General features: G+C 51.1%; 12 protein-coding genes and 1 non-coding gene across 24 annotated transcripts in view; 12 read left to right on the forward strand and 1 right to left on the reverse strand.

Annotated features, from left to right (window-relative positions):
- Window positions 1–6,029: 6,029 nt before the first annotated feature.
- Window positions 6,030–18,410, forward strand: CD4 (CD4 molecule). 2 transcript variants are annotated; one of them, XM_031503730.3, is made up of 10 exons: window positions 6,048–6,714; window positions 12,589–12,719; window positions 14,206–14,388; window positions 14,467–14,610; window positions 14,843–15,115; window positions 15,560–15,922; window positions 16,043–16,285; window positions 16,376–16,494; window positions 16,733–16,800; window positions 18,013–18,410. In XM_031503730.3, the coding sequence occupies exons 2-10, from the start codon at window positions 12,659–12,661 to the stop codon at window positions 18,026–18,028; spliced, it is 1,470 nt and encodes a 489-aa protein (XP_031359590.3). In that variant the 5' UTR covers window positions 6,048–6,714; window positions 12,589–12,658; the 3' UTR covers window positions 18,029–18,410. The 2 variants fall into 2 exon arrangements, with proteins under 2 accessions (XP_085429129.1, XP_031359590.3); XM_085573003.1 differs by lacking the exon at window positions 18,013–18,410 and having other exon boundaries at window positions 6,030–6,714; window positions 16,376–17,993.
- Window positions 18,411–26,829: 8,419 nt separating this feature from the next.
- GPR162 (G protein-coupled receptor 162) lies at window positions 26,830–33,142 on the forward strand. Its single transcript, XM_021549116.3, has 5 exons — window positions 26,830–26,969; window positions 28,642–30,409; window positions 31,197–31,386; window positions 31,942–32,093; window positions 32,257–33,142. Exons 2-5 carry the CDS (start codon window positions 29,570–29,572, stop codon window positions 32,782–32,784), a joined length of 1,710 nt encoding a protein of 569 aa, XP_021404791.3. The 5' UTR covers window positions 26,830–26,969; window positions 28,642–29,569; the 3' UTR covers window positions 32,785–33,142.
- A 985-nt stretch (window positions 33,143–34,127) lies between these two features.
- Window positions 34,128–45,630, forward strand: P3H3 (prolyl 3-hydroxylase 3). Of its 2 annotated transcripts, XM_021549072.4 has the most exons (15): window positions 34,137–34,566; window positions 35,113–35,265; window positions 35,951–36,137; window positions 36,265–36,396; window positions 37,259–37,392; window positions 37,666–37,755; window positions 38,075–38,127; window positions 38,298–38,356; window positions 39,513–39,637; window positions 39,762–39,857; window positions 40,841–40,991; window positions 41,160–41,277; window positions 44,046–44,121; window positions 44,541–44,681; window positions 44,939–45,630. In XM_021549072.4, exons 1-15 carry the CDS (start codon window positions 34,159–34,161, stop codon window positions 45,149–45,151), a joined length of 2,136 nt encoding a protein of 711 aa, XP_021404747.3. In that variant the 5' UTR covers window positions 34,137–34,158; the 3' UTR covers window positions 45,152–45,630. The 2 variants fall into 2 exon arrangements, with proteins under 2 accessions (XP_085429266.1, XP_021404747.3); XM_085573140.1 differs by lacking the exon at window positions 36,265–36,396 and having other exon boundaries at window positions 34,128–34,566.
- Window positions 45,631–47,228: 1,598 nt separating this feature from the next.
- GNB3 (G protein subunit beta 3) lies at window positions 47,229–57,669 on the forward strand. 4 transcript variants are annotated; one of them, XM_085573179.1, is made up of 10 exons: window positions 47,229–47,418; window positions 51,981–52,083; window positions 52,590–52,628; window positions 52,777–52,883; window positions 52,995–53,058; window positions 53,172–53,334; window positions 53,436–53,502; window positions 54,418–54,619; window positions 55,672–55,888; window positions 56,698–57,669. In XM_085573179.1, the coding sequence occupies exons 2-10, from the start codon at window positions 52,027–52,029 to the stop codon at window positions 56,802–56,804; spliced, it is 1,023 nt and encodes a 340-aa protein (XP_085429305.1). In that variant the 5' UTR covers window positions 47,229–47,418; window positions 51,981–52,026; the 3' UTR covers window positions 56,805–57,669. The 4 variants fall into 4 exon arrangements, with proteins under 4 accessions (XP_085429305.1, XP_021404805.1, XP_085429292.1 ...); XM_021549130.4 differs by lacking the exon at window positions 47,229–47,418 and having other exon boundaries at window positions 51,881–52,083; window positions 56,698–56,932; XM_085573166.1 differs by lacking the exons at window positions 47,229–47,418; window positions 51,981–52,083 and having other exon boundaries at window positions 52,395–52,628; window positions 56,698–56,932.
- Window positions 57,670–58,120: 451 nt separating this feature from the next.
- On the reverse strand, window positions 58,121–60,582 carry CDCA3 (cell division cycle associated 3). Its single transcript, XM_085573188.1, has 5 exons — window positions 60,426–60,582; window positions 60,223–60,352; window positions 59,945–60,142; window positions 58,866–58,987; window positions 58,121–58,500 (listed from the first exon to the last, which is right to left on the reverse strand). The coding sequence occupies exons 1-5, from the start codon at window positions 60,537–60,539 to the stop codon at window positions 58,366–58,368; spliced, it is 699 nt and encodes a 232-aa protein (XP_085429314.1). The 5' UTR covers window positions 60,540–60,582; the 3' UTR covers window positions 58,121–58,365.
- Window positions 60,583–60,938: 356 nt separating this feature from the next.
- USP5 (ubiquitin specific peptidase 5) lies at window positions 60,939–75,770 on the forward strand. Of its 2 annotated transcripts, none has more exons than XM_021549111.4 (20): window positions 60,939–61,068; window positions 62,489–62,614; window positions 62,944–63,010; window positions 65,807–65,940; window positions 66,241–66,386; window positions 66,677–66,861; window positions 67,415–67,509; window positions 68,022–68,215; window positions 68,367–68,438; window positions 69,657–69,738; window positions 69,958–70,083; window positions 70,523–70,676; window positions 71,061–71,235; window positions 72,589–72,677; window positions 72,873–73,064; window positions 73,603–73,746; window positions 73,900–74,045; window positions 74,130–74,283; window positions 74,925–75,009; window positions 75,170–75,770. In XM_021549111.4, exons 1-20 carry the CDS (start codon window positions 60,961–60,963, stop codon window positions 75,261–75,263), a joined length of 2,568 nt encoding a protein of 855 aa, XP_021404786.1. In that variant the 5' UTR covers window positions 60,939–60,960; the 3' UTR covers window positions 75,264–75,770. The 2 variants fall into 2 exon arrangements, with proteins under 2 accessions (XP_021404786.1, XP_021404787.1); XM_021549112.4 differs by having other exon boundaries at window positions 72,873–72,995.
- A 140-nt stretch (window positions 75,771–75,910) lies between these two features.
- TPI1 (triosephosphate isomerase 1) lies at window positions 75,911–78,583 on the forward strand. Its single transcript, XM_021549125.4, has 7 exons — window positions 75,911–76,080; window positions 76,726–76,849; window positions 76,925–77,009; window positions 77,136–77,268; window positions 77,378–77,463; window positions 77,654–77,741; window positions 78,014–78,583. The coding sequence occupies exons 1-7, from the start codon at window positions 75,969–75,971 to the stop codon at window positions 78,130–78,132; spliced, it is 747 nt and encodes a 248-aa protein (XP_021404800.1). The 5' UTR covers window positions 75,911–75,968; the 3' UTR covers window positions 78,133–78,583.
- Window positions 78,584–82,173: 3,590 nt separating this feature from the next.
- LRRC23 (leucine rich repeat containing 23) lies at window positions 82,174–88,057 on the forward strand. The gene is made up of 7 exons (XM_021549121.4): window positions 82,174–82,321; window positions 82,396–82,508; window positions 83,322–83,575; window positions 83,659–83,789; window positions 86,497–86,633; window positions 87,202–87,424; window positions 87,710–88,057. The coding sequence occupies exons 1-7, from the start codon at window positions 82,241–82,243 to the stop codon at window positions 87,746–87,748; spliced, it is 978 nt and encodes a 325-aa protein (XP_021404796.4). The 5' UTR covers window positions 82,174–82,240; the 3' UTR covers window positions 87,749–88,057.
- Window positions 88,058–88,254: 197 nt separating this feature from the next.
- On the forward strand, window positions 88,255–97,744 carry ENO2 (enolase 2). Its single transcript, XM_021549120.3, has 12 exons — window positions 88,255–88,395; window positions 91,230–91,321; window positions 92,230–92,325; window positions 92,613–92,671; window positions 93,673–93,742; window positions 93,907–94,040; window positions 94,751–94,973; window positions 95,425–95,622; window positions 95,751–95,952; window positions 96,156–96,264; window positions 96,402–96,460; window positions 96,794–97,744. The coding sequence occupies exons 2-12, from the start codon at window positions 91,237–91,239 to the stop codon at window positions 96,861–96,863; spliced, it is 1,305 nt and encodes a 434-aa protein (XP_021404795.1). The 5' UTR covers window positions 88,255–88,395; window positions 91,230–91,236; the 3' UTR covers window positions 96,864–97,744.
- A 6,059-nt stretch (window positions 97,745–103,803) lies between these two features.
- On the forward strand, window positions 103,804–125,426 carry ATN1 (atrophin 1). 4 transcript variants are annotated; one of them, XM_085573204.1, is made up of 10 exons: window positions 103,804–103,931; window positions 116,433–116,620; window positions 116,819–116,956; window positions 117,346–117,459; window positions 118,737–120,763; window positions 120,976–121,198; window positions 121,307–122,024; window positions 123,219–123,362; window positions 123,598–123,778; window positions 124,329–125,426. In XM_085573204.1, the coding sequence occupies exons 2-10, from the start codon at window positions 116,543–116,545 to the stop codon at window positions 124,360–124,362; spliced, it is 3,657 nt and encodes a 1,218-aa protein (XP_085429330.1). In that variant the 5' UTR covers window positions 103,804–103,931; window positions 116,433–116,542; the 3' UTR covers window positions 124,363–125,426. The 4 variants fall into 4 exon arrangements, with proteins under 4 accessions (XP_085429330.1, XP_021404783.3, XP_021404785.3 ...); XM_021549108.4 differs by lacking the exon at window positions 103,804–103,931 and adding an exon at window positions 104,236–104,371; XM_021549110.3 differs by lacking the exon at window positions 103,804–103,931 and adding an exon at window positions 104,330–104,463.
- Window positions 125,427–125,950: 524 nt separating this feature from the next.
- LOC116184361 (U7 small nuclear RNA) lies at window positions 125,951–126,011 on the forward strand. Its single transcript, XR_004149130.1, has one exon. It is a non-coding gene; the product is annotated as a U7 small nuclear RNA (small nuclear RNA).
- A 49-nt stretch (window positions 126,012–126,060) lies between these two features.
- Window positions 126,061–126,865, forward strand: C1H12orf57 (chromosome 1 C12orf57 homolog). Its single transcript, XM_021549128.3, has 3 exons — window positions 126,061–126,184; window positions 126,291–126,467; window positions 126,548–126,865. Exons 1-3 carry the CDS (start codon window positions 126,127–126,129, stop codon window positions 126,694–126,696), a joined length of 384 nt encoding a protein of 127 aa, XP_021404803.1. The 5' UTR covers window positions 126,061–126,126; the 3' UTR covers window positions 126,697–126,865.
- Window positions 126,866–127,770: 905 nt separating this feature from the next.
- PTPN6 (protein tyrosine phosphatase non-receptor type 6) overlaps window positions 127,771–134,144 on the forward strand; it is a 13,833-nt gene continuing 7,459 nt past the window's right edge. For 2 of the 3 annotated variants that reach the window (XM_021549113.3, XM_085573230.1), the window contains exons 1-4: window positions 127,771–127,911; window positions 128,086–128,187; window positions 133,126–133,248; window positions 133,555–133,749. In XM_021549113.3, the coding sequence (XP_021404788.1) occupies window positions 128,174–128,187; window positions 133,126–133,248; window positions 133,555–133,749 (332 nt within the window). In that variant the 5' untranslated portion in view covers window positions 127,771–127,911; window positions 128,086–128,173. Of the gene's footprint in view, window positions 127,912–128,085; window positions 128,188–132,520; window positions 132,869–133,125; window positions 133,249–133,554; window positions 133,750–134,144 lie in introns of those variants that run through there. The other variant, XM_021549115.4, reaches the window with a different exon arrangement.

Raw genomic sequence — 134,144 nt, forward strand, 5'->3', positions numbered from 1 at the left:
CAATAAAGTAAACAAATCTGGAAACCTGTTTCAAGTGGAGTCAATAAATAGAAACAGGTGATAAAGCAAATGACAGATGAAGGAAAAAGACCTGATGCTTTTCTATAAGGACACAGTTACATGTGCAAAACTCAGATAAATATTTTCAGCATATCAGAATGTGGTAATTTGACCCTGGCTGGGTGCATCACTCCTTTCTCTAACTGAATGGGAGACAGAAAGTATAACAAGAGGCTTGTTGGTCCAGATAAGGATAGGGAGAGATTTCTCACTGATTATCATCACATCAAAACAGACTCTCCACAGGGAAATTATCTTAATTTATTACCAATCAAATCAAATCAAGGCAGGATATTGAGAAAAGAAACTCATATCTTAAAAGACCTCAATCCCACCATTCCATTCTTCCAAGGCTTAACGTCATTCCCAATTTTCTCTACCTTCTTCCGCACAGCAGCACAGGGGGACAGAGAATGAGGGTTGCAGTCAGTTCATCAGGTGTTATCTCTGCCACTCCTTCCCCCTCAGAGGAAGGACTCCTCACTCTCCCCTGCTCCAGGAGAGAGACCTCCATGAACGTCTCAAATTTGAGTCTATCCCATAGGCTGCATTTTTCACAAACTGCTCCAGCATGGGTCCCCTCTGGGGTCACCAGTCCCACCTGCAAACCTGCTCCAGCTCGGGCTCCTTTCCCTACAGGACCACAAGTCCTACCAGGACTCTGCTCCAGTGTGGGCTTCCCATGGGGTCACAGCCTCCATGAGGCATCCACGTGTTCTGGGGTCCTCCATGGGCTGCAGGTGGATCTCTGCTCCCCCATGGACTTCTATGGGCTGCAGGAGGGTATCCTGCCTCACCATGGAGCTGCAGGGGAACCTGTGCTCTGGCACCTGGAGCACCTTCTGCCCTTCCTTCTGCACTGACCTTGGTGTCTGCAGGGCTGCTCTTACCACGTATCCTCACTCCTCTCTCTGGCTGCAGTTCATGTTTTTTCATCCCACTTGAGCATGTAGTCAGAGGTTCTACCACCATCACTGATGGCTCAGCCTTGGCCATCAGTGTCTTGGAGCCAGCTGGCATTGGCTGTATCAGACATGGGGGAAGCTTCTGGCAGCTTCTCACAGAAGCCAACTCTGCTGCTCCCCAGCTATCTTGACCTTGCCATGAAAACTCACTGCACAGTGGATGAAAACTTTAAAAAAACACAGGAAATCCAGTGGATTCCCTTTTAGCAGAGAGGAGGGCTTAAGGGATGCAAAGAAAGTTTATGCATGCAAATTCCTTTGCGTAGGACTCCTCTGAAAGGAAGACAACATTTAATCCCAAACTGATCTTTTTTTTTTGTAAGAAAGATCAGCATCATTAGAAAAAAATCATAACTAGGTCCAGATGTTCTGCAACCCAGACTTCTGAGGGATTTACAGTGAGAGGCTAAGCGCTAGCAAATAGCATAATCTGACAAAAGAGCAACAAGAAAAATAGATTTAATGTGGTCTTTGTGCATTCTGCACAGCCTTTTATAAACAATGAAACATTAAAACCAGATCTCAAATTATGTAGGCTACTAAGGCACACTGAGTTTTATATGTGCTTGTCAAATTTATGGGAACGATATCAGCACCAATCTTGCAAAAAAATTCCCACAACTTAGTACTTTTCTTCTGTTGTTTCAACACTTTGGTGAATAAACCCAAAATATGTAGGGTTTTGCTTTTGCCTTCTAAAGGAAAAACCATCAAACCAAGCTCCTTGTGGGAATGTTGTTGTTGTGGGTAGTGCATCTTGTGCCTCCCACTAAGTTCCAAAGCATCTGGGACAGTCTTTTCATAGTTGTGGATTCCATCATGCTTAGGAGTTTCTCCCCTGGGTTTCCATCCCGCTGGCCTGCCAGTTCAATCCCACTCCCTCCAAAAGCTGCTCTGAAAAGGGTGTCCCTCCTACCTGAACGGGTGGGTCTCAGGGGGTCTCGTGGCAGGAGGACACAGGACACTGTGCCCAGAAACACAGAAAGTCACACACAGGGGCAGATTTTGCAAGGATTTAGTAATTCTCATTCTTACTGAGGTTCCTCTTCTTTTACAAGCACTGTGTGTCTTGTCACCAGGTCAGCATTCCCCCTTTTGGTATGTGAAATGGACCAAGGAGGACACACCAGCAAAATCCCTAGCAAGCTTTGGGGGCTGTCAGGAGCTCAGTTAGGATCCTCTGCTCAGGCACTCCCCAGCCCTTCAAAACCCTAAATCAGCTGTTAGGAAGAAATTCTTCACTGTAAGGGTGGTGAGGCACTGGCACAGGTTGCCAGGGAAGCTGTGGGTGCCCCATCCCCGGCAGTGTTCAAGCGCAGGTTGGATCCCGGTCTATCGGAAGGTGTTGCTGCCCATGGCAGGATGTCGGGCTGGATCTTTCAGGCTGCTTCCAGCACCTCTGTGTGATTCCAGGAGCTCGCAGGGCTCTGCGGGGCCGCTCCGCGGTCCCTGCCGGCTCCTTGCGCCGAGCCAATGCCGCCATCTAGCGCACCACGCGGCGGATCCTGCGCCGACCGAGCACCTCCAGCTGCGCACCGAAACATTCCGCCACCAGCTCCTCCCCCTTGCTTTTGCCAAGGCCACTAATAGCGAGAGAGTAAAGCAATACGCACCCTACATAGGTCCCTAACCCCCCCAGGCACCTCCCTCCTGCCTGTTGCATTTCTCACATGTCCTTAACACGGGATTGGTTTTGGTTAAGCTTGCTTTAGCCCCTGTCGCTTTTGGTGACACACTTCTGCAAGCAGTGATTCTTGATTTCTCTGTCCAGTGCCCTCCAAGCAGTCCCTGATTTCCCAGCACACCTGGCTACTCTTGCTCCATCAGGCTCCACCCCTCCTGACTAAATACAAGGGACCCCCTTGCTCGTGAAGAACCTCTCTGGAGGGTTCCTGATTTTCCACTGTGATCAACAAATGAACCTTTATGATATGTGCTTAGAGAGTCCTTTCTTCCCAGTTCAGGCTTCCAAGTTCCTGCAGAGAGGTATCTCTCCCCATTTTTCCCCATTTCTGAGGAACACAGATGTTCCTCATCTGAGGGGCAAATCACTGGGCCCCCTCAGCAGCCCCCTCAGCTTGTTGTTTCTAGCTCCCACATCAGGCATCCGAAATGCCTCTCAAGAGGCTCACCAGGTGTCAGCTATTCTGTGGCAAAGAGAACACTCCTGGCCTTTGAAGCTGCTGCTAGGCAGGTGCCTGAAGCTCTGTTTTTTTACACTGCATCAAACACTTGTCCTTCCTTCTCTCCAATACCACTTGAGCAATCACTAATTTTCCAACATATCTGGGTATCTTTCAACTATCAGTCTACAGAGGCACACTGAGAGCCCCCACTGATGTGCAGGGAACTTGGTTCTAAGGAGATGCTCTCTGGAGGCATCTTGGCTTTCCAGTGAAGCCAGTCAAAAGGTCTTTCTCAACAGCTGATTTCTGAAGCTCTTTTCTCCCTTTATTTCTCTCTTCCTTGGGAGCACTCAGAGTCTCTGCAGACTGTGACCATCACCCAGCACAGCCTGGAAGCTTCTTCTCTCCGCTGAGAGGATCTGTTACTCTCCAACACGAGCTTGCAAAAATATTGCTGGTGATGGGATTAGAGCAAAGAGAGACAGGGGATAGAGCAGGGAAAGATGACAGCCACTGATTTGTGGGGGGAGAGCCATGTGCAGTGCTCAGGCTCTTCTTGCTGTGCCGTGGGGTCACTGTGTGATGCTGGATGAGCCCCCTTTCCCCAGGGGTGCAGTACAGCAACTGCCCCAGCGAGGTGAGAACCAGACTTGCAAAGAACCTAAAAACCAGTTAAATATTTATGAGGAATATTACATTCAGAAGAGAGACTGACTGGCTAATATTATTCATCCCTTCTGGATTCTGATGTTTAATTAATGCTTGCAAAGTGCTTTGAGATGCTTGGATGAAAGTGATACAGACACGTCACTGCACGCTGTGACCCTTGGTCCCAGAGGCACCTGTTCACTGCACAACTGCAGCAGCACCAAGAGATGGATCCCCACCCTAGGGTGACAGTGGGTCCAGAAGAGGCACTCTCACAATGTGACATGCCTGTGGCTTGGTCACCTCAGACCGACAGCCCTGCTTCTCCTTGCAGCTCTGCAGCAAGTTCAAGTGCATTTTGCAAGCTTTACCCCTTCAGGGAATGCTATTTCTGGTAGATATTTGCAGTGACATAAACCAACTGTTTAAAAACAAGCCAGTGTTTCTGCGTTACAGCATGCTGGGGAGACAAAACGTGAGCCAGAATCTGTGCAAACTGAAGCATCAGCTCAGTGCCTCAGATCCCCAAGCACTGAGATGCCAAAACCTTACAATCCCAACCTGAGTTTTCTTAACACTGTTTTTTTTTCCCCCAGGACATTCCTTCTCTGGCAGCTGGGGACCAGAAAGGATATTTCTATTTGACACATGTGAGAGAGTTTTGAGAATGCTGATGTGATATGTCAGGTCCTTGCCAGAGAGCTGTGTCTCTGAAAAGGGCTTTCCCAAGTTCTGGACACTGGCAGAGTGCCCATCCCGTCCCATCCCATCCCATCCCATCCCATCCCATCCCATCCCATCCCATCCCATCCCATCCCATCCTTTGTATCCCACACTGGCAAGTTCCTGACTCGTGCATCTGGCTCCTCTCCGAAACAGGACATCACCTTTCTCCAAAGTCACAATCCATGGAGAAGCTCTTGTGCTGGAGGCCTGCCCACGGCTGTTGTGGCACAGCTGGTGGCACACTGTGAGCCTTGCTGCTGTGGCTGTCTGTCCCTGCTGCCCCCAAAGCCTGGCTGCATCTCACACCCCCATCCTCAGGCAAAGGGGCAAGTCAGTGCCTAAAGGAGAAGAGTGGGTGGCACAGAGATGAAATCTCAGCCGTGTCTGGGGCTCAGTGGGTTTCCGCCACCTTGGCTGAGGCTGGGATTCAGAGAGAGACCTAATGTGGGTGGGAAACCACAAAAGCCCCCTCCTCCACCCTACAGAGACGGGAAACAGCTGAGATTCAGTAGCAGTGCAGGTTGGTACAGGTTACTGAAGAGTAACCTCACAGTGGCTTTACAGGGCAAGCTTTTGGTACTGGAGGGGCTGCATCAGTGGCTTCTGTGAGACGTGAGAAGGATTTGGCCCCCTGATGACAGTCAGAGCCACCTCCAGACAGCCCCAGAGCAGACCCACTGCAGACCAAGGCTGAGCTCATCGGTGATGCTGTTGACACCTTTGTGACAGTGTGTTTAACAAAGGGTAAAAAGCTGTGCACAGCTGCTGTGGGAGGCAGGAAGGACAATACAAGAGAGAAACAGCCCTGCAGACACCAAGATCAGGAGAGAAGGAGGGGCAAGAGGTGCTCCAGGTGCCAGAGCTGAGATTTCCCTGCAGCCCATGGAGAGTCTGCACTGGAGTAGATTTTCTGGCAGGAGATGTGGCCTATGGAGGACCCACACTGGGTTCATGGCTGAGATTATCTAGCATCCTACCCAATCACACCTTGAAAGCCTCCAGCAATGGCAGCTCTGTCACATCCCTGGGGAAGTTGTTCTGGTGACTGATTGTTTTCACTGTAAAAAAGTCAAGATGAGCATAAAAAACTGCAGTCCATGGGAGGAATCCATATCAGAGCATTTCTTGAAGGACCCCACAGTGCAACAGAGGAACAGCATAAGCAGGAAGAAGCAGCAGAGATGAAGTGCCATGAACTGACAATGACTCCGATGACCTGTCCCCTGTGACACTTTGGGGGAGGAGGGAGGGATAGAAGAGTCAGGTGTGAAGTTCAGCCTGAGGAGAAAACAGAGGTGAGAGAAGCTTTTTAAAGTTGTTGGGGTTTTAAAAAAATTATCACTATGTTATGTATTTATTTGTTTTTGATTGGCCATAAATTAAATTAAACTTTCCCCAAGTTAAGTCAGTTTTGCCCATGATGGTAGTCGGGGAGAGATCTCCTTGTCCTTATCCTGACCTGAGAGGGTTTTTCACATCTTCTCCCTCTGCCTTGCTGAGGAGGGGGAATGAGAGAGCAGCTGGGTGGGTGCTGGCCGACAGCCAAGGAAAAGCCACCACTGCTATAAAGAAAATAATCTCTCATCTCACCCTAAATCTCAGAAATAATACTGCAGAGAAAGGTGGGGCTGGGGTCAGCTCCTCAGAGGTGCCTCCTCTTAGTGGTGGTGCAGGAGACAGGCTGGGAAACGGAGCTCAGATTGCTCTTAGAGAGTGCGGGAGGCGTGGGCTGGGTCTGGATGTGCCCAGCTAACCTGCTAGTTGGTGAGCTGTCCTCCCCAGAGGAGCAGAGCCAGCTGCCAGCCACCCATGCTGAAGTTTCAGCCCGTCACGGGCTCCATCGGCTGCCCCGTGCCGATCGGCTCTCTCTGTTTCGCACACTCACTCTCCCCAGCGCTGCCATGCATCGCCTTCCGCTCAGGTCCATTTCTGTTCACACCCAGAGCTGAAATCACGTGCCTTTGGAAAATCACCATCTAGAGACGTTGGCGGATGTCAGCAGAACCTGGACGGGCAGCAAGACCTTGCTGTGGCAGCGGCTGGAGAGGAGGAGACATCAAGGCCAACCCTACATCTGCTCGCTGAACATCAACTTCATTCTTCTTTTGTTTCAGCTGTAGTTGGGTGAGATCAATTACGGCAGGTGACAAACACAAGGAGACAGAAGCACAGAGGCTGAGAGAAAAGAGGTAAGGAAACTCTTTCTTCTGCTAAGAGGCCAGCATGTTTTCGGGTTTTTTAATGCTATGAACTTTATTACTCCACTCAAGTTGCTGTTTCAGCACAAATGGATTGGTTTTGTCCCGCTTAAAGGCCTGCTGTAAAACTATCTTAAACCTTTGACTTGATAATACTTTTGGCTGTGCAATTCTCCAAGCCTTTTAATTTTAACTAAAAACTGTTTCCCTGGAATTTCCTATGAAAGGGGCATGAAAAAAGGGTGTTACAAAAAGCTCAACTTGCCTCAGAGCCTGGGGATCTCATGGATCTTTTAAACCCATATATAGGGAAATATGTCCTATATGAGGGCCTGTCACTGGTGACTGCATATCCCCAAGGGCTGCAAATGTATTGGGAAGCAGCCCTCTACCAGCTGCCACTTGCTATCACCTTCTCCACGTACCCTGCAGGAAGGGGAACTTTATTCTAAAAAAAGCCTGCAAAAATAAGAAGATGCCAGTCTCTAGCTAAGTAAGGATGTCTATTTACATCTGTACGTGCCGAGACTGGAGGGGTCTGTTCTGCTAATCCAGGCTGACTGGCTCACTGCCTGACACTAGCTGCCAATACTGCCTGATCCATTAGCTCAGGGCTGAGTGAGCAGGATTTCTTGGAAAAAGAGGGATCCTTGCAATTTCAGGACAACATAAAAAGGATTTGTTTTCCCCTTACATGGGCTGCTGTGCTGCTGAAAGCAGGAATTTCATTTCTGGGTTGAATTTTTCAACTTTCAGGTGGCGTATCCTACTCAGCCTCCATCAGCCACCTCAGATATTCCTCCACATGAGGGTTGAGTTCAGGTTCCTGCTCAGTGCTCTCCACTATGAACTCAACAGTCCCTGGTGAAGGTTAGAGTCATAGGATCACAGAATGGTTTGGGTTGGAAGGGACTTTTAGAAAACAGCTCATTCCAACACCCCTGCCACAGGCAAGGACACCTTCCACTAGACCAGGTCACCCAAAGCCCCTTCCAGCCTGGCCTTGAACACTTCCAGGGATGGAGCAGCCATCTGGGCAACCTGTTGCAGTGCCTCATCGGTCTCTGAGTAAAAGATTTCTTCCTAACATTTGATCTAAACCAACACTCTTTCAGTTTAAAACCGTTCCTTCTTCTCTTATCACTATCTGACTATCTAAAAAGTTGCTCTTCATCTTTTTTGCAAGATCCTTTTAAGTACTGAAAGGCTGTGGTGAGGTCTCCCCGACTTTTCCTTTGTCCTCCTCAGTGTCTCACAAACATGTCTGCCTGCAGCACAGCAGGGCTCGGCTCATCCAAACTGGGCATCCACCTCATCCCCACGAGCGGCTCTCAAGCACCCAGAGACGGTGCCCGCCTGATCTGCCACAGCCTCATGTGGGGACCCTGTATTCACCAGAGCAAAATTAAGGAGGGATGATACCCAAATGTCATCCCAAGCACATACATGGCTTGGAAGGCTGGTGGAGGAGCTGATTTCAGAGTGCATCACAGTGCTTTTATTAGTCACAGCCTCCGGTGGCTTTAGAAAGGCAACTCTCGGCTTCCCCTTAGGACAGAAGGGAGCAGCCTGGGCTGTGGAGATGGAGCCACTTCTTGTGACCTCCACGTGGTTACAGGCATGTGACTGGGCATGGGGTAGTTCATGGCTGAGGGGAGCTCAGCTGGTGCTGACACAGTGACATCACCACCCTCCTTGTCCTGATGGTGGGACCTCTCCCAGGGAGGATCAGCTGCTTTCACCTGTGTAACCCCATGGATCCTGCTCCAGTACATCCCTCTCCCAGGAGCTCCAATGGGAGGGTGACACCTGCTCTTGGGTGAGCAGAGATGCTCAGGAGGAAATGGAGGGAGGATCAAACAGTCCAGGGGGACAGCAGAGATCATGAAATGACTCACTGCTGTCATAACTTTGCTCTCTGCTGGCTATTTTCATTGCATTTCATCTCTTGCCCTGCCTGCTGCTCACCTGACATTCGCTTTAACATTAAGGAATAAATTCAAAGAAACCACTATTTGGTAAAAGAGCCAACAGATTTGTTTCAGATTTTTCAGCCGAGAAGAAGAGAGGTGAACCCCTTTAGCCCAGAGCCCCAGAGCTGAGCCTAACTCTCGAGCAGGGCGAGCCGCAGCTGCATCCCTGAGCCCCGGCCTGGCAGGCAGAAGGGGAAATGCCGCAGCGGAAACTGAGGTGTGGAGCCCCCGTGGGGAGGGAGGGCTGGGGGGCCCCCCCACCCCGACAGAACGAGCTGCTGCCAGATCAAAAGCACAGCCACAAACAAGAGCGAGAGGAGAAACCAAAACCACACTGCAAGGAAGAGGCACAGGAACGCACCGAGAAAAGGAGATGGCCTGCTCTGCATCAGGAGTGGTTGCCGAGTTTTTATTTGTTGGGGTTTTTATAAATTTAAGTTTCCTCCTGTGCCATGGAAGTGCCAGCTTGTGGAGAGGTCTCTGTAGCCATCACCCACTGGGGTTTGGTACTGGAGGGACTGAGGGGCTGCCAGCCCTGCTCTCAAGCAGATGTTCTCCAGGCATGACTTGGTCCTGCAGGCATCATTCTCTGAAGCAAGCCCACTCACTACCTCAGCTCTCCTTTTCCTATCCCTCAGAGAGGCAAGGATCATTAAAATAAGTCAAGAAGGAAATTAAACCAGTTTAATAAGAGGGGGAAGTTAAAATGAAAAGGAAATCAATGTTCACTTGGGAGGGAGCCCTGCTCCTCTGTTGCTAGATGTGCTAATAAATCAAGTATGCCTGGACTGTTTCTGGCACAGAGGCCAGCTGGCATGAGATGGTCTGGGCTATTAAACTCACTTAACCTCCAAAATGAACTGGCCACATGCCAGCCACCTAATGGGAGAGGTCCCTGGCCCATGCTAACACCTAAATGCATCCCAAGAGTTGCTCGGGACAGCGAGAGTTGTCCCCGGCCAAAAATGTGTCAGGAAATGTACTAGCAATTTAACAGGACTGATGAGTATGTTCCAGTGCCTGGGGACATTCTGTGACACCGCTTAATTTATGAGTACCACCGTAGGATGCAGCTGGGCTGCCTGTAAGGAGGCTGTGGGTCTGCTACGAGCATCCGCTAATGAGAGCAGCTTGCTCGGTTAACACAGCAGAGCCTTGCACACTGAGATCCGGAGCAGCCTTGCCTGTGATCTGGCCTGGAGGGATCCAGAAGGAGATAGGAAGGCAGGGGAGAATAGGAAGTGGCATGCATGAGAAGTAGAAATAAACAGGGAGAGAGGGAAAGTGTGTAAAAGAAATCCTAGCTGAAGGCAACCCATTTTCCCCACTGATTTGTAACATGTAGGTGGTAACATCGCACTGTGGAGATCTGCCACAGAAATACAAAGATTAGTGTGAACAAAGTGGGAATGCAGAAGATGTGAAACCAAGAGAAGAAACAGAAGAACAAAGATGCATCAATCTGCATCTACCAAGGTGCACAAGGTCAGCAGTTCACCAGTCCCACAGTGCTCTGGTTGTGTGGTTTTTTCAATAACCAGGAAGCAAGAAGGCAAAGAATAAACTGAAGCCATATGACAGGAGAATAGAGATTCCCAGTCAAAACAAAATTATGAGGTGTGACTCAGCGATTTCATTAATTTTTACTTGTTCCATTACCTTTAGGTTTTATATAAAGTTTAATGACTTCAAAAATTTGAAACCCATCACTGAACTGTTAATTCACAGATATTACTTTAGAGTGGGGGCTGACTTCTTCGCCCCACAGGAACAGGTGATGTGAGATTTCACAGCAGGGATGAGGTTTCTCCTGTCACCTTAGGAATGGATCTTACCCAGGGCCCTGTGCCAGTTCTCAGTTATCGATGTTCCTTCAGAGTGAGATGCATACAGATGCCTTGTTAGTGCCCCTTTCTTTATTCTGCAGCTTAACCCAGCAAACTGCTTCATTACTGCCTCTGCATCTTGTTAGGAGTGATCTCCAATCATCTGTACTTGCTCCTTTGTTTTACAATTTTCACAGAAAACAGCTCATGCAAATATTTCCTGACCTGGGGTGGGTTTTTTGTTTTGCACGAGGCAAGCCACAAGTCTCCTCTGACTGTGTCTTTGCCACCTGTTTCTCTTCTGATGGTGCATATGGCTGCTGTCTTGCTTTTGCACACATATTTTTCATCTCTGCATGTCTGTACATTGGTCTGGATGTCAGATGTTGTGCTGACCTGATCTCCATTTAAATGTAGTGCTGATGTTTTCATCTACTCTTTGATAGCTTCACATGCTCTGATCATTAAATTAATTTCAGTATTAAATTATCCTCTAATAGAATATATTACACTTAATATTGCACATCATACATATAAATATTGTAGAAAATTATTCATGTGTTTCTTTTGAGTTTAATCCCATTAAGACTCCAGCCTTCAGTCTGCCACATGCCTGACATGGGGACTGCCTGCTCTCAGAGGAGTGAGGTCACCTCGCTGGTTTGCTCATTCCCCAGAGCTTTTAAGCTGCTTGGCTTCCCTTCTGTGATATATGCCTTGGTTTAGGGATGGAGAGATCAGAAATGTCCTTGCATCAGCAGCCATGGTCCCCTTCACCTTGTCACCCCACCCCGCTGCAGCTGTTTACCAGCACTTGGTTTTTGCTAGAGTCAGAAACTACATCTAATTTGGTAACTCACCTTGATATGACCATTAGCTTCCAGTTCCCACTTAAGGTTTTGCTACCATTAATGCAACTTCTTCTTTTGGACCACATTCCTCCCTTTTCCATATACTTTTCATTGAATAATCTTAAGAATTCAAACATATCTTTCCAACATCAGACTTGCTGGTTATTGAGATTTTTTAAGGTAAGGTAAGAAGTTAAAAAAAAAAAAAAAAAAAAAAAAAAAAAAAAAAACACACCAAAAAAAAACAACCAAAGCTGAAGAAAAATATTAATAACAGCCTAAAGATGGTTGTAATGGTAGAAGCACAAATATATAGAAATATTTAGATGGCAAGAGACATTGGGAGGTCTCCAGTTAATTCTACTCAGACCTGAGTTGACTCTAAAACTACAACCTGTTGCTCAGGGCTTGACAAGGCAACTCCAGAGTGTCTCCAATGGTGGAGATTGCCTGGCGTCTCTTGGCATCTACTCCGTTGCTGAACCACCTTCAGTGGGAAGAAAGTTTTCCTTCTATCTAGTCAACATTTCCCTGCTCAACATATGGCTGCTGCCTCCTGTTCCTCCCCTGTGCACATCTGAGAAGAATGTGGCTTATTCTTCTAGGTAATATCCATTAGATAATGGGAAACTGAAATTAGATCTCACTTTGGCTCCCTTCTCCCTATCAAGCCCAGTTTTCTGCCTCTCCCTGTATGTCAGGTGCTCCAACTTCCTCACCATCTCACTAGCCCTCCACTGAACTCCATACAGTTTGTTGGCATCATTCTTGTACTGGGGGCCCAAAACAGTACCCTGTATCCTAGATGAGACCTCAGGTGTGCCAAATAGAGAGAAATAATTACTTCACTCTGCTTCCAGCCGTGCTGGCTGTGCTCTTGCTAATGCAGCCCTGTATGTGTTTAGCTTTAATCTCTGCAAGAGTGATGATAACCCACCATAGAGAAGTAAAAAAGCACAGAAGTCTTGGCAGTATAAACAGCTGCTGCCTGATGAATGCCAGAAACCTAGGGATGAGTAAAATGAAATGTTTATTACCAAACTCCAGGGGCACGCTGCAGATGGATTCTTCGCTGAAACAAAGGGCTCTGGTGACTTTCCCAATAAGCTTCTATTTTGTTGTGCTGAACGATGGTGGGAGCTGATTGGGAACACAAGTCCCATCCATTGAGGTCTGAATAATCAAACATGTTAACAGAGCATTTGGGTCTTCCAGGATAAGATCCCTTGACAGTGATAGCCTTTCCAGCCCTGCTCTCCGTGGACGGGAGGAGCGTTCCCCAGCGATGGAGCCGTGCGGCACAGCCCTGAGCTGCATGCCTGCTGCCTTCCTGCTTCTGCATCTGGGTGAGTCCTGGGCTCAACAAACCCTCATGGTTCTCACAGCCTTTTCACAGGCCTCACAACCCTCAGTGCATTTCTAGGCTCTTTCTGATGTGTTGTACAAATTTCCTCACACGGTTTAGCTTTGGGATTCAGGTGGTTCCCAGCCAGCCTGCTGAGCCTGCCAGCCAAAACCAGGGTTTGGGGAGCTGCCCCACAGAGATGCAGGAGTGGGGGTCCTGTGAGAACCAAGCAGAGTGGAAAATATGCCCTCCACATTGCCTCCAGCTGTCTGGGCAAAAACATATCTGTGATGCGTAACCACATCTGTGATGTGATCTTCGTAATGTCATCACAGATCTGCCCTGGAAAATGGAATGCTACTGGCTTGCTTAGCTTGACTGCTAATGTTATAAGCTTTGGTAGATTTTTTAGTGTTCATTTTCCAAGAAAGGCAAGAAAACGAATAAGGCCAAGCCAGCATTTCTCAGATACTCAGCTTTGATTCCTCTGGTCACAGAGAAAAGACTGGAAATCTTTTGTGCATTCTAGAAGCAAATAAAAAGCAAAAGATACCAACTCCTATTAATAACATTTCTAATTTCACAATTAAAGACAAAATCATAAACTTCTGTAGTCCAATGTGCAATTATTTAAAACCTGTATGGGTACTGTTGCAGGTTACCTCTTAGAGTGATGTAACTTCTGACAAACCCTACATTAAACTTTTCATTTTACACTTCTACAGCTCATCAGTACTCAGGTCACCTGGGGGATTTGCAGGTTAGACATCTCTGAGAGCTTACCAACAATGAGGCAGGAGATCACAACCCTGTGATTCCCAATCTTACCTCTGGCAACTCCATCTCCTTCTTAAAATCTGCAGAAACCTTCCTTACAGTGAAAGAAAGGAAATTATTCTCCCAAAAAAAACACTCCTAATGTTTTTTCAACCTTATACATCCTATTTCTTTTACTGTCACATATCCCTCCTCCCAAGAACAGGAACTGACATTAGATAAGCATTCTTTCTTTCTTTTTCACTTTATTTCTTCATTTTGCTGTGTTTTCAGTCTTTGTCCATGCAAAAACTGGAAGAAGGTGTGAGCAAATTTGTCAGTGTTGCATCAAGTGTTGAGTGGGGAGTGAAGGAGGATTGACATTTGCTACCAGTAGAATAACTAAGTCTTATCCAGTGGGAAAATGTTGTTTCAATAAAGTTGATATTTCAAAATTATGAATGATGGTCAGTCCACCATAACTACTGGTATTTTCCTTTTTTTCTGAATATATATGAAAGAGTATAACCAGGTAATAAAAGAGTAATCAAGCAATTGACTGATTGCTTGATTGATGATATAAAGGAGTGACAAATTCAGAAATTGAGGATAATTTCAGTGTCTGGGAAAGGGAGAAATATCACCATATTTTTGGAGGGCTGGGAAGTCTTCACTGAGCCGTCCTTAAGAAAGTGAATTTACGCCTTTTTTTGGTCGGTATTGGCTTTCAGGCCTGATCTCCAGTATGGCTCAGCAAAATGAATTCCAGACTGGACTTACAGGAGGAGAGGTGACCCTGAACTGCACAGGCATACCTTCTGATTCACAATTATTTCAGGATGCCACAGTTGTGAGCTGGAAGTACTCTGATACTCTTCTATGGCGTATGGAAAAGAATACTAGATATTGGAAAAGTAAGGATTCATTACCTCTTCTCCCTTGACACAGCTGAGAAACCTCTTCCCTCCTAACCAATCCTATTTTTTCAAAAGAACCATCTTTCATTACTGGCCGAGCTAACATCAAGATGCAATATAAGCAACTGTGCGTGTGGAATCTGAAGCTCTCCGACGCCGGCATCTACACCTGTGAATACGGCACTCACAAAGTCCACACCTCACTGCACATCTTTAAATGTGAGTGAGTGGAGGGCTTTTAGTCATCAAGAGGGGAGGGAACCATAGAGCTTGGGGAGACCTCTCTGCTGGGATTCTTTATCCAGCTGCATTTCTTCTGTCCCAGGCTATCACAGTTCATTTCTCCTCCATGTCCAGAGCACAGCATCTCCAGGTTCTCTTTGCTGTAACACTTGTCTCTCTCTTGCAGGAAGAGGAACTGACTTACTGGCTGTGCATTTTCTTTTTACAGTGACAATCTCTTTGGATGGGCATTTTCTGCAGAATGAAGTCCCTGAACTGATTTTAATTCAAAATTCATCCAGTCCTCTTCCTGATCTCAGCATTGTATTGTTTGACAGTGACAATAACAGAATAATACCAGAAATAAAAAGCAAGAGCCGTCAAAAATACATAGTGAAATTAAAGAAACTGGAGATTATGGACAGCGGGACCTGGGTGTGTCAGGTCCATTCAGACTCTCCATTGATTAATCGGAACATCTCCTTTGCTGTGAATGTATTAGGTATGTGACAACAAAAATGGAACTCACACACAGGCTTGGGAACCAGTGTTCCCTTCAGCTCATGAGTTTAACTTTTAATCTCCACATTCCAAGCCCTGGTGTTCCAGGGTTGACTTCTCAGGGCTTCCAACAATGCAGCTTGGTGATTGTTCTGCTGCTTGAACTCTGTTCCACTCTTGCATTCATTTTTCTCTCCAGGCTTGGTAAGGGGAAGATTCTTCTTTCCTTGGGGTCTGTTCTTCTCAGCTCTGCTGTGCTTGGGAGCTTCGGATCTTTCTGCTGTCTTATTCTCCCTCTGTTTAACCTTCCTGGAGGATGTCATGGCTTTCTCCAAGTCCTTTTTAAACTGTGTGCAGTGTGCCTCACTCTGGATCAAGGGTAGACATGGGGAAGAATAACCATGTCTTTTCCTGCCTCTGTATTCCTTGTCTCTTCTAAATTCAGGTTTTCAGAATCCAGATTTGGAAAGAAAGTATGCAACTGTTGATAGCACTGTCGTCTTGTCATGGCATCTGAACTCCCAGAATATAAAATGGAAAGAAGGTTTCACAGGACAGCTGAATTGGAAACAACAGGAAAGTGCAAAATCTCATAAACTGCTTGATTTCAATGTCACAGCACAAGGACAGCTGCATGAGACTAAAAAAAGCAACAACTTTCTGTTTGAGATACCTGAAAGAAAACCTGAAGGTACCATAGAAGTGAAGCTCCCCAAAGTCCATTTCAACCATTCTGGCCAGTACCAGTGCCAGCTGGAGTACCAAGGAAGATATTCACAGAGCAAGATAGAGCTGGTGGTGATGAAAGGTGAGAGGAAGAGAAGTTGGTCATGAAGAGCAGGAGCTACAGAAATCTGCAAGCCCCAAAAGCATTGATGGACCCATTTTCCCATCCCCTCACTCACATGTCCTTTTCTTGCCTTTACAGTCTCAGCTAACCCTGCTGGGCCACTCTCCAGAGGAGCCAACATGACCCTGACCTGCCAGGTCTCTGGACAGCTCCCACCCAATGCCTACTTGCGCTGGGAACGTGTGAATGGCACTGAGATGGACATGAAGAACTCAAAGCAGCGTGAAGTAAAGTTGGAGGTGAACATCAGTGCTGCAGGGCTGTGGAGCTGTCACCTCATAGAAGGCAGTGACAAAAAGATCAGCTTTCATTACCACGTGGGTATGGAAATTAGCATCGCATCCCTGTCCCAACCCTAAAGCTATAGAATTCTATTTGTTTCTGTGTCTAAATACTTATATCCTCCCACAGAGGACGCTTCTGTTTGGATTAAATATGTGAGAATTGGAGCAAGCATTGGAGGCAGCTTATTGGCGTTTGCCCTTGGGTGCTTGTGCATCATCAGTGGTATAAGCTGGCAGCGGAGAAGGGTGAGTACCACGGTCCCTGTGAAAGGTGCAGAGATTATTGACTCTCCAAACCACAGGAGGAGTCAGATTTCCTGTTTGGGTGCAGGGCAGAACAGACAAAGGGTCAATCCTTAGACTCAAGGCAAGTTTTTGAGATGGGCAATCTGCAGATGTCAGACAGCACTTTACTACCACTTCACAGGAAAGCATTTGAAGCATAAAAATATCCAATTATTTTTTGTCCCTTCTCTCCTGGCAGCAACGGACAAAAAGGATGGCACAAGCAAGACAATACTTGCTGGAAAACAAGACATGTCAGTGCCAACAGTAAGTGGCGATGAGGGCACCCAGAATGGGCAAAGACTGTTTTCAAGAGAGAGGGGCTGGATAACTGGTGGGAAGAAATTGAACTTGAGCCTCTTTGGTGAAACAGTGCAGCTGCATTTCAGCATTTTCAGCTCTTACTCATGTTAAATCCTGCTTAAGAGTTATGAGCTATGCAAAATCCCACTCCCATGGTAGCACTGTGCGGGAAACTTTTGAGCAGAGTTGTTTTACTCAAATTATCTTAGTGTTGAGAGATGCTAGCCCAACCCAAGCAGGAGTTCCAAAGTCCTTTGGTAGGGTCCACAGTGAATCTGAGATCTGGATATCAAGGTTGTGGAGGTGGAAGGCACACAAACAAGCACAAGGATGAAACCTAAATTTTAAAAATCTATTATGTCTATAATTTAATTCCAGCTCTGCTAGAGCATTGCTGTATTTGGTGAAAACTGCCAATAACCTCCCAGGAGTAACAAAAGGGGAGGAAAAAAAAATCACAGAACAGTCTGATTTGTACCCTTTCCTAAAGGCCTCGGGTGATGTGAAATACACCATTGTGTCATGACCCTTTTCATGGGAGCAAGGATTTCTCAGCAGAGAAGCTGCCCTTTTCCATGTCTTTAAGCTTATATGGTATCAGGCATCAGAAGCAGCTGTTGGAAACACTGACAGCCATTCTGTCACTGGGAGTGGAGAGCAGAGGGAAGTATAAATGGTTGCACGAACAAGTTCGATGAATGTTTGGGTACAGAACCGGACTTCTGCTTCATTTCACCAGTGACATTGGCAAACTGTGTTAGTTTCATCTAATTTTTTCTCACTGCCACCAAGAATTCAGTGAGAATGTTTATTGGAAATACTGCATCACAGCTGGGATGTATATGTGATGAAGAGCATAACATGTGTCAAAGAATTCACCTTGTTTTCACCTACATTTTATCAAGGTTAAAAAATAATCCCCATAAAGAGAGGACAAAGTCTGTACAGATACATCAAAATCTAGATAAATCTGTGCAGTACAAGTGCTGATGCAGTTGTTCTCTAACTCTCTTTGCCAAGTAAGCAGCTCAGTGTAACTGAAACCTAAACTGCAGCCGTGTGGATGCTCAAGTAACTGTTTGCATCCTCAGCTACAGAGGCAGGCAGTCATTCTCTATGCAAAAAAAAAAAAAAAAAAGTGAGGGGTGGTACTCATGTAGTACTTTTCTCTTGCAGCCGGCTGAGAAAGTAATACTGCAGTACTGACATCACAAGGACTGATGAAGTCTGTGCCTGTACCTAACCACCTGGCAGCCCATAGTGCTCAGTGAATCCATCTCCCATTCTCCTGTTTTAATGTAATTCTTTATTCCTTCATCATTCCCCCAGTCTAATGCCATGGAGGGAGGTTGTCTGGCTAGGAGCCAATGGACCAGACAAGAAACCCTGAGGGGTTATGATTGATCCTCAGTTCTATAATGAGAGATGCTGAGCAGAAGATATGTGTATATACACACATACATAGATAATATGCTTGTATTTTGTTCATGTACTTAATTTGACCTTCTTGCAGAACCAATTTTATGCACTTCTTTTATCTGCCTGAGTGACAATAAATTACTTTGGGGTTGGGAGTTATTTCTTGCAAGCTGGACTACATTTTTTCTGAGGCACTCTTGTCTGGTTCAAATTCACATTTCTTTCTTTCCTGCTAGGATGTGAAATGATTCTCACTATCTCCAGCCTCCGTGGCGGCCACGAGCCTTCCTTAATGCACCAGCTCTTTGCTGTCTGTGAAATCTGCCTGTCCATGCTCATTTGGGCAGTCTGTGCCCTACATATTTACCCCTAGACCTACATATCTGATCCCCCATATCTATCCCTCAGCCTGTAGCTTTCACCTCTCCCATAACAAGCTAACAAACAAGCAAAACCAGCACAATCAGTGGGATAATTCAGAACTAATTTTATCAGGAGGATAGCCCAGGATACCAATAGATTCTGGAAGTCAGAACCCGAAGAAGTTCTGAATGTTGATCAGGTAAGTTTGGGAATTGTGTGAGAAAGTAATTCCTAGGAGAACAAACCAGCCTTGAACTGCCTAGTCCCACAGAGTGCAGAAAGCAGATGCTTCTGAGAAAACCACTGAAAATGTTTCTCACCAAATGACCCCCTTTTTTTTGGCTCAAGGAGATGAGAAGAGGGAGTGAAAAGCCCAGGAAATTTCAGATGGAACTAAAAGCATGTTGCAGAGATGACAGAATGTCCTGAACGAAAAATGCTGTTAAAATATGTACACAGAAGTCTTGTGTTTATAGAAGTTACTCTACTGTCTGTCTGCTAGTGGCAGGTCAAAAAGGCCTTGAGGTTCCACAGCTGTCACTGGCTGCAGTCCTGGTTTGTTTGTCTGCGCTGGCCTTGCTGGGGACAGGCACAGAGGGGCACTGGGCTGTGGTGAAGACCCTCGGTGGGATGGCTGCTGCTGGAGGAGGGGTTTTCTGTGTGGCAGTGATGCTAGCACCACGCTGTTACTGACAGACAGACAGGCAGCTACAACGGCACAGGCAGCACCTGTGAGCCGGGGAAATGCTCCAGCCCACAAGCCCTGGAGTGGGGACCAGCCCCAGGCAGCTGTGGCAGCAGGTGTGGGCCCCCACTGGTGTCAGGGCTGCTCCTCCACCCTCATCCTCACTCAAACAGGAGTGACAAAGCTTGTCACTAACACCGCTTTCCTTCCCATACCTTGTGCTTGCATGCACATGACTACATTCATTTTGGAAAAGCCTTGGTCTGTATCCTAGTGCACGAATTGCTCCTCCTGCTCCTGTCCTGTCCCTGAACTGCCAGCACACCTTGGGAGCCAGTTGTGACTCATCAATCTGCTAAACAAGGCATCCTCATGGCTTAAGAACAGGTCCATTTTAGGAGCTGTATGTGGGAAAATGAGCGCAAAGTCAGTGGTGGTCGTAATGGTCATGCCAAACTGCTTGGCACAGTCCTCCCAAACAAAAAGCTACTCCTGTTTCTGCAGTCCAGACTCTTCACCTTAAATAACTGCTTGAGTACCCAAGTCAGCTCCTTTTTTCACTCACACAGGTATCTAGAGCAGAGGGATTACCCTGTACCATCTGATACCTGGATGGGACAAAAAATCAGGCTGGGTGAACATCTGTTGGGAGCTCCTTTAGCACTGCAGCCATCTCCAGCAGTTCAGAGGCTCACCTGAGGTTCTGACAGCTGAGCCAACCACCTCTTTACCACAAAACACCAGCCTTGACTTTTTCAGCAAGAGAATCAGCCTGACAAAAAACCACTAAGCTAACAGGGCTCATTAAAAACCTTGTGTCCCAGTTTTAGCCAGCGTAGAGTTAATTTCTTCTAAGCACAGGGTCCATCAAACCTGGCCTGTCCAGGATAAAATGCATGGGGTAGCAGACAATGCCAGCAGCAGTGGCTTGGAGAACACAGAGGTGCTTGAGCTGCCTGACAGCTGTCAAAGCCAGGATGCAGCTCTCCTGTCTTCCACAGGCTGAGTCCTCACAAGTGACCAAAGGTTCTGTCCCCAAGCACAGCTGAGACCCACCTGCAAGAGCACTCAGGCTCACATCCCCACCATCGATGCAGAAAGTCCTTCTATCTGCTCCCAGTGGCCTGGTTAGCGTGGCAGCAGATGTGATGGTGCCACTGGGGTGTCTGTAAGCACACAGCTGCATCCACAGATGCACAGCTTCCAGTTCTCCCATCTGCATGAGTGCAACAAAAATGATAGGCCTTCCCCAACACTACACAATTCTTCAGTGGGTTTCCTGATCTCAAAAGTTGTGACCCTACCCTACTCCACTTGAAGTTCACCTGCAAGCACAAATCACTGTAGACTCTAATCTTATAAATCTCTCTTTTTTGGCAGCTCTCCTGCCTGTGTCTTTTCATTTTCTTCCTTTGTTCCCTAGATACACAGACTGCCCTGGTTGAGAGAAAAGTCATCCACAGAGTGAGTCCTAGTTGGGCTTTGTTTTCCATTTGAGTGCAATACTGAAAGCTTCAGTGTGGGCTTCAAGGCAGCACAGAGGTAGAGATTCAACCCAGATACGAACAAGCTTGCACAGAACATGTCAAAGTAGATGAGTCCCCAGCTGGAATGGAATGTAGCTATATCTTGCCCAAGCCAGGACTTTACAGGCTGTCTTCCATGTATCCTGGTCCTCCTTCACAGGAAGTGCTGAGGACTTCTCCCTTTGCTAGGTGTGACGAGGGTGTATCTACGTTATACAATGGAATTAATGCCTCTGCATGACATAAACCACATCAATAAACTCTGCAAAGCAGCAAACACAATGACAGACTTATTTATCCTGTGGTGACAGCTCATCAGAGTAGCCCTGAGACGATGGCATACATGGCAATACTTACAAAATGACAATGTCAGCAAGAGCTCTGTGTAGTGATGTGGAAAGACCACAGAAAGTATGAATTTGGAAAAATATGTGAAGTGCTGATTTTTCCTATTGCATCAGTCTTTCTGGTACTACAGTTCCCCATGTTTCTGGGCTGTAGAAGGGAAAAGCACATGCTTCAGTCCTTTGGACCCACCTCCAATGCATGGTCCTCAGTCAGGATCCACAGACCTCCTTGCTCCAGCGGAGGGAGGAGGCTGGACACAGCTGAGGATGTCCTGCCCCGTAGGCAGTGTTTCTGCTGAGCTAAACACACAGGCTGAAATAACCCCGTCCCACAGCGCTAGCTCCCCAAGCCCCTCCTGCTCCCAGTTTATTTGTGCCCTTTGAGTGCAGCGTGAGGCGGTGATTCGGTGGATGCTGTCAGCCCGGATCTGCCGAGGCGATCCATGTGACTCATGCTCCCCGCAGGCTCTGCAGCAGAGCACTCGCATCCCTCAGCCTTCAGAGCCAAATGACCCTGTGTGTTTCTTTCCATGTTCCCAAGGTCTACAAGGGAAAAAGCTGTGCACTTCAGCCTCGTCTAATTTCTTTTTATCTTGGGGATGGGAAGGGGGGGTGGGGGGTGGGGGGAGATGGGAGAGGAAGGGCAGCATTCAGTGTCCATTTGAATGGCTCATTAGCCTCATGAAGCTGCAGAGAAAGTAGCTTCCATCCACCCTTCTCAAAGTGAGGGTAGACTTGGAGTACCAGATTCTTCTAAGATGCTCAGCTTTGGACCGGTTCCTTTCTGAGAGTATTCCCAAGTGAGTGCCTCCTAGGAGGAAGCCCAGGGTCTGTACGTGCACTCACCTCTGAGCTGTGGGAATCCAGAGCTTCCTTCTGGCTGCCCTGGAAAGCCTGGGAACCTTGCAGGGGGTCAGGAACCCCCCTGTACAGAGCCCCCAGAGACACTGTCTGTGATCTCTGTCCATGGAAAAGAGTTTCCAATCTTACAGGATGAATTACAAGCTCTGAGTGTTTGATATGAGTAATAATTAAGTGTGGCATGGGTGCAAAAGTAAAATTTTAGGATTCTAGATTAGGGGTTCAAAGGGGACAAGATGGAGGAAATTGGGTGTGTCTTGTCCTTTTTCTCCTTCTTCATGCCCTCCATGTTTCACTGTAGTGTTGGCATTTTTCTGTTGGTTTAGGCTGGGGACACACTGTTCAACGTAGGTGGCAGATATTGGCACATTATTGTAAATATAGCACAGGTAGTTTCTGGTATATAATGTTTGTAACATCCCACTGAGGGCAGAGCTCCACACGCTGCCCTGCAGGACAGACCTGTGGCAGGGCAGCAGAACATGTTAGAGATAAGCAAGAATAAACAACCTTGAAAACAGCACAGACAAATTATGGCTTCTTCTTTGGCAACAGGGCAGAAACACAGAGACTTTCTACAATCTCGGAATCATCGATACCTCAGATTCCGACACTGAGCAACACATCAAACCACAGCCTTTGCCTCATGCATGTCAGCATCCTTCCTTGGCATCCCCCCTGAAGAAGCCTTTGGCTCTCCTTCAGTTCATTTTCCAGCCAGCTTGGCCAAGTCTTAGAGGTACTTCCAGATTTGGAAAATCAAAGAACAGCAGAATAAGAGGTGGTGGCAGAAATTACCTCACTGGCAAGGCACCAAAAAGGAAGAAAGGAGAAACCCCAGCTCTTCAATGCTTCAGCACCAGCTGGCTCGTGTCAAGGGCCTGTTCCAGGCTCCAGTGCTGGGAAGTCCCTCCTCTGAGTTTGTCCGTGTGCTGTGTGGAGATGAGGCTCTGGACATGGACAGCAGTACAGTGATGCTGGCTGTGTGAGGACCGTGGCTCCAGAGAGGCCAGCACACCACCTGAAACAATGAGGGGAGCCAGAGAGCTTCCCTGGCAGGGGCCAGCTGCATCCAGCATGTCAGCAGTGCTCCTGAAAGCCCAGGCTATATTTAAATTAAATGATTGTTCTGGCCTTGGGAAACCTCAAACATACCTAGAGGAGCTAGAGGTAAAATGAAAATTGTAATTCAGTGCTACAAATTTAAAGCAAAGAAGTAATTTTAGCTCTTTCCAGATATTGTGGGTTCCCAGACTAATGATTCAAGAGCTCCTAATTATCTTTTCTGTGTATGAGAACAAACAAGTAAGTGTTCGGTAATTTTGGAAAGCAGCATAATTAAATTCTGAAATGACAGTTTTACATCTTTTACAGACTGGAATTCACTGAGCTGGGATATCAGTGATGCAAGAGGGATGAAAAAGGGGTCCCTAACACTCGGAAGAGAAGAACACACAAAGCATTACTGTGGATGGGCAGGGGGATGGGGGGAAGAAGGAGGACATACACACCTCTGCAAAACAGCGTGCAGCATCACAGCATTATAAATTTGACAAGGCTACCCTGGCAATTCCTTTTCTCCTGGTAAATATCATATACAAATATTTATGTACATGACAGAGGAAAAGAAAATTTGAAAGTGCCCAGCTGTGTAAGTCAAAACATTCAGTGGTAAACAGGCATCCACAAGTCCAAATCCTAGTTTATACATTATGAACCCTAAATATTTCTGTGAAGCTCATAACCAGCACTAGTCATCTGTCCCCTGATGAGAGCTATTATCAATTGCCCATTTTGCAGATGAAATATCTGAGAAATCTCACTAAATCTTGCTGTACGGTGCTAGAAATAGAACCTAAGGTTTGGATGTGACAAATCTACATTACAGTCATTGTCACTGGAGGGAGATGCTTGGCTGGATTCTTGTTAGCCATTAACCACACCCTGCTCAGAGAGCCAGGAAGGATGCCAGGAAACCTGCTTGCAAGCACACCAATGTTGCCTCACAGGAGGCTGTATAAGTCGTGTTGGGGCTCTGAGGGTGGATTTAATTGCATCTATGATCTGTGAGAAACATATGAAACCTCCCATGGTCCCTATCAAAGTCCTGAGTAAGAGCTGCAAACCGTCAAAACCCTATGAAGCACATTTGGCTGTCATGTAAATGCTTTTAGGATTCTGCTGTTTGTTCCTTGGTTAATGAGTTCTGTTCCTTTAAGGATCCAAGGTAGCTCTGGGAAGTGCATTTCCCTGGACCTGCAGAGCTGCTGTCCAGAAATAACTGATCTTCATGCAGTGAACTTTTCCAGAAACCATTTCATACCCTGACATTGTAACAATACTGTTTCTTCAGGCCTGGATGCCTTAGACTATTTCAGTGAGCTGAGACTTTAGACAGCAGATTGCTGGTCAGAGTACAGCCTGACTCTGTAGGAATTAAAAATTGCTCCCAGCTGTGTGAGTCCTCCTAAGGGATGAGTCTTAGGGGGGTGGGGGGGGGGGTCACACTTCTAGCCTGGACTTCCTAGATACACAGAGGCTTCCTAGATGCACTGTGAGGCTTCAGGATTTCCAGGCCTGAGTATTGGTGCTCCTTTTCATGTGCATTGTCAATATGTAGCATATACGCAGTTGCAACGCACCTCTTACAAAAACTAGTGAAACCAGGTGTCTGGAAATCTTTAAAATACATATAAGATGAGATGGATGGACAAGCATCTGTTTGGGAATGTGACAGCCCTAGGAAAAGAGCTCTTCTTCCGATAAGTTTGTTCTGCTTCACAGTAAATCTTCCATTTTTTTGCTTCCATTCAAAGTAATAACCCAGACTAATTTGCAAACACAAGAAGATTCCTTGAAATTGGAGGACTGTTCCCATCCAGTTCTGCTCACCGATTTCTGTCGGGTGTAGCCTAAGCCATGAAGAGATGCTGGACTGCAGATTGTCCCTTCCCGTGTGGAGAGGAGACAGGCACACAGTACAGAAAGTGCTGGAAGCTTGGTTTGCTGTTTCCCTGAGAGAACACGAGGATTTATTCACCCACACAAGCAGGCTAACAACTCATGCTAAAGAGAATCAACTCCTGAATCAGAGGAGGAAGGTGATGTGTAAGTTATCACATCAAGCACTTCATCCAGATGACACAACTGAAGCTGCACAAATGTTTACATCTGTGGATACAGACCTTCTCACTTCAAGGCAGAAACCTCCTGCAAATGATACAGGTTAAAAAGTGACAGAGGGGGGCCACTACTGTCCCTTCTCACTTCTTTGGCTCCTGCTGTTGTTGGACTGGCGACTTAGCAGAACCACCTCAAGACTGTTCCTCTGTGGGAGTTCCTCAAGCCAAAGAAAAGCCAGAGCATGGCAGCATTGTCACCACACGTCTTCCTCAAAAATATCTCTTATCACCTACCTCATACAAAGCTGGATCTATTCTAGTGGCTCCTCGTTCTACTCACTGTCTCCAAAAGTGACCCTACTCATGACAGCTACTGCAACGCAAATCTCTTTTTTACCTCTGGAACTGCTTTCGCTGCTGCCCCTGGGCCCAAGAATCAGCAGTACCTCCAGCTTTCTTCCTCAGAAGTCTCTCCCTCTGCTGATCCTACAAATCTTAGATGAAATTCCTTGCTATCTAAGACACTTGGGATCACCTCAGCCAATACTGAGAATGATAAATGAAATCTGCCCTGTCAGCAGGGTGATAAAAATAAGCAGATCCTGGATCCATAGGTCCACTTTAGCAAACAGGCTGGTGAAGCAGGAGCAGATCTGTAGAGGGAAACAACTGATGATGAAGACTTTTTTGCCACTCTGTAAATGTCTGGGGACTTCAGACTAGCCCTAGCCCAAAGCAAAGCTGAATTCTTACAGTGGTCAAAGCATATTTGCTGCACATCTTGCAGGTCCTTTCACCTAAATTTTTCACTTTCTCCTGATCCAAACTGAGGTACTATTGCAGCTGCACCCTAACTGTCCATCAACACGGATTCCTGTCCCAGTTCAGATGGAGGAAAGGAAGACAGAGATATTGGCAGGTAACAGGCCCTAAAATGAATGAAGACAAGGAAAGTGTTGGTGCCTTCACTCCAGTAGCAAGACGGGTAACAGGAAAATGAAATGTTTTTTGTCTTGTGAAGACTTTCTAGCCAGGATTGTCCTGGCTGAGGTGACGTAGCTGGAAGGGGAGCTTCACTCCTCTGACATGACCAAACCATTGCTCTAAGCACTACTCCCACTCTTAGCTCCTGTTCTCTCCTCCCCCTTTCCCCTGTCTGCAGGACCACGCTGTTGGCTGGTGATGGAAGAGGCCACCACAGCAGCTGTGCAAACTGAGGCACCCTGGGCATCCCATGCCCTGGGTACTTTGCCCGCCAAGCACCCTTTGCAGCACCAGCTCTTTGCCTTTCCCCTCAGTTCACAGCCATGCCCCCCACCCCTCGTACGGCCTGGGTGCCTCCTCACATCCCTCTCTGGGAAAGGAGCCGGCTCCTTCCCGTCCTGCGAGTGACACTGCGGGGCGGCCGTGCGGCCCGTGGGGCTGCACAGACGGGAGCCGCCGTGCCGGGGCCATGTCCGAGCCCGGCTCCGGGAGCACGGCCGGGCGCGACCCGCCCCGTCGGGAGCGGCGGAGGGGCCGGTGCCGGGGCGGGAGCCGGTGCCGGGGCGGCGGCTCCCGCGCCCGTCCGCCCGTCCCGCCCCCTGGCTGCTCGGCCCGGCGGTGCTCCCGCCGCCGTCCCCCGCCGCCGCTCCCCGCCCCTCGCCCCTCGCCGAGCCCCGCCCGGCGGTGGCCGGAGCGCGGGGCCGGGGCGGCTGCCTGCGGCGGCCGGAGCTGCGGCGCGGCCGGGGCCGGGGCCGGCACACCGGGCAGAGGCGCGCACAGCCGCGCGGGGCGCCCGTCGCCATGGCAGCGCTTGCTCCGGCGAGAGGTAAGATGGGTCCCCCCGGCCCCCGCCGCCGCCGCCGCCATCGGCCCCCGCTCCGCCGCCGGCGGCCCCCGCTCCGCCGGGCGCGGGGCGGCGCCGCCGCCGCCGGGCACGGCCGCGCCCCGGGGCGCCCCGCGGCCCCCGCCCAGCCCAGCCCAGCCCAGCCCCGGCCGAGCCGCGGCGCTCCGCGGCCGCCGGGCGAGGCTCGGGGCGGCCGGACCCCCGCCGCGGCCGGGCTGCCGAGCGGGGGGCGAGGGGAGGGGGCGGCGGGGCAGCGGCGCGCCTCGGCCCGGCCGGCCGCGGCTCCGGCACCCCGGCTTTCTCCGCGCTCCTTTGCAATCGTTCTGGGTCACCTTCCCCTGCGAGCCCCTTCCCTCACCTGCCCCTGCATCAGCAGCCCCGCCAGCGTCTCCCGTGCTCTCCTCCGCCGGTGGGATGGGCGGTGGGGTGCAGCCGGGCAGCGTGCTCAGGTGAGGACGGGTTTTCCCGACCTGGGCATCCTGCGCTAGCTCTGGAGCACTCTGGTCTCTGCGAGCCGGAGGACCACAGCTTGAAGCAGAACTGGGCCCCAGAGCCAGCAGAAGCAGGAGGATTCCAGCCTCATCGAGGGATCAGTGTGGGCCAGCAGAACAAGCCGGGGTGGGAAGGGCGGCAGAAGGAGAAGCTGCAAGGAAATTCATTCCTCTGGGATTATCAGAGACGGGTAGTTCCGTAACTGTCTCCAGAGGCCACAGGCCTAACTGCAAGAGTGGTGATAATGGGGGGAAAAGGATGAAACAGACTAGAATGGGGCCATCGCCAGTCCAGTCATGGCAAACTGCTCCAAGCAGGGAGGAAAGGAGGCAAAGCCTCAGGTGGTCACAGAGAAGGTGAGAAAATAATGGAGAAGCAGGAAGAAGGGGGGCATGGGAACTCAGCCATTAGCTTGGGTACTGAGCCATGCACATAGTCAAGGCACAGAGCAGGGCCTGTACCTTCCTGGAATATACTGCTTGGGTGTCCCCTGTGGATGAAGACAGAGAAGGGGGTCTGAGCTGGTAGGACCAGGGAAGGCAAAGGTGAGTAGTCTTGGTTAATAGTGGGTTAATAGTCTTGTTCCCTAGGTTTGTGACTGTGGGGGTTTCTGGAGACCAGAACTGCTCAGCAGAAACATGTGGCTGAAATACTTGTGTATCAAGAATGTGGAATGGCAGGGTACTGTTGTAATGGTGGAATGCACCCATACATGGGAGCAGCAGGTTAAAAACCAGACCGCTGGCAGAGAGAAGCTGAGGTCCAAAGACTGTTGGAGCTGTGGGAACTATACAGCTGAAACAAGGGGTGTAGCAGCACATGCATGGGGATGGCAGGGCTGGACTTGCAAGGAATGATGCAGATCAGACCTTCCATGGCAGAAATGGCATTAGTAACACTTTGGGTAGGAAGCTTAGAACTGGAAGGGCAGGGAACATGGTGTGTCTCAGCAGCACTGGATTGAGTTGGTGGGGACCAGAGTCCAGCTTGAGCTGTGTGGGGAATGGTGCAAATATGGCTCTTCTGTTCCCTGAAAGACACAGGGAATGCTCCACACTGTCTAAATCATGACAAGGTGTTAGTGTGGGCAAGGAGAGAGAGGGAGAGATCTGGGAGAATAGAATGATCTTAAATTACTTTTTCTCTTTTCTCTCTTCCACAGTGAAACTCATGCCCTGAATCTCCAAGGGAACCTTTGAAAAGGATCTTCCCCTCCCTGCCATCTCCGTATTGTTTGCCAGCTGTGCCCTGCACAGGAAAGCTTTAAAGACCAGCAAAAAGAGAACAGCAAAAAGGACAATGTAGTTAGAGTGCAGTGAGGTCTTGGGTAGGGAGCCCTTTGAATCTTGTTTCTCACCCTTCCCTCTTTGTTGATAGCTCTCTGACAGCCTTGGCAGGAACCTCTACCTGGCCACAAGCGCAGTGGCATTTGGTGAGACAGGAATTACGCACAGTGTATGCACCACCCTCACTTTTTCGTCAGGACCTTTGCTCTTTTTCCTGTCACCTCTGAAACTCTTGCCTAGCTCCTCATTCCCTAGGACACTGGGAAGCAGGCACTTGGTTCTGCCAAACTGTTTGGAGTCTCTAGAAATCCTTGTCTGTGTGTGGCCTTCACCAGTCCCAGCAGAAGGTGGCCTCTGAGTCAGAAGGTGTCTGGTGGGCACATGAAGTAAGGAGAGCTTTTTATCTGGGAGAAGAGTGGAGGAGAGTGATGTAATAGATGGGGAGGAAAAAAAAAAAGTGAGCCCAGGTGAATGAGGGAAGAAGCACTGGCAAGTGTTCATGAGAGAGAAAAAAGGTGGAAGAAAGAAAGAGAACAAGAGAAAAAAACCAGATGAAAACGTTAGAACAAGGAAAAGAAATATAATCGAATAGGAGGGAAAGGGAAGACTGGAAGCGAGACAGAGTTGACGGCTGTTCTGCCTGGCACCTGGTGGCAATGCCTTGAGAAACCCTTCCAGTGTGCAAACAACTCACATTGCAGCAGCAGATGAGGAGAGACGTGGCTCCCGCAGCGCAGAGTCCCACTCACCCTCTTACAATATCCCAGCAGCAGAGGCAGGGTGCAGTCTAGCAGGGTTGGCAGCATGGGGGACTCTGAATCAGAGTCCACCTTGCACAACAACTCACTGTGGTGGCTGGCATGTGGGATGTTAGCTCTGTTAGCCAACTCTTGGATTATCCTCAGCATCACAGCCAAACAACAGAAACACAAGCCTCTGGAGCTGCTGCTGTGCTTCCTTGCTGGCACACACATCCTTATGGCAGCAGTACCCCTCACCACCTATGCCGTGGTGCAGCTGCGGCGCGAGTCCTCCGACTACGACTGGAACGAAAGCATCTGCAAGGTCTTTGTCTCCACATACTACACCCTGGCGCTGGCCACCTGCTTCACAGTGGCCTCCCTCTCCTACCACCGGATGTGGATGGTGAGGTGGCCAGTCAACTACCGCCTGAGCAATGCCAAGAAGCAGGCTCTGCACGCAGTCATGGGGATCTGGATGGTGTCGTTCATCCTCTCCACCCTGCCCTCCATCGGCTGGCACAACAATGGTGAGCGCTACTACGCCCGTGGCTGCCAGTTCATTGTCAGCAAAATAGGGCTGGGCTTCGGTGTCTGCTTTAGCCTCCTGCTGCTCGGAGGAATCGTCATGGGCTTGGTGTGCGTGGGTATCACCTTCTACCAAACCCTGTGGGCACACAGGAGACGCCGGCGGTGCCACCATCAGAGAGCAGAAGAAGCCTCATCCTGCTCTTCATCAGCACACACCACTTTCAATGTGCCAGCCATTGTGGTGGAGGATGTACGAGGCAAAAGGAGGTCTTCCCTGGACGGCTCCGAGTCAGCCAAGACCTCCTTGCAGATGACCAACCTCATAAGCGCCATTGTCTTCCTGTATGACACGCTCACTGGGGTGCCTATCTTGGTAAGCATCCAGTTCTCCCTTTCCCTTCAGAGTGTGCAGTTAAAGCAGATTTGCTTTTCTCTCAAGTTTTAGAGAAGGATCTCTCCTGTCCCACCAGCCGCAGAACTGCCGCATCTGAATCTGTGTTATTCTGAGCGGTGGTTTTAAAAAGATTGCAGTAATTCTCTCATCCTTCCGCAGCAGCATTTTCTTAAGTCTAAGTCTGGGGAATACACACCGCACAGCTAAAACCACTGTGCAAGTTTTAAGTGGCTAAGAGGAGAGGAAATTATTCTGCAAACTTACTTGTAAAAACAATGATATTTCTATTTCTCCAGTTTGCTTCTGGAGAACTGGTACACCAGCTTTAACAGCTGATGCATCCAGTTGTCTTTTTCTTTCTGCTTGTATGGCTGTAGGCAGCATTCAGGTTTTGGCCAGCCGGTCGATTCTGTGCAAAATTGGAGAGCTGGAGAAATTCTCAAAAAGAACCCTTAAAAGGGGAGAGGCTGAGTCACAGATTATTTTTTTCCCCCAGCGGCTGGTGTTCTTTGTTAGCACCTATTTAGCTCCAGCTGGTAATGAGCACAGGAAGAAGGGATGCTAGCACCAGGTCTCATGGTAGAGATATGACAACTTGGAATATGGTCCAGCAAACCTGAGGAAAGACCCCAGGAGCAGGTTTTCAAAGGGACACAGGGTAATTACTTGATGAATCCTTTAGAGACAGATTATGTTCTACTACAGAATTGTTACCTTTCTGCCTACTTCTGTCTCCTTGGCATTGTTGCTTTTTCTTACCTTACAGGTCGTGAGCTTTTTCAGCCTGCGCTATGATACGGCCCCCACCTGGATGGTTCTGGCTGTGCTCTGGTGTTCCATGGTGCAGACCTTGCTGCTCCCCTCTTTCATCTGGTCCTGCGAGCGCTACCGAGCAGATCTCCGCACCGTGTGGGAGCAGTGTGTGGCAATCATGTCTGAGGAAGACACAGAGGATGGTAAGCTCCTCACCACCCCACAGTCACCTTTCTTCACTAACCAACCTCCCCAAAAGACTACAGAGGAAAGAGGGGGTCTTTGGGGAAAGGATCTTGTGGTGTTGCGGGTGGCTCAGTGACATTTATGTTACGGCTTGAAGTCAGCAACCACAAGAAAATTTATTCTGTGGAGGGCTCTGCCACTCGCAGCCTGAGGACTAGCATCCAGGAAGCATTAGTGCAGCATCCTCCTCACTAGTTGCATAGATACATTGTGTGTAGCTGCCAAACCACAACCAAAGTGACATGCTGGGCCTCAGCCCAACTCGCTCATTCAAGGGTCCAAGAGACCTGGCAGTGAGCGATTCAAAGGCAAGACAGAAGAAATAGGGCACTGTGTGGGTGCTTTAGTGCTGCTGCAAGCAGAAAGACAAGGTCCTTGTTCAGAGGTGAGCCCTCAGGGCTGCAAGTAGGACAGCACAAGTCAGATAAGCATTAGGATGGTATCCAGGTGCCCTAATAATGCTCCTCTTCTGACTGAAAAGTGTTGACCGCCGTTCTTGTCTTTGCCAACAGATGGTGTGTGTGATGATTATGGTGATGGCAGGATCTGCAAAGTGAGATTCGATGCGAATGGCGCCGCAGCTGCAAAGCGGGACTCTCGGGACATCAAGCTGCTGCCCATGCACCACATGTTGTTGCCCCAGGACAAGGTGCATTACCTGCAGGTGAGCCAAGAGCTAGCAGGGCAGCCCCACAACCCACTTCCTTCTCCGTCAGTTTCCCACGCCTTTGTGTCCTCTTGACTCTCTTCTCCGAGAACCTCAGCTACTCCCTTCCTGTTCTGACTCTTCAAGTCTTCCATCACCTGCCCCCTTCTCTGTTTTCCAGGTCCCTATTTCACGGAGACTGTCACATGATGAGACTAACATCTTCTCCGCCCACCGCTCTGCTCCATCCTTCCTACACAAGTGGTCTTCATCTGACGACATCCGCATTTCCACCCCCCGCAAGCCTGGGGGCCCCGGTTTCTTGCCTCCCCAGCTGCATGACTACCAGCACCGCCGGCGGCCCCCAGAAGATGAGCTGACGACCCTACGGCAATTTTTGGAGGGGGGGCTGTTGCCCCGGGGTTCCAGCTCCAGCGCCTGCTTCTTCCGAGATGAGATCACCACGTTCATCGACGAGACGCCACAACCCACCCCAGCCTGCAGCCCACGGCACTCCCGTCTCCTGCTCGCATCACGCCGAGACCGCCGCCTCTCCCTCGGCAGCAGGGAGGAGGAGAATTCCGACCGGCCACGGCGCTGCTCCGTGCTTGGCAATGAAGTCTGGCATCTGCAGGATGGAGAGCAGGCACCATGTGAAAGGACCCCAGAGGCCTGCGAGCCACAGACCTTCCAGGACCCCAAACTATGAGAGACAGCATCAAAAACATTCAGTGCCATCACAGTTTTTAAATAAAACTTCAAGCGTTCCCTTTGTCCCGGGACCCAATCACTAATTTGCATTCTCATCTTTCTCGCCAGCAGGCAGAAAGCACGGCACCCCATGCTGGTGGGGAAAAAAGAAGTGGGACAGATCCACAGAAGGGAGCACAACGGACGGACAGACAGCCTGTGCCTGCTCTCAGGTTACAAACACATCCACTGCTGCCACCGCCACTTGGCGCCCTTGCCAGTCCCGTCCCTTTGTGAACTCCACCCTCGCATCCGCTCTGCCCTAAGAGACAAGGCAGGCGCAGAATGGTATTAAAATTCTATATTTGGAGTGTCAATCGTGTGTCTGTTTTTAAAATACTATATTAGTAATAATTTTGTTTCCATAGAAACAAAATGATTGGCCCGGTGTTTAATGAAGCTTCACAGGCTTCTGGAAGGGAAACGCAAAATGTGCGAGGCTCCTTTCCTCCCTCTTCATCCTTTCATGTCAGCTTCTCTGAAAGGCAGTGGATGCTTAGCAGCCGAGGAAAGGGAAGGATGCCCTTAGAGGAGTTGTCATGGGAGACTGGGTGAAAAGTCTTCGGTCCATTTCAGTTGCGGTGCTAAGCAGGAGGCCTCAGGTTTCTGACATTGCCTCAAAGCAAAACCATTTGTTGAGCAACTCCAGGCTTGGAAAGAATTAAATTCACTCCAAGAAGATCTTGACTCTTAACATCTTATTTCACCAATGCAAACTGTTGATTCCAGTGCAAACTGTGTGAAACTTCAGATAGCCCGAACTTCTCAGCCAAAGAGGAAAGCTGACAGAGGCTTCTGGGGGAAGTCCCCGTCAATTGCCCACACCAGCAAAGCTGGGAGTGTCGAGGCCTGGAGCAGGCTCCTGCCCCAGACACAACTCTTGGCAGGGAGATGCAAGAGTAGTGTGTGGGAGATGGACCTTCTGGCTGGTGCTGGCTGTAGGTCCAGCCAAGGGCAAAAGTTTGGCAGTGTCAGAGAAGAGGCAGTGTCAGAGGGAGACAGGTAGCGCTTCACCCCCAAAGCACTTCTCCGTGCGACGGAGTATGAAGTGTCCAAGCGTGACTCCAAGGAGAGGCGTCCTTGGAGGCGTTTGGGTGACCGACCCCAAATGGGGGGTTCGCGTGGGGCGGCAGGCCAGGGGCCACGTCGGACCCAGCGGCGGCAGCACCGGCAGCCCCCGGGGCAGCGGCGGCTCCCGGCCGGCGCAGCGGGACCCGGGCCGAGCCTTCCCGCCCACCGCGGCCCCGGACCGGCGCCGCCCCCGGGGTGGGCCGAGCCCGGGGCCCGCCAGGACGCCCGCCCGCCGCGGACCCCTTCTCCTCCTCCCGGAGCCATGGCCTCGCTGCTGTGCCTCAGCCTGCTGGCCGCCGCCGCGGCCGCCACGTCGCCGGGCCGGCTGGTGCCGTTCGACCTGCTGTACGCGGACGGGGTGCGGGCGTACCTGGCGCGGGACTGGGCGCGGGCGGCCGAGCTGCTGCAGCGCGCCCTGCACAGCTACGCGGGGCTGCGGGCCGCCCGCCGCGCCTGCCGCGCCGCCTGCGCCCGGGAGGAGCCGTTCCCCGGCGGGCCCGGCTGGGAGGCCGCGCTGCTCGGGCCGGTGCTGCGGCGCGCCGGCTGCCTGCAGCGCTGCCTGCGCCGGCGGCTGCGCCCCGCGCCCTCCGCGCACCGCGCCGGCCGCGCCGTGCGCCGCGACTTCCAGCGCAGGGAGCCCTACAACTACCTCCAGGTGGCCTTCTTCCAGGTGGGCGAGCCGCAGCGGGGCGCGAGTTGCCGACGGCTCTCCCAGAGGGTCCCCGGGTAGCCGGGGGGGTGGACGCCTTTCCTTCAGCCTCGAGAAGAGACAACCGAGAGGGAGCCGTATGGATGTGCATAAATATCTACGAGGGGGTTGCCAAGGGAATGGAGCCAGGTTCTTCTCACGGGTGCCAGTCGCTACAAGAGGCAACAGGCAGAAACTGATGCACAAGAAGTTCCACCTTTAGGGGGAATATTAGGAAGAGCTTTGCTATGTGGGTGACCATGCACTAGAACAGATTGCTCAGAGCAGAGGGAATCTCCCTCACCAGAGACATTCCAAAACCATCTGGATGCAATCTGGTGCCATGTGCTGTAGGACGACCCTGCTTGCGCGGGGAGGTTGGAGCAGATGACCCGCTGTGGTCTCTTCCAATGTGACCCATTTTGTAATTCTGTGATTCTGAACCCGGGAAGTAGCTGGGGTGAGGGGTGGGTGTGAACAGCAGAGACCTACAGGAGCATGACAGGCACTGTTGCCTTTTCTCCGCAGCTGAAGAAGCTGGATCAGGCCGTGTCTGCCGCTCACACCTTCTTCGTCGCTAATCCCCAGCACCTCCAAATGCGGGAGGACATCGAGAAGTACCGCCGTATGTCAGGGGTGAAGTCAGACAGCTTCCAGGACTTGGAGGCCACGCCACACTGGGTGAGGGCTCAGTGCAGAGCCACGCATGAGCAGCTTTTATTCCACCCTAGGGACCAGTCTGGAACCCTGATCTGTTCCTATGCAAAGGCCATGGCTTGAGACAGGCCCCCATACACAGAATCATATAGAGATTCAGCTTGAAAAGAGCTTTTAATGATCACCTAATCCCAGTCCCCTGCCATAGGCAGGGATACCTTTCACTAGATCAGGTTGCTCAAAGCCCCATCCATTCTGTCCTTGGAACATTCTGAGGGATGGGACATCCACAGCTTCTCTGGGCAACCTGCTTCAGTGTCTCCTACATCAAAGTATCTTATCTCCAGTGCAACAAATATTTATCTTCCATCAAAATGCTTTTTCAGTTTAATACCATTGCCCCTTATTCTGTCACTACAGGCCTTGGTCAAAAGTCTTGCTCAGACCCCTTTGTGTCTGAACGGCTGCGGGAAGATCTCCCGGCAGCCTTCTCTTCAAGGTGAGGACAAACCACTGCAAGTGTGACAGAGAGACTTTTTGATGACAGTTATTTGGCTTTAGTCTAGGATTTGCTGTCACTGTGTGGTTGACTGTGCATGAGCAGGTGGGCCGCTTTATGTCAGCCCCATCCTATGAACGACTCAGAAGTCTCAGGGCATCCTTTGGTGTCACCCACACTGATGAAGGGACCTGAATCTGTCCTTCACAGGAGGCATATGAGGCTGGTGTGCAGCACTATGATGCAGATGAGTACCTGCAGGCTGTGGCCGGGCTGGAGGAGTCACTCTCAGAGGCCCTGTCAGCGCTGGAAGAGTGTCGTGCCCTGTGTGAAGGGCCTCGGGAGGATGAGGACGAGGAGGAGAAAATGCAGCCTGGCCTGTATGAAGCCATTGCAGGTAGTGTTAGAGGCACAGAGGGTTGGGTAGGAAGGCTGTGCTCCCCACACTGGGCACATCCCATCACCCAGCACCCCTGTCTGGAAGAAGTGTGGGCTACTGCCTTTCTTGCTCCCCTCTCTTGCAGCCCATTATATTCAGGTTTTGAAGTGCAGGCAGCAGTGCGTCCTGGATATTGCCACAAAGCCGGGGAGAATTTCTGCCACAGAAGATTTCATACCCTCTCACCTTGATTTGCTGCAGTTTGCCTACAGCCAGGGTGAGCAGAGCCACAAACCAGCAGGCTGTACTGTGGCACCCCTACACTTGCCCTTTGCCTCTGATCCTGGAGGGCAGCATTTCATGGGGAAAAATGGCACACTGTCCTGAGCTCTACTTCTGTTTACCCCCTAACTCCTCTGTTCAAGTCTGTGGCCACCTTGGGAGATGTCCCTTGTGGTCTCTTTCAGTCTCATTGCCCAGCATCTGTGGGGTGAGGCTGTTCCCCATGTCTTTCCTCCAGCACACTTTTTCAGGACCTTGTTCCAGCTATTTACTGAGTATTTTATACCCTCCTTTTCAGTACATGATTCCAGACAAGGCTCCCCCTTCCTGCCTAGAGGCTGCACATCTCACCTCAGCAGTGGTGTTCCCTCTGAGGCAACCCTACCTGCCTACCTGCTGAACTGATGGCTTGGCATGACACTGGTCATCCTGTCACTCTGTCACTTTCACACATCCCTCAGCCCTTCTTTTGCATAACCCTGCCTCTCCCCATATTGACCCAACTGTTCTTACTTCTTCTGTCAGACAGCTGGTAAAACTTGTATCTCAAAGAAGCTGCTAGACCCCTCATCTTGTCTGTTGCATGAGGGAAGTGAGACCATCTCTCTTTTAAAATATACCTACTTTTAATCTGTTTATTGTAAACCAGCTCCCAATAAGTATTAAAGGCATGCCTGTTCTGTACCAGGATCATTCCCATCGCTGGGTGGAAGCCCTGCTAGGCAGGGGTTGATGTGTACTTGGTGTAAGGCCAGCTGCCAGATCCCGACAGGGACACTGGGTGCTGCTGGCCTGCACACATTTGCTGCTCAAGTCTTTCAGACATGTGTGTTTGTTCTCTTCTGTCCCTGCACAAGTTGGGAACCAGACACTGGCTGCTGAATGTGCCGCTTCCTACTTGCTCTTCTATCCCACGGATGAGCCCATGTTGGAGAAGATGAAACAGTATCGCACAGAACTGGGAGAGGATGCAGCTGTCACAGCCAGACAGGTAGCTACAACTCCAGGTCTGTCCTTTTTGGTCCTCCCCTGTCCCACAGGACAGGATCACAGTCCAAGAGACAAAAAGGGAAAGGTGTTTCACTGCAGACATGTGCCAAGGCCAGGACTGAAGAAACTGGAGTTTACATCTAGTCTGTCACAGTCAGTGTCCCTTCAGGACAAAAACGGGCACAGCAGTGTGATGGGGTCAGGCTTCTGCCCTGGACAGGGAAGGGGTTGTCTTTTGTGAGGTGCTTGTTTGACAGTCTCTTTGCTTCCTTAGAATATTCAGCATTATGTGCAGAGATCTTTGATGGAGAAGAAGTTGATTTATTATGCAGTAGAACATCTGGGAGAAACTTTTAATGACCCTGTAAGTAACAGTATCATCTTAATCTTCCTGCCGTGGCTTCACCAATTGTTCACAATCACAGTTGTCAGAATTTACTTTAGTTGGCCATGATCCAGAAATGATCAGATGCTGATGAGGAGGACCCCCAAGTCCTTATGAGGTGGATCTTTAAGGCCTTTCTGCTGCTCCAGGACTGAAGTTAGTTTGAAATTGCTGCTCAATTTGCATTGGCTCCATTTGTCTGTCCTGAGAAGTGAGCCACAGTGGTTGGTCTGATACTCACTGGAGCAGCAATGCAATTTTTGCTGTGTACTGAACCACTTATGTTTTTGTCCTACAGGATCTTTGGACTCCAGATGAGCTGATTCCTGAAAACCTAAGGGAGAAACACAGGTAATATTATATAATATGCAGTATAAGTAGGGGTGGTACAAGGAACAGTAATATGTAGAGAAATGGGCACAAAAGGAACGGGAAAGATGTGAAATGCTGCTACAGAGGGGGGTTGGGCATAGCTCTGTGTACTGACAGCCCTGGTCTCTGTTTTTGCCCTTGCTCCCGAGAGAGGATCAGGAGAAGCAAAAGCAGGAAACTCTGGATATGGAAGAGAGGGAGAAGAGGGGTGAGTAAAAGAGCTTGAAGGAGGTCTTGGATGCAGTCAGCCTGACTTACTCAGGCTAAGTGCTGTCTTCCACCCTCAGACACTGGAATGCTAGCATAGAGGCAGACTGACTTGAATGGCTCAGCAAGGCTTCTCACTGTTCTTTTTCTCCTCTTTGATGCATGTGTAATCTTGCAAAATCTTACTGCGTACATCTCTGGCATGCGAACTCAGAGGGCATTGTGGCTGGAGAAGCTGAGAGCAGACTGAATGTGTGTCAAGCCCGTGGACATGCAGATCCCTGTTCAGTGTGCCAGCAGTGTCTACACCAAACCTGGTTCAGCTCCACCAGCCCGACTTCAATCAACACTTTTCTGAAAGGGACATGAAGGGAGGGGCCGGGAAATGGAAACTGGAAGCAGGCAATGTAGCTTGGGCAAGTCGTTCCCTGAAAAGCAGAAGTCCAAGGGGTTTGTGGCCAAATGATACAGGCTGCAGTGCAGAGTCTCGTGTTCTTGCTGGTCCCCTATTCTTATGTGCAGAGCCTCTTGAAGGGCTCAGTCGTGGAGTCTTTGCTTAAAATGACCCCAAGCGGTTCTCTGCTGTGGCACACGTGAGAGCAGAGCCTTCTAAGGGCCTGAGTGCCTTGGCTTTCCTTATCATCCAGAAGTCAGAGGGGTTGGGAAAAAAGGCTGAAGATCAAAAAGCTAAATCATCAGCTAATATCCAGTGCTTCTCTTTGGGGTGAAAAAAGCAGAAAGAATTCACCAGACATAATTCTTGAATAAGATGTTGATGAAAGATGATTGGAAGGAGGGTTGATGGAGGTGTTTACCTGCTTCTTTTCTCCAGAGCTTCACTCCAGTAGGCTGGACCTGTTCCACTGCTGCAATCCACAGTGCACTCAACTTCTCCCAGCTCCCTGCTGCTCTCCCAGCAAGTCCCAAGTCTCTGCTGGCTCCTGAAGCACGTGCTGTAGGCCAGCTTCCCCAGCTGGTGCTCTGATTCCCCTGAAGCATGTGAGGGGTCTGCAAGGAGCGGGCACTTCTGGGGAACTGTCCTGTCTTCTCAGAGAATGTATAGTGTCTCTCCACTTCCTTATCCAGGCTGGGGGCTGGTGTCTGAGGGATTCTTGTCCAAAGCCTGCTCATGCCTATCCGTGCTTGCTTCTCAATAGGTCCTTTGCCTTTTGAGGGTATTGCTGTCACAATGGATTCCCAGCAGATGAATGGAACCCAGAGGGTTGTTTTCGACAGAGTGCTGACAGAGTCTGAGTGCAAGGACCTTCTCCGACTGACAAAGGTGAGGCCAGGGTCCTGTAAGAATTCCTGTGTGTGTACTTTCCTCCTCAGCAGGCAGGGCAGTAGGGTTTCCATGGAGAAGAGGTGGCAGCCTAATGCATGTCATCTGTATCCTTCTATTCCAGGCAGCAGGGGAAGCAGGAGATGGATACCGGGCAAGACGGTCACCTCACACCCCACATGAGAGATTTGAAGGGTTAACTGTTCTCAAGGCCGTGCAGGTAAAATGCATCTATGAGTCTGCTGCCTTCTTAATTGTCCAGAAAGAGAGTTTGCCACCTGAGGGTTTTCTTCTGTGAGTTGCACTCTGGGTGGTGTCAGGGGTGAGCTGTCTCCCTCACAACACTTGTGGTCTCGTCTGACCTCCTTCCTCCTCAGCACATTCAGGGATCTTATACGTGGAAGGCTTGACAAGTGTTTTCTCTTCTGTGAGGCACGGTTTGGGGACTGCTTCTCCCTGTGAGGTATCCCTACAGACACGCTTAGTTTAGAGCTGGAGAATAAATTAAGGTAGAAGGAGCCTCTTGAGATCTCTGATCTGACCTCCAGCTTGCAGCATGTCTAATTCCAAAGCTAGATGAAATCCCTTGATTCTTTATGTAGGCAAGTTCTAAATATTTCCTAGAGTGGGGATTCTCCAGCCTCTCTGGGCACCTTTTCTGGTGCTGTACCAGTCTTGTGAGGGTGAAATTTTTCTTTATATCTAGCCAAAATTTCCCTTGCTGCAGCTTTGGTCTGCTGCTTCTTTTCAGTGTGTCTCTCTGAGGAGACACTGTCTCCATCTCCTCTATAATCCCCTTTCAGGTGACAGGAGGCTGTACTTAGATGTTCCTTTGGCCTTCTCTTCTCTAGACTGAAGAAAGCCAAATCTTTCAGCCTGTTTTTCTAAGTTGTGTGTTCCAACATTCCTGCCATCTTGGGACTCTTCATTCAAGACTCACTTCAGTCTTCTAGTATCTCTTGTGTAGTGGGACATCCAAAATTATGCAGCTTTACAGATGTGGCTTCATGGGCCAAGGAGAAGGAAATAATTACTGTGCTGTACAGTTGTACTCCTGAGTTATAATTGAATGAGAAAATGTGTTCTTTTCTTGCCTGAGTGACCACAGGACTTTACAAAGGTCTCTTCTTCTGTGCTGTGTACGTGTATCATTTCATAGAGTGTCTTTGTAAGTATTGTAACAGACTTGTTTTTCACTTGTAGCTGGCCCAAAATGGGGACGTGGAATGGAGGGACGCCAAATTGCTTCTGCAGGCTAGCGAGAAATCTCGGAAAATCATAGAGTCCTATTTTACTCCTGGAAAGAAACTCCATTTTTCGTTCACACACCTTGTGTGTCGCAGAGCTGTAGATGGTAAAGAACCTTTTATCCTGTTAGTGCCTGCCTCCCAGAGAGTCTCCTCACTCCCAGCCATGTGCTCTCAGGAGACTATCCTCCATGTATTCTCACTGTATCCCTTTCCCTCTGCTTTATTCTTTCTTGAAACTGAAAATGCCCATATTCCTTTTTGTATATTTTCAGGGGAGCAGGAAGGTCGCATGGATCTTAGTCATCCTGTCCACGCTGACAATTGTCTCTTGGATCCTGAGGGGCAAGAGTGCTGGAAAGAACCTCCTGCCTATGTGTACAGGGACTACAGGTAAGAGCAGCTGCATTAGATCATGTGAAGATATTCCTGGCCCCATCAGAGGATGAGCTTAGCTTATAGAAACCAGGTGATGGTTGGCTCAGAGCCATCCAGGACTGTAGCATCAGGCCAAAGGCTGCATCAGCAGCTTCAGAACAAGGTGTAAAACACCTTCCCTGGGTTGGGAAGACCTGCCCTTTCTCCTTCCTTGCTTCACACAGCCAGCTTTAATAGAGAGCAGAATGAGGCTAGGAGGCTGCACAGATTAGAACCATGGTATCAAACTGCTATCTTGTAGGTCTACCACAGTACTACAGTCAGCTGCCAGCCCTTTTGACAGGCTGTTTCTTGTAGTCGAGTTCCATCTTTTACAGAATTCTGTGAATTATAAGGGATATTCGAGCTCCTTGGATTCCTTTTGTTTGAGCAGTCAGTGTACTTCAGTGACTGTTCTCTCAAGATTCACTGCAAATACTTTGTCTTGGGTTTTTCCATTCCACTTGAGAGTTTATGTTTTTTCCAGCCTGTGGCAGGTTTTGTTACTCTTCTGTGAAAGAACCTGAAATATAGTTTAATGGTGATGCCAGTTGTTGCACACTGCAGCCAGATGAGGTCAGTTCACTACAGCTGATTCCTCCTGCTTGCCATCTCATCCCTGAGCATCCAGAAATTTTACTTGTCTTTTCTTTGAATGGTAGCTATATCTAGAGCAGAAATCTCTTAAGAAGCTGTGATAAAGATATGGGACTTAGAGGGAATTCTAGTATAACTGAGTTGTTTCCCTTTGGATAGCAGTGTTTACTTGGTATAACCAAATTGTAAAGTTACCAGACTTTGTTGTGTAACTACTTAGATGTCCCTCCTGTGAGAAAGCTGTCCTGTCCCTTCACTGCTCCCTGGTTTCTCTGACTTCCACATGAATGGATGGTAAAATACCTTCCCAGGATCTATGCCACTGAGCTATTTTTGGGAGTATCCCTGTCCCCTTACAGCTCAAGTTGTGACTGCCCAACCAGCTTAAGGGCTGAGCTCTTACAGTGTCCTTTTGAATAAAGTCCCTGTGTTCCAAACTTCCTGGATCTTTCCTGTGAATCTGTGCTATGGGCATTAATTATAATATTGAGCAGGATTGGGCCCAGGGGCCCACGAGTTCCAGTAAGGCTGCTCTGGGTGCACAGTGCTCCTTTGGGTGCCAGCAGTGCACTGGTCCCTGTGCGCTTTCATGCTCATCTTCACCTTCTCTTTTCATTAGAAATTTCCCCCATGGCACCATTCTGAGTCCTTTTACCACAGTCCAAACTGCTGAGATTGAGCATGTAGTGTTTCCTTGGAAAATGCACTATTTTTTCAATCATTATGTGGGTAGCCCAATCTGCTTTTAGTACCCCCATGTTACATTTTAAGACCATTTTCCGTTTGCTTCTTGTCCTCCAATTACCCTTCTCAGAAATGGAGTCTAAAGCCCTGCAGACTATTGAGGTCAGGATAACACAGTTTATGCTTCAACCATTATCCCTACCTTCCTGTCCCTTTGGACGTGTGAGAGCTGTCCTTGCTTTTCTCCACTCGTGTCAGCACTCTGGCTTCACAGCCTCGTTAAAACCCTGTGGCAGAAGAGCTACAACTTCCTGGGTTCCAGGACTGGTAATCCTCTCACTGCCCTCATGTCCTTAACATTGCTTCAGCAACCACAGTGTTCATTTGTATTTCTTCCTCTGTGTTCCATTAATTATGAGCCTCTGTTGTTCCTCTATTGTAAATGCAGGCAAACCCGATGGGAAGAAATTACGATGTCTGACTCAATTCAGAAGGCTGAATTATTTATTTATTATAACTATGCTAAAATACATTAATATACTATATAAAAGGAGGATACTGAAACGACATACTGCTTTCTATGACTCTATCTCTAAACCTCCCACAACTCGTGACCCTCTCTCAAGAGTCCAGCCCCAGGTGGGTTGGATTGGCCATCAGGCTCAAACAATCCTCACCAGAATCCAATCAAGCACTCACTCCAGGTAAACAATCCTCCAAACACATTCCACACAGGAAAAACAAGGAGCAGAAATAGAAGTTGTTTTCTCTTTCATTTCTCTCTGTGCACCTCTATGAAAATCCTGAGAGGGAGAGAAATGTGCTTGCCACATTCCTCTGATGTTTTCTATCAGCTTAATCGAATACCAAGAAGAACCCGGGCAGTTTGTGGTCCATTCTTTCACCTACTTGACTGTGGGCTCACCTGTGCTGTACAGTGGCCTCATTACTTCTCTTCTTGTATAACTTTAATGAAGTTTCTTGGTTTAATTTTCTTTTCTACATGCACCAGGCCCCTTTTTGATCATTCCAATTCTAATGTTACCCTGAAATTGCTTGACTGTTAAGACACGGCTTTCTTTGCTGATCAGTCTCCTCTTCCAGGAATTGAGTTATTCCCAACCTTGAAACATAAGCAGCAGGTTAGAAACAAGGTCTGTCAAGCCTAGGGCATTGTCACAACAGTGCCACAGATTGCATGCTGCAGGGTATTAGGAACAAACCAAAATAAAACGGGACAAGTGTGTAGAGCTAATTCCCTGGCATTCTCTCCCAGCCTCCTGTGGCTTGCAGCTCAGGGACTCCCCTGAGCTAGGCACTGCTGTACTTAACACCCTCAGATGGATTCTCCTGCTAACTGGTCTGCTTGCTTTTGAACCTGTGACAAGGAGTGTGGGGAAGCACCTGGGAGGAATAAGCTTCACTGTACATATGTACTCTTTTTTTTTTTTTTTTATCCACAGTGGCATTCTCTACCTCAATGATGACTTCAAAGGTGGAGGCCTTTTCTTCACTGAAATGGACACTGTGACCGTCACAGTAAGTCTGGGACTGGCCAAAAGAGGGAGAGAGGACTGAGGGCGAGACTTAGGCTGGGCAGGAGCAAACTGTTTGGTTATTGGATCCCACCACTCCAAAAACAATCCCATGATGGTGCAGTGGCAGATTCAAATAGGGGCAGCTAAAGGGAAATTGAGGCAAATCTCAGACAGAGCAGAGTTTGACTCTTTCCTAGCTGAGATTTCCCAGGCTCTTTCAGTCTGTGGGTGTCTGTGACCTTTGTTGTCCCATTGATTCTCCCTGTCCCTCTCCAAGGCCTGCCTTGCTCATAGACTGTAGATTCCTAGCAGCTCTCTGCTCTTCCACGTTCCCAGAGGCAGTGTCACCTCTGTAGAAGCACTGTGTACTCCGGAGCAGGGGTCTGCTGGCTTCACAGTCTCTTGTCTCTCTCCTGGCAGGCCGAGGTGCGTCCCAAGTGCGGGAGGCTGGTGGCCTTCAGCTCTGGCAAGGAGAACCCCCATGGCGTGTGGGCCGTGAGCCGCGGACGGCGCTGCGCCATCGCCCTCTGGTACACACACTCCCAGGAGCACGCTGAGCAGGTGAAGGGCCATGCCGAGGGACAAATACAAGTAGCTCCAGTGGGATCAAATCCCACTGGGGAACAGCTTTTGGGCTTTCCCTTGGGGCAGAGCATAGTGCAGCAGCTGGGGGCTGCCCTTGGACAGGGTGTCTGGTGGACTGGCCAGCCTGGGATGCGTCCTGCAGGGGGGATTGGGCTCTGGAGCGGTCGGGTGGATGTGCTTTGTCGAGACCCCAGCAGGGAGGATTCACATAATTTCTGTCTCCATGGCTGCAGGAACGGGTGAAGGCAGAGGAGCTGATGGAGCAGAGGGCTGTGGAGCAGGACCAGCCTGATGGAGATGAACATCAGGGAACTGGTCGCAGCAGCAGATCCGCCTCAGAGGCTCGTGCTCCCAGGCGTGCAGGCAAGCCTGCAGACCAGGGACAGAAGCCTGGCTTGGACAGGAAGCAGCACCCCAAGGTGCTACGGGCCAGAGATGAGTTCTGAGGGCATGGGGCCCTGTGGACTGTCACACACTACACCTGGCAGGTCACGGAAGGACCGGGACCATGGAGGCCTGGGGCAGTGTATTAGTGTGGTAGAGCTGTAGTGATGGGGAGGGGTGCAGCTTTCTTCTCTGTGGTGTCCCAGCAGCTGAAAAATGGGAGAAGGACACAGTGTGGAAGTCAGTGACACCAGGAACTTTCTTCACTGCCTCACCCTGTTTGCCTCACTGAGAAGTAAGAAGACAAAGTCTTCTACCCCACTCCTCTCACTGCTAACTTCTTGGCCATCCAGGGCTAAATGTGAGAGGGGGAAGAGGAGCCTGGAGTCTTTCGGTGAGGGCTGTCTCACATTCAGGAGCTCAAAACTAAAGCGCTTCAATTTCCTAAGCACCTGCAAACTCCAGAACTTTGCAAAGTGACCTGAGACAGGAAAGGTGAGGGACTGTGAATAGATGGAATAAAAGCCAAATGCTGGACACAGATATTGATGGGAGCGTGAGTCTGTATACCAGGGCGACGTGCACACTTGTTTCTGATTGAAATTTAATTAACAAATGATGGGAGGGGATTGAGCCCTCAGTGAAAGATAACAGTATTTACCCAGATGTCAGCTACTTCCAGTAAGGGAGAGCAAGAAAGTCAGCTGTGACGTGGCTAACATGGAAAGGGTGAGGAGTGCCTTTAAGAAAGAGCACTGTGCACTCACATTTCCCTGTATCAAGACTTTTTTTTTGTTTTCATTTTTTTTCCACTCTCCATGCACTAAATTGTCCCTGAAAGCAGAAAAGAGATTTTGTTTATCATTTTCCACCCTGATAGAAAGACAATCTGCTGTCACTGCCCAGAGGATTAGTGTCCCGAGATGGGATTATATTGTAGTCAAATAGGAATTGAATGGGGTGGATATGGAGTATCTAAAAGAGCAGTGACCCTTTTCCTGGGAAGCATTAGAGCAAGAGATCAATCTGTGGTCATGACATACTCAAGCCTTGATGAGTTGTGCATGGAGACCCCAAGTGCAGTTCAAGTGGAAGAAATCCTTAGAGCCAGAGGCAGTGGTGTAAGAGGTGGGTGAGTGATCCCCTTTGTCACTGTTGGCACAGGGCCCCTGCTCCATGGAAAGGGAAGTCCTTCCTCAGTCTGAATCCTGATGCTTCTTAACATGCAGGCTTGGGAAACTTGTGTTGGCAACCTTTTTTGCTTTCCATCCCCTTCTCCAGGGTCACAGGAAAATGTTTGATGTGTGCATTTCAAATTCCCTCTCCCACGCAAAGGAGCCTGTCACATCCCAGCACCCACATGTCCATCCCAATGATTTCTGGGGGGTGCTGGGTGGTTCCTAGTTGATGAAGACACTTTGGGGGCCGAGGGGCCAGTGTCCACATCTCTGGCTTGCTTTGCCCAAAGGTGGCCTGGGTGATTAGACTGATGGCCTCCTGACGTCAGATGAGATCCGTTAAAAGGTATTTATCTCAGGCTTGGGCCAAAGCCGCGGGAGAGATTAAAAGAGATTGAGGCCAAGATAATCCCCTCGCAGCATCCCACTAAAGTGGCTGCCAAAAGGCATGCCACCAAATCTTTTGCCACCCCTGGCCCCTGTGCCCAGTTCTGTTTTCCCCATCCAGAGCTCTGTTCACAGCCGAGAGAGGGTGTGATGGCCCTGCCATTGGTTTTTCCTTTGCAGGCCCTCTCCGGTGGCATCATCCCTCTTTCTGCCCTGCCCAGGACACAAGTGACATGCTGTCCCTGGGAAAACAGGAATTCCTGTGACTCTGAGGTACAGCAAGCCCTGCCCTGGTGGCTGATAATCCTAGGCTGTTCTGGCTAATCTTCACTTTATTAGTTTGTTGCTGATATAAACAGAGAGAGTCAAATCCGCCTGGGATTGTTTCTTTCCCTTCAGGAGCAGTGTGCTACTCTCTCTTTTCACCCCTCCCCATCCACCTGCTTTGCATTACGTCCCAATCCGATTTCCCCAAGTCTCTGGTGTCTGATTTAATTTGCCTGACGCTGCTCCTGGAATCAGCCCTCCCCCAACCCCTCCCGTCCACAGCCTTCCAGCTCCCCATGGGGAGATCAGTCCTGGGAGAGGCTGAGGAGCAGAGAGGGAGCAAGGGACTCGCTGGCTGGCTGGACGAACGGGACTAGCTGGAGACTGCAGAGGTACAGGGGACTTTGGGGCAGTGAGGAGCCATTCTCAGCAAGGGAGGCAGGCTGTGAGGGTCCCATCCAGGAGGGTCTGCAACCCACCTTGCTCTACAGATCCCGGTAAGTTTGCCGCCTTGCAATGCCTGAGGTCACCTTGGTGAACCTGGCGTTTGGAACCCTGAGTTTCTTGGAGTGATTCTGTGGGGAGACTTTGAACAAGGGCTCATCCCATCAGAGGATGAGGGAGGGTAAGATCATGGAAAGGAGTTGGGGTTAGCACTGAAGTGTCCTTACAGTGATGAGAGAGCTTTGCACTGGGATGCACTGCTTGTTCTCCACTTGGCAGGTAAATCTCACCAGTTTCCAGGCTGGAGCGGGAGAGTAACACCTCCTCTGATCGACCTGGCACTCCCAGTGCGCCCTAGGTGCACCTCTTTGCAGCTGGCTGCTGTTCTGGGTGCAGAAGGAGCCCTCAGAAAGCAAGGAGCAGAGCAGGGTAATTTTACCCTGACCTTTGACCTCCATCACAGGAGAGAGGGATCATCTCTATCCGGCTCTGCAAGGAGCCCAGGGTCACCAGGGCGAGCCTGCGAAGCTGGTCAGGGATTACACAGAGACCCAGGGATGCTGCCTGTTCCCACTGAGTCCTTCTTGCACCTTTCCCTTTTCCATTCACAGCCCTCTCCCAACATTTCACAGAGCAACCACTCCTTCTGCAGCATGGGGGAAGCTACCCAGGAGCAGACAATAAGAGGGTTCACCTTGCCTCTTTTTCTCACCTATTACTTGCACCCTTATCCCCACCAGGGAGTGATGCAGGTGACTTGGAGGGACAGCCTCCAGGGAGCAAGCTGGGCCACCTCCATGGCACTGTGCAAGGATATGGCCACTGCTCTGGAAAGTCAGGGTGTGGCAGCAAAAGGCAGAAGATGGATGATTCCAGATCCCCCTCCGTCTTGCACCACAGCAGAGGCATTTGATCTGCTATGAGCAGACACCAAAGGACTCAGGATGGGTTTGACTGCCCACAGACAGGAGTGCTGCAGCAAGAAGTTTGTTAGAAAGGCAGGAGGGGAAAGAACTGTCATGTTGGAGAGCAGAAGAACTGATTTCCAAAGCCAAGAGCTGTGAACTGGATGAGCACAGCTAAGGCAGAGCTCAGAACAGGGCTGGCATGAACTGACCAAGCCCAGGCTCTGTTTGACTATGCCCTACTTGCTCCTGGTAGTGCTTGCAGGAGGCAAAACTCTGGAACAGGTGCCAAGGTCCTCCTGTCAGCAGCTGTGCTGAGAGTGGTGAATTGTTTCTTTCAAAGGTACCTAAGGACTTGGTTTCCTCTTCTGCTTAGCATTCACCTGAAAGAGCCCTTACTTCCAGAAAGAACCAAGTGTGCACCATTTAGAAGCCTTTCCCATTAAAACTAGCCTGGGCAACCACCATGAGCAACTGTGAGCTGATCCTTAGATCCACTAGAAATGTGTAGTCCTAAGGTCCTGCGGGTCAAGGCAGGAACATGCTTTGGCCAAACTCCATTTCTCTTTCTTCTGTTCTTCTCCCATTTTGTTCCTCCCATTTCCTGCCCTAAATTTACATGACCATAACAAGCTGCTCTTTTGCACACCTGCCCTGGTCCTCCTGGGAGGCAGCTGCATACGCTGGGGATAGCTCATTCTCCACAAATTGCACTGGGATGTGACGGATGGAGGCGACATGCAAAAGATAGAGCTATTATTATCACTCATCTGTGGCTCCTTGTCCTTCTGAGGCTGAGAACAATTCCCAACTTCATTTAGAGTGTTCTCTCAGAGGGATTTAAGGGTTCGGACACAGTCCTGAGCTGCACCTTCTCTATATTTAGCCCTTTTTATCCGTCCTCGACATCCTGCCCCTGCTGTTTGATCTGCCTAGGGCTCTGAAAGCCCCTCATCTGGTCGTGCAGCTTTAGAGAGCAGTGAACTGGCATTCCCTTGCTAGTGCCAGAGTTGAGAAACAACCAGAGAAGGGGAAGAGTGTAGTGAAAAAGCAGGAGCAGTGAAAGGAAGACTGGGATCCAACGTAATGAGCAGGACGTGTACGGCCAGCTTCACTGGGAGTAGAAATTGGAAGGGAGAGAGAACAAGGTTCCCATCTCTGTGCAGGTCTGGGTGGGCAAAACCAGAAGTCTACAAAGAAAAATTAGGGCAGGTGGATGGACAGTGATCTCAGAGAGCCAAAGGTATATGAAATAACAGCCTGAGGAACTTGGGAACCAAGTAAAGCAGGCTGGAAGGAAGGAGTCAGAGGCAGAAGGTTACCTAGCAGGAAAAGGCAATCCAATGCTTAGGATTGATGGATCAGTCCTGAGGAACACTGGAAAAGGGCAAAGTGTGGGCCACAATGGTAGGGCTGGCTGCACAGGTGGCTGGAAGTTCAGGTGTGCCACTTGGTGTGCTGTCAGCTGTGACCGGAGCTGGATGGAGCCTGGCAGCCTCACTGTACACTGAAACTGAGGGGCAAACACTGCAGGAGAAGGAGGATGTGCAGCCTCTGACTAAAAGCAGCAAGGCATTCCCCAACATCTCCCCGCTCTGTCAGTCAGCTGAGAGGTGGAGTGGAATGCTAGCCCTTTCCCAAAGGAGGGGGAGTGGATAAAGGTGGGCTTTCATGGCCAGGGTCACTCAATGAGGTGCAGCTCTGCATCCTTGCTGGGAGGAGCCCCCTCATCACTGCTCTGTTGGAATAACAGAAGAAAAACTCTGTGGAATGGGCCCAGCTTAGGTGCTGCTCTGTTCCTGTCCTTCAGTGTAGCTGCAGGAGGCTGTGGTTGGCATTTCCAGGCATGGCTCTGGCACCTTCCTCTGGGCCCTGGCAGTTCCTCCTGCTCCCTCACCATTTGCTGGGGCTGGCAGCCCCATCCAGTGCATTGACAGCAAGCAGGGAGGATTCAGCAGTGCTGTGGCTCTATCCAGCCCCGCAGGCAGCAGCAGGCACAAGTTTCTCTCTGCAAAATATATCCTGAAATAGCTTTGTGCTGGGATAGCCTCCCAGGAGCTAGGGGAAACCTGTATCTCATTCTCTTTCTTGCACTCAAAGCAATGCCTCAGGAATCATTAAACAAGCAAAAACTCACCATGCCTGAGGGATCAAAGGAAAGCCGTGGAAACATTCAAGGGAAGGCATTCTTAAAAGAAACTCAAAGTGCTCTATGAAGCAGCAAGCAAAGGTGGGACTTGGGAGCTGTCTGGATGTGCTTGCCCGCAGCAAGAGAGCAAGTCTGGCATGGAAGGAAGGACCCAAAGTCCCACTGACCAGAGGAAGTGAGGCCTTCAGGCAGCAGGGATGGAAGTGATGTGACCCGTAGGGACTGGGAGAAATTCTGCAGATGCTGCTGGAACATTTCTTGGGCAACACCTGGAGCGTATCTGGACACTCGCATCTATCCAGGTGAAATGTTGGATCAATTAAAGATCACTTTTGTCTACAAAAGTGGGAGATGCTAGAATTGCTGGTAAAGATTTAAGTGCATATAGCAAGAGAGAATGAAAGAGAGATGTTGTATAAGGATACAGTACACCTGCATCTTGAATATGGATTACAGTTCTGGTTCCTGCCCTCCCTGCAAAAACGTATCATCTCTGCTCTGTAAACTGAAAAAAAGCTCATAGAACATCAGAGACAATAGGATGTAACAGCTTACATGGGAGGAATGACTAAGTTTGCTCTGCAGTCTGGAAAAGAGACGGGTATGACAAAGAAGTATAAAACACCAAGTGATGCAGAGGTGAATAGAGACCAGTTATTTGCTGATTCTTCCAACTCAAAATATAGCTACTCTCAAGTGGAGCTAGTGCCACTGGGAAATTATAGAAGCAGGAGCTTCTTTGCAGAGCCTGCCACCCAGCTGTGGAAATCATCACCATGGGGTACTGAGGAGGCTGAACTTGGCATAGGCACAAAAATGGTGTGGACAAATGCAAAGAAGAAAAGTCCATCAAGGACTTGTATACAGTAATGTTGCTCTAGCTTTGGATGTCAGTGAAAAGCTAGGGCTGGGCAAGTAGGAGATGTACTCCTATCAGCTTACGTTATTCTTAGACCCTTCCCTAGGCATCCACCTTTCTTTTTATTTTAATTTGGTTTGGGTTTTTTTGGTTGGTTTGGTTGGTTTTGGCTTGGTTTTTGATGTGAAACTGGGAGGGAACCCTGAGAGAGTACCTCAAGAGCTCTGTAGATTTTATTGGTGGTCGGAGAGTTGGTTGGTCCTACCTGGTGAGGCTTTGCTTAGCACAAACAGCAGGAAATAGCCAATGGGCTCCCCCCATGAAGTTTCTTCCTCCTGGAGCTGAGATGGACAGCTTGGTCATGAGCAGAGAGAAGCTGATGAAGAGGACCCAGGGTCTGGAATGGAGAGGTTAAAAATGAGTGGACAAGTATGGCCAGAACCTCAGCAAGAGGCTCTGGAGTTCTTTAGCTTTCCTATGTGTATGTGTAAGCAGGATCCAAAAAAAATGGACCTTTGACCAGGCCCAGCACAATATTCCCAAATGCTGAGGGTTGCGGCCAGATACAGCACGACATGACTGAGTATTCAGCCAAGAAGTGGTCACCAATCCTTTATCAGAGATACCTGCATTTCCATAACTGAGCAGTCACATTGGTGTCCTATCTGACTCACACCTCTCTCCTTTGATCTGTCTCCCCAGAATCCAGGCTGCCCCGCGTGGAGGGAGCCACCCCTAGGTCAGAAAGATGGGGGAAATGGAACAGATGAAGCAGGAGGCTGAGCAGCTGAAGAAGCAGATTGCGGTAATGCTGGCAACAGTCATGAAGCTGCTGAGAGCGTGTCTACCCCCCACTGCATGCCCGAACTTTCCTCCTCAGCTGCAAGATGGAGTTGGGCTTTCTCCATCTACATACTTGGAGCCCTCTCCAGCTCTCCACAGCCCTTTAAATGCTAATGGAGATCTTCCCACCATGGTGGGGGGAAGAACAGTAGGGGAAGGGAGAGAAGAGGGGACAGCAGCCCCAAGAGTATAGTGAATCCCCAGGATCTTCTGTCTGTGAGATCGCTGGTGTTCTGTCAGGAGGGTCTATGGAAAGGGTGAAGCACAGCAAATTTTGGCTCACCTTCCTGACAAATGACTGGTGTCAAGGTGCCCTAATCATAAACAAAGATCCCCCTATGCTGGCCACAATCCAAACACAGCAAAGCCACAATTCCTACTTCTAGTAGCCCCCAGACTATGACCCCAAATGTCATGCCTTCCCCGCATGTTTTTAATCTCTCTCATCTGCTGTTGTCTCTTCTCCAGGATGCCCGGAAAGCCTGTGCAGACACAACGCTTGCTCAGGTAAGGGACAGGGCTGCCTGGGCAAGCTAGCACCACTCTGAGGGTCTTTTGTCCTGCCAGGAAGGAGTTAGGAGGCAGAGATGTGGAAAGTAGTAAAGCTCCTGGCAGTCCAAGATAAATTCTTTCTCTCCCACCGCTCTTTCTTTAGATTGTGTCTGGAATGGAGGTCGTTGGGCGCATCCAGATGCGGACCCGAAGGACCTTGCGGGGACACCTGGCCAAGATCTACGCCCTGCACTGGTCCACAGACTCCAAGTGAGAGCACTACTGCTGATCTGCTGGGTGCAGGACAGCACATGGGTGTGATGGGCAGGAAAGCTCTGGTGGGAAGAAAGCTACTAACATGATCTTGTTGCTTTCTCACAGACTTATGGTCAGTGCCTCACAAGATGGAAAACTGATTGTGTGGGACACATACACAACTAACAAGGTAGGAGCCAGGTGGCTGCAAACTGGGATGCTGGAGGGGTCCCCTTGGAGCTGGTGTCCTTGACCTGTTCTCTCTGCTGCCAAGAGCCCTGACGCGGTTTCTGGTCCTCCCAGGTTCATGCCATCCCTTTGCGTTCTTCCTGGGTCATGACCTGTGCCTATGCCCCCTCTGGCAATTTTGTGGCCTGTGGAGGCCTTGACAACATGTGCTCCATCTACAGCCTCAAGTCTCGTGAAGGCAACGTCAAAGTGAGCAGGGAGCTCTCAGCCCATACAGGTGTGTGCGCTGCCTGCCTGCAACTGGGTGCCCCTGGCTCCCAAACTTCACCCTTCCATCCCTGCCCCTTTTGCTCACATTTGCTTGTTCCCGCTTCCCAGGATACCTCTCCTGCTGCCGATTTCTTGACGACAACAATATTGTGACTAGCTCTGGAGATACCACATGGTGAGTGCTCCTTCCTGCATCCTAGTGACATGATCTCTGCTCTTAGCACAGCAGCAAGTGCAGTCCTTGTGCTCTTCAGCACTCCACTATCTAAGGAGGAATTGTTCCTACATGGGGAGGCCACATGGAGCACCTTAGGAAGCCTGATCCATTCTAACTCCCTTGGCAGAAAGATGCTTCTTTTCTCAGCTGAGGCCAGGTCAAGCAGTAGGGACTATGTCAACAGCTCTCACAAAGAGCAGCGTCACTTATACCAGCACAGAAAGAGTTTTAATTTTATGCAGAGCACTCACACGTTCTCCACTTCTCAAGTTTTGCCCTCTGTGCAAGAGACACTGCAGAGGCAGTTCCTTGATCCTTTGGTTCCTGCTTCTCAGGGTTTGCTGTGCTGTGACTCTGAGCAGTCCTGAGTCTTTATTCACCCATCCCAAAACCTGCTTTGGAATAGTATTTTGACCAAGGATAAACGGCATTTCCATCAGAGATCAGTGTTACACAGGATTTGTTTGCCCAGCTGTGGTGTGGGATCCCCTGGAACAAGAGCTTTGCATCTTACAAGAATGGACACAGAAGACCTTTTTCTCCTGTTTTCTATTTTTTTTTTTTGCTGTTTGTGTCCCTCTTTCTGTCTCTCAGTATTCCCTTCAGCTGTTACACTTACGGGAATATGCCAAGCCTCACACACCCCCAGCCTTAGTCTAGCTCTGTTTTGGCAAAGGTATTGCCAACAACAGCTGTGAAGATATCTCCTGTTGTATACAGCTGACTCCAGGGATGCTCTCACCCATTTTCTCGTGCAGTAACCATGGCTTCTTCCTTTTGTTTGTGAGTGGGACAGCTCTTCAGCCCAGCTGTAGGTCTGCTCTGCCTGGGCTGGCTCTGAGACCTTCTCTCCTCTCTTGTCCCCTCCTGCAGCGCGCTCTGGGACATCGAGACAGGGCAGCAGAAGACTGTGTTCATTGGTCACACTGGAGACTGCATGAGCTTGGCCGTCTCCCCTGACTTCAAACTCTTCATCTCCGGGGCTTGTGATGCTACTGCCAAACTGTGGGACGTGCGGGAGGGCTCCTGCCGTCAGACCTTCTCAGGGCACGAGTCCGACATCAACGCCATCTCCGTACGTATGCTCCCTGCACAGTGCTAGGGAGGAAAATGGGGGTGGAACAGCTCCAAAACAGCCCTGGGACAAGGTTGAAGGAAGCTGTCACAGTCATTAGGGTAACAAGGGTCTTAGACCTTGGCCCCATGATCCAGCCTGAAGCAGAGAGTGCCCAAGCTCACTGAAGTTTGGAGGAGGGCTCTCCCCAGGCACCAAAGCACACCATGGTCTGTGGAGATGAGCACCCTGACAGAGGTGCTGGTGCAGCTTTGCTCGCAGCAGCTGTTGGGAACTGTGGTTCAGGCATGCTCCAGCACCTCTGGCACAAGGCACATGTGAGGCAGCAGGAATACCTAACTCAGCTGAGGTCAGCTCCAGGCAGAAGAGGTAGGATCACAGGGACGTCTTCTGAAGATTATATTTCCATGGGAGGCAGCTCAGACATTTAAGAGGAAGCACCTCTCTCAGAGCTGCAGAGATGGCAGGACAAGACACATGGCAGACTAATCCTTGAAGCTAACCAAATGCCAGCTCCCTGCAGTCTGCTGCTCAAACCACCCTCCACTGACACCAATTAGTGTAACTTTCTCAGTTGCCCCATGGCTGCATTGCCAGCCACATGATTTTCTGCCATATCTGCTCCTGAGCCCTTTATTTACTCCTCAGAGCAAAACCACAGAAAATGAGCATGTATGAGAAGGCTGGGATATGAGGATCAGACAGAGGAAGGCTCTGGTAGCCAGAATTATGTCAGACCTCATCTGGGGGATAATGGGTGGACACTTGTCAAGGCCCAACCTAACAGCTGGAGTTAAAATAATCCTTCCTCAAGCACTGAGATATCTTGCAACAGGCCATTTATTTTCTTGGAGTGGAAACAGTTTATTAGGCCTTACAAGAAGTATCACTCTTCCCCTTCAGCAGACTCAAATTTTATGATCCCGTGTCTGGCCCCACCAGGTTTTCCTGCCTCCGTGCCTTCCTGGTGGTTAGCAGGGGGGCGGCGAGTTGAGGAATTCCATCGGGATCTGAGGCAAACCTCACTAAAACGTGGTGTGTGCCCTCCCCAGTTCTTCCCCAACGGCGAAGCCATCTGCACCGGCTCCGACGACGCCACCTGCCGCCTCTTCGACCTGCGGGCGGACCAGGAGCTCATCATGTACTCCCACGAGACCATCATCTGCGGGATCACCTCCATCGCCCTCTCCCGCAGCGGCCGGCTCCTGTTCGCTGGCTACGATGACTTCAACTGCAACATCTGGGACTCCCTGAAAGCAGAGCGTGTGGGTGAGTGGTTCCTCCAGGTCCCTCTTTCCCTCCCTGCAAGGCCTCCTGTCCCTCCCTGCCTTAGGGATAGCAAGGCACTTATTTTTCCTAAACATAGGAAGATATCCTATACTGACTGAAACCAAACAAAGCTCCCTCGTGCTTAGGGAGCACATCAGATTTCGGACAACTCTCTTTGGCCTAGAAGAGCTATGGTTTTTAATGTTAAGGAAGTCAAGCCTTTAAACAACATTGTTTCAAGGGGGACAAGAAGGTTCCTATTAGCTAAAACTGCTCACAACCACCAAAAGAATATCTTACTTCCTCCTAGTCTGCCAGTTCCAGGTACTCACAGTGCCACTTGGTGGCCAGGCACCAAGTCAAGTGTGCACCTGGTTCCAAGTGTTCCATCCAACATCTTTGGGTACACTGCGATGCTCATACACAGAACGCACGGCATTTTTCTTTCAGATGTGGCCCCTGTCCTCTGAAAAGTCATGAAACACAGCCCACCAACAGCATTGCTTTTCTCAGCCTTATCAAGGACCCCATCCTATCGTAGTCTTAGCATCACTCCAGGGTGAAAGCAGTTGTGAAAGCTGGCCACACCTTCCCAAGAACCCTTTGGGTGGTGGCTTTATGCCACACACAAAAGCTCTTTGGCACGTTTGCTCCTATTCTCCCCATACTGACTCTAAGATGTGCAGGAGAAGGCAGGGCCACACACGGTTTATAGGCACAGCTTGTGATGTGTGTCCTCAGCAGGGCCACCCCTGTCACCTCTCACAGGCCCCCCTTCACTCCCTGACCTCTCTTCTTTCCCACCGCAGGAATCCTTTCTGGCCACGACAACAGAGTGAGCTGCCTGGGGGTGACGGCGGATGGCATGGCTGTTGCCACTGGCTCCTGGGACAGTTTCCTCAAGATTTGGAACTGAGGACAGCAGCAGAGAGGGGATGAGCAGCAGAAGCACGGCCCACAGCCCGAGCCCACGCAAAACAGCATCATCAGCTGAGCACAACAGAAATGCCTACCTACCACTCCCACTCGTCTCTAGACACAGGTCACTTGTAGGAGTCTCCCAGAGTGAAAGGAGATCAGGGAGGAGAAGCAAGGGGAGCTGGGGAGTAGGAGCAAATGCACTGGCCCTTCTCTCCACCTCTAAACAGCCCCAGCAGTTTCCAGCCTTGTGCAGGTTTGAAGACCTGTTCTTTATGTCTCAGGACTTTGCAGTACAATTCAGACACCCTGTACCTTCCTTCAGACACCTCTACCCACACTGGTACCCATCCTCCTCCTTCAGGGGACCCCTCATGCAACACCCACCCCAGACTAAGCTCTCTCTCTGCTTTAATTCTCCCTAACTTCTCTGTGCAGCTGTTCTGCATACATGCAGACAGCCCCAGACACACTGGATTTATGATTTCTATGGCACCGCCTCAAACATAAAGCTAGAGTAAATTTGGCTCATTTTCATGGGGGAATACTTAGCTCAAGTCCTATCTATGCATAAAGGGGGGAAAGGCAGCCTTCAGATCTGCCAGAATAGCAGGGAATATATTTATTCTTTTGTTAGTTCAAGTCTTATCTATGCATAAATGGCAGAAAGGTAGCCCTCAAAACCTGCCAGAATATCAGGGAATAATATATTTATTCTTATTTGTTGTCTGCTTCCTGCTGTTCCTTCCCTCTTTGCCTCACTCCTGCATTGTGTGGTGACCCTATCTAACCAGTAGCCATCAGCCCATGTTTTCAAGTCTGTTTAGATCTTTACAGCCCAGGCAAATAAAGCTCACAGAAGCACTGCAGGCTGTGTTCTTTCCAGCATTGCAATGAGCTACTGCTAGCATAACTCTTTTCCTGTGAATATTACCTGCTGGTCTCAACCAGTCAACACTTCATCCACAGACCTTGCTTTGGCTCACAGCCCCAGGGGAGGGGGCTCCTCACGTGCTGTAGTGGAGAAGAGGTTGAAGTTGGGATCATGGGATGAAAGTGCATCCTTTCAAAGCTTGGATATTTTACTGATTTACAGGACACAGCCATTTTTTTTCAGCCCCTATTCTACTTGTTGGCTCCGAGTAGCATCCTGGGGGGACCAAGGCTCTGCTAGGGAGAGCTGGAGATCAACAAGGTTTAGTAACTCACCAACAGAAGGTCAATATTAATGGACAATGCCATCTCATGTTATTTTGGATCTCACCCTGTGTTTTTTTGTGCTGAGCAAGCACAGTATCAGGACATACAGTCAGCAAAGGTTGAACACAAATTTATTTACTAGAGATAAAAGCTCTATGGAAAAACCAATACAACTGATATACAATAAAAGAGACAAAGTCTGTGCTGTACATTAGACATGACAAGCTAGGAAGAGGGAGAAATCTTTCCCCAGCAGGGATAGGTGAGAAATATGACCACTGCTTTGGGGTTTCAGTCTATTGTAGGATTTCTTCCCTCTAAAAAATTCTCAAAACATAGGAGCAAATTATAGCAAGATCCTAGTTCTCCACAAAAGTACACTGCTGGTTCTCCTTGTTCAAGTCGCTCCAAGCACAGTTCCCAGATTTAAGGCTCCTGCTTAGATCCACATCCTTCTTCTCCCCAAGGTTCTCTCCCAACACATGCCTCTTACCCTAGAGAAATAAAAACCCAAACACAGAGTGAAAAACACAAGTTAATTGAAGGTTAGTTAATTCTCAGCAGAATATGTAGCCTATTTTCAAGCCATTCAGCTTGGACTCTCTTGTGACAATGTACAAGAGTAACTTTTTTTCTACAGCCTAGAGAGAAAGAATGCACTGAAATGGGCAATTTCACAGTAAGGCCAAAGACACTGAACAAGACTAACCCACAGAAAAACATTTGTTTAGTTACTAGTCTCTACAGACCTGGGAGGCCACAGTTCTCAACTGGGACCCTACAAGATACAGAAATTGAAGGATGTGGCTTTTTTTTTCAGCTCAATCTCCCTCCCTCAGCATGACCCATTAAGCTTTACCTGGCGAGGGGTGGGAGCACTGGGAGAATTATCATCTCGTAGAATGCTGAGGGGAGAGCGGCCAGTTCCTCCAGATGTTGCCATGAATTTGTTGTTGGGCTTGTGTCTTATGGGCTTGCTCACTAGTTGACAAAAGGAAACACACCAGCATGTCACGACAAGGCTCAAAGGTCCTGGATTTTAAATGCCTCCTGGCCTTTATCAAAGATTTAACCAAGGGCTTTGAGGCAAAGGGATCACAGAAATGTTGGAAGTGAAGTCTAGAGGACCCACTCCAGCAGCGTCACCTAGAGCCCATTGTCCAAGACCATGTCCAGGTGTCTCTTGAATATCTCAATGGATAGAGATCCTGCAACCTCTCTGAGCAACCTGTTCCACTTCTTGGTCACCCTCATAGTGAAAAACAAAGTGTTTCCTGATGTTCAGGAACCTGTGTACCATTATGTCCCCTTTGCCTCTGGTTCTCTCTTCTTTATACCCTTCCTTCAGGTATTTGTATCTATTAAGAAAATAACCCTTGAGCATTTTCCTCTCCAGGCCAAACAGCCCCAGTGCTCAGCTGCTCCTCTGAGGAGTAGTGCTCAGCCAAGCGCTTTCTGAAGCACAGTTTGCATCCGAGTCTCTCAGCACAGAGACGTGCTGCCCACCCTTGCTCCACAGCTCTTCCTAAGGAGAAACTGTAAGGTCCCTCTGGACAGGTCTCCACAGTCAAAAACCCATCTCGAAGAGGGGAAGAACTGTCGTATACCTCTTGATTTTGAATACAGTTTAAAAACAATTTCTGGACAGAAACCTGTTCGATAACGTCGCAGTTCCTAAGGGGTGCCCCGGCCGCAGAGTCTCCAGGCCGGGGGGCACATCCGAGCTGGGGGTAGGGGCAGGCTCTGGCGCGGAGCAGCCTGGAGAAGGCACCGGGAGCCCCGCCGTGCTCACAGCGCACCCCGCGCAGCCCTCCGGGCACACGGAGCCCGGCCGTTCCCACCCCGAGCACTCACCCGAGCAGAAGCCGTGTCCTCACCCCCACCCCGAGCACTCACCCGAGCAGAAGCCGTGTCCTCACCCCCACCCCGAGCACTCACCCGAGCAGAAGCCGTGTCCTGCAGGGCGGCCGGGCCGGGCCGTGCCGGGGGAGGGCGGCCTCTCCGCCTCCGGGCCCGCGGGCGGGGAGCTCCGCCGGGCCGGCTCCTGGGCGGGGCCCGCCGCTCCCGGAGGAGCCGGCTCCGCGGCCTCGGCCCCGAAGGCCTCGCTGAGCTGCGTCACCAGGCGGTCCACGCTGTCTGCCGGGGACGGAGGGGGACGGGGTGAGCCTCTAAGTCCGGCACCCCTCAACCCGCCCACCCACGGCGGCTTCACTCACCACTCGACACGGCTCTCATGGGCGTGCGGGAGATGCCGGGCGTGGGCGACCGCGGGTCCCGCTCCTGGCCGGTGCCCGCCGGCGGCTCGGCGGGGCTGGGCTGCGGGCTGCCCGCCGGGGAGCTCACCACCTGCGGAGAGGGCAGGCGTGCGGGCAGAGGGCCGGAGCCACGCAGGGGGAAGCGGCGGCGGGAGGGCTCCTACCTCGATGGGGGTGCGCAGGATGCCGGCGGTGGGGGAGCGGGGGTCGCTGACGTGAGCCAGGTGCTTGTTGCGGGGCGCGGCCGGGGTGGCGGGGGCGCTGCCGGAGGCCCCCATGGCGGCGGGGCCGCTCTGCGCCCCGGGCCCGCCGGACGCGCCGTTCGAATCTCCCGCGCGCCGGGCGGTGCCGCCGCCCATTGGCCGCTGCGCGGGGGCGGGGCTCACCGCGCCACGCCCACCGCCCCGCCCCGCCAGCCCGTCGGCTCCGCGGGCCCCGCCCGTCACGTCCCGCCTCGCCCCGCTGTCAATCTTCCTAGACAGACCCGCCCCCTCGCCCCTCGCTACGCTCTTATTGGTCGAGGAGCCCGGCACCGCCTCCCGCGATGGCCGAAGGGCGATTGCGATTGGGCGAGCCGGCGGGTTGGCACGGCGAGTCCGGCCTCCAGCCTCGCTGCCGATTGGCCAGGACCCGCCTGACCGCGCTGGGCTGCGATTGGGCGGGGCGGGGCTGTGGGCGGTGCCGCGGTGAGCCGCTGTCATGGCGGAGCTGAGCGAGGCGCTGCTGTCGGTGTTGCCGTCCATCCGGGTGCCCAAGGCCGGCGACCGCGTCCACAAGGACGAGTGCGCCTTCTCCTTCGACACGCCGGTAAGCGCGCCCCGACGCCGGCCCGCCCGCCGTCCCGGGCTGCTCCCGCCGCGGCCGGCTCCCACCCCGCCGCCAGCCGGGGCGCAGCTCGCGCGGGGCCTCATGGGATTTGTAGTTCCCCGGCGGCCGCGGCGGCCGCTCCCGGGCGGCGCGTAGGGCCCTCGCGGACTACTGTGCCCGGCGTGCCCCGCGGCGCGCCCCGCCCGCCCGCTGCGCGCTGGGGGCTGTAGTTCTGGGGCCGAGGCGGGCGTGGGCAGGGCTCTCGCTCCGATCAGCGGCGGCCCGCCGGCAGCCCCGGAGAGGGAGCGCCCCCAGCCCGAACCCTCCGTGTGGAGGGCCGCCAGGACTTCTACTCCAGCGGAGGGCGGGGGTCGGGCGCGTCCCAGGCCCACCCCCGGCGGTGGAGGGGCGGGCCGGGGGTCCCGCCCTGCCCGGGTCCGAGCCACCTCCCCGCCCTCGCCGCGCAGCGTGGCCCGGCAGGCGGGGGGCGAGGCGCTGCTGTGTCATTAAGATGGCAGTGGTCCCTTCTCCAGCCATCTCCACGCCGCTGACATCCCTGCGCTTCCTGCGCTACCCCTGCTCGGCCTGAGGGGACCGAAGGCAGCGGGAGGGCGAGGTGCCCCTTGAGCTTTCTCCCGGGTGCCTGGCCGGGCTGAGCCCTAGCCCGGCAGAAATGGGCTGCAGCTGGAAGATACGGCTCCTTCGAGGCAGCAGCACATGGCGGCCCGGCCCTTTCTCTCCCCGAGCTCCACAGTGATGCCTGACCCTGCACTGCCCTCTCCGTCTCAGTCCCAGCAGCTTCTGAAAGCTTCTTAGTGGTTCCCCTCCTTTCCAGCCTCTGCATTTGTTTTCCCTGCCCCTTCAATCTGAAAAGGGTATCTGCTGAATGAGTGGGTGTTCTCCAGCTGCTGATGGGACGGTGGGGGCACGTTCTGTATCTGTTTCCAAACTGCTCACAGGCTTTTGAACACAACAGCAAAAGTAAATGGTGGCCTGTCAACCTTCCTCACACTGTAGCTTGGCAGCATTCCCTATGGCACTGGAAGTCATGTGTTTGGACAGGGTGCCACAGTTTTGCTCGTAATTATTGTACCATGCTCTGAACTTGTAAACTGTGTGTGCTAGGAGCCTTTTACAAGATAAGCTCCTGTGGAAACTGAGGCTTTCCTGATTTGGTAGCATCCTGCCATAAATGAACACGCAAATAGTTTTTTAAATACATCATCATGACGGGAGTACCTGTTCTTCTGGGACAGCCAGGCTGGGCTTGCCATCCTTTTTCTTACTGCTTGTGGCTACTATGTAGGGATGAGCTGTTGCCATGACTTAAGGAATAATGACTAGTCTGTCATGCCTATCCTAGCAGCTGGAATGCTATTCCTTACCACCTCCCTTCAGTTTTGTCCCTCCTTCCTTCCAGGAGTCAGATGGCGGCTTGTATATCTGCATGAACACGTTCCTGGGCTTTGGGAAGCAGTATGTGGAAAAGCACTATCAGAAAACAGGCCAGCGGGTCTACCTGCACCTCAAAAGAACACGTAAACCGGTAAAAAAATGAAAATACATACGCTTCAGCTTGTTCTGAAATTGAGAGCCAGGCTGTGTCTGTGTATTCCATCAGATACAGTTTGCTCTCCTGAGATACAGCTGTTGTTTTTCCTGGTGAATTGAGGGACACCAGTGCTCCAGTTCTGCTTATGCTAAGTTGTCATATGGATTGCCCATGTTATTTCTGCCTGGTTTCATTCTGTTTTCAGAGTAGCTTGATTTCAATCCCTAAGTGCCTGATTTATCCATCCTTTCTAACACCTAAGGCTTGCCACAGTGTGCCTGTCCCCTTAACTCTTACTTCCCTATTTCTTCTCAATGCCACAGAAGGAAGAAGACACCAACTCCAGCGCTGGGGACCCCCCGAGGAAGAAACCAACCCGCTTGGCTATTGGTAAGGAAGCACCTATGTACTGTATGGTGCCTGTGTTCAGCCAGTCCTCTGGAACTGCTTGGTTTGTCTCTTTTGCTTTACTCTTCTTGGCTAGTATCCCTGGCCAAATTCAGAATTCCTGTTTTCCAGTGTGTCTCGGGTGAGCAGTTTCTGTAGAACAGCCTTTAGGGTGGTAGTTGTGTTCTATATCCAGCGTTGCATCTTGTTTTCCATGGATAAGTATGTTTTTTATCCTCTGCCGTGATCCCACGTGCCTGGCTCAGGTTGGTGTGGGGATCACCAGACTGGGACTGTTGCTTAAACACAATGTGCCCAGCATGGGGCTGAAGTAAGTTTGAGAAAATATATGTCTGAGAAAAGTAAGTTTGAAGGTTCTGGCAGGTAAACTGTTTTTTAAACTCCTCTGATATTGAACTAGCATTATTGATATAGATGCAAAGAAATTAATGGGAAATGCTGCATTAACATTTTTGGTTCATTAGGTCTTAAAAAGCTGATACTGGAGGAAATACATATGGACATTAAAACATAAAAAATATTTTTAATGTTCCTTTTTTTGGAAGAACAATGCCAGTGTTCCATTACTGTCTTTCACCGCCTGCAAGGGCTGCTGTGGCAATCAATGGAGATGCTGCTTATTTGGAGCAGTCTCAGATGGTAATTTCTGAGCCATTACGGAGACAGATAAAGGAAGGGACAGGAACATTGTAGCAGTAACAGGTTCTTGGCTTGCTGGAAGCTGACCACTAGACGGAAATCCAGAATCTGGACTGTGAATGTCTTGATTTTGGCTCACTTTTTCCCTGGTGAGGATGCCCAGTGACTCGTCTACTGCCAGAGCACAAATACCACTGTTAAGACTGGCAGCTGCTCCCTGTTTTGCTGGTGAGCTGAATAGATCCCCATAGATCACTTCAGGCAAAATTGAGGCTGGAGTCTGTTTCTTCAGATAGCCAGTGCTTTTATGTATATATATTATTATGCTGCTTTGGGAGGGATGAGGCCCAGTCTGCATTATGAGTTATTTCTGCATCCTGAATTCTACAAAGGTCCTGCAACATGTGTTGTCAGTGGGTTGGCAAATATCTGCCTGTGATAACAGCTCAGTGGTGTGAACGGAGCAAGAGAGAATAAAATAAAGTATTAGCCCTGTGAGGCAATGGTCTCAAGTTCAGGAGAAGTTTTTTTTTTAATCTTTGTTTTAGCTCAACTCTAGTGGTATAGCTAATCCTGACACGGGATATTTTTTTTTAAGTACTAGAAAGATTTGCAAGCAAAATGTAGCCCTTGATCTCTCTGTACCTCACTTGCCCTCTCAATAACAAGAAAAGATCTGCAGTGCTTGCCTCCTATGCCTGCATGTTGGCTGATGGACTTTTGTGGTGTGTAGTGCTTAGGTACCACCCTGGAAAGGGAGGCAGTACCTCAGGGCAAGCTGGTGCCTATAGACCCTCTCTCTTCCTCATATGGTGCCTCAGAAGGTTCTCATGGCCACCTGAGGGGACCTCAGCAGTCTGGTTTAGTTTGTTTAGAGTTCAGGATTTGTGTAATGCCTTGCAGGGGTTGTGTATTGCTTTACTCTATGAAGTAGTGACAGGAAATCTCTGGGCTGTGCTGAAGAGGCACAGAAGAGGATTATCTAGGTATCTTGTTGCATGATGCTGGTGACTGTTTTCTAAAATCTTTGTGTTCATATACAGAAGTTTGTGCATAGTGTAAAAATTGCAGGTATCTAAGAGGGAGTTGCAGGAGATGTCATGGGATTGGATACTTTTGACAAGGATGTTTTAAGGAAATACAGAAGTGATTATCAGAACTGTGATGCACACAGGATTCTTGAGGCAGAAGCACTGAGCAGCAAAAGTTCTTATTCCCTTCAGAGATTTGTTGCAGCTGCAGATGTTCAGATATTTGTTGCAGAGATTATTGCAATCACAGCATGCAATTTTTCCAGAAACAAAGGAAATTCAGTTTAAAAACACAGGGGGTTTAGGCTGCTAATAAGCCACGTATCTTCTGCTTGTTTCCTTTTGGGATGTAGGATGTGAATACCTAGAGAACAGAGAAGGCCAGGCTTTTCCTCTGAGTACCTATATAGTCCAAAAACTGTAGGTGAGGAAATCTGCAGAAACTGCAGATGTTTTGGTGAGCATCCATGATGACTCTTTACAACTGGCAAATAACCTTTTACGTATGGATCTCCAGTTTCTGGTGCAACCTCTGGAAAGCACAGCTAGGTGTGCATAGAAACTACTGTCACTATACCTTTGCTCAGGCTTTTTCTGCAATTCTGGGTGTTTTGGTTCCAGAAGAGCTCCTGCTTCTTCTTGCTTGAATGCAGGACTGTAGACTATCCTTTCTGGTAAAGGCAAGAAAGAAAGAGAGGCAGGCTTCTTAAAGATGCTGATAGACCTGACCTTTGCCCTGGCTTACAAGATGCTCTCTTCATGCACATCTCCATTTGTTGTCTTGAGTATTCTGGTTAAGGTTGAGCCAATGCCTCTCTAGAGGAGGTTTGATTTTCTTCCTAGTTGTAGCCAGAGTCTGGAGATTGTTTTTAAGTATTTGTTAAAAGCTGGGGAAAACAAAATCTATTGTCACTAGGCTTATAATTGTTCCTGTAAAGTCCACAGCACCAGCAGAAGCTCTAGGATCCAGAAGTGGAAGAAAGCTTGTGGATCGCTGATTTAGATCATTGTCTTAGTCGTGGTGCCTTATCTCATGTATGCTGTGGGGAAAGAAGCTTTTCAAGCCATTTGGTTTCACCTGTTACCACGATGTTTTTTCTTCCTGTAGGTGTAGAAGGTGGATTTGACATCACAGAAGAAAAGTTTGAATATGACGAAGATGTAAAAATAGTAATTTTGCCGGACCATTTGGATATTCCACGTGATGGGCTAGAGGGACTACCAGACATGGTCAAAGACAGGGTATGTTTGGGTGGAGGGCTGTGTTTACTGTTGTTGAGGAAATGTACCATTACAGAGAAGGAAACTGTCCTGTAAAAGGGATCCTGCAGAGCTGCTGTGAAGTCTCAGCTGGCAGTCATCAGGATTGCTTTGCACTTAGACAGTGCTGTATATTACAGAGATCTGGCTTGTGTGTGACTGAGGCTCCTCAAAGTCCCAACCAACTTGCCTAAATGTGGAGTGTCGTGGCACTGGAAGCTTCTTGTGCCCTTACTGTGGTAGGCCAGCCCTTCATGTTTTCTCCTGCTGTCCTGATTCCAGATTGCCAGTGCGATTGAGGCCATCCTGACAGCAGATTCAGCCTCACGGAAGCAGGAGGTGCAGGCTTGGGATGGGGAGGTTCGACGTGTTTCCAAACACGCCTTTTCCCTGCACCAGCTTCAGAACGATGTCCGCATCCCACCGTGGTGAGCAGAGTACCAGAACTTGCTGTGTCACTTGTGTCCCAGGCCCTTCTTCTGTGCTGGGCTGCGGAGCAGATGAGACTTCTTTTGTGAGTCTCCAGGTGTGCTTGTCACAGTAGATTCAGGGGAGGTGGCACACTGGGGTATGTCAGGATTCTCAGTGTTCTGTAGTAAAAGAGGAATGAGATCGCTTTATACTGCGGATGTTGCAGTGGGCAGCAGTGGCAAGGGCTTGGGAGGTAGAACCCAGAGGTTTTCCCTCTGATCTCTTTTTCTCTGTTCCGTGTCAATAGTGGCTGGAAGTGCAGCAAGTGTGACATGAAGGAGAACCTGTGGCTGAACATGACCGACGGAGCCATCCTCTGTGGTCGGCGCTATTTTGATGGCAGTGGTGGCAACAACCATGCGGTCGAGCACTACCGAGAAACTGGCTACCCGCTGGCTGTGAAACTGGGAACAATTACTCCTGATGGGGCTGGTGAGAAGGGGGTTCCTCCCCAGGTTAGGGATGCCAGGCACCTCTCAGGCTGACACAGATCTCTTGCAGGTATTAGGGTGGTGTTGGCCATCTTGTGACCTGGAACATGCAGTATCATCCCATTGTGAATTTTCCCCCTCTGACCTGCTTCTTGTGTGAGGCAAAGAGAGAGCTGATAAAAAAGCCTTGCCTTTCTCTGCCTCTCCCTTGTAATTGTGAGCTTTCAGAGTAGTTATCCAGGTTGCCATCTGATTTTCTGTGTTGGGGTGTTTATCAAAGAACCCTGTGTTCAAATCCTGAGCAGAGAGTATATGGCAGAGTAACCCATTTTCATTACTCCTGGCATAAGTGTACCTCTGTACCCTGATTGGTGACAAAATTGTCTTGTCACATGTTTAGGAGGAATCTTGTTATGTTATTCTGCTGAGAAAGGGCAGAAAGCCCAACAGCTCAGTTTGTCAAAACTCCCAGTTCCAAGCACTTTCTTCATTCAGCTGTGAATATGAGATCACAGGTCATTATAAGTTACTTTTTTTCCTGTTTTCCTGCATAGATGTCTACTCCTATGATGAGGATGACATGGTGTTGGATCCCAACCTGGCAGAACACCTAGCACACTTTGGGATTGACATGCTTAAGATGCAGAAGGTGAGGAGGAAGTGGTGTCCCCTGTAGGCCCAGTAGGACAGAGAAGCACTCTGAGGTGTCTTTGCTTGATTCCAGCTTTCTGTGGCTATGCAGAACCATTCCTGGTCAAGAAACCTTGGGTTTTTTTGTCACACAGAGAGCTGTCTCATCTGCCTCTCTTCTTTTATTGCCTTTTTTGCCTTTCTTTCATGTCCCTCAGGATTATTTCCCTGGGGTTATGTGTCAGTACTGTGGGGAGGAAGCCTCCCAGGTGTTGAGGGGTTTTTTGTTAGTGTGTAGTTTCCATGCCTCTTTCTAGAGAATGGTTCAGCTTTCTCCCATATTTCTTTTTCCTCCTCTTTCTGTCCCAGCTATTCATATATATGGAAACAACTCTTGTTTCTTCCTCCTCTACTTACAGAATAAAACAGAATGAATTTGACTCTGTTTCTCTACAGCATTGTTGCATTTTTCACACCTCTGATGTTGCCTTGAGTCCTCTTTGAGGATTTTCCTGTTCTTTCCCTCTGCAGACAGACAAGACGATGACAGAACTGGAAATAGACATGAACCAGCGCATTGGCGAGTGGGAGCTCATCCAGGAGTCTGGCGTTCAACTCAAGCCCCTCTATGGGCCTGGGTACACTGGTATCCGTAACCTGGGCAACAGTTGCTACCTCAATTCTGTGATGCAGGTGCTGTTCAGTATCCCAGACTTCCAGAGAAAGTAAGTGAGCTTAATCACTCCTTTCCATTAGTCTGGGATCAGTACACAGTCCCCTAGAGCTGGGCGCTTCTGTTGCAGTAGTCATCCTCAGAGCTGCATTTTTACCAGATGAAGCTGCATATCCCCTAGATTGCTCTGTTTTGCTCCACAGGTATGTGGACAAGCTGGAGAAGATATTCCAAAGTGCACCTTCAGACCCCACACAGGATTTCAGCACACAAGTGTACGTAGAATTTTGGTGAGAGAAAGAAGGCTGAGACTGCCTGGATGCATCCCCTCTGTGCTGCTTTGCACCAGGGTTCTCCTTCAAGCCTCACCTCTGTTTCCTTGCCTGTCACCAGAAACACTGATCCTCAGTGATCAATAAGGATCTAAGCCAAGGAAGTTCAGCTGAATGCCCTAGATGGAGAGGACAGAGTGCACCCTGTGTTCATGAGAGGCTCTGAAATGTATTATGCATGTTAAACTGGGGGGTTTTCTGGGAGACAGCTTCTGTCTGCATAACAGATAAAAAGGGCTTGCTGTCTTCAATGGAGGGAGATTATAAAGGGGATACATAGGTTTAGGCAGCTTTATTCTCAGTGGATAACTTATGTATGCTTAAAGAGGCTTCCCTCCAGTGTGGAGAATATGCAGAAGGAGGAACACAAGATTTGGGAGGGAGTTGCATGTTACGTATGTAATGTTTGTGCTGCAGCTGCTTTCAAACAAGCATGTGGAAGTTTGGGTGGGGAGGAATGGAAGGTAGCATTTGTGGACAAGGAGTTCAGTACAGAAGGATTCTAAATTTGGGCAGCCTGGAGTGAGGTGTTCACTGAGAGGGGATTAAGGTGAAACAAGAAGAAAGATGATTGCCTGGGCAAAGGGTTTGGTAAGGTTTGGTTCCAGACAAATGGGAATATGGCAGTAATGATGGGGAAGGACTGGAGTGAAATGGAATAGCAGAAGGGTCTGAGCATAGGAGTAAATCACTGAACACATACTGTTGTCCATTAAGTGCCTGATGCAGTCAATCTTTCCTGTGGGAAAACGTGATCAGTGTGCTCACAGCAGTGCTATTTCTGGCTCAGACAATTTCTCTGTGCCCGGTTGTCTCCTGCACAGTCAGACACTGCTCCATTCCCCCATCAGGCTGCAGCTCAGCTTGGCTGCTGCACAGCTGCCGTGTGGCTCAGCACCAGCTGTTCCTTCGTGTTCTAGTCAGTGTGCAAGCAGTGGTTGAGATTGGCACCCTAAAGCCCTGGTAACTTTGAAGTCAATGATGTCTCCAGGGGCCAGAGAGCAGACCACGATAAGATAATCTTGCCTGGTGCAGCAGAGAAAGCTGTTATCTGTGAGACTGACAGCCCATGGCAGTGTTAAATCTGGATGGGTTGATGTGGCTCCTGGAGCATGTGAGATTGAAGAAACATTGATGCTAACAGTGACTTTGTCATTCCAGAGCCAAACTGGGCCATGGACTGCTTTCTGGGGAGTATTCAAGGCCAGCTTCTGCAGATGGGGAACAACAGCCTGATCAGAAGGTGAGGCTTGGGTATGGCATCCTTTTGATGCATGTATTGCATGAGGTATTGTGTGTGCTACATGGCAAAGGAGGGAGAACCCTTTCTGAAGACATGTGCTGGGGCTTGTTGCAAGGCCTGTCACCTGAAGAAAAGCATGTCTAAGAATAGAGAGCTACCTGCCAGGACACATGCTTGGCAAATTATGACCACCTTCCTCTTCCACATTGTTCTTTGCAGGGTATGCAAAATGGCATTGCTCCACGCATGTTTAAGTCCCTCATTGGAAAGGGGCACCCAGAATTTTCCACTAACAGACAGCAAGATGCCCAGGAATTCTTTCTGCACTTCATCAACATGGTGGAGGTAATGGTTGAGTCTAACTGACAAATCACAGATAAGTCCAGCTTGATTTTCTTCATACAGCAAGGGGTGAGGAGTGGAGGTGAGAAGCTGGCAGTTGGAGCAGAGAGAGGGAAAGAACACAGGGAAATGGGCCATCTAGCACCTGCCAGGGTGGAGAAGGAGAGGTGCTTGGCCATGTTTTCAGAGCTGATTCCATGGAGAAGTCTTTTTTGGGAGTGGCACAGCTGGAGGTGTAAAGTTTCTTCTGTAGGAGCAGGAATGCCATGGCTTCCTGGAGTACAGAAGCTGGCTTTAGTTTCCTCTTTGCTGTCTTTTCCAGGGTACTGGGTACAGAAGTGAATCCTCTTCAGCCACATGCTGTGTGACATCACTGTTACTGCAGATAATTTTTTCTGCTATTCTGCTGTTACATCTGTTCTTCTAATTTCTCCTTCCTCAGAGGAACTGCCGCAGCTCGGAGAACCCTAACGAGGTCTTCCGTTTTCTGGTGGAGGAGAAGCTGAAGTGCCTGGCCACAGAAAAGGTGAAATACACCCAGCGTGTGGACTATATTATGCAGCTGCCTGTGCCCATGGATGCTGCACTCAACAAAGGTCAGTAATGTGCCTACACCAGAACAGTAGCAAGCCCTGTGTTTCTATATTATACTATTCTTACAGAGCTCCTTAAATGAGAAAGGGACTTCTTTGCCACTTCTGAGGCCAGGTCCTTCTCCTGCTTTTGTGGGATCGGGCTGATTCTTCAAAGGTGGTGTGACACGGATGTCCCTCTAGAGCCTCTCCCTCGGCCACCACAAGCTGGGCTGTGACTCAGCAGCAAACGAGGAGTGACTGCAGTGGCAGAGCTGTGCTCTGGAAGCTGTGCTCCGTGCTTGATGGCGTATATCTATAGGCCTGCTCTGCCTCTGGGTGTAGCTTGCAGCAGTCGCTTTGTAGGTACCTAGAGGTGTTCCTTGACTCCCCTGCTTTATTCTCTAGATGAACTGCTGGAATATGAGGAGAAGAAGAGGCAGGCAGAGGAGGAGAAGCAGCCTCTGCCTGAGCTGGTGCGAGCCAAGGTGCCTTTCAGCTCCTGCCTAGAGGCCTATGGAGCTCCAGAGCAGGTGGATGATTTCTGGAGCACAGCCTTGCAGGCCAAGTCTGTGGCTCTCAAGTAAGTGTGTGTCAGCTAAGCTGTGATGAACTGGCCATAGCTGCTTCTCTGGGGACTTGTAGTGGCTTGGGGGAAGAACCATTATTGAAGCTTTGTAGCCCTCCACACCCTGGGCCCATAGAACATTGAAGCAGAGAGGGGATCAGTCCATCAGTGCTGGAGTGGTTACCCTCAGTAGGCAGAGCGGCAGTGCTAGTGGAGTCCAATTACAAACTCTCGCACTAGTCATCAGATTTCTCAGTTGCTGAGGGGCTATGAAAACACAGTGATATTTCAGAAAACTAGTAGTTGTTACTGTAAATTTAAAATTTAGCTTTGAAATCTGCACTGACTGTATGATGACGATGATCTTACACTATGTCTAAAATTCCTTCAAGTTTTAAGCTGTGAAGATTTGAGCAGAACACTGAGTGTAACAGATGCATGAGTTCTTTGAAAGAATGCTAGTTTAAATGCTAGTAGCAAGGTTTAAAAACCAGATTTAATTTTTCTCACTGCTTGTAGCACATGCAACAGTGCAAAGTTGAAGTGACAAAATTACAAATGTAAGCAGCTTTCTGCTGTGATGTATATACTGCTGAGTATTCTTTTGCAATGAAAGTCATGAAAGAGTTGGAAGGGCTTTTCTATACTCCATTATTAATGGATTAATTAATTAAATTATTAAATTCTCTACTATTAAGCAATAGCTACTATAAACAAATAACACATTGAAAAGTAACATTTTGTTTTAATTTTTACTGAGTTGTATTCAAACACTTTACTGTCACTTGATTTAGTTCTACAGCATCTTGCAATTATCACCTGGTAATGAGTATCTGTCTCACTTAGAAGTGCTTCTCCCTTCACAAACATTCCCGTCTGTTTCATAGCTTCCAGACACTTTCTCTCTCAAATTGTCTAACTAAAAAATGTTTTATTGAATTTGGTTAACTTAAAATTCACTGCTTCTGTTTCATATCCAAAAAAGCGCTCTTATGCTTGAAAGCTTGACAGTTCCTGCATGTTCTGTTGCTCTAATAAAAGATGTTATTTCCACTACATTCCTTAAGAGTTAGACTTCCAATTAAACAAAATCTGACCAGGTTTGTAAAATACAGGATTGGAAGGTAGAGCATATGTACAATTTTTTCTCATCTCCAAGATTTGCATTCCATCTCATCAGGGCTTCTGTCTTAGAAATAGTTCTGTGTTTGAGGAGCTTTAAGCTCAGTATAGAAGAGCTGCACAGACAGGTGTGTCCCCCAACTTGCTCAGGACATGGTTCTGTCCTGCTCACTGATTTATTGGATCAGCTAGATACCCTTAGTCTTTGCTGACCAGGTATTTAAAAATATTACGTGTCTCTTTCAGAACAACACGGTTCGCCTCTTTCCCAGACTATCTGGTCATCCAGATCAAGAAGTTCACCTTTGGTCTGGACTGGGTGCCCAAAAAACTCGGTAAGGAGGATGAGAAGTACAGAGCATATAGGTACTGGGAGTCACATATGGATATTGTGGTCACTGCTGCCAGGAGGAAAGTGACTATCCCAAAAGTTGCTGCAGGCATCCCCAGGGACTTACCCTTCTAGATCTCCCAGCTGAGTCCTTTGTTTCTGCCCCTACGTGGAGGCTGAGCAAGACCATATCTTGCAGATGTTTCCATTGAAATGCCAGAGGAGCTGGATATCTCTGCACTGCAGGGAACGGGGCTGCAGGAAGGAGAGGAAGAAATGCCAGACATCGCACCCCCACTGGTGACACCAGATGAGCCCAAAGGTAGCCTGGGGTTCTATGGCAACGAGGACGACGACTCCTTCTGCTCCCCTCACTTCTCCTCTCCGACATGTTAGTGATTCTCCTCCTCTCTTCCTGATGCCTGACTCATTTCCTTGCTCTCCTTGCCTTGTGTCCCATGCTAGCAGTTTCCCACTTGCTCAGACTTTCCCTGTCCTTTTGTCAGCGATTGCCAGCTGCCTCCCTTGCATGCCTGTTATGCAAGAGTGTTATGCAAGGGGGTTTATTGATTCCTGTTCTGTGCAAGATGGGGTGGCGTGTCTGGTGCATTTAGAGGAGACAGAGCTGGGATTTATACAGCATTTAATTGGTAGGGGTATTTAATTTTTACAAACCACAGTGGGAGGTCGGGTTCAGAGCCTAGGGAAGAGCCAGTGCTCCTGAGTTCATGGGTTGAATCATTTTGTTCTTTGCCTGTGTGTGAGACTGCTCTTCTGAAGAAGAAAGGTGGCTGAGAAAAGCCATGAGATGGAAGGTGGTGTGAAATAAAGCTAGGAAGTGGTGGCTTTGGAGGCTGTGTGACATGAGACAAAATGGAGCCAGCAGGGATGGGTGGGAGTGGGTGGCTCTAACTTCTGTCTCCCCACAGCACCCATGCTGGATGAGTCGGTGATTATCCAGCTAGTGGAAATGGGCTTTCCCATGGATGCCTGCCGCAAAGCCGTGTATTACACAGGGAACAGTGGGGTTGAGGCGGCCATGAACTGGGTCATGTCACATATGGACGATCCAGGTATGAGGCCATGGGCATGGTGAAGCTTTCTGCTGCTTCTGGGCTGTTCTTGTGTCCTACTACCACAGTGGAAAACTGAAGTAGTTTGGACTTGGGCTGTACCCTCTTGGAGAGATCTGATTACTCGGAGCTGTGTTGTGTTTCCTGCTGCAGACTTTGCTAACCCATTAGTTCTCCCTGGATCCAGTGGGCCAGGGTCAACTATTGCCTGCCCAGACCCTCCTTCGGAAGACAGTGTGGCCACCATTGTCTCCATGGGCTTCTCCCGGGACCAGGCAATGAAAGCGCTTAGAGCCACGGTGAGAGGCATGGGTGACATCAGAGTGCAAGGATTTTCTCAGGAACAGGAATTCTCAAGTTCACTGTCGTCTTCTTCCTTCCAGAACAACAGTCTGGAGCGTGCTGTGGATTGGATCTTTAGTCACATCGATGACCTCGATGCAGAAGCTGCTATGGATATCTCAGAGGGGCGCTCGGCAGCCGAGTCCATCTCTGAATCCATCCCTGTGGGTCCCAAAGTCCGCGATGGGCCTGGAAGTGAGTTCCAAGCCATAGGAATGTGGATTTTGGGGTGCAAATTCAACATAGCTTTGTCATTCCTGATCCATGCAGTACTGCAGGTTTTAGCAGCAGCAGCTACTGCAGAGCTGGTCTGGTTGTAGAGGTGGAAGCAGGGAGGAGGAGGGAAGGTATGGCAAAGTAGTCTAGATCCTTCAGGCTGGATGAGTGTTAACCTGGAAGCCAATAAGAGAGAGGTTGGGGAAGGGCCATGAAGAGAAAGGAAGGGCTGTGCTGCTTTTGTCCAGTGGTTCTAGGAGGCTTTTTTGCTCTCTTGGTTCCCACTGAAAAAAATAGTTCCGGTTTGTGCACAGAATTTGTGCCAGTGGTGCTTGGCTCCTGGGTGCCAGAGGGAGGCAAAATCCCTGCCTTACCCATCCAGGAGCCATGGCCCAAATAGAAAGTTGGAAGAGAGAAGTTTAAATGGAAGTCAGCATCTCCCATTTCCCTCTGTGTTTGGCCTTAAGACCACTGACAGTCACACTTGATGGGGATCCAGTTCTAAATTATTACCCAGCAGAGCTTCCTTCAGGGATCCTTCTCTAGAGAGGGCCTTGCAGAGGATGTTAGGGTGTAAGACATCTTTCCCTGACAATCCTCTCTTCCCTCCTTCTTTCAAGAATATCAGCTGTTTGCCTTCATCAGCCACATGGGCACTTCAACTATGTGTGGACATTATGTTTGTCACATCAAGAAAGATGGCAGGTAAGGATTTCCACAGTGTAAGGGAACTGAGGTACTGGTTTTAAATCCCCAGCCTGCCCTGTTTCTTCAGAAGTCTTGGGGGGTTGGGACTGAGAGCAGGCAATCGAGTTGTGTCTTAACCACGAATGGCATTCCTGAGCTCCTCTTGCTCCTGTTGCAGGTGGGTGATCTACAACGACCAGAAAGTCTGTGCTTCTGAGAAGCCCCCCAAGGACCTGGGCTACATCTACTTCTATCAGCGGATTCCCAGCTAGAACATCCTCTTGCTGTGTGTGGTGGGGGGAAAGTGGGCTGAAGCTGTCGGGGGGGGAAAGGGGTGGGGGCAGTGAGGGTGGGAGCAGGGTCCTTCTCTTCTCTGCTGCTTTCCCCGGTCCCTTCACGGCCTCTCTGTGGAGACACGGGGATACAAGAGTTCACTGACTGATCGACTGGGGGCTGGAGCCCCCGTGGACATGAGTGAAGGGGGTTTGGGGGGTTGGGAATATCTGTTTCTGTAGGAAATGTCCTCACTGTCCCCACCCCCGTGCCACACAGCCCTAGTGCTTCGCTGCTTGGTGGGATGATGCCACCTCCTTGCTGTCCGGAAGGAGAGGAGGGGGCTCGTGTGTACGTGTGGCTTGTGAATGGGGGGGGTTCCTCCTGCCCGCCCTGTCGGGCGGGGGCGTGGGGCGGGCAGCAAGGCGGGCCACGGGCAGCGCTTCCCCTTGTGTGCCCTTGAGATGCCAAAATACACGAGGGACAAAATAAAAGCCGAAATTCCCCCCTGGCTCCTGTCTGAGCCCGCCTGGCCGCGGGAGCGCGCGGGCGGGGCGGGGCGGGGCGGGCCCGCGCGGGGCGGGGCGGGGTGGGCGGGGCCTCGGCCGCCGCCGGGCTATAAAAGGGCGCCGGTCTCCGCGCTGCCGCCGCCGCTGACCTTCGCGTCTCCTCCGCCGCCGGCCCCGCTCCCGCTCCCTCCCGCCATGGCGCCCAGGAAGTTCTTCGTGGGGGGCAACTGGAAGATGAACGGCGACAAGAAGAGCCTGGGCGAGCTCATCCACACGCTGAATAGCGCCAAGCTCTCCGCCGACACCGGTGAGGGCGCGGCCCGCACGTAGCGCACGTCCCACACGGCCCTGCGGAGCCGGGGACCGGGCCCGGGCCCGGGCGGGGGAGCGCCAAATGTCAGAGGGCGGCGGGGCCTAAATATAACCCCGCGGCTAAATATACTCGCGAAACCGGATCCGGGCTGCTGCGGGCCCGGCCGCCACGTGCGGCCGACCCCCGGGGACCCCGCGCGGCGGGCCCGGGCCTCCCCTCGGCCTGGCCCCCGCGCCCTGCGAGCGGCGGTCTCGGAGCACCGAGCTGCGCTGCGCCCGCCCCGCCGCCGCGCCCGGCTATACCCCCAGGCGCAGCCCGGTTCGGCCAGGCCAGGCTGCAGGGTGGGATTCTCACGCGATCGTTCATTTGGGCACTTCCCAAGGGACCCCTGTGAGCTGGCCGTCGGCATGGTGTCGCCTGTCCAGCCCCCTAGAAAGGGCTTTCCTCCCTGCTGTTGAGTAATCGGATAGCGGGGATTGCCCTGTGGCAGAGGGGCCACCAAATGTCAGTGAGGAGGGGCAGGCTGTGCCTTCCCAGGAGAGAGGGATGACCTCTTGCGGCTGGGATTTGGGATCAGTGGCTGGGTACAGTTTCTGCCCTTTTCCTGTCACAAGGGTTACAAGGTGCTTTGCCTTGCAGAGGTGGTTTGTGGAGCCCCTGCCATCTACCTAGACTTTGCCCGTCAGAAGCTCGATGCAAAGATTGGCGTGGCAGCACAGAACTGTTATAAAGTACCAAAAGGAGCTTTCACAGGAGAGATCAGGTGAGCCCAGAGAATAAAGTTAGGGTGCCTCTGGGATGTGAACTTCCTCCAGTGAGTCATCTCCTTTCTCCCCAGCCCAGCAATGATCAAGGATATTGGAGCTGCATGGGTGATCCTCGGCCACTCAGAGCGAAGGCATGTTTTTGGAGAGTCTGATGAGGTGAGTGGCCTCATAGAATGGAGACATGGTCCAGTTACAATGGGTCTGCAAAGACTGAGAAAGTGAACAATTAAAACATACCTCCAACCTGTTTTATTGGCTGCCTTGTTTCTTTTCCATTCCCAGCTGATTGGACAGAAGGTGGCTCATGCTCTGGCTGAGGGCCTTGGAGTCATTGCCTGTATTGGAGAGAAGCTGGATGAGAGAGAAGCTGGCATAACAGAGAAAGTGGTTTTTGAACAGACCAAGGCTATTGCTGGTAAGAGGAAAAAGAAATGGTTGATTTGGTTTTTTTTTTAGCCATTTTCTAGCTCTGCTCTTCCCAGTATGGGGGTATTGTGCTTACCTCTACCTTCTCTCCTCCCTAGATAATGTGAAGGACTGGAGTAAAGTGGTTCTTGCCTATGAGCCAGTTTGGGCTATTGGAACTGGTAAAACTGCAACTCCCCAACAGGTATGAGCATGGGAGGTGCTGCTTAAATGACCAACTGACCCTTCCCCCTCAGGAAACCTTCCTGAAGATTCTTACGGAGAATCTCTTGGAGATTCTCAGTGACTTAGAGAATATCTGTTCCCTTGTCTTTGGAAGGGAACTGTGTGCAGAATGGCTCATGCCTCAGTGTGACTCCTGCGTTGTGTTGCAGGCTCAGGAAGTTCATGAGAAGCTGCGGGGGTGGCTGAAAAGCCACGTGTCTGATGCTGTTGCTCAGTCAACTAGGATTATCTATGGAGGTAAGTGAGTCTGGAGCGACTTTCCAGGGCAGGAAGTGCTTCATTTCTCTACCTGTTGCTGCAGTTGTACATAATTTCTTCCTGGCAAGGAAACTCTTGACTTTCAGGGCATAAAGAATCACCTTCTAGCTTGTTTGGGTAGCTTGCTTGGATAAATGGGAGAGTCTTGCTGTCTGTAAGAGGTGGCTGGTACCTTGCCAGTCCTGCCTTTGCTCTGGCCCCATTTTCCTAGAGCTGGCACATCTGACCTTAAAACACTGCTCCCTCCTTAGGTTCTGTCACTGGCAGCAACTGTAAGGAGCTGGCCTCTCAGCATGATGTGGATGGCTTCCTTGTTGGTGGAGCTTCTCTCAAGCCAGAGTTTGTGGATATTATCAATGCCAAACACTGAAGCACCCCATGAGGAGCTGTCCCTTGTGGTAAAGAAGTGGAAGCAAGAAGGGACCTTTTGTTGCACACATCTCAGTACGGAGGCCTCCCTTGAGGCTTTCCCCCTCCACAGTCATTGTTCTAGATGTTCTGCTAACCACCCCCACCACGTCAGAGTCCTGTCTGCAGGAGCCTGTCTCGGCAGAGTCTTGACAAGTCTCCACTCTGAGCTGAATCCTCAGTTTCCTGTTGACCTGTTCAGAGCTCACAGCCCACCTGGCCAGTATCTCTCCCTTTCCCTGCAGCCCTGCAGGGACAGGGAGCCGCTGGTGCTGCGGGGAGGAAAAAGGAACCACAGTCTCTTGCATCCTTCAGCTCCATCAGCAAGGAATCTCTCAGCTTAGACCCTTGTGAGATGTCTTACCTCACCTGTGTCCCGTACTGAACAATAAATGAAAAACAGAAAAAGCAAAGGTGTGTCCTGGATCTTACTTGGAAGCATCTCGGGGACAAGCAGCATAGAGAACTTACTGCTTTTTGAGGTGGCTGGTTGCAGAGAGGGTTTTGTGGGCTTTTCCCTGAGAGCCCACCATTACTGCAGTAGGCACTACATGGGTTCAACCTGCATCTTGCTTCTGTCATGTAACAGCTCTTCTTTGGGCCTGTGGTGATTCTGTTATATCTGTGTGTCTATTCCAGTAGCTGCTGGAGCACCTGGCTGTTCCACCAGTGAGCCAGTCTTCCCTGGCAGGCTCAGTAATGTGCTCATCCATGCTCTTTGCCTGTAAGCCTGGTAATTGACTTTGCTCACTCAATGTAGAGTGGAGCAGCTCAGTCTCTGCAGGGAAGGATTTTATTTAGGCCCTGTGTTGGGGCAGTACTTGCTGCTTGCTTTCAGCCATGTGCTGGTGGGTGAGAAAGCAAGACTTGATGTTACTTCCCAGCTAGCTGCTGGGGTTTTTTTGGTAGTACTGAGGGTGATGAAAAAAAAGTGCCTTACAAGGAGGAGCTTATTTGTGAGGCAGTACATCCTTGGGAGCCTATGGACAGTGTTCCAGCTGCTAGTGCTAGCATCACTTGAGGGATAAGGGGCCAAGAGCTGAGGAGCAGGGAGGAAAAAGCCTCTGGTGCTGGGGGCGGTCCTGCTGCCTAGCTGGATGGGAGGGATCTTCCTAGGATATCAAGTGGTCTGAGAAGGACGGGCTTGACAGCAGCAAGGAGATGGCAGCTCCCAGCTCTGTATGTGTGTGGAGTGAAATAGAAAGAAGGAGGATGGTTCAAAGACAAAAAAAAAAAAAAAAAAAAAAAAAAAAAAAAAAAGGCAAACTGAAAACTGTTTTCTATAACCAGAGCACATGTTTCTGAGAGACTGCTGGTCCATGGCTGTAGGTTGGGGCTGTTGGGTCATACAGACCAGAGCAGCAGTGATGCAGCAGGGGCACACGGTGATCCTAAGGCTGCAGGGACTGGGTACAATCACTCAGGGCTGGGCCACCACCCGCTGCAGCTCTGCTATCTGCTCCTGTTCCTGCCCAGCCCTGCCCACAGTACAAGAGCCCAGGAGAGTGACCTACATAGAAGAAAACAGATGGGAGCTGGCATTGATCTTACTGCTTTGAGAGAATTCAGGGGCATGAAAACATTCATTTAATGAGGAATAAACTCATGGAAAATAATTTCTGTATCAGCAGGAGTGCCAGATCTTGTTTCTCTTTTTTTTTTTTGTCTGCTTCCTGGCAGGACTGCAGCTCTCTGGAGTGGAAATACTGCCAGATCCTCACAGCAAACTGTAGTGGTTGGATCTTAAACAGGTTGCTGTTGGAGAAAAATGCACTGTGCCAGATGTAACAGCCTGAGAGAGGCTGCAGTGGCTCCGCATCCTCAGCCCCAAACAATAACCAGGCTGAGCCTGTATTCCCAGTAGGCACCACACACACGCTGGACTCAATGATCCTTGTGGGTATCCCTTTAAACTCAGAATATTCTGTGACTTTGAATATATTGTACTTAAACACAGCCATGGCTGACCACACAGATCTATCCACACAGAGCACTCCCACACAGCACTGACAGCCTCATCCCACGCCCTGCTCCAGCTGAGCAGGACAGAAGTGCGCTAGTGAGCGTCTGTGTCCATCTGTGTATTTACAGAAGAATTTACACTCGTGTACAGCAGGTCTCCTTCCAGCAGCTGCCTCAGGCAGTGCCCAGGAGCTGCCCCTCACTCCCAACCTCTCCAGCCCCCAGCAGCAGCTCCCTGTGGTGTTCTGACCACGAGTTCCTCATGCAGGGCAAAGTGCAGAAGGAGTTTAATGAGAAGATCTGACAGGCTGTGCTGATCAGGTGCAGGACATGGACAAATCATCACAAACCATTTACACAGGACTGGCCCTTTTTATTCCTGTGTGCTGTATTTGTTTCTCTGTGACCTAGGTCACCCTGGCTCCTGCCCTAATCACTCCCTAACGAGTCCTGTGCAATCCCCAAATGCTCTTCCCCTGCGTCTCATCCTGTCCCACACCCCTGAAGACAGTGACACCCCCAATGTTAAAGGTGCTCTGGGGCTGAGGCTCCCCTGGGATGGCACTGGACAGGGTGTTCTTTTCTCTGAGTCCTTAATTTGGGTTTCCACCTGCCACTGTGCCCTTCGAAATGGGCCTTTACTGGGCTGATGGCTCCTGGGACGGGCCTGGAAGCAGCCTGGCAGGTGCTGCTTGGGCTCCCCCTCCTGCCATCACCGCCTGTGCTCCTGTGTGGGTGTGCAGGCCAGGTTTTAGTACATACCCTCCTTAATTGTTGGTATAATTAGGTTTGGGATATAGAATCTAAACAAAAATTTTCTAGTTTAAAGATTCGTGTTTCTGTAATTAGGGGATGTTTAGGGCAGGAGGCAAAGGCAGGAAAGGAAGTGTTCATATGCAGATTAATGCTTTACTCTGAGGGTGGTGAGGCACTGGAACAGGTTGCCCGGAGGAGTTGTGGCTGCCCCATCCTTGGAGGTGCTCAAGGCTGGGTTGCACAGAGCCCTCAGCAACCTGGTCTAGAGGGTGGCATCCCTGCCTGTGACAGAGGGATTGAGACGAGCGGATTTTTGAGGTTACTTCCAATCCGAACCAATCTGTGGTTGTGTGGTAATGAGCAGGGAGTGAACTCAGATTCACATTCACATGTGTAGCACAGGAGAAGGGGTCAGCACTGGGGAGTCTAGCAGGACAAGGCAGGACGCAGCTTGCGGTGCAGCCCGGAGTGCAGGGGTGCTTTGCAGGAAGGGTGATGGCTGATGGTTGTGTGAGCAGCTCTGCTTGAAGCAGCTTACCTAGCACTAATGTTACCCAGGCACTGCAAAGGAGCAAAGTGCACTGAAGGGAAAGAGCCTTGGACTTTGTATGAACTGCACAACACTGCTGACCATCAGCTCTGAGCCGCATTCCTGGCTGGTAAACACCCGGTGCTGTTGGCATGGGCTGGGCACGGGCAGCCTCAACCCTTCCCAGCCCCGCAGCCTGGAGGACAGGGCTGGAGCAGTGCACCCCAAAAACCCCTTCCTCGCATCCACGTGCTCATAACCGGGAGGCTTCATGCAAAGCCCAAGACTAATTCTGCTCAACATGTTAATTAAACATTTACTAGAGGGTAAATTAAGCGTTAATTAGTCATTCACCGCCCGAGTGCCCACCACCCCGCCTGACTTCTAACGGGCCCCGTTTTGAGCTGGGCGCGCACAGAGATCCCTTCCCACAGGGGAAATCCTGCCGTTGTGTGGATAGGCGGCCAGCGGCAGATGTCGCCCAGGCGGCAGGCGGAGCGGGATCGAGCTCTCCGGGCCCGCGGTGCGGGCGGGACGCGCCCCGAGCTCTCCGGGCCCGCGGTGCGGGCGGGACGCGCCCCGAGCTCTCCGCGCCCGCGGTGCGGGCGGGACGCGCCCCGAGCTCTCCGCGCCCGCGGTGCGGGCGGGACGCGCCCCGAGCTCTCCGCGCCCGCGGTGCGGGCGGGACGCGCCCCGAGCTCTCCGGGCCCGCGGTGCGGGCGGGACGCGCCCCGAGCTCTCCGCGCCCGCGGCGCTGCGGGCGGCGGGCCCGCCCCCGTTCCCGGGGCAGCGGCCGCGCCCCGGCCAGCGCGGCCCGCCCGGCATGGAGGACGAGGAGAAGGAGGAGGAGGGGAAGAAGGAGCACGGGGAGGAGAAGGAGGAGGATGAGGAGAAGGAAGAAGAGGTGAGGAGGAGGCTTTCAGCACCGCCCGGCTGCGGCTGGGCCAGCGCTGGCCTTGTGCTCTCCTTCTCTCCCAGGAGCCGGTTCCCTGTCCCCTGACGGAGGAACACCTCAAGGAGGGCCTCTCTCTCCTCAGTAAGACCAGCAACGGGCTGGCCCACGCCTATGTGAAGTTTGAAGCCAAAGACAAGTGAGTGTGCAGTGCCTGACCCGGCAGAAGCCCTTTCCTTACTCCATGGCCATGGAGTGTTGTGCCGGACCGGCCGTGCGGGGTAGGAGCGTGTCCAGGCCCTGCTCTCCAGCCCCTGCATTCCAGTCTGGGCTTCAGCACAGCCTGTCCATCCTCAGCCCTGGGCACTGCCTCCAGACACACCTCTGGGAACACCAGTGTGTCCTAAGCCTGCCCATCGCTCTGGACTGCACTCTCCTAGGGGGGCCTGCACAGAGTGACCTCCCTTACAGGCACTTTGAGAAATACCCATTCACATCTGGCCTCCTAATTGCTAACCTTCAAGGCAGGCAGCTCTAAGTACTGTGCCACAACAGCCTTGGAACAGTTTGGAGCCTCAGCCTCCCCAGCACAGCCACCCAACTAAGGCCCCATTAAGACTTTCTTTCAGCAGCCCCATAGGGTATCTCAACCACTATTTTTTCCACTAGAAAAGTCCTTCCACTCAATCCTTTGTGTTGACACTATTGTCTAACAGACCCCTCCCCAAAACTTACCCATTTCTCTGCTCTGGTTGTGCCCTGTCCTGACAGATACAATTTAATTGGAATAAATACTCCCTCTGCCAAGAAAGCATGTCCAGTCTTACCATTCATCTTTGCTTACAGGCCTGTCCCTATCACCTGCCGTTTTCTTCCTTCTCTCAGCAGAGCTTTCTAGCAGCAGGGAAGTAGGAGAGGTGGTTGCCCTTCCTCCAGTAGTGGCAAGGAGAAATCCAAAAGATGGTAGTGGAGAAATATGAGAGATATTTTATTCACATTCACTCTCCCTCAGGGGCCTGACAGACATCAGCCTCCTCGAACGCTTCATTCACCTGCGGTATGTGGATTTGTCGAAGAACAAGCTGAAAGATTTGGCCCCACTGAGCAGCCTAACCCAGCTGCTTTGGCTGAAGGTGGATGAGAATCTGCTCACCAGTGCCAGCATGCAGGAGCTGCCCTACCTCCAAGTCATCAGCTTTGATCGCAACCGCATCATGGATTTTGAGGGCCTTACTCACCCCCTCCTAGCCAACCTCAGCCTGAAAGGTGATATGGTCTACCTGTCTTGTGGGGACACTCTCTTGGAAAGGTGGGATTAACTCCTTGTTTCTTCTTCCTCTGGCACTCAGAAAATAAAATCGAGACAGTGCAGGGCCTGAGTCACGACCAGTTGTTCAGCCTGGAGGTCCTGGAGCTTCGAGGAAACAAGATAAAGACCACAGCAGGGCTCGGCGTTTCCAAGCTCAAGAAGCTCTATCTGGTAAGGGATCAGCCATCCTGGGGAGTGGGACAGACAGAGCTGCTGCAGAGCCCAGCCCCTGCAGCCCAGATAGCACAAAGGGAGTGGCCATGAACCACAAATCACAGAGGAGTCGATGTTGGGGGCATCAGGTTCTTCCCTCACAGCCTCCTGCAGGAGGGCAGCTTTCCCTTCAGGCAGTGTTGGGCAAGCTTGTATTCCGTGTGCCCTGGGACCACTGGAGATCACTGGGCAAGCAACAGCTTTGTTCTTTGGGTGGCAAAGGGAAGAAATGCCTCTTTCTCCTCTCTGAGGCCCTAATCAAATACTGGTTTAAAGCCAGCACAATTATGTGATTCACACCTACACCCGCCAAAAAATAAATAGATTCAATATTGCAGTGAAACTAAGACAGGAGAAGCAGATTCTTAATATCATAAACAATTACTTCAAGGAAGCATTTACTCCTAGAGATGCAAGTGAAGAAAGTATGTATGGCTTAGCCCCATGGATCACACTGTGCTACAGCTTGCAAAGACTAAACAGATGTCTTGAGTCACTACCTCTTGAAAAGCAATTAAAGATGATAAAGGCTTTGAAAAACTATGTGGTTTCTTTTCATCAAGATTCCCTGGCAGAAAACACTGAAGAGATTGCTTGCTGAGATCGTCTGCAATTTTCTGAAGGGAAATTGGGATTTTATGACTGGAGGTGCTCCAAGAATGGATGAAGTGGATAAGTCACTAGATACAATACAGAATTTCAAAGCTTACCCAGTCACCTTAGTGAGTTATTGCAGGGAAGCAAACAGACCATCTCTGCTGAGGGAAGGTTCCTGGCATGACTGAGGGGTTTCTGAGCTGCCATGTGAAACAGGAAAATTGCAAGGGGTGATTGTTAAAACTAGAACAACTGACTCACAAGAATATTTGGGGCTTGAATTTATCTCCCATGTCTACCTGCTCATTAAATTATTTTGCAGGGAAATCTCCCCCAGTAATGCTTTGGTTTCTGTATAAAGACTGGTGTTATTTCAGCCTTGGATAAATGCAGCTGATGCCTCAAGGACAGGGTTCAAGACAAAGGGTTCAATTTAAGGAACTAAACCACATTTGGTTAATGTATGACATAGCCACAGATTAAATTTCATATGTAAAAAGTGGTATGTGCTAGGAAGACTACAAGCTGGGTGTATGCCATATGGCATTTGCATCATTTTTGAAGGTTATAGTAGGGCTGTGTTAGTTCCTGCCCATGGGGCAGCCGTGGTGGCAAAGGCTAACCTGAAAAAGGTGAAGTGTGCAGGAAGGGGAGAGGAGATCATGGGCAATGTATGGTAACTTTCCATAAGAAACAGTGGTATCACATCTGGGTGAAGAACTGGTATCCAAGGGAAGGTGATGGTGCATCAGACAGAATGTTGTTTGATTTAGGGGAGAAAAATGGAACAACTCTGAAAAATATTCATTCTGCATTGTCCTGCTAGTGCTTGCAAGCCTAGAGCTGGTAAAACAATTCACACTGAAGTGATAAAGAAAGTGAGAGTGTTGAGATGTTACTATTCCTTTTGTAAACCAGTGATCAGTGAGCTCCCCACTCACACCAGCTCACCATTTTCTCTGAGGTACAGTGTCCTAATCCTTCCTGATTGATAAATCTGCTCACGTGGCCTTCACTAAATATCTAACTTTCTTCTTTTTGTCCTGGTGTTACTCCTTTTACTTGGCCTACTTGGTCCAGATTCTTCTTTGTCCAGTTTCTGTTAAAATCCTCCTTTCCTACAAAATGTCCATATCCTAAATGACTCAACCCTAAAATGTTCTTCTATCCCACCAGTTCAGCCTGTGGCCCTTTTTCAGTCTCAGGTATTATTGCCCAGGTCATTGCTTGGGTACCTATGAGGAAGAGAGAGCGCAACAGCACCTCTCACACCATTTTCCATTCAGGTTTCAGCATCCTTAGCGACTGCAGCCCCGAGCCACCTCGGCAAGTAAAGCCCTGCTCAGCTCCAGGCTGGAGAACGTGGCGGGGAAATGATAATTACCAGGGATGCTCCAAACTTGACCGCACAAGGCGGTGAGCAGCCTGACAGAGCAGAGCGTAGGTGCGGGCACTGCGGGGAGCCTCCGCTTGGGCAGGAGACCTCTAGTGGTCTTTTCCAGCCGAAATCCTGCTGTGAAACTATCACCTATTTCCCTGCTTCGTTAATCCACATCCCAGTGAAGTGAATGGAATTCAGTGGTGGGGAATTTTAAACTTCCTGAAGTAAGACACAGCCCAGAGGAGTTGAAGGGACTTCTTGGTTGTAGATTTTCCCCATGTAAGGTGCCTGGACTACATGGACTGTGTGACTGAGAGGAACTGGTTACTCATCCTTTAAACACATTAATTTTAGGCTGAGGTGTGCTTTCCCCTCCATGCTGTTGCTGTTGCCATGGAAAGGGATGCTGTGATGGCAGTGGAGTATTCACGTGGGGTGGTTTTGTCTCAGACACCAAGTGATGCTCCAGGAAACACTATTTCAGCAAACTTTTGGTCCTTGAACCTGAATCTTGAGAACTGACTTGGCCAAGACCCTGAGCTATCTGATCAAGCTTCAGACAAGGCTGTGTTATGAGTGGTAGGGAGTCTAAAGGATAGAAAGAGATTTAAAGGCTGGAAATAACTGCTGTTCCCTCTCCTTTGTGTCCCCATTTTCCTTCTCTCTTCCTGCTTCCCTGGTGCTCAGGCCAAGAACACCATTTGCAGCCTTGAAGGCCTTGAGGAGTTTGAGCAGCTGGAGACTCTGCACCTGCGTGACAATAAGCTTGAGGCCCTGGATGGATTTTCTAATAGCATGAAGTGCCTACAGTACCTCAATCTACGGTATGTCCTCCCTGCTTTGTGCTGGGACCAGAGATCCCTTCATAAGTCTGCACTCCCATTTAGATCTTTAGGATTTTCTGGGGATTTTTTTTTGGAATGGAAGACCTGGTAGGGATGGTTTGATATTTACCATCCTTAACTGGTGTTCAGCAGCTGTCTAGGCTGTAACAGCCAGGGCCTTTCCTGGGCTTCTTAGAAAATGTCAGCCTCTCCAGTCATTCTCATAGCCCACCTCAGGCTTTTCATTCCTTGCCATTGGTCAGTTGGGTCCCTGAAAGCGTGTTCTCTGTGTTCTGCCTGCAAATGCCCTTTAGTTCTCGGTGTTTGCCATGTGGGGCCATGGTGCTGTCACACAGCTCAATGGACAGAGGAATCCAGAGGAGATATCCTTTTTGTGCCTCAGTCTGGGGAGCTGCAGACAGATCTGGATCTTAGGTGACAGATCTGTGGTCTAAGGCCTCATGTTGCTAAGTTTTGCTTTTTCTGTCTTGTCTGCTTATTGTTCCAAAGGGATTTCACTACTTTCACGGGTCTCCCTCCCCTGCTGTCTGTGCTTCCTTTTCTTCAGGAGCAATGGGATCAAAAGCTTTCAGGAGGTGGAAAAGCTGCAGGTGCTCCCCATGCTGCAGGCACTGGTGCTGATGGACAATCCATGTGCTGAAGAACCCACTTACCGCCTGGAGGTCCTGTCCCGGCTGCCACAGCTGCAGCGCCTCGACAAGGAATCGATCGAGGAAGAGGAGAGGGAAGAGGCTGAAAAAATCTGTCAGGCAAGGAAGGAAAAAGAAAAGGTGAGAACAATGGAGTGTGGGGATTAGAAGGAGGTAAAGAGAAAGAAAAAGGACCAAGCATCCTGATAAAGGCTCTCCTCCACTAAATTACATGAGGAGAAGAGTAAGGGATGTCAATCTCAAGAGCACAAGAGCCTGAAAAAGAGGCCAGGCTTTGCAGCCTGGTTGTGGTGGCCAGCCTGCAATCCTGCTGCCATTCCTGACCCCTGCTAGCAGAAGAGGGCAGTGAAAGGGGAAGAGACATTAGGCATGGAGTCATTAACTTCTCCCTCTTCTCTTCTTCAGGAAATTGAAGAATCTCTTGAGGATACAGTGGCTGAGTGACCTGTTTTTAACACCTGTTTCCAGAGGCTGTCAAGATGTAGTGATGTCTTTCCCCATTTGTGAGGCTTAGAAAGTGAGAGCTGTAGGTACCAGCTTCACCTCATTTTACCTCTGGAGAAAAGAGGAGTGCTACTCACCCTGGTCCTGGAAGCTGCCTTGAGGCACTGCAGTGTTTTTGCAGTCACTGCACTATGTTCTGTTCTCAGTAGGCCTGAGAGGGGAAAGGGGAGAGTTACAGGTTCTGTGGTTCGATTTGATTCCCAAAAACCCTGCAAGATTTTCTGATTTGAATAAAAATAATTAATGAGCCTGGAGTGACTGGGATTGTTTATCCTGCACACCCACTCCTATTGCCTGGCTCTCTCACCCTCATCTGTCTACGTCTCTCCCTAGCTGCCTGCCTCTCTCTGTCTCTCCATCCCCTACGTGCTGTTTGCAAAGCTTTGCTAAATCCTGACTCATCGCAGCTCTGGGTCACATGCTGCTGTCCCGGCCCTATCAGGGGCGTCTCCATCCTGCTGCTGCCGCCACCGTTGGCTTAGAGGACACATCATCTCCCCTTGAGGTCCTGCATCCCTCCTCAGCTTCGTCCTCTCTCCTTTCTACCACCACTTTCTCAATCTCTCGTCCACCCCTGCCCTAGGAAGGTAAGTGTCTCTCCACGGCCAGCACACCCCTCACTGCGTGCATGTTTCTGCTGCCCACCTTGTGCCCTCCAAACCCCACACGCACTTTGGGGTCCCTGCGGAGAAGGACCGCGGTGAGCGGCATTAACCACTCAGCTCCCCTCACTTCCTCCCCCTGCTCCTCCCACCTCGGTCTCCTCACCCCCATCCTTCTGACTTTTCTTTCCTATTTTAATTTCAGGTACTCCCTCCTTCCCAAGCCCCCCCTCCTTTCCCCTCGCGGCAATCATAATTTCAGACGTGAACCCAGGGAATTGCAGGAGGGGGGACAACCAACGAGCATAGGTGGTGTTCCAAGGGCACTGTCGGGAGGTGCTGCGGGATGGAGCTTTCCCGGGGGAGGGGGTGGTAGTGGGGAGAAGGCACCGCTGGGGAAAGGATCCAGCCTCAGAGCGGACCAGCCCCCCCAGCCTCCCGAGGTGTTGCCATAAACAACACCTCCCTGGGGGAGAGGGAGGGAGAAGAGGGGATGTTTTCCTGTTTGCACAGCCCCACACCACGGGGAGGGGGAGAGCAGGGAGAGGAGGTGACAGGCAAGCAGTAGCTGCATCAGTCACGACACTGCAGCAGTGCGGGCTTCCCGGGAGCAGTGCCCAGCCCGGGGGAATCGCAGCAGCACAGGGGACTGGTGGCCGTGCCTTGGGGGAAAGGTCTTCACCGTGCTGGCCTGGCAGGGACAGGGAACTGCTGCCAGCGCCAGCTCCACAGGAAGGCATTGCAGCAGCACCAGCCTCCTGGCGTACGCTGCCCAGCCCCTGTTCACGGCGGCTGCACAGCCTCCTCTCTCTTCCTGGACGTGGTCTGTGGCTTCCCAGCCGTGGCTCCATCCCAATCCCTTATCCCAGCTTATCCGCCTCTGACCTCCTTTCAGGACAGTGCAGCTGATACCAGGGATTTCAGGGTGGTTCTGCTCAAAAGAGAGAAAATGCAGGGGACACGGGGCAGCAACACAAGTGGAGAAAAGGCTTTAAATGTCTGTGAGGGAGAGAAGATAATGTAAGTGATGGGGTGGGGCAGGCAAGGCTGGATTTGAGCTTGTCATTTGGCTTCCTCGGATCTGTCTCCAAGAGGGCAGGTGGATGTGACCACAGGGATGTGACCAGGGACAACGTGACCAGATAAGCAGTGAGCCACAGCATCTGGCATGGGTGTGCTGTCAAAGATGACTTTAAGCGGGGTCCTGTCCCTTTGTACCCCATGGAGGCTCCTGAGGCACGGCCAGGACACTGTTGCAAAGGAAGCTCACGGCTGGCTGTGCTGGCACGACTCTGGAGGAAGTTCCTGTGGCATGTGCCAGATGGCGTGAGGAGCAGTGCCAAAGTGGCTGATGGGGGATCCCAGCCCAGATGGACATGGTGGAGGGCCCTGTGCAGGCTCCAGAGAACCCTGGAGTCACTGACCACAACTCCCCACATGAGAAGCTCTGGCTGAAACTTCAACAGAGTGTCAGCAGGATTTCCTCATGCCCTTGTGATTTCCACCCACTGGGGCATTGGGTGCTGGCTCTGGCTTCCCCACCCTGCTTCTCAGCTCCCCTCGGTGCTGTGATGTGCTGCTTCAAGCTCATTCTCCCCTGCCCGGTGCTGAGGCCCTGTGCTGGCTGTACCCCTGCTCACACACACCATGGGGAGGTCCTAGCTGGGGCTCCATGGCTACTCTGGCCTCTGCCAGCCCTGCTCACAGCTGAGGGAATCATCTGTGGGAGCCAGGAGAGGAAAACTTGGGAGCACGGAGGGACACACGCCTCATTGCAGCCCCCCAGCATAGCGCATCCCCACAGCCAGGGGGAAGAGAAGGTGGCATGAGGAGCTGATTTGGAACCCTGGAGAGCAAACTGCAGCAAAGAGAAGCTCTTTCAAACAGCCATCATTACCCACCAGCATGTTTTCTACTTCAGGTTTAACCAGGTGCCCCAAAATGCCAGGCTTCCTCATCTCCCCCACCCAACAGAGATCCAGCCCAGTCTCACCTGCTCCCCTGCCTCAGGAGCGGAGCGAAGGGTTGGCAGCTGGGCCAGGTGCCCCCTCTGTTCAGAGCCCTCTTTGCCACCTCTGAGGTGCTGTGGCCTTCAACAAGATGGCTCCAGGCTGCCAGGCTCCACGCTCCCGCTGCCTTGGCGCAGCCTGACCCTGCAGCCCGGGGGGACACAGGGACGCTGAGCAGGAGCTCAGCAGAGAGGACATGGTTGGTGTCTGGACAGCCAGGCTAGGGTCTGGGACAGCCAGGATGGGATGGCTCCCCTGCCGTGGGCTGGAGAGGGGCTGGGGGTCCGCCCTGGCTGGCTGCCCCTGCCCTGCCTGTCACACTTCCCTGGCTCCTCATTCCCTGCACAGGGACACAGCAGCCATTGTTGTCTGTCCTGGCTCTCGGCAAGGGGACAGGAGATGCCAGGAGCTGCTGCCCCGTCCTTGACACCAGAGCCAGGGGCACCTCCCCGCTGCACCAGCTGATCCCTCCCTCTCTGCTGCCTGTGGCACCCTCCCCATCCCTGCCATCCAGGCTTGTGTCGGGCGCTGTGCTGTGACGCAGGGAGAGGCAGACTGCTCCTAGTTTGTCAGATGCAGCAGAGGGACAGGGTAAATTCAACAGCTAGCCAGTTCCTGGAAAAATGTTCATAGATTCCTGTAGTCTGGGTGAATTTCTAAATTTCCTGGAGCAAATAGTTTTAGCCCAAATTTCTAAGGTCACTTTTCCTTAAATTCTCTTTTCTCTGTCAGTCTAGACATAGGAGGGGTGAGCACCACATCCTGGGTGCCTCTCAGAGATGAGCATATCCTGTTCTCTCCTCTTGACAGACTCACCATGGCAGTCGAGAGGATCCATGCCCGTGAGATCCTGGACTCCCGTGGGAACCCCACCGTTGAGGTGGACCTCTACACACACAAAGGTATGTGGATGAGGATAGGAGACAGAAGGCAAGCCCTGCCCACCCCGGCAGAGCTGGTGCTGTGCAGCAGCCTGGAATGCCAAGAGCATGGAGGGTCCACATGGGAGAACCCCCAGCAGACAACAAGTCAGGGGAAGAGGCAGAAACCAAAACTCTGCTCGTGGCTCTGCTCGTGCCTGTGCTCAGCAATCTGCACACATGCTGGGCAAATCACGACAAGACAGCTGGCTGTCCTGTGTGTGACACAAGCCATGTTCCTGCCCGTAGCAGGGACAGAAGGTCTTTTTATCATAAATGTCTGCACCTTCTCATCATACCCCTGCTGCAGCTATGCTTTTAGTCCTGGGGCATAGTAGATATTTGGTAGCACATCTATGGCCACGCTCATGGCAGGGGTAAAGCTTTGTTCCTGAGATCAGTCAATCAGCTGCGTCCATGCATGGATCTCAACTGGAAGAGCTGCATTTGCACTGGGCCCAAAACTGCTTGGGCCGAGGGGTGAGGAGCAGTGAGAGGCCAGAGCAGGCATGCAGCCATTGTCTTCCTTCTTCAGTGAGGCAGAAACCTCAGTCTGAGGGGGAGGAACCTGAGGGTGGCTGTGAGTCAGGCTGCTTCTGGAACTAGGAGGAGGGCTGAGGAACTTCCACCCATCACACACAGTTCTGGGATCAGAGTGAATCTCTGGGTGCCTGACATCCAAGTTCCTCAGCCTGGAAGCCCTGGGTGCATTTATTTCTGCCAGTGAGGTGCTCCACCTCTAGGGAGCATGAGCAGCCAGCCAGTGGGCTATCCATTTGGAAAAGCAGTTGTTGCATCCTTTCCTATGAAAGCAGAGCAGAAGCAGGTGCATGGGGGTTTTTCCTCTTCACCCTCTGCTTATCTCACAACCCTGTTTTGCTGTTTCCCAGGCATGTTTCGAGCAGCCGTCCCTAGTGGAGCGTCCACTGGTATCTATGAAGCGCTGGAGCTGCGAGACAACGACAAGTCACGTTTCCTTGGAAAAGGTGGGGAGATGCCTGCTCCACAGCTCATCCTCGGGGCTGCTTGTGTGTGGGGCTCTGCTGGAGGGTATTGCCTACTCACTGGTGTGACACAGATGTCTCCCACCGCCCTCAGGGAGACCACAGAGGCACAGACATAGCATAACGTGAAAGATCAGGCCTCGATCTTCCCTTGCTGTCTCCCTCTCTCAGTCTCTCTATTGGTCCTCTCCCTCCCTCTTTCCACTCTTTTCTCTGCCTCACTCTCTCTCTCTCTCTCTCTTTCTTTCTCTGCCTCTTCCTTTCTTTAGGGGTCCTGCAGGCCGTGGATCATATCAACAGCACTGTCGCCCCAGCTCTCGTGGGCTCTGTAAGGATTTCTCTTTGTTCTCCCTTGTCCAACGCTTACTCTGGTCGGTCTCTGTCCCCTGATCTCTGTCTCTGCCTCTCTTCATCTCACTGGGTTAACAGACATAGCAATGCTCTCTGTGAACCTGGGCACACCCCTCCTGCGCCCCATGCCTGTATGTGTCCACAGCAATCTTTTCTCTGGGAGGAAAGGATTTAACTCTTCCTGGTCCACCGCAGCACCTCTGCAGCCTAACTAGTCCCCTCGGTGCTCCCTGTAGAGCTCACCTCCTCTTTCAGCTGTGCTCCCCCTCAAGCACTGAATCACATATCCACATGTCTGTGGCCCCCTCCTGGTGTGATGAGCAATGGCTGTACCGTGCAGGGTCTGGCACAGCCTTGCAGAGCAGTGGTGTCACATCTGCAGCCTGTTTACACCTGAAGACCTGGAGCCTGCTTTGAGGAGAGCTGAGCCAAAGCCACATATTTCATGCCATGTAGCCCATGGCTGGCTCTGGTTGAGAGCCCAGTTCTCTCTGCCCCTGAAAAATACGCAGCACGGTGGAGGGCTGCCTGTGTTCAGTCAAATCTTCCTCTCCACCTCACTCCTGGCGATGGCTCCATCCAGTCTACATTTGCTTGCTTGAGGCTGAGCATATTCTGTTGTTCTGCCTAGCTTCTGTGTGACCACAGCACCACAAAGCTCCCTGGAAGCTGCCAAAAGGATGGGTGAACCCTCAAGGGCGTCCTGTGTCCCCAGCAATGTGTGCCCTTGCCTGGGCTGCAGCCGACCCCCTCTCCACCATGGGTACATCTACACTGCACTGCAGCAACACCATCGGGGTTACCTAACCTGACTAAATACCACAGCACCAGTTTCCAGAGCTTTGTGTGTATATGTTCCCCCACAAGCTGAAAAGGTCCTTTTACCCCCAGCTTCTCCATCAATGCCTCCTCTCCCGCACACCAGAGCCAGCAGCTCTTCTAATCATCCCCTTCTCAGGAGCTGTTTCTTTCTTGCAGGGCCTCTCTGTTGTGGATCAAGAGAAGATAGACAATCTGATGCTTGAGATGGATGGCACAGAGAACAAATGTAATTCATCCATCTTTTTGGCTGGGAAATTATGAGCATGGGAGGCTGCAGGGCTGGAGTGAGGGCACTGTCCAAGCTGTGTTGAGCCCAGGGCTGGGCAGGCAAGGGCACCCACTGGGCAGGATGTTGCCACCTGAAAAGTCAATCTCCTCCTTTGCCCACAGCCAAGTTTGGGGCCAATGCTATCCTGGGAGTTTCGCTGGCCGTGTGCAAGGCGGGAGCTGCAGAGAAGGATGTGCCCCTGTACCGGCACATCGCTGACCTGGCCGGCAACTCTGACCTCATCCTTCCTGTGCCAGTAAGACTCCTCAGCCCTTGACATCCACCTTCAGAAACTCCAAAAGAGCGTTGTTTCCAAAAGAAACTTCAAAGGTGTTGGGAGGTAGATAAGGAAGGGATATGGGATTGAAACATCAGCTGAGTGCACTGCAGTTGTCAGGGAAGCAAACCAAGGCCCGAGATTAGTCAAGTTTCAATTGGAAAAAAGGAGCCTGAGGAGGATACAGGAGAGGTTGTGGTGGGGGGCTGACAGAAGATCTCATTCTTAGCACAAGAACCCAGGGGCATCATGTGAACCCTCTGGGGCAGAATTCAAAAGAAGGGCATATGGGTCTTCACACCAGGGGGAAGCTGCCTTGAGAAACTCTTTCACAAAGGGAGTTGTGGATGCTAAAATTTTCTCAGGGTCAAGAAAAAAGGTCCTGGACGAGAGACTGACAGTATTGTTGATAAACATGTACAGATAAACAGAGCACAGATAAACACACATAACTCAGAAGACCTCTGAGAGAGAACAGGTGGGAAAATCCTCCCCAGCCATGTGGTTTGAGCCATGAGTGGAGGGAAGACTCCAGGCTTATGTGTCTTTGGTCTGATGGCTGAAGCTGATGTGCTTATGTTACCCTGTGGGATGTGGCATGAACAGACATGGTGACACATCTGAGAGCCACCTCCCAGGGGTGCCAAGACCAGTTCCTTCAGCTCTGACTCTCTTATGGACTCTTCTAGGCTTTCAACGTGATCAATGGAGGTTCCCACGCAGGCAACAAACTGGCCATGCAGGAGTTCATGATCCTGCCTGTGGGAGCCGAAAGCTTCCGCGACGCCATGCGCATCGGGGCTGAGGTCTATCACAACCTCAAGAGCGTCATCAAGGAGAAGTACGGCAAAGATGCTACCAATGTGGGTGATGAGGGAGGCTTTGCTCCCAACATCCTGGAAAATAGCGAAGGTGAGAGCCCTACAGAGATGGGGTACCCCTGCCTGCAATGCTATGGGTTCCTATGCCAGCTCACAGCATTCCGTGGACTGATTCAAAAGATGATGCCTCAGTGTCATTGACCTCTTGTGTTAGGGAATGTTTCTAAGCTCCTTCTCCTTGGGGTGGCCTTGATCTGTCACAGCCTCTCCATACAAACCCTTTATGCATGTGCACACTTTTACAAGGCCTTCCACAAACTTGTCTTTGAGCTGTGGAATTTCATTTTAATTCCTCCTTGTCCATTTTGGACACAGCCCCTACAGGTCCTTGGCATGTTTCTGTTGTGTTCTGGGCTCCCTTCTACTTCTCCATCACACCACCAGACTGTCAGTGGCTCTAGGGACCTGCCCAAGGGAGGCTCCCACCAAAAGGCAGAGCTCTCTGCATGGGCTGACTCTCCTGACTGCGATTCTCCCCTCAGCTCTGGAGCTGCTCAAGGAAGCTATTGACAAGGCAGGCTACACAGACAAGATCGTCATCGGTATGGATGTGGCAGCCTCCGAGTTCTACCGCGACGGCAAATACGACCTGGACTTCAAGTCCCCAGATGACCCAAGCCGCTACATTTCTGGAGATGAGCTGGGCGACCTCTACCAAAGCTTTGTACGTGATTACCCAGGTGAGCTGCTGTGTGGGGCAGTAGGGAATCAGCACTGGTGCTGCACACTGACCAGGCACAAACCCTCCGTGTTTCAGGGGTGGGAAGGGAGGCAGCTTTGACTTGTGCCTCTTTGATTGTCCTTTCAGTGGTCTCCATTGAGGATCCCTTTGACCAAGATGACTGGGAGGCCTGGTCTAAGTTCACTGCCAATGTGGGGATTCAGATAGTGGGAGATGACCTGACAGTGACAAACCCCAAGCGCATTGAGCGAGCTGTTGAAGAGAAAGCCTGCAATTGCCTCCTGCTCAAAGTCAACCAGATTGGATCTGTCACAGAGGCCATCCAAGCGTGAGTCCAGCCCACTGCCCTTGTTGTCCTGTGAATGGGTTGGGGATGAACCACAGCCAGGTGTCACGCTATGCAGTCAGTGAACAGATTTGTGTCTCTACCAAAGTGTAGGATGCTGAGAGTGGGAGCACAGTGTGCCTGAATCTTACCCTCAGGTGGTAACTGTAGTAGGAGCTCCTGACTGCATTTCTCACTCCTTGCAGCTGCAAGTTGGCTCAGGAGAATGGATGGGGTGTGATGGTGAGCCATCGGTCTGGGGAGACTGAGGACACCTTCATTGCTGATCTGGTTGTAGGACTGTGCACTGGGCAGGTAGGTGAAACCCAGGCTGTGCACAGGCCTGGAGGAAAGCAAAGGGGTGTCAAAACAGAATCCCCTGCCCTGCCATGAGAAACTGGTACCAGTCATAACAGTGTCTTACAGTGTTTGCTTTGTGGGATGCTTTACAGATAAAGACGGGTGCTCCCTGCAGGTCTGAACGCCTGGCTAAATACAACCAGCTCATGAGGTAAGGGCACCAGGGATGGGAATGCAGAAGAGAGAACAGGGGAGTGACCAACTGGGTGGGAGAAGCTGAAAGCCCGAGGGGAGATGGGGCTTGTGGGTGAAATGTTACAAAGACAAGGCACAGAGATGACAGTAGGATCCCGGGAAGGCCTCTGGGAGACTCCTTTCCTCCTCCTTGGCATGAGGGTGCATCCCTGCAGTCACAGCAGCGGGAAGGAGCTGAGCTCCTCATACACACGTCAGCTTCCTGCTAGTGAGCTGCCTCTCCAGCACCCTGGTGCCTTCAATGCTCCCTCACTACAAGGGCCTGATGTGTGCTGTCTCTCTCCTGCAGGATTGAGGAAGAGCTTGGCGATGAAGCACGCTTTGCCGGACACAACTTTCGCAACCCAAGTGTTCTTTGAACGTTGTCCCCAGGGCACAGCCACCCTGCTGCTCTTTCCCACCTCACAGACTCTGAACCCCCCTTTCCCTCCACTGCTCCCTTTTTTGCTCTTTCTCCCCACTCTGTCACCTGGTTTCCTCTCACCTTGAAACCCCTCGAGTTCAGGTGTCCCTGGCTAGTTGTACCCAGGTGAAGGATGAGAGAGCGGCCTACACCCTGTCCCTTGCTGTGGGGTCATAAGCATTCCTGGATCTAGGCATTGTGTGTCTCTGTTGTTTGTGCAGAGCACGCCTGGGCTGCTCTGCTCACGGGCCAGACCACGGGAGCGGCTGCCCGGCGTGTTCCCTCGTACGCCGAAGCATGTGCGGTGACCATCCGTGTGCTCGGACACCGCCGCGCCCGCGGCCGCGTCCAGCCGAGCGTTGCGGCGGCTCGCTCTCGTTGTGCATGTGTGTAGGTGTGTGTACGTGTCCTGCCTCCGGCGTCCCCGTGCCCCGGGCGTGTGTCTGCACCGAGCCCCGGTGGGAGCCGCGCGTCCCTCGCCTCCACGCCGGCGGTCTCGTGTTGGGCTGTGCTGTGTTGGGCTGTGCTTGCCGGCAGCTTGGTGTTGAAGTGCACTGCTGTCCCACACTGGGTGTGCGTGTGTGTGCGTGTGCGTGCTGTCAGTCTCTGGCTCAGCACATAGTACTGTGGGGCAATATATTAAAGCACATCCCTAAACGAACCCATGCTCTCATTTGCTTCTTGTGACCTTTTTCTCTCTGTTCCCTTCCCTCTTGCACTCCTTCACCCTCCCCTCCGCCCATGATGTCTGCTTCACCTTGTGGACAGCCCATGCTCAGCTGAGCAACAGACAAACTACAGATCCCTAAACTCTATTAAAATGTATTTCACACCTGAGTTGCCTGACTTGGCCTGATGTTTATCTCTAGTTGCCACTGTTGGTGAAGTGGGGATATTTTGCAAAAATAAAAAAAAAGCAGAGGGGACTGGCAAGGGGAAGAAAAGGCCCAGCTACCCTCATCTGCTTTCACATCTTTGTCCCACAGCCAGACTCTTCAATTGGCCACCATCCAGGAAGCACCAAAGGGAAGGCATGTGTGATGACTTGCCCCTGTCACCTTCACCAAACCGTGTTCCATGAAGATCTGCTGTGCAGGGACTTCAGCTGTGCCTCCCACTGATGTGAAGGCCTCAGGGTGGGCCCCCAGCCGTCTGTCTGCTGGACTCAGATGGTAGACAGAAATGGCAAGTCTTTGAGAGAGAAAACGCTGGTTGTCCTCCCCCACAAGGGGTTTGTAGGGCAGTGACTGGAGGTGTAGGTGGGATGGGTAGTCTCTCTCCACTCCATCTTTTTTTCACAGGGGCAAGTCAGCAGTACTTGGGGAAAGCTGCCTGTGCTCCAGCCAGTGCCCCAGCAGGCTGGATGCCAGCAAATCCCAGCGCTTGCTCAACAAACAGCTTTGTTCTGGACTGACTCAAAGGAAGGTGGCGGAGTTGGGGGTGCTACTGTGAGAAATGCAACTGGAGAATAAACGATAAAACCACCTTGCCCACCATCATATTCACGTCAGTAGCCCTACCACGTTACTGGGCACATTCAGCTCCTGCTCCACCTCCCTACAGAAAGTTTCCAGACCCTTGCTTAACTCTTGCCTGAGTTTGTTTCTGAGGTTGCTCAGCAAATCCCAATCCCCCTTGACTGTGTCCTAATACAGCATTTAAAATCCAAAGACAAAAGTTTAAAACACTGGCATTTCACTGCTGATCCTTTACTAAACAGCATAGACTAAGGACTAAGTCCAAGAAGAGAAGACAAAGACTTTGGCACACATGCCCAGAACCGAGAAGAGGGTGGGAGGGAGAATGTGAGGGTAGAGACAGGATTGGTTTCCAGGGCATCACCAGCGCGCACAGCACACATCTCAGCGGCAGGGAAGCTGTGCCCCGGCTGCAGCCCGGTCTCGCCCGCGTCTCTGGGAGCTGTAGTCCGGGTGCCGCCGGGGGAAGGCTGTGCCCCGTCGTCCCCCGCCCCGGGGGAAGGCTGTGCCCCGTCGTCCCCCGCCCCGGGGGAAGGCTGTGCCCCGTCGTCCCCCGCCCCGGGGGAAGGCTGTGCCCCGTCGCCCCCCGCCCCGGGGGAAGGCTGTGCCCCGTCGCCCCCCGCCCCGGGGGAAGGCTGTGCCCCGTCGCCCCCCGCCCCGGGGGAAGGCTGTGCCCCGTCGCCCCCCGCCCCGGGGGAAGGCTCTGCCCCGTCGTCCCCCGCCCCGGGGGAAGGCTGTGCCCCGTCGTCCCCCGCCCCGGGGGAAGGCTCTGCCCCGTCGTCCCCCGCCCCCGCGCCCCCCTCGGCGGCACCGGCGCCCCGCGGGATCCTGTGGGTCCCCCCGCGGTCACGTCTCCCGCAAAAGCGGCTGTGTGCGTGACAGCGCTGTTTTCCCGAAGGAACGCGCATTTTGGATACAGGCAGTGGGCTGTCTTTTCCCGCTGTACACCTCACTGCTCCTTTGTTTTAGATACTAGGATTTTGTGAACAGTATGGCTACTGCTTAGCAATCAGGGCAGTTTTTGGGGGGAAAAAAAAAACAACTTTGTTACGTTTCATATTCCCAAGAGCATCACCCCGTCCCCCCCCACTCCCCCTCCCCCCCCGCCCCTTCCATTTGTGCAAGGAAGGCAATTAATTGCCCAAGGTATTTGGCGTTGCCTATTTAAATGCAGCCAGGCTGCAACAGCAGGGAAGTGGTGTACACGTCCCTACAGTGCGGGAAGAATTTGTTAGGCAAGAGTTGCTGCCAGTGAGGCATCACCACGTCCCTGTGTCAGGGAAAGTGCGTGAAAGCCCTGAGGGGATGGGAACACATCCCGCCATAGCAGTACCTCACCTTGGTGCCTTTTCTAAATCAAAAGAGTTCCTCACTGCCGGCACAATGTATAGAAGGAATACGTGATGCTGGCATGTTTGCTTGGGTCACTGCAAATATTTGTCCGCATTCAGTGCATCCGAAGATGCATATGCTGCTTTCCTTTTGGCTCAGTGGCAGAGATTTGGTTACAGCTTCTTTGTGGTAGGAATGTCCAAGCACTCGGCTGATCGCGCTCCTGAGGACTCCTGTTGTATGAGCTGATGTCTCCATCAGATTGCTGTGCTGTAATGTGAATGCAGTCGGAGTATGAGTAACAGCACGGGGATGGGCTGGCAATGTGACGCTATCTGTGAATGGAAACATTTGTTGGATTTGCTTTCTTTTACCTCTCAAATCATACTCTGTTTAAATTACATTTGCAGAGCAATGTACAGCTGTTAAAGGGATAATTTAACATTAGCTGCTGCCTCTTCCTCCCCTGCCCCCCCAAAGCCTGCAGTATTTTTCTTTTTTTTTTTTCCCTAAATACGTGTGTGCACCCATAAATGAGCTGGAAGGGGAGGTGTCACTGAATTGGGCTTGCTGTAGAGTCCAGAGAAAAGCCTTAATGATGAAGAGCTACCGAATTTCTCTAGCATGTTCTCATCTGTCTCAAGAACAGAGGGATGTTGTTCTGTTGTTCAACCTTGAGAAACCAGTATCTTTCATATAGGAAGCTGTCAGGGACACTGTCTTGATGAACATCTGACAAGAAGTCCAAAAATTTGGGTGCTGGGTAATTCCTATGAGGTGCTGCGCAGCTTAATCAAAAGAAGAGTATTTGTCTCTGCTGGTGGAAAACTAAATACAGACAGCTTGGACAGGTTGGCAGGAGGACATTACAAAGCTCTCTCTCTAGGCAAAGATGAGCATGCTAGAGCATTGCGTATCTCAGCATGGAATCAGCTATAACTTCCTTCCTCATTCCTTCCATCAAGGAGACCACTATATGCTGTGTATCAAAAGGGAAGTGGGGCTCCATGTATTTTTAGAGTAAGAGTTTCACAGGAAAATTGAGATGAGATATTTGGAGGTCTAGACTTCAAACCCCTGCTAACAGCAGGGCTAGCTCCAGACCTAGATGAGGCTGCTTGGGGCCTTGGCCAGGCAGTTTCTGACCATCCCAAGGTGAAGAGATTCCCCAGCCCCTACTGAAACCTCTATCAGTGCTGAACTACCTTTAGGGAGGAGGTTTTCCCTTTATCTAGTCACAATTTCCCTTCTTGCAAATTTCATAGGCATTTCATTGTGTATCTGTCAGAAGAATTTGGCTCTCACTTCTCTGTAGCCCTCCATACCAAAGGAAAAAAAAAAAAAAAAAAAAAAGCCAAAGAATAATTGGTTACCTCCCAACTTTTGTCTACTCCAGGCTGAAAGAAAAAGCTCTTTCAGCCTCCCTTTGTATGCCACGAGCTCCAGCACCTCACTTATCTCATTCCCTCCCCCACAGGACTATCAGAACCTTTCTCATGCTGTATTTCCCTAAGAAGGCTACATCCCAGTCAGGGCCTCTCTTTTTGCAGGCAGCTGTTTGTCCCCTGGTAGAACTGGAAAGCAGTGGGATGATGTGGCTGGAGAGATCTCAAGGTGGCGTGTCCTATCTCCCTAATCCAAAGGAGGACCAGCTACACCCCAGGACCTGGCTGGGTCACAGATTCCCCAGGTGATATATCCATCCTGAAGAGACACAGCTATAATTCCCTTGGTTTGCCCAAGCCCTTCAATCTGTTGATTTCAAAGGTGAGATAATTTTATTTCCCACGTTCTGCAGCCAGCCCACCTTGGTCTTGCTGCATGAGCACACACAAGCACTCGTGATTCTCTTGTCTGTTTTCCACCTATGCTTAACACTCTGAAAGCATAGGGTGTGACTTGACCTAGCAGCAATTTGGCTGGGAGCATTTATAAGTGGGGAAAAGGAATTGTTGCCCTGGTTCTGCTTCTCTTTTGAACCACCTCTGATGTCTCTTCATAAACTAAGACTGCTGGCCATCTTTCGCTGGCTTCTTGGAATAAACCAAAGCCTAGTATGATTTTCATAAGGTATTGGAGTCTCTGCCAATTCACTTATTGAAATAACAAATGACACAAAAAATATTGATAATTAATATTTAAGTCAAGCTTTTGAACTGAAGCAGCTGACCTGGTTATGGAAGATGATGACATGAAAACCATTTGGGGCTTGACACTGTGGTTATATAAACTTGGTGTCATACGTTACTCATCCAAAAGATCTCGGCAATACTAACCACTGTAGCTGCCACAGAGGTTTTTCCTCAAACCACAAACCTTGGGGATCTGGGTATTTTGTTTAGCATCTAGAGAACAAGGATCTTGACAAGATCTTCGTCCTTCATGAATCATCACTTTGGCCTCTAAGGGTCACACGCACTATGAGCTCGGGACGCAAGGCTGTCAGATCCTAAAGGCGACAGTTTGAAGCAGCCATGACAACTGCAAACGCCACCACCTCAACAGCAATAATAATATTCTGTCTTCTTGTCTGGGGCTCAGCTTGGTGAGGCACTTTGTGAAGCAGATAACGCTTACCCCTGTGCTTGGGATCCACAGGGTGTTCTCTTCCACACAGCACCTTGCCAAAACAGTATGGTGAAATGTTTTGGACTGACCACACAAAACCCAGTGAGCATTTCTGCAAACATTTGCTATGGCTTTTTCGGTCTCCCATGCCAGATGTGGGAACCAGAGAGTCCTAAGGAACCACAGCACTTCAGGATTACTGCTGGCAGGGCGGAGGGTCCCTGTGAGGGGCAGGACAAAGAAGCAGACTGGGGTGAAGGGTGGATGTGAGAATGAATGAGAGCTAGAGACATGAAGCATGCTGATGTTGTGCAACAGGGTGCTGCACGCCAGTGGGGCTGGCTTGGGAATGAGAAGCACCGAGAGCAACTCTGCGTCCAGGATAAATAGTGAGGCACCAAAATGGCATGGTACCCCTGAAGTGGGTGTGGAACACTTGCATTGGGAGCCATCAGCTTAGAAGGGACATTGCTCTTAATGCTTTTTAAAGCATTGGGGTGAATAGCACTGCTGAAACCCCCACGAGGAGAGGAATACATCTGCATTCAGTGCCGAGTTTGGACGCCGTTCAGTAAATAGTGCTCGGAGCCATGTAACGGACAATGAGAATTGCTGAATAAAAGCCCATGGAGAGCACGCCATCCAGCCTGCTCACTGAGAGGTCCTGCTGAGGAAATGTTTTGGGATTATGCTTGAAGGCCACCAGAGTGAAACCTGCCCATCTGCACACTAAGGCTCTCTTATTAAAAAACACAGCCGTGTTCATGTCTGTGAGACACAGCTCCAGGTTGCCGTGCCTTCTGCAGCTAAACGGGGCAGGAAGGGCAGCACTTGTAGCATCTCCTCGGCCGCCAGCCCCGCGCTCCGCTGGCCGTGCTCCCGCAGCAGGCAGCGAGCGGCTGGAGCTGGATTAGCCCCTTGGCGGGCTGGCCGGGTGACAGAGCCGGCGGGCTCCCCGCTTCCTTCCCAAAGCCATTCCTCCGACAGCAGCTTTTCCAAAATGGCCATCGACGCCATGAACTTGGCCAGCGAGGGGAGGCAGCCGCGTTTCAAGCAGCCGTGGGGGGATGTTTCGCGTTTCTACGGCTGAGCCCCGCCGCTCCCCCGCACCGTGAGCCGCGGGAGGCGGCGGGGGGGGCGATGTGGCGCCGCTCGGGCGAGGCCCGCGCCAGCCGGATCCCGCATCCCGCCGTGCGCGTGTGAGCCGGGGGGGCCGCACGCCGCCGTGTGCGTGTGCCGGGGGACCGCAGCCCGGTGCGGGCAGTGCGGAGCGGCCCCCGCACGGGGCTCGCGCTCCCTTTGTGCCGTTGCCTGGCAACCGGGCGGGGGATGGGAAGCGGGATCGGGGGGATGGATGCGCGCGCGGCCGCACGCCCATGAGCGCCCGTCGGGCGGCCGCCGCCCCCGCCCCCCGGGAGGCCCCGCCGCAGCCCCGGCCGGCCGCCACCCCTCCGCACCCCTCGGTCGCCCTGGGCCCGTCCTGCCAAAAACGCCCCTCCGGGCTCTCTCTCCCCCACTTTGCCCGGCCTTTGTGCCGGCGCCGGGGGCCCAGCGGTGCGGGGCGCGGCCGCGGCCGGGGCGGGGGCCGGGCCGGTTGCTCGCCCCGCGCCCGCGTCCCCTCCTCCCCCGTCCCACGCTGCCCACGGGTGGGTTGGGGGGTGCGGGGTGTGTGGGGTGTTTCGCGGGGAGGGGCGGCGGCGAGCGCGGAGCAGAGGGGCGGGGGAGGGGGCTCGTTCTGGGCCCTTCGGAAATGGGAGGTGGCTAAGGCGGGCAGCGGTGGGAGCGATGGGAGGGCGGCGGGGCGCAGGCGGAGGCGCCTGAGCGCGGCGGGAGAGGGGGCGACACAGCCGCGGGGCGGGGGGGCCCCGCTCCCCGCCGCACCCCCCTCCCGGAGCCGCTGTCCCTGCCGCCGACCGGTTATTCCGGAGCCGCGAGAGGAAACGAGGGAGCGCGGAAAAGGAGGAGGGAGGAAAGGGGGAAAAAAAAAAAAAAAAAAAAAAAGGGGGGGGCAGCGTTTAAATCCCTGCCCCCCGCTCCTCGCCGCCTCCATTCCTCCCTTCATTCGACCTCCCCTCAGGAGCCGCCGGTGAGTCCCTCGCCCGCTCCCAGCCGCTCCCGCCCCGCTTGTCATTGTCGCCCACTCGCTGCATTCTTTCTCGGCTTGATTTTAGCTCTCCGGTCCGTCTGTCGGGATGGGGAGCGAGGCGGCGCGGACGGGGGGGGGGGGGAAACACCAAAGTTGGGGGGGGCAGGAGGGGCGAGAGTGCGATTAACCCCCGCGGCGCTGGGGAAGGGTCCCCGGCGGTCCCTGCCCCGGCGTGGGTGCGGCGAGGGGCCGGGAAGGAGCCGGGACAGCGCCGCGGGGCACGGGGGCTCGGCGGGGCGGGGGTCCCGGCCGCGGCTGGGGGCGCTCCGGCATCGCCGGGGGGCGCTGCCCGGCCGGGGCTCGGCCGCGCTGGACGGCGGCGCGGCGCCTTCCCTCCGGAACGGGGGGCGGGGGTCGCGCGGGGCTCCGCGCCCGCCGCGGGGGTCCCGGGGCGGGGACGCCCCCCGCCGCGCGCCCGGCGTGACGTCAGCGCCCGCGAGCCCCCCTTCCCTGCGGCGGGAAGTTCGGCGGGGGCAGGGGCGCGCGGGCCCGGGGGGCGCGGCGGGCGGGAGTTGCGAGTTCGCGGCCCGGCGCTGCAGGGGACCGGCTCCCGCCCAGCCTGCCTTCGGCGGGAGGGGGCTCGTATTGTCCCCGCTTCCCCAGGTGCGGCCGGGGAGCGGGCAGGAGGAGCTGGGAATAACGTTTCCATCGGGGGCCGAGAAGAGTGTCGGCTCCCCCCGCCGCGGCTGCAGCGGACGCGGGTGGGATCCGCCGCTCACCCCTGTCCCCTCCCCTGGCACGCCGGGGCGCCGCTTGGGGACCGGGGCACTGGCGAGACCCCGTAGTGGGGTGGCTGGGTGGCATCGAGGTGGCGGCTGCGCTCCTCTTGAACCGGCCGAGGCCCCTCGGCGTGTCCGGCTGGTTGTCCATTTGTTATTCAGGATTCCTGAAGAAGTGGCATCTGCGTTTCCCACATTGCCCTTTTGACTATGCCATGGAGCCGGTGGCCGGCTGGGCTGCTGTTGCCCAGCGAATTGCCGGCTGTATTTTGCCGAGTGGCCGCCGTGCTGTTGAAGTGGCAGCCATTTGGTCACCGTGGCATTACTTTGCACACTGCCTTTGCTAGCCGCGGAGTTGTGCCTTGGTAGCTATTGTATATTCCCGAAGTTGCTCTCCAGATGGGCAGTGTCTTTCCTTGCGTTTGCCTCAGTGCCGTGGCTGCCTTGAGTTCCGCAGGCGATTCCTCATTTGCCAGGATGGCTACTGTAAGAATTTGTAGGGCTTTTGTCTGCAGGGTCTGTTTTTTGCTGGGCTGTGCCTTGGGAAGCAGCATGTCTTTACCGAGCTCGGCACTCGAATCTGTTGTCATTATTTCTGGTTGTACTGGGTGGATTGCATAGGAGCCGCTATGCTTTTCAGCCTTAAAAAAGTGAGAAGAAAGTAGTGGGCCATTATCCTATGAGGTGTAGCAGGAGAGCGAAGGAGAAGTTGCAAATGCCATTCATTTTGTGTCCACCTGAGTGCTGGAGCATGGTTACACACCCTTCAGGTGTGTGCTGCCTAAAGCTGCAGAGTTCAGCTTTGACTTCCCACTAGAGAATCCCACAGCTGTCTGAGTTGAAGGCTGGACTCCCTCACCTTCTAAGCCCGAGGGTGTTGTGAATCGCTGCTGTGCTCTACACAGATTCCCAAGGGGCTGGAGCTCCACGGTCATTACCCGTGGATGGGACACTTGTAAATGTGAATGATCAAATTGTTCATTTGGAATTATTTTCGTTCTCTTTTGCCCTGTTTCTTGGCCAAGTTGTTAATGTTATTTTGTCTCTGTCATTAATGATGGCACAACCAATCATTTGTGTATTTCCCCAACTTCTTAGGAATGACCTGATCTTTCAAATCAGACTTTTTCAGTTTTGATTCATGATGGAGCTTTTCAAGCATAGTCAAAGAATGAACTTGTAGTACCATGGTTCTTGCTGGAAATTATAAAAAAGCTCCAAACATTTGAAAATTAAATGTGCAGTGAATCTTAATGAACAAGATAAACAGGTTTAACCTGCTGCAGTGACCTGCCTTTACCTCTCTTCATATGCATTTACCTCCTCCCCTGGATTTTGTACCCCTTGGTTACCTCGGAAAGATTCTTGCATTCTCACCTTTAGGTTTACCTGAACAAAGAATGACAATGATGTTTCTTGTGGGTGTACATATATTCCAAAATTATAATGATCATGCAAGGAACTATGATTCTATAGCATGGTGAGATTGCTGTACTAAAAGCAGCCTGATCTGTATTGTTCTTCAAGAGGAGGAGGAGCATCTAGTCCAGTCAGACTCGATGATCATTGTAGGTCCCTTCCAACTGAAATGCTTCATCCTGATTCTATTTGTGGGTGAAATGCATCAGGCAGGTTTTTCTCTTCCCAAAGTCCAGCCCCTGTCACTCCTCGTATGCCTTCCCAGTTTGTCCTGGAGCTCTCTCATGTTCATCAGCGATTTTCTTAGGGATGGAGGTGGAGTTGAGAGGACCAATCCATGTGGAATACAGAGCTGTGTAGGGAAGGTTTATTTATTTAAAAGGTCTGGGGTGTAATATGTTTGCAAATGCAATCTCTGGAATTGGTCTATGCATATGTTCAGCTGTGCCCTTCCTTAAATACCTACCTGAATGTTTGTCCATCTTATATTACTCCTCCTTGTATAATGCCTTTTCTTCTGAGAACCTGCTTTTCTCTTCTGTCAGACTTAATCTTCCCCAGTTCATTTCTTTCTCCCAATCTCTTTGGGACAAATAAACTATTTTCTTGCCTTCATTGGATTTTCTGGTCTCATTCTTCCTCCATTAGGAGATGCTTTGGAAGTATGACATATATTTCTTGTGCTTTATCTATCACTTTATGTCTTCCATCTGTTCTTCTTGAAGACTACGTCTAGTGAAGTACAAAATAGTAGTGCTTTACAAACTTCTTAAAGGCTGAAGGAGAAGGCAGCACAAGTTCTGACTGTTCAAAAGTGAGGGCATCTCTGAAAAAGTCGTGCTCTTAACCAAGTGAGCTCACCTAGGGTAGGTCAGTAATGATAGATCACCTCGGTACATCACTAATGCCTGTGGTCCCTGCTGGAGTCGGGTCACAGCGGATGGTCTACCATGAACATGAGCATGAGATGCTCCCTCTCAGTGCCTTCCCTGACCTACTGAGGCTCAGCACTGCCCAAGGCTTGTGTTGCCACACTGGCCAGCTGCATGTGTCACTGCTCTTTGTCACGTGGAGATGAGAACTGGAGAATTTTTCTGTCCTTCCAGTCATGTGTTGGGTGGTCGTGGGCCCACAGCCCATGTTGTCAGTGAGGTGTGTATGGAAAATGATGAAACAGAAGGGGATGTTTCCAGTTCAAGTGGCTTGAGCTTCACCTCCCTACCAGTCTGGTTGGCTGTTTGGGCTTCAAATGTTTGGGGGTAAGGATCTGGCCATGTTTTAAGTTTAACAGAAGTCAACTTTGTGAGGAATGGATCCCTTCAGAAGCAGTGCCTAGCTTCCAGCTCTGATAATCCTCCTGCGGAAGTTTCTAACCTTCCGTTTTCTGTGTGTGTTGTGGCAGCAAACACTGATTTGTTGTTGTCTTCTCCTGTAAAAATATCAATGTTTGATTGATTGCTGTGGCAGTATTTTCACCTACAAACCAAAGGCTAACTGCAATATCTTCTCCAGGCAATTTCAGCCAATGATGGTCTGTCTGGGCTTTGCTGAAGAAGGGGAGCTGGTTGCTCTCAATCTTACTTCATGTCTCTTGCCCTGGTGACATTCTTCATCACAGAGAGTTTAGCTGGGAAATTTTAGTCTTGTATTTCCCTGCTGTACAATGCACTTGGTGATAGCCTGTTTCTTCCCCAAGGTCTCTCTGCGCTATAGATCACTTAAGTGAAGGTTGCATTTGAGCAGCCTTCTTCTGTTTGGACAGTGAATTGGATTTACTATATGTGTGTGTATATATATATATATATTTATGTGTGTGTATATCACAATACATATGATAGTTTGCATAATATAATATATCTTGTATAAAATATAATGTTACATAGTTATTAAATTTTTTATTGATATATATAGCAGAGTGTACTGGATATAAAGTGTATCCACAGCACAGTATTTTGGATATACTGCTGGCTTTTTCTTTTAGGCAGTGCAACAGATGAAGTGATTTACCTCATAATTATTCAGAGTTTGCCAGACACATAAAGAGGGCCCACCCTCCATGAAGAATGGTTTATCCAGTCATGGTTATCCATCAGGCTTTCCTCATACATTGCTAGAACATTGCTTTTAAAGTCCATTTTCACCCAGAGCTAGGTAGACCTCATCACCTTTTGGCCAAATCCTATGACTACTAATGAGTTTAGTATTGAAAAACCTGTTCTCGTCAACTGGCTGGTCTCTGCAGAAAATATTAAGAGCATTTATTTGACAATAGAATAAAACCCTTTAAAAATTTCAGTGATACATGAGATTCCTATGCAAGTTTTTCAAGTGATTGATTTCTCCTGCTTTTCAAATTTTGCACTAGTTCTGTGTTGTATTTGTCTGATGTTAGACAGATCCATTGGATATGGGGGTCTTTGTTGTGTGGGTTAAAGAGCTGTCAGAAATCTTCCTTTGTAGTGCTCATAGGCCATCTTCAAGTCTTGATTTAACATTTTCTCAGGCAAGCTATATTTATTCAGTTTAAGGTTATAAGGGGAAGGAGTTAATCACATTTCTCAGTTTGTCAGCATCCTTTTTGGAGTACACAGGTAAAAAATGGTGTGCACTACTCCCATAATTGCCTTACCAATCCTATGTATAGTCAGGTGAAAATCACCTCTCTTTTCCTGCTCCTGAAGAATATTCCTTTCTCTGTGCACTGGTGGATTTCACTCATTCAAGAAAAGCCTTCTTAGAAGTCTTTTCAGACTTCTGGGATCAGAGATGAGGGATGAGGGCAGCATCATCCCACTTGGTCAGTCCTTGGCCAGTGGACCAAGGAGAATCTGTGGGATCCCAAGCCTAGGAGTGACTCAAAGTTTACCAGTGACTCATATCTGCTGTACTACTGTTCCTCTGCCCATTTCCCTGTCCCTAGTTAGCTTATTTTGTTCTGGATGTGTCTGTCCATCTTCATCCTGTTCACATGCTTGCCCTTGGCACAGGTGGCTCTTGTGATGTCTTTGCTGTCAGTCATGAATCCGTGGAAACAGAGAATCTAAAGGGTGTCCTTAGGGTCAGTGGTTGCAAAGTCATAGAATCATTTAGGTAGGAAGAGACTCCCAGGATCACTGAGTCCAACCATTAATCTAATAATGCCATCTTCTAATCTAATCTAATCTAATCTAATCTAATCTAATCTAATCTAATCTAATCTAATCTAAACCACTCCAATCCAATCCAATCCAATCCAATCCAATCCAATCCAATCCAATCCTGTGCCATTTTCCTTTGATAGTCCTATAGCTTCCAGCTGTTTTCAGTGAAGGACCTGCCATAGCCAGATATGGTTTCTAGCTATTCAGAAAGTGCTCTTGAATGGAACTCTCAATTTTTCCCATCAAAAACATAGAACCTTCTAGCATCCATTATGTCCTTTAATTGGAAATTCTGCAGCCATCTGTTTCAAGAACTACTCTTTCTTTTTGGTTGGTTTTGAACATGTTTCTTTGTAGTGTTGTTGTTTGATGGTCATCAAATTTGTACTGGAAAAGACAGTAAAAAAATTACTTCCTACCTAACCTCTAATTTTCACATATGGCTTAATGGTTCCCAGTTAAATCCTCACTTGAATAACCTTTTCTCTGGACAGAGATGTCTGGCCCACACAGTTGTGCCTCTTCACTGCCCCTTCTAGTTCCTATGGAAGAAGCAGAATTGCACACACATTTCAAAACATGGGAAAGCCATAGGTTTGTGTGGGGGCATAATGATGTTCTCCTCAGGAAATTCTAGCATATAGTTTACTTTCTCCATGGCTGCTGGGTGCCGAGATGCCATTTTCATGGATCTGCCTCTTATATCCAAAGGGTATCACTCGTGAGTTGCACTGGTCAGCTCAGAGCCCAGATAGTCCCTCCAGCTAGCATCCTTTGAGTCTCTGGGCAGCCACCCTGTGATGTCTCTGAGTAGTTTTCTTTGGATTCTTAGCAAAGGGACATCTATGTATCAAAAGAGGGGTGTGAGGTATTACAGCTGAACCTTGGCCCCTAACAGCTCCACAGGTAAGGTGTGCTCAGGTGTTGCAAATAGGGAAGATGCTGCACGTCATAAAATAGTGAGTGTGGGGAGTGTGATGTGTCCTTCCTCTGGATCATGCATCTGTAGGCTCAGTCCCACTTGCAGAAGGTAGAGCCCAGTGTGGTTTCTTTTCCTGATCAACCACTGGGCTCTGCCAGCCTGTATCTCTGAGAGATCTGGAAGCCCTCCTCTAGGGAGACAGAATGATTCTTATGGGATTTTTAAGTAAATCTGTTACATACTTAACAGTCCTTTTACTGTGCCCTCAGGAATTGTTTTACGATTAACATAACCTTCTTTAGTACATCTAACCTTCATTTAGTGAATCAAACTTTATTTTAGGTTGCTTTTGCAAAAATTAATATCTTCTTCTATGCTGTAAATTAAGCTATTGTTAAATGCATGAATGTTTTTATTATTTATTACCTTGCTTTAGCTCTGTTCTTTCACTCTGTTAACCAGATTTTTTTTCTCAGATACATTTTTACTTGAATGGAGGTTCCAGAATTAGAATTTTCATACTCAAAATGACATTTTTGCTCGTCATGGTTGTGCAAAATTAAGAAAACAAAACAGTAATATAGGCTTAATTAAATGTAAACTAGCTTTATCTCCTAAGACTGCCAGTGTTCTGCACAGTTATTTTTAGTATTCTTATTTGGCACCCTTTCCTGAAGTGTGAGCATTTTAATTTTTATTTATTATTTTACTGCAGAGAAGGAGTACATAGGTAATCTCACAAATGAATTTGTCAACAAGTACATATAAGAAGGATTGAAGCTGTTGCCCCAAGATGAGTCTCTTTTTTGCATATTTTGAAATCAGAAGAATCCAGTGAAATTCCAGTACACTGCCAATATGAAATCAGTGTCCTTATGGAAAATAACAGAAGTTGACAGCTGTCACTGTTTTTATACTGGATTTATATTATTTTTACCTCTTGAGCAGTGGTCACAGTTTGCACTTGTGTTGTAGGCATTTCTGCAGGAATCCTGGACCTTGATTAAGTCACTTCCCAGCCTGAGTTCACAGCCCCTGCATCCACCCAGTGTTGTAGTTACTTTGTAGGAGACAGAAAAATTCCTTTTCATTTGTATACCTTTGTATATTTATTCTTAACAAGATTTACTGAATACAGAAGATTAGCCAGTCATGGCAGTATTCACACCAAAGATAATATTAGCCACAAATTCTTGCCATCTTGGTATTCAATCATTTTGGCATCTTAAACCTTTGCTCACAGTCATTTTCCCTTTTACAGTAATGTCACGCTCCAAGTATGTATCAAAAGATGGCAACATGCAACCTGAGCCCTGACCTGTTTTTTCATTGCTGTCCAACACTGGACATGGTGCCTTCCTTCCCTCTTTTTCTCCATCATGCCCTATAGTAGAATTTCAGGGTTCAAACAGGAAATCAGGTAATTAGCCATTGGGAAATGCTGTACTTCAGGTTATCTGATTGCAGTATTTGGGACAAAACTTAATGTTTTCAAGATCCTACACAATCGTTAAAACTTATTACATTTCTGGAAATTTCTTCTACATTTTACAAAATTAGGGAGATTGAGACAGGAGTTAAAAATATTTGGGACCATCATTCATTGGGCAGTCATAGATATATGCATACTGCTCTTCTTCTTAGTGGTCTTTACCCATCAAGAGGGATCTATCAGTTAACATTCCAGCTTATTTTCAGGACACTTTTCAGCATCTGCAATGTGTTAGAAAGCAGCTGTGTTCGTTTTGCCACCCTGGTTCCTCCCTCCAGTGCTAGTCCATCCCTTTGTAGAAATTGGAAGAGAAAAAACAGGATGGGAACAGAGAGCTATTGAATTGCAGAAAACCAGACTCAATTTAATTCTCACATCTGACTTCTGAATCCCTGCCTTTGCATACCAAATACGTTGGATTTCACGTAGGATTTTGGATGTGATTCCTACATTTCAGAAAATTACTTAAAGAGTAGTCACTGTGTATTTTAAACAGTTCCCAAATGAAGAAGACAAGAGGTTTGCACTTCAGGCTGTACTTAGGCTAAAGCAGTCATTCCACTGACTCCTTACTCCAAACTTGCATGGACTAGCATCTAGCGGAAGCTGGCTTTGTCTACAGCAAATAAACCAAAAAGGGGATAATGTTAGCTCTTTTTCCTAAATGACACTGATGCTAGGAGCCTTCATCTCTCCCTTCTGCTGGCACTGGCCCCAGAGAGGGCTAGCTGGACCTTAGCTGGCATTTGACCTTCTCAAGCAGACTGGAGCCCTGGACTTGGGCTGCCCATCCTGGGGCTTGCTCTGCCATGGAGCACCTGCTGAAGTGTCAAAACCCTCCATGGCTCTGGCAGCATCTCCCTGTCTTCCTGGACTCAATGGAAGTGGGCTCCTGGCTGCTGGACATGTGCTGGGTGCAGCCCTGCCTGCAGCCCCAGCGCCTGCAGTGCTTTGGGCACGCGACTCGTTCGTCCTTTGCGCTTCTGGCCAAGCCCTCAAACACCACCCCAGAAACTTGGTTCCCATTTCCTCTGCTTCTGTCGCCGTCTAGGAAAGTTTATTTCCTCAAAGCCATAGCCTAATGTGTAAAAATGCTCTCCTGAGCCAAGGACAAACATTCAGCCTGCTTTCAAAGAGGTAAAACCTGAGTGCTTCTCATTTGAGATGGACTTGTTTCCAGTTGTTTACCTGGGAGAATTGCTCCATGTTGACAGGCTGTCAACATGTCCTTCAACAAAAGAGGAGCTGAACCTCATAAGCTTCTGGCTGCCGGTGCAGGACAGTCCAGGCTTTGGGAAGGAGCATTACTTGGAGCTGAGGAGGAGGAGGAGCAGGATCCATTTTGAATGCCACGTCGGGGATGCCTGTTGAGTGTGTGTTGCTCACAGGAGACTTCACCAGGGCTTACAGGAGAATATGGAGGGGTTTGGGCAATAAGCCAAGCCAAGCTGGGTTGTATGAAATGCAAACAGAAAGTAGCAATTCGCAATGCCTCATAACTCAGTTGAACCTGTAAAGGGCTTCACAGGGCCAGGGAAAGGTTAACCCTTCCACAGCAGGCCTGTCACGTCTCACCTCCTAACCAAAACCATGGAGCCCCAAGAACCCTTTAGAGGCATTTGCAGTGATCTTCACTGATGGGAAGGGTTAAGTGTAACTTGCTAATTGCAAAGGCTCACACTGAAAGCTTTTTTTTAATAGATATTAAAATTAGAAGACAGATTTGTCATCCTCTCATCTGGCCATAACAGTTGCTATACCACTGTACTAATAATGTGTGCATCAGTTCTCTTACATCTTCACTGTCTAAGTGACAGAAACTTCTGCCTCAGTCAGTGATTGATTATGTCTCTTGAAATACCATTGTTTGTTTCTTACTGCATATTCAGTGGTTGGAATAAGTACGGAGTGGGTATCCCTTTCAAAAAGGGAAGTTTCAGTTTGTGGTTGGCTGCATGTTATTTCCCTGACTGACTTCTCTGGGAAGAGGATGGTAATTGTCATTCCAGGGTTGCTGGAAAGCTGAAGTGAGACCTGTGTGCTGCGTTATCACTCTGGCTTCTCTGGTGTGGAGGCGTCGGTGGTATCCCTGTGGAATGCAGGGAGCAGTGACATTGGTAGTGTGCTGTTGCTGCTGCTAATGTTTGCAGGTTTGCCACCATGGCACGAGTCAAAGTTGAGTTAAATTAGGATCACCTTAGGTATTACAATCTTTTGTTTCACATAGGAAATGTTGATTCTGGATGCTTATCTAGAGTAACATCAGTGTAACTGGCTGAATTAGCAACCAAAGGCCAAAGCGTGACAGAAATATGAGCCTGTAAAACAAGTCAGTGGGTGGGGATTGGGAGTGGGCTCTGCCTCCATTAGGTCAGTTATAAACCATCATCAGCTATTTTCCTATTAAAGAAGAGGTCTCCGTTAATGAATTGATGTGTGTGGGAATTAATGCTGGATGAGTCCCCCTGGGGCTTTCGTGATGAAGGTCAAATAAAATATTAATGGAATTAAAACAAACAATCCCCATATTTTCCTAAGTACCTTCCGGATGGGTTTCTGTAAGCAGTGGTCAGGGAAGATGTGGAACCCCAGGAGAGACAGGCCAGTGTCATTTTTCATGGTCAGGCAGATGAAGACAGTGGAAAGCAGTGACCCTGGGGCCACACAGGGCTGCACAGGAGGTCTGAGAGTTCTCCTGTTGGGTGCTTTTGCTCTGATCCCTGCTTTCAGCTTCCTTCTCAGAGAAATGGAAGTCATCCAGATTGCTCCTGCACTGCTTGGCTGGAAGGTGATTTTTCCAGGTGTGGGATGGTCTTCAGGATCCCCAAATCCAAAGGATTCTTATTCACAAAATTCCTGTGTGCTTCTAGATGAGACAATAAAACCCAGTAGTTGGGGCTTTTTTCTGCTGGTGGCTCTTCCACAGGACACATTCCCTTATCTTTCAGATTGTCCAGTCCAGAGGCTGAGTATAGCAACTCAGATGGCAGGCTTGGGGAGGATAAAGTCTTTTTGGTTATGTGTGTGCAATGCAGAGCAGTGCAAAAGGTCTTTAGCTTGCTGGATTCAGTCAAGCTAACTTCAGGAGCAGTATCCCTGAATAATTTCCTCCAGTTCCCAGGCTAACACAAACGTGGTACTTTCATACTCCAGAGTAGGAACTGTGTGATACTAGAGGGTGTTAAATATCTACAGTAAAATGCTTTTGAACATGGCACAAAGATGTAAATTGTTCTGGAGGGATCTCAGAAATCATCCTGCTGCTGCAAAGCATAAGGATGTACTCTGCATCCCTGGCTATGACTTGGTGTGGTATACTGAGAAACATCCAGTGTGTTGAGGAGGAGACCCTGACAAGCACGCCAGGCTAAACAGAGATGGTGATGGCGTTGTGCAAAAGCAAAGCTAAATCTGTTTTCTTGCACCTATTTGTGTACCTTGGGCATGGAACAGCCCAAGCAAGACTTGTCACATGTTGTGCATAATGTGGTGGTGCATGTGGATGTGCTCTGGAGAGGGCAGGGCTGTACAGTGCCCTTCAGCAAAGGCCTCTTTGCTGAATGACAAATGACACAGGGCTAGCAAATGGCAGCACATGGCCATGTAAGGGTGGTGTAACTTTCTGCACCACAAGTGCGAAGGTGAACTAACAAAGTCAGAAAAATTGTAATTGGGAACATTTTAAAACACTTTCAGTTATTTTTTTTTCCCAAGGAAAGGAAAATACAAAAATTATTCCAGAAGATGGATGACATCCTGATAACCATTCCTTCTTGCATCCTCCAAAGCAGTGTTATTGGGCCCTGAATGATAGAATTAAATAATCAAAGAATGGCTTGGATTAAGAAGAGCCTTAAAGATTATCTACTGCCAACACCCCTGCCATGGACAGGGACATCTTCCACAAGACCAGGTTATTCAAAACCCCATCCAACTTGGCCTTGAACACTGCCAGGGCTGGGGGATCCATGAGGTAACCTGTTCCAGTGCCTCATCCCCCTCAGAGTAGCCAGTTTCTTCCTAATATCTAATATCTAATTTAAATCTGCCCTCCCTCAGTTTGAAGCCATTCAAAATGAATACCTCGCATCATGCACATATCACTCCTAGAAATTGGAAATCAGATATGGCAGTGGGCAAATCTTTTCCCACACTGATGGGACAGTTTATTGCATTCTTGGTAAACATACTTGAGTCTCTAAATAAGGAAACAATGATAATTTTGTCATATTTCTATAGCAAACCACAAAAGGATGTTCTGTAGTTCACTCAGTCTTTCTCCTCCCTCATCTGCTTGTCTGCTTTTCAGAATTCAGCGGGATCTTACTGCGTGGCTGGTGTGATCCCCCCTTCCAGAAGAACTGCCCATCTCTGTCTCCTCAGAAACAGCCGACGGGGGTTGCAGAGTCATAAAAATTTATGTTTTCATCAAACCGGGCCAAGGAGAATGGGGGTCCCACACCCAAAAGAATGAAGACACGACAGAACAAGGACTCAGTACGTGGGGTGGGAGAGGGGGGTGGGACACGAGAGCCAGGCTGGAGGTGTGGGCTGGAACTGAGCCTTCCCTCAAAGCTAGTGGGCATGAGCTTGGCACAGTGGAGTGCAAGGGGTTCGGGGGCTTTGGGAGGCTGGGCACAGAGCAGGAGCAGTGGGAGATGCAAAGCAGGACTGACACAGTGATCCCTCTCTTAGATGTCAATGCGGAGTGGACGGAAGAAAGAGACTCCGGGGCCTCGAGAGGAGCTCAGGTCACGGGGTCGAGCTTCTCCTGGTGGTGTCAGCACCTCCAGCAGTGATGGCAAGGCTGAGAAATCCCGACAAGCAACAAAGGTAATGTCAGCTAGAACACAAGTGTGGCGTGGCCAGGGACTGCCCAGATTGGGTGGGATCCATTTGAGGATCCAGGGATGCAGACCAGAAGAGATCCGCTAAGTAGCCCCATGCTGGGTTAGCTTTCGGAAATGGGCAGAATCCTTCTTTGCTCTCATTCTCACCATCTTGCCCTTTCCTGAGAACTGGTGTCCAGTCTCACCAGACCCTTTTAGTGCTCGTTTTTGCCATATCCAAGGTCCATGTTGCTCTGCTAGTGTCATGCTCACCATGTTGCTCCCTACGTGCCATGGTGGCTGTGTCTCACCTGCTGCAGCCTGTGAAGACCTGTCAGGTTGCAAGATTTCCCCATGACCCTCCAGCTCTCTGTTCTCCTTGTCTCCTTGCAGAAAGGCCGGTTGGAGGAATCCTGCACCCCCAAGAGCAGCAAGCAGGGACGAACAGAAGAGATCTCAGAGAGCGAGGGGGAGGACACCAATGCTCCCAAAAAAACCAAAACTGAGGTGAGCTCTGCCTGCTGTGATTGCTGGCATGTGCCCAGTCCAGAGCAAAGGAGTCTCCTGTTGCCTGCCTGTGCTGCTGGTGTCTGCTCAGCTCGAGGTTCCTGCTGCTTGGGAGCCTCAACACCTTGGGTTTTGCACTGCAGCTCTTCCAGCCTAAATGGCATCTACAAAAATGCCACCAGGAGGGATGACTGAGCAGATAGAGGCTGTCTGTCTCATTTGCCTTTTGTTCAGGGGGTTGCTATGCTGGGGATGTGCCCTGCTTTTTCCAGCTTGGTGGCCAGAGCCTGGCTCCATGCGCAGCCGCAGGTTGGGTCGGAGTCAGTCCCTTCAGACTCTCAGCACAGTGTGACAGGGAGGTGCTTAACTCATGATGGGTTCCAGGTGACAGTCGTTCAACACCTGCTCATGCACACACAGAGCCGTGGCAGGGCTTTTCCAAAACACTGACAGCACCAGGCTGAGTTGGTGGTTGGGTGGTTGGAAGACTCAGCTCTTGTGCTTCTCTATTCCTGTTAGCCTGTACAGGGAACTGGCCTTAAAGGCCTGTGAACATGGGGACGCTTGCTCATGTTAAGAGGTCCTTATAATTCAACCACCTTGGTTCCACTTGTGTAATTTCTCCACATGGACAGTCTGTTCAGCTCAACAGTGGCATTTTTTCAGCTTAGCCTTCCTTGATTAGAGTGGTGCTTGTTAGTTACCCTTACCCATGGTGACTGCTAATCACCAATGCACATTGTCTGAGGCAGCAGGGGTTGGGAAGCACAGGGGGAACTCATGGAAGTAAGGAATGGAACAGTGAGAGGGGTCTGGGTGGGAGCTGGTCTCCTTGAACAGGGAGAGCTCTGCAGGGGCCAGAAGAGCAATTCTGGGTCTGGGGCCTGTGCTAGGACTACTGTGGTGTGTGCTGCTCCATGCCACTGGTGATACCATGTGCTGGCCAGCAGCCCATTACCCCTGTTGTACCTGTTCCCTCTCAGCCTTGTGTGTAACAGCTCCCTGCCCTCCCTCACTGCCTCCTTACACAAGGTACCCCATTGTTGCCTCCTTCCTGAACACAGAATGCTCATGGAGGACCTGAGAGCACTGGAAAGGAGGCAGGAGTACTGGTGTTATGTGTACCTTGCCAGACAATGTCTCCTTTCCTCTGTGAGGTTTTCTAGTGCTGGGGTTGGCAGAGAAAGGTCAGAAAACAAGTTCTCTGGGAACTTGAAGTGTGTCATGTGAGGTCTGGGAGGCCTCATAATGCCCCTTTCCTCCTCCTTCTACTTCAGGAGTTGCCCTGTCCTCCATCCCCATCGGATGTTGACAGCCTTGATGGCCACAGCTTCAATGATGAGATGAGCAGCGACCCGCGGGACATTGACCAGGATAACAGGAGCACCTCGCCCAGTGTCTACAGCCCTGGGAGCGTGGAGAACGACTCCGACTCCTCTTCTGTGCTGTCCCAGGGGCCGTCTCACTCCTACCACCACCCCCCGCTCTTCCCCGAGAGCCCGCCGGTCGCTGCCCCTCCCGACAGCCTGGCCCGTCCACCAGAGCCCGGCTTTGGGCTCCCGGGCGAGGCGCACCCCCAGGGACCCCCCGCAGGAAGTTACCATTCCCAGCTGGAGGGCCAGGCCTCCCGCATTTTCCAGGCTCAAGCCCCACAGACACCTGCCTCCTCCTCCTCCTCTTCCTCTTCCTCTGCTGTTGCTGCCCCGTCTGCTCCCCCTTCCTCCTCCTCATCCTCTTCCTCCTCCTCTTCCTCCCACGCTCCCCTTTATCCTACGGCCAATGTGGTCCAGGTTGGGGCCAAAATTGCCAGTGGAGTGGGGGGGCTCCCAGCACCGGGGGCTCGTGAGCAGACCCTCAGCGCCAAGCACAATCCACCGCCTACCACCCCAATCTCACTGGCATCTGTGGGAGGAGGGCTCCCCCCTCAAAAGACACCCCCAGCCAACCCCCCGGCTGCCTCCCCGGCCTCGGCCCCCTCCTTCCCCCACGTCTCCTCCAACCTGCCTCCTCCGCCGGCCCTGCGCCCCCTCAACAACGCAGTGGCCGCCTCCAGCTCCCCAGGGATGGTGGGGCAGGCCCTGAGCGGCCACCTGCCCTCGCCCCACAGCATGGGGCAGGAGAAGGCACCGGCCCTGGCCCCTTCCCGCTACCCCTACGCCCCACCGCCACTGCCGCCCTCCAGCTCCTCTGCCCAGTACCCCCAGCCCTCCCCGGGGCAGCCCCTGCCCAGCTACAGTGCTTCCTACGGGCACTCCTTCCCCCCGCCCAGCGGCCTCTCTGTCTCCAGCCAGCCCCCCAAGTACACCCAGCCCTCCCTGCCCTCGCAGCCCGTCTGGAGCCAGGGGCCACCCCCTTACAGCCGCCCCCTGGGCAATGCTGGCTCCCACCCCGCTGCCCCTTTCCCTGGCCAGTCCGCCCATCACCAGCAGCCTCCCCAGCAGCACCACCACGGTCACGGGAGCAGCGGGGGCGTCTCCCCAGCAGCCACAGCCCCTCCACAGCCCCCCGGGGGCTACCCCCACGGCCTGGAGTCCAGCAGCCATCACCCTTCCCATCCCACCTACGGGCTGCGCCTATACCCTCCACACAGCCAGGCTGCCTACAGCCAGGCTCCCTCCGCCACTGCGGCCGCTGCCCCCTCCTCCTCCTCCTCCTCCTCCTCCTCCTCCTCGTCCTCATCCTCTTCTTCTTCCTCATCCTCCTCTGCCGCCTCTTCCCAGGGAAGCTACCCCAGCATGTGCACGCACCCACCGGGGCAGAGTCCTGCCACCTACACCTTCCCCCCACCACCACCCCCTTCCCCTGCTCATGGGGCTGGCCCTCCAGTCACCTCAGCTGCCACCACCCTCTCCACCGTCATTGCCACCATGGCCTCCCCCTCTGCAGCCCCCTACAAGACGGCCTCGCCCCCAGTACCCCCATCAGCTGTGGCCCCATATGGGAAGCGGGCAGCCTCCCCTGTCCCCACCTTCCAGCCCCCGGCCCCCTACAAGCCGGGCTCACCCCCCACTTCCTCGGCTGCCCCTTTCCGTGCAGCCACCCCTCCTGGCTACCGCGTGGCCTCCTCCCCTGTGGCGGGGGGCTACAAAGCCCCCTCGCCTGCCCCCTCTGCCCCGCCACCCTTGCCAGGGAGCATGGCTGCCCCGGCCCCGCCGCCGCCCCAGCTCCCCCTCAGCGCTGCTCAGATCAAGCAGGAGCCGTCGGAGGAGTACGAGCCCCCGGAGAGCCCCGTGCCGCCTGCCCGCAGTCCCTCGCCACCCCCCAAGGTGGTGGATGTGCCGAGCCATGCCAGCCAGTCAGCCAGGTGAGGGGAGACTGCCTTCTACAAAGGATGGGGAGGAGCGTATGGGGCAGGGAAGGGGAAATCACCCTAAACCTGAGATGCAGCGACGCTCTTTTGCCTTTTTCATGATGCTCTTCACATTCCCACAGTACCTTTCCCAGAGTAGCTGTTCCTGTCCCCATCCCTGCTCAGCAGCCCTGTCAGCACTGATGGGCTTCACCTCTCATCCCCAGATTCAACAAACACCTGGACCGTGGCTTCAACTCCTGCTCCCGCACAGACCTGTACTTTGTGCCCCTTGATGGCTCCAAGCTGGCCAAGAAAAGAGCAGACTTGGTGGAGAAAGTGCGTCGAGAAGCTGAGCAGAAGGCCCGTGAAGAGAAGGAGCGGGAACGGGAACGGGAGCGGGAGAAGGAGCGGGAGCGGGAGAAGGAGCGGGAGCTGGAGAGGAGTGTGGTAGGTCTGGGAGTCCCACTGCCACAGCGCAGCCGGGGCGGCTGCCCAAGGTCCCCCTCGGCCGCTCCCCGCCAGGACCCTGAAGCCGGTCTCTCTGCTCTTTTGCAGAAGATGGCCCAGGAGGGCCGTCCGGTCGAGTGCTCGTCCCTCGGGCCGGTTCCCCACCGCCCCTCCTTCGAGCAGGGCAGTGCTGTCGCGACTGTTCCCCCGTACCTGGGCCCTGACACGCCAGCTCTGCGCACCCTGAGCGAGTACGCCCGGCCCCACGTCATGTCCCCCAGCAACCGCAACCACCCTTTCTACGTGCCCCTGGGCGCCGTCGACCCGGGCCTGCTGGGCTACAACGTGCCAGCCATCTACAGCAGCGATCCGGCCACGCGGGAGCGCGAGCTGCGGGAGCGGGAGGCCCGCGAACGAGACCTGAGGGACCGGGACCTGCGTGAACGCCTCAAGCCTGGCTTTGAAGTCAAACCGGCCGAGTTGGAGCAGCTCCATGCCGTGCCAGCTGCTGCCATGGATCCGTTCCCGCGCCACGGCGGGCTGAGTCTGCAGACGGCCCCCGGCCTTCATCCCGCTTTTCCCTTCCACCCAGGGCTGGGCCACTTGGAGCGGGAGAGGCTGGCGCTGGCAGCCGGCCCGACCCTTCGTCCCGACATGTCCTACGCCGAGCGCTTGGCGGCTGAACGCCAGCACGCCGAGCGGGTGGCCGCTCTCAGCAATGACCCTCTGGCCCGGCTGCAGATGCTCAATGTGACACCTCATCACCATCAGCATTCCCACATCCACTCCCACCTTCATCTCCACCAGCAGGATGCCATACACGCAGGTAAGGGCTGCATGGTGGCGGTGCCCTGCGCAAAGCTCTGACTTCTGTCCTACTGTGCCTTCCTTGTGCTCCCTCCCTCTGGCCCTGGGCAACCCTAAAAGCTGATGAGACTAAACTTTGAGGCCATAGATCTTCAGCCAGAAGAGCCCAACATCATGGTCATTGTTCCTTTCCCACGCTCCCATCCCACCAGCTGATGGGCCAGCACTGCTGATAAGTGGCCAGCAAAATGGTTTGCACTGTGTCCTTTTGTTCTGGGTCTGTGGGACCTCAGTATGAGTGCTGGAGTCCCACTGACTGCCTGGGTGGTGCTGCTGCAAACTGCATTCCTTACACGGGAGTCTGCAGAGGGAGCGGGAGCCCTGCTTGAACAGTTTCAGCAGTGTCCTTAGGACTAATAAAATGCTGGTTCTCAGGTTTGCTCCTGTGGCTGCAGACAGTGGGACAGGATGGGGTGGGATGAGAAAGAAGGTGGGCTAATAATGAGGAACAGGAGGCTGCTGTGTTTCAGAACTGAATGGTGGTTCCTTCCATTTCCACATCTTACAGGAAAGCAAAGTAAAATGTTTAGGGATGAAAATCTCTGGGAAGCAAAGCCCAAGCTACAGTGCAATAGGAAAAAAAGCATTGTGCCTGCTCAGGTGCTGTGAGCAGTCAGTGCGGTCTGGTGTCACTCACAGATGCTGGCTCTGAGCAGCTGCAACTGCTCAGAGGTAGAATGAGGAACAAGTGAATGTGCACTTTCCCTGCCATCCATTACTGGGCACCTTAGGCTGGCTGGGAGTCCAAACCACTAGAAAGAGAATCTGTCCTGGATAAGACCTGGAAAAGAAAGCACCCAGTACAAGTATGAATGTCAATGGCTGTCGGGGTGACAGATGGGCATGCTATGGGGTGCAGACCTAATTGCAGACCAGGTCCTTGCAGAACCCTGCTGAACTTCTAAGGAGCAGTATTTCTTCCTGAGGAGTGCAGGGACAGAACTCTGCCAGACCAGTTCACGTGAAGTTTGATGCAGACAAAAAGAGTAATGCTCAGAAGGAGATGACACTGTTTGTTTAGCTGTGAAATCATCCCATCCTTAACACACTCTAAGCCTCTCTCTCCATATCTGTCCTGTGAGGCCTTGTGCCTGTCTCTGTGTTACCTGCTACAAAGCCTGGGACAATTATCTGTGGTATCTCTTCTTCCCAGCCTCAGCCTCCGTTCACCCTCTGATCGACCCCCTCGCCTCGGGATCACACCTCACCCGGATACCATACCCGGCTGGAACCATCCCCAACCCTCTCCTGCCTCACCCTCTACATGAGAATGAAGTGCTGCGCCACCAGCTCTTTGGTAAGGAACTTCCCAGGGACTGCTGTTCTCCAAAGGGCATCAGCAGAGTTCCGAGGGGCAGGGGCATCCTGAGGCGGCACAGGACCAGACTGAGGTCTGTTAAACAGAGCCTAGGACAGACCCACCCTGTCAGGATGAGCAGGTCCTGCACGTGGGCAGGGATGGGAGTGGGGGTGCAGCAGGGTCCTGGATGGAGCTTTAACTCGGCTCTTCTCTGTGTCACCTCTGGCTGCAGCCGCACCCTACAGGGACCTGCCGGGCTCCCTCTCTGCGCCCATGTCGGCGGCGCACCAGCTGCAGGCCATGCACGCGCAGTCGGCTGAGCTGCAGCGCCTGGCTCTGGAGCAGCAGCAGTGGCTCCACGCCCACCACCCCCTGCACGGCGTGCCGCTCCCCACGCAGGAGGACTACTACAGGTGCGTGGAGCTGCTCTCTCCTCACAAGAACACCTCCAGGCCCAGCCCTGCCATGGGGCAGGCACAGGCAGTGGGAACAGGGAAGCACTGCCCATGGAGCGGGTGACTGTGCCCAAGCCCACACCGGGAATGGGGATGCTTTGCCATGGGGCACCGCTGTGGCTGGTCACCAGGAAGATCATACTTGGCAAGTGGCTATTCAGTGGCTAGTTCCTTGTGAGATCTCAGCTCCTCCGGCTGAGGCGGGAGATAACTTTATTGTGTTTCACACGTGTTAATGCAGTTATGAGTAACTGATACCCCTGCCAAAATACAAAACATTTATAAGGGTTTGATGGTTTTGCCAAGATAAGGAATTCATGTGTGCATGGGAAGGCACACTGGGAAAGAGAGAGGTGGAATGTTGTACCTTTTCAATAGCATCTCTACTTAAAGATCTACAAAACCTCCCAGGCCAGCAGTGTTGTATGGGTCCAGATGAACAAAGACAGGGGAATGGTGTAATATTGCCTTTTTCCCTTTCACTATCACCTTGTTCTTTTTATCCTAGCCACCTGAAGAAGGAAAGTGACAAACCCCTTTAAACGGACTTCTACTGTCAGTGTGACATCATCATGTCTTTCTCTCAAGAGAAGCAATCAATCAACCAAATCCTGGGGGAAGGGAAGCTGCAAAGTGACACATCCTGATCCCACCATGCAGTAGAGTACTAGAGAAGATGACAGAAAGTATGGGATGGCATCCTGGGAAGAGTGGAGAAGAGAAATTAGGGAGGGACTGAAACACCACTAATGGACCTGAAGCGATTGGTACGTGATTTCAGCTGAGCTCTGAAGAGAATCAGCATTGCACAGAGCTCAGAAAGACAAAGCCTGACATGAATTCAGGGTGGCAGGAGCTCCATCCTTTGTTTTGGGGGAACAGTTGCATTAAATAAAAAGTGCAGAGCATTGCAGGACTTCATGTACAGGATGCTCCTGCCTTTTCTGCTTCTGCAAGGAGGAGGTGCGGCCAAGAAATAACCGCAAACACAAAAGAGCCTTTTTTCGAGATGCTTCCTCAACACTCCACCCCCCTTTAGGTGTAAGATACTGCTTAGCGATACAGAAAAACAACGTGGAACTTTTTCAGATTTAGCCAGAGCAGCTTCCCATTCTCCCAACACCCCTTCAGATGCAAACAAAGCGTTCCAGGTCCCTTCCTGAGCAGCCTCTCCTGCCTGCGGAGGGTCCGGTCCCAGCCATCGGGGTGCAAAGCACTGCAGGACTGTTTGCAGGACGGTGGCTGTGCTTTCCCCAGCTGCCGGGAACGGGCACAGCCATGAGGTGCGAAGCACCAGCAGACTGTTTTGGAGACTGCCATCAGCACCGTGACCCCTCTGAGCCCCGTGGGGAGAGCTGGCGTGGCCCAGCGGTTACACTGCGTCCTGGGACTGTCTGTAAAGATGGTGGCTGCCCCTTTCCCCTCACCCATCCTAATTGATGTACTTTAACTCATGCACATCCTATTAGACGTGGCAGTTTTATGTAGCAACTTGTGACTCCCTTGCCCCCGCGTGCGTGTTCTGATTTCACAGTTGTATCTCTCGATTGGTCCCCCATATATTATATATATTTACTTAACCATTAAAGGAGAAAACAACCAACAACCCAGCTATGGAAAAGAAAGAAAAACAACCACCCAAACGATGTTCCCCACGCACTCCCAAGCCCTGACACACATTCTAATAATTTATATATATATATAAATATATATATGAAGCTCTTAAAAAAGGAAAAAAAAAAGACAAAAAAACCCTTTCAGAAACGGGACTCTGGTGTGTTCATTTCTTTCCAGTGGGGCTAGAACGGGAACGGCAGAAGCACTCCCGGTGAAAACTGGGAGAGGCTGGAAGCGGGCACTGCCTCGGGAAAGGCGCGGCGGCGCCGCGGGGAGAGGCCGGGCGTGCGCACAGCGGGCCAATGAGAAGCGATAAATTTGCATACGGGCCGGGCGGCACGGCCGGGTCCGTTCGGCGGCGGCGGAGGCCGTCGGTATCGGCGTGGAGCGGGGCGGGGGGACGGCACCGGGACGGGGGCCCACGGAGGCGCTCGCAGGAGGGAAAAGCGGACCTCGCCCTCACCTCGGGGTGGGTCGGCCGGGAGGGGCTCCTCGGCCGTGGCGGAAGGCGGGCAGTGATTTCAGCTCTTTTAGAATTTGTCCAGCAGGTTTCCCGCGCTGGCGGGAAGCCGCTCCCACCGCGGTGCAATGGCAGAACGGGGCGGGGAGGCGCAGCCGCGCTCGGGCCGCGCCGCGCCGGGGCCGCTGCTCAGTCTGGCGCCGGAGCCGCGGCTGCCCCGCCGCGCCCCATGGCGGCCTCCGCGCAGCCCCCGGTGCCGCCGGCGCTGAGCGCGGAGCAGGCGAAGGGTGAGTGCGGGAGGCTCCGTCTCCCGGGCGGGCCGGCGGCGGGGCGCCCGTGCCGCCCGGCTGGACGCGGGGGGCCGGCGGGCGGCTGAGCGCTCGCGTCTCGCAGCGGTGCTGGCCGAGGTGATCAAGGCGTTCGGGGCGCCCGAGAACGCGCAGCGCATGGAGGAGGCTCGGGACAACGCCTGCAACGACATGGGCAAGATGCTGCAGTTCCTCCTGCCCGTGGCCACCCAGATCCAGCAGGACGTGATCAAGGCCTACGGGTTCAGCAGCGACGGCGAAGGTGGGTTGTTCCCCCGCCGGGCGGGATGCTCCGGGCCCGCCGGGGCAGCGGGGCCTCCCGCCCACCCCCTTTCCTTGCAGGCGTCCTGAAATTCGCCCGGCTGATCAAGTCCTACGAGTCGCAGGACCCGGAGATCGCCAGCATGTCCGGCAAGCTCAAGGCCATGTTCCTGCCGCCCATGACGCTGCCGCCGCACGGGGCCGGCACTGGCGGAGTTGCCGCCTCCTGAGCCCGCGGAGTTCTCCCGGTGCTCCGGCTGGTGCCCTCCTTCCAAGGTGCGGGTCCTGCCAGCGCTGGGAACGGAGCACTTGAACAAGGGAGACGCGGTCCTGGAAGGAATGGGATGTTTCGTGCCCCGCTCGTGTGTCTGCTCGTGAATAAAACGTGTGTTGAAAGTGCCCGTGTTCTATGAATGGCCGTGAGCTCAGCAGTGCTGCTCCCTGCTGCAGAGGCAGGTACAGCAGTGCTCTCTGCATGACACTTGCAACGCTGTTTTGGAAGGCCCAGTATGTGCCATCTTTTGCAAAAAGGTTTGTGCAGAGCCTCAGTGTGAAGCCCGAGGATCCTATATCAGAGTGACAGGTATTAAGCACTTTACAAGGGCAAGCATTTTCAGACTTTCTGTTTGAAGCATACTGGGAAATGCGTCCCTCAACACAATCTAGTGCTGTTCAGCAAGTGTTGTAAATGCCATTGAGGCTCCTGTCCCAGCAGGGTTAGTGCTAATTTACTTCTGCCCCCAGTGCCTGTGGCTGCCTTGTTTTGTGGCTGAATGTGCAATCCAGCACATTATCCTTAGTGCAAAAGGCAGCAGAGAGCTGCAGCAGGGAGTGTCCGAGCGTAGGAGGACTGGACTTGCCCCATTTTGCTGCAGCCTGGATTAGAACAACATAAACAACATACAATTTTTATCTCACGTTTTTTCTTGGACTGCAGAGGGGTCAACCTAGTGGTGCAGCCTTGCTCCTTTGCAATATTTTCTTTCCAGTGTGGTTCAGAGGGACACCAGGGATGTCCGCTTGTAGCCTCCTGCCCTTTGTCCCTGTTGCCATTGGAAGAGTTGAGTTATTTGGCGACAGAAGAGGGGAGAAAAGGGCTGAGCGTGAAGGAGCCAGGCCTGGGAGAGCAGGGAGCCAGGTGTGAGCGAGCTGCGTTCTGTGCTCCCGGTTACAAACCGGGCAGGAATGCAGCCAGCGAGGGCGTGAGCTCAGTGGATGGGAGGCAGGAAGAGCAGTCGGTCCCTTCCGTCTCCATCTACCTCTCCGAGCTTGGCCTTGGCCTTCCCCCACCCCTCTGATTATTCATTAACTACAGTCCAGGAAGTGCTTTGCAAATGGTGAGAATTAAGCCCGCGGCTTGAGGCCTGAGGTTTGCCTGACCTGGAGCTATCAGTCCGCCTGGGAGCGGGCGGAGTTCGGGGTTCGCCGGTGCGCGCCGGGCTCAGGTGAGTCACGGGAGGTGCTGCAGCCGCAAGCAGCGCCGGCTGCTGCTCAGCGCCCCGGCACTCACCGCCATGAGCATCCAGGCCACCTCTCCCCTAGCAAGGTCTTTGATCTCTCCCCCAAGTCCCTTTCAAGATCTTTTCTTGGTAATTCCAATATTGCTTTATTTTCTTTAGTGGGACCCACTTGGTTGAGGGCTGTGGTACTTCCTCCACCAGCTCCTGTCAGTCCTCCATCAGTGGGGATCTGAGAGACAAGACCCTGATGCCATCCCGTGGGTGAGTGCTGTGAATGCTAGTTAGGGCAAGAAAACAAGAGTTGCTGGTGAGAAAAATAAAAATAGCAGCAGTAGGAATCAGACACAAAAGGGAAAACCCCACAGTTTTTAATAGGAGCTGTCTATTAGAGGTAGCCAGAGGGCTGACCCCTCTGGTAGAGGTAGCCAGAGGATTGGAGCTTGCTGTGCTTTACATTTTTCCTGTTGCTCCTTCTCCCTTTGATAATGAGCAAACAGGGTTTGTGATGCCCAGTCTGCTGCAGTTCCTCTGCCACCCTGCAGCTGCAGCATCTCTGAATGGTTTTGCAGAGAGAGATGTCAACTGCCTGGCCTTTAAAATACTAGTCACTCTTTTATTTGCTGCAGTCTATCTAGCCCTTTATGGAACAAAAAGCAGGACATACAATCCTCACAGTCGGTCCAAACAGGTACCTTGCTCTGGAGGCTGCTGTGGAAGGGTGTCAGGAAATGGGATTTGCACTGGCATGACTCTCTGGTAAGAATTTGGGTAACCACAGTGGTCTAGCACTGTGCTGGAGCCCCAAGGCCTGATGGAGAGCATGTGGCTTTGGCAAGTCACAAGAAGATGGTCCATCTGCCCGTCCCCAGGCAGCCTGTGCTCTGCACTAATGCCTGAATTACAGCAGACTTCCGTACAGAACAGCACAACCTCCTGTCTGAAATCATCTCCGTAACACATGCAATGCTCATTCTCAAAAAGGGCTCCAAATTAGCTCCCCCAAAATGTGAGGGAAGCATGGAACAATAAAGTTATTATCTGAGCAAAGGATGCACAGTATAATGGGGAAAGCAATGAATATGATAATAAAGAAAACACCAGCATCTGCTTTTGTAAAGGCAGATATGGTCCTGTAAAACTGGAGGGTTTTGAGGGACTTAGCAAGCTTGTGGTCTGGCCAGTACAGTTTGCTTGGATTTAAAGAATTTGACAAGATTTTCTCATCAAAGTCTTCAAATAAGGCTGAAATCACAACATTAAAAAAAGAAGGTGAAGGTTTTCCTGGGTAAAGAATTATTAGAGAATAGTAAATGGAAGGTGGGAATTAATATCCCATTTTTATAGCAAACGGAAGTCATCACTGGTCAGATCACAGGGGTCTTATCTGAAATACATGCTGTTCAGTATATTCCCAAGTTGCCTGGGAATACAGCTTGGTGAGGTGAGAAAATTGGATGATGATAGAAAGTTATTGAGGATAACAGGGTGGGAGTTGACTTGTGAATAATTTCAGAAAGACCTAATGATTGAGTGGGCAGTAGAACAGGAGATGTAAAGGCTTATGTAAAACAATGTTCATACAGAAAAATAATAGAAAAATTGCATATGCAACAATGACTGTGAACTAATGATAACCTCTCCTTGATTATAGAACTCCATGCAATTGTTAGCTTAGTGCTTGGTTATAGTGAACATCAGAAATCATCACTGTCCATGATTCACCAGCATTTTGGACACCACAGCTCTGTGCCCACCTTCACTCTTACCTCCAAATCAAAATGCCAGAATTGGAAATATCTCTGAGAGGGACAGCAAAGGTGGTCAGAGGTATAGAATAGTTCTCTACAAAAAGAAACCCCTTAGTAGGCCTGGAGTCTTCATCCTGGCAAAGAGTTGAGGATGGATGCAGATGTTTCGGGTCTGTTACCATGAGCAGCTTGGAGCAGGGGGTGAGAAACAGGAATCGCCCAGATTTTTCTTTCTTTACAGCAACCAGGTGTTTAAAAAGAGGCAGGGAGCAGGTTATAAGCAAGTCAAAGGAGGGGGTGTTTCTGTAACTGAGCAATAGAGCTCTTTGCCAAAGGGCACAAAATTTGTTATGCATTTGACAGTTGACTACAAGTAGCTGCTAACAGAGGCTTAGGAAGTAGGAGGGCAAAAGAAACTCTGTGCACAGTCTTTCTCTCTGCTCTTCCTTTGACAACCATTTTGACCTCTGGATTGCCTAGTCCCAGCCCTGCAGCTCCAAAACTAGCTCAGGTGGCTCAGGGCCTGAGTGCTGACAGTGGCCAGGGTGGAGGTTCCTCAGCTGCTCTGGGGACCTGTGGCAAGTGCTGAACCCCCCTGGGGCAGAGCACATGTGCAGTTTCTCCTGATACCTAAGCAGAATTTCCCTTGCTGCAAGTGATGCCTGTTGCCTCTTGTCTTTATGTTGTGTCCCACAAAACAGAACCTGACTCAGCATCTCTAAACCCCCACGTCCCCTTTTAGGTAGTCTCAGAGAAGTGTTAAAGCCCTCCTTAAACATTTTTTCTTCAAGCTGAATAAACCCAGCTTGCTCTCTGCTATGCTCCAGGCTCTTCACTGCATTAGTGGCATTATGCTGGATCCTTTCCAGTTTCTCAGGGCCTTTTTTTTCTTGTAGAATCCAGATGTGTGTCTTTTAATTAGCTATTTCATTTATCTTCTGCTTTAAATTTTGTTACTGTGCTAGCTGTGGCCTGCTTCCCCAAGGGATTTACAAGATGAGGTTCTAACACCTGTGTTGTACTGAAAGCCAAACAGTGTAAGAGTAGTCTCTTTGCTGAAACCTCTTGACCTCTTAATTATATTAAAAAAAGTGATTTAGTGGCTCAGTTATAGTCTTATTATATTTAGTGGCTCAGCTGTTCCATGCTGCAGCCATTTGGGAGAACAACCTTGAAGATACTGACTGATGGCTTCTCTGTGGTGACATTTCCTTCCCTTACTGGTAGTTTTTAATTAGATGGCCCAGATCAAACACACCAGGGCAGCTGTATGCATCCACTCCTTTCCTAAAATGAAAGCAAGCAGAAGCATAAAGTCATCCTATAAATTATGTAATATGGGATTTTTGTCCACAAAAATACTATCAAGAGATTACACTGCACCCTGTGGCTTGTCCTTCTGGAGGATACTGAGTTACATGGGATAAATGCTCTCTCACCCTTTGTTATTCTGGTCTGGGCTCTTTGCTACCTTTTTCTTTCCCTGTTCCCCTTTGTCCAACTAATGTTCAGTTCCTCAGACAGATTTTCTCCTTCAGTGTAGGGTGCAGTGGTGCCTAAGTTTTGGTTTTTGACTGCCTTGGCTTGGTATTTATTCTGCATACTCTAATATGCTTTTGATATTGGGAATTAATTTCTGGGACTGCTCCCTGGAAGTTCAGGCCTTTTCTCCCTTGGCTATAGACAACACTTGTTTCCTGTTCCTGATAGACTGACTTAGGTGCTGTTTTTCTGGTGCAACTTCTACAACTTTGTGCAGAAATTCCCTTGAGTTGGTCTCATGCATTTAAAATGTCCTTGGTTTTTAATATTAGTTCTAAGTCAGTACCTCTGGCTGCCTGCAGCTCACCACACCCCAGCTCACCATGTGCATGAAACCAGAAGCATTTCTAAGGAAGCTGTTGTAGGTGCTTGGGTTGCCTTTCTAGCAATGAAGTTTAGCTTCCCACTCTTCTCTCCTGTACTTCCCTTTGTTGCTGGTTTCTGTCTTGGCCACGAGTTTTTGTCTAGGTCTTAGCTAGCAGCCTGTTCATCTTTTTGCAGGATTTCCCAGTCTGGTGGTGTGTGGGGAAGTCTGCTGCTGCTCGAAATGGGCAAGGCTCTTGCTGTTGCTATTGCTGCTGCCCACACCACACAGGGTAGCTGAGATGGCCCCAGGGAAAAGCCAGGCTCCTTTGCCAGCTGGATTGCACTCTTAGGCCACTGCTTAGCTCCCATTCTTTCACCAGACCTGCAGACCTTGAAGCCAGTGTTGTGGGCAGGGCAGTTGTGGGCCACAGCAGGAAGTAGCTATGTGACTGGAATGATTTTCCTTCTTTTTTTTTTGTACCTGGTTGTCAGCTTTGGCCTCAGTATGGAGTGCTGGGATTTTCAAGGTGCTCAGCTCAGCTCCCTCAGTGCTGTGTGGACTCTCTTTAGGTAGTAGCTGTTTGTCCTGGTCTCTGTCTGCCTTCCTGGGCAGCTGCACCACCCTCTCCCAGCCTTCCCATCCCTTCTGAGCTACTGCTGCCTGTGTCAGTCCCATCCCATGGCAGGCTGGTTTCAGGCAGGCACTGCTGTGCTCAGAACACTGGCCTGGACCTTGAAGCCTGCAGCTCTGGATTCACACGGATTCCCCTCTGTGCCTGTACAGAGCATGTGGGAAATTTGGGACCATTTGTGTTGCTCATTGGCCTTTTGGAAGAAAAGGGGAACAGGGGATGAGCAGAACTGAGTTTTGTGAACATGGCCAGAATCTAAGAAGCATGAGAAGAGTCAGCCCTTGTGTGCTAAAGGCAGAGACCCAAAAATAATAGGGGCTATGGGGAGGAAAGACGCAAAAGGAGAAGCAGAAGTGTATGCAAAGCAGCCTGGGGCTGCGGAGTGGATGGCTCAGAGCGCTTCCTGTTCCCGGAGCCGTGCGTGCCCCGCTGTGTACGGGCTCGTGGCCAGCAGCACTGCACAGCGGGCCAGAGAGCAAGGCACCTGTCCAGGAAAAGGTGGATGGAGAGGGTCTGCATGGACTGACTCAGCTCCAGGAGAAATACATGGCCAGCTCCCAAGAGGCACAGGAACAGTTTGGTGTTGGGTGCCCCGGCACAGACCTCCGACTTCCCTTTCCTTTCCAGCGCAAACTGATTTGTCCTCTGTGTTTTTTGGGTTGCTTTGGTGGCAGCCACTTGGCCGCCTCTTCTTTCTCCCTTCACAATGGTGAGGTAAGAGGGTCTGAGAGGTCTGTGTGTGTAAGGAATGGGACCAGAGAAACAGGATGGATGAGGGCAGGGATGGCCCTGGAAACCATATCTCTAACGGGGACTGTCCCTAGGCTGGGGGAGGCATCAGGCAGGAAGGGATGCTGCTGCTGGATTTCACCTAGGGATGCTGACCGGGGACCATTCTTCACCCTACAAATCTCCACAATAGCGTCTGGCTCTTTTTATTCACTTGGTCTTGCTTTTATTTTCTCTGGTAGGTGGTTTCACCGTGACCTGAGTGGGCTGGAAGCTGAAGCCTTATTGAAGGGACGAGGTGTCCATGGGAGCTTCCTGGCCAGACCCAGTCGGAGGAATCAGGGGGATTTTTCCCTTTCAGTCCGGTAAGTAACTTGGACCCCAGCTTGTCTTTGCAGTGTTACATACACAGATTGTCTAGATCCTTACATGTCCTGTGGCATCTTCTTCATCCTATCTCTTTTCGTTTGAGTTCTCCTCAAACTGTGAAATTACCTCAGCTTCCCAGTATCTTCTAGAGCCTCCCTCACGTTGTCCAAGGAGCTTCTCTTTCCAGTCATCTCCATTCACGGAGATGGTTTGCGCTGGTTCCGTGGTGGGAGGTAGTGCAGGACAATTTTCTACCCCTTTTCCAACCAACTCATTGGACTGGCCTGGGCTTTATTCCACAGGGTTGGTGATCAGGTAACCCACATCCGCATCCAGAATACTGGAGATTTCTATGACCTTTATGGAGGGGAGAAGTTTGCCACCTTGTCAGAACTGGTGGAGTACTACACACAGCAACAGGGCTCGCTGCAGGACAAAGATGGAACCATCATCGACTTGCGATACCCGCTCAACTGTTCTGACCCCACGACAGAGAGGTACGGGGACAGCAAGGCAGCTGCTGTGTTTGTGATTAAATGTTTCATGGCCTCCTTTCTGTCCTGCCTGCATCCTCAGAGCAAATCCTGTAAAAAGTGCCTCCTGCCTTTCTTAACCTCCTATGTGTCCATGGGGGCAGCATCCCCAGGAATAGCTGTGCATACCTTGATCCATCACAGCAGACCTAAGAGGGATCTATTTTTACTTCTGGTTTCCGGTTGCCTTTGCTATTTATATACTGTTTCTGAAAGAAAAGGTTGCGGTGTCCGCTGTGGGTCTACAGTGGTCTGTGGAGGGACACGCTGTGTGCAAGCCCTCAGATTTGCCCCAAACCTCCTTGGTTATTCTAGGCCTGGGTGACTCACGTAGCTGCGAGCAGGACCATGTTCCCCTG

This window comes from Lonchura striata, chromosome 1 (assembly GCF_050655825.1).
Source record: "Lonchura striata isolate lonStrDom1 chromosome 1, ASM5065582v1, whole genome shotgun sequence".
Classification (NCBI taxonomy): Eukaryota; Metazoa; Chordata; class Aves; order Passeriformes; family Estrildidae; genus Lonchura; species Lonchura striata.

Coding starts and splice junctions, on each gene's coding strand:
- CD4 (XM_085573003.1), top strand. CDS start 12,659: ATGGAGCCGTGCGGCACAGCCCTGAGCTGCATGCCTGCTGCCTTCCTG. Junction 12,720..14,205: donor CTTCCTGCTTCTGCATCTGG/GTGAGTCCTGGG, acceptor ATTGGCTTTCAG/GCCTGATCTCCAGTATGGCT. Junction 16,286..16,375: donor CAGCTTTCATTACCACGTGG/GTATGGAAATTA, acceptor ATCCTCCCACAG/AGGACGCTTCTGTTTGGATT.
- GPR162 (XM_021549116.3), top strand. CDS start 29,570: ATGGGGGACTCTGAATCAGAGTCCACCTTGCACAACAACTCACTGTGG. Junction 30,410..31,196: donor TCACTGGGGTGCCTATCTTG/GTAAGCATCCAG, acceptor CTTACCTTACAG/GTCGTGAGCTTTTTCAGCCT. Junction 31,387..31,941: donor TGAGGAAGACACAGAGGATG/GTAAGCTCCTCA, acceptor CTTTGCCAACAG/ATGGTGTGTGTGATGATTAT.
- P3H3 (XM_021549072.4), top strand. CDS start 34,159: ATGGCCTCGCTGCTGTGCCTCAGCCTGCTGGCCGCCGCCGCGGCCGCC. Junction 38,128..38,297: donor AACCTAAGGGAGAAACACAG/GTAATATTATAT, acceptor CTTGCTCCCGAG/AGAGGATCAGGAGAAGCAAA. Junction 40,992..41,159: donor GTGTCGCAGAGCTGTAGATG/GTAAAGAACCTT, acceptor GTATATTTTCAG/GGGAGCAGGAAGGTCGCATG.
- GNB3 (XM_085573162.1), top strand. CDS start 52,521: ATGACCCCAAATGTCATGCCTTCCCCGCATGTTTTTAATCTCTCTCAT. Junction 52,629..52,776: donor CAGACACAACGCTTGCTCAG/GTAAGGGACAGG, acceptor CTCTTTCTTTAG/ATTGTGTCTGGAATGGAGGT. Junction 53,059..53,171: donor ACACATACACAACTAACAAG/GTAGGAGCCAGG, acceptor TGGTCCTCCCAG/GTTCATGCCATCCCTTTGCG.
- CDCA3 (XM_085573188.1), bottom strand. CDS start 60,539: ATGGGGGCCTCCGGCAGCGCCCCCGCCACCCCGGCCGCGCCCCGCAAC. Junction 58,988..59,944: donor AGGACACGGCTTCTGCTCGG/GTGAGTGCTCGG, acceptor TTTGTCAACTAG/TGAGCAAGCCCATAAGACAC. Junction 58,501..58,865: donor GTGCTCCCACCCCTCGCCAG/GTAAAGCTTAAT, acceptor TTATTTCTCTAG/GGTAAGAGGCATGTGTTGGG.
- USP5 (XM_021549111.4), top strand. CDS start 60,961: ATGGCGGAGCTGAGCGAGGCGCTGCTGTCGGTGTTGCCGTCCATCCGG. Junction 63,011..65,806: donor ACCAACCCGCTTGGCTATTG/GTAAGGAAGCAC, acceptor TTCTTCCTGTAG/GTGTAGAAGGTGGATTTGAC. Junction 68,439..69,656: donor CAGGATTTCAGCACACAAGT/GTACGTAGAATT, acceptor TTGTCATTCCAG/AGCCAAACTGGGCCATGGAC.
- TPI1 (XM_021549125.4), top strand. CDS start 75,969: ATGGCGCCCAGGAAGTTCTTCGTGGGGGGCAACTGGAAGATGAACGGC. Junction 77,010..77,135: donor TTTTTGGAGAGTCTGATGAG/GTGAGTGGCCTC, acceptor TTCCATTCCCAG/CTGATTGGACAGAAGGTGGC. Junction 77,464..77,653: donor AAACTGCAACTCCCCAACAG/GTATGAGCATGG, acceptor GTTGTGTTGCAG/GCTCAGGAAGTTCATGAGAA.
- LRRC23 (XM_021549121.4), top strand. CDS start 82,241: ATGGAGGACGAGGAGAAGGAGGAGGAGGGGAAGAAGGAGCACGGGGAG. Junction 83,790..86,496: donor AGCTCAAGAAGCTCTATCTG/GTAAGGGATCAG, acceptor CCTGGTGCTCAG/GCCAAGAACACCATTTGCAG. Junction 86,634..87,201: donor CTACAGTACCTCAATCTACG/GTATGTCCTCCC, acceptor CCTTTTCTTCAG/GAGCAATGGGATCAAAAGCT.
- ENO2 (XM_021549120.3), top strand. CDS start 91,237: ATGGCAGTCGAGAGGATCCATGCCCGTGAGATCCTGGACTCCCGTGGG. Junction 92,672..93,672: donor CCCCAGCTCTCGTGGGCTCT/GTAAGGATTTCT, acceptor TCTTTCTTGCAG/GGCCTCTCTGTTGTGGATCA. Junction 96,265..96,401: donor TAGGACTGTGCACTGGGCAG/GTAGGTGAAACC, acceptor GATGCTTTACAG/ATAAAGACGGGTGCTCCCTG.
- ATN1 (XM_085573204.1), top strand. CDS start 116,543: ATGTTTTCATCAAACCGGGCCAAGGAGAATGGGGGTCCCACACCCAAA. Junction 116,621..116,818: donor CACGACAGAACAAGGACTCA/GTACGTGGGGTG, acceptor TCCCTCTCTTAG/ATGTCAATGCGGAGTGGACG. Junction 123,363..123,597: donor GCTGCGCCACCAGCTCTTTG/GTAAGGAACTTC, acceptor CTCTGGCTGCAG/CCGCACCCTACAGGGACCTG.
- C1H12orf57 (XM_021549128.3), top strand. CDS start 126,127: ATGGCGGCCTCCGCGCAGCCCCCGGTGCCGCCGGCGCTGAGCGCGGAG. Junction 126,185..126,290: donor GAGCGCGGAGCAGGCGAAGG/GTGAGTGCGGGA, acceptor CGCGTCTCGCAG/CGGTGCTGGCCGAGGTGATC. Junction 126,468..126,547: donor GTTCAGCAGCGACGGCGAAG/GTGGGTTGTTCC, acceptor CTTTCCTTGCAG/GCGTCCTGAAATTCGCCCGG.